This window comes from Lycium barbarum, chromosome 10 (assembly GCF_019175385.1).
Source record: "Lycium barbarum isolate Lr01 chromosome 10, ASM1917538v2, whole genome shotgun sequence".
Lineage (NCBI taxonomy): Eukaryota > Viridiplantae > Streptophyta > Magnoliopsida > Solanales > Solanaceae > Lycium > Lycium barbarum.
The window spans coordinates 7,273,873-7,380,590 of record NC_083346.1 but is presented as its reverse complement, the minus strand read 5'-3'; the positions used below and the strand labels follow the sequence as shown (position 1 = coordinate 7,380,590).

The following is a 106,718-nucleotide window of genomic DNA, read 5'->3' as shown; positions in this document are numbered from 1 at the left end:
GACTGCTATAATAAAAGAAACATAAGTGGGCTTCACTGGTCTTCTAAGCAAGCAATTATCATAGAATTGTCTCAAAATCATTTCAAGGGTCCGACCTAAACCGGTAGCATTATCATTTGTATCTCCGAAAAGTTTGTGCCTGTATGGACTATGGCACGGGTTGGAAATTGGAATATGATAGACAGTCCGAACCTAGATAGATCTCTATGAGTGTATAACGCATGAAATTGAGATCAGTCAAGCAAGACTTTGAAACCTTTTGATAGTGTTTGTGTTATTATTTTCTTCAGAATATTTACTCTTAAATAGAAGTCTTGATTTCAAACTCAAGAAATGAAAAATATATCACTAGAGTATATTTTTTTTCATAAGTGATTACATATCAAATATAAATATGAATTAATTAGAACAAGTAAATTTTAAATATCAAACAGTTAGTTATATAGTTAATATTTATCCTTCTGCGGTGGCTATTCTAATAAAGCCATGTGAACTTTGACTTTTGTACCTGCTCGAAAAAGACATGCTGGCGGCTAATAAAGCGACACGTATATGCTAGAAAATGTCTCCAATGAAAAATATAAATTCTGCAACGTAATATAGACAGTACGAAAGCAAAACTAACAAAATTTCTCAAAAGAGTTCTAAATAATTTTTTGTTTTAGATTAAATATTAGTCTTTAACTTAAGATATGAGTACTGAATAAAAGTCATAATAAGAAACAATTAAAGTAGAAGGTAGGTTTAGTAGTTATTTGACATTCCTCAACATCCTAAAGCAATCAAGACCCTACTTAACTTATTACTGCCTTCATTGAAATTTGTGAATTAAGTACTTCACTATTATCGAATGTCAAATTTAATTGGTTGGTTCACTCATTGAGCCAAACGGCTCATAACCTACCATTAGTTCTCAAAACATGAAAGCAGGTACATTCATCAAAAGCCTTGATAAGATCTGTTTAATCAGTAATGCATCAACTGCATGCATGAATAAGCAAGGACCTCATGACATAACCATATCCTTCTTAATAAATTACGAGACTCAAATAAGTCAAAAGTCAACCTACCCAAAGTTCACACTAAAGTTACTGAATTTTGAACAATTTTTAACACTACTAGCTCATCTTTTGCTTCTATAAATACTTCTATCTTTTATTAGTCTTTTATTTAATTTCCTCCATACTCACACCAAAAATGATTAACATTTTTTCTTCAAGAAAGAACTTAATTTTTATTTATACTATAGCTATAGTTCTAATTCCAAGATGGATAATGGCTCAGAAATGTGGGTGTGCAAAAGGTTTATGCTGCAGCAAATGGGGTTATTGTGGCAATGGAAATGATTATTGTGGGAAAGGCTGCCAAGAAGGATCTTGTTATACTACTACTTCGACAAACAATAATAATAATGGAATTTCTGATATTGTTACTGAATCATTCTTTAATGGAATTGCTAATCAAGCTGTGATGGCAAAGGGTTTTTCACAAGAGCAGCATTTCTTGAAGCTCTGAAATCTTATCCTCGCTTTGCAACTATTGGTTCCTCTAATGATACCAAGCGTTAGATTGCCGCTTTCTTTGCTCTTGTCACCCATGAGACTGGACGTGAGTCATTTTCCTTACAACTTATCACATGCTTTATATAATTTCCTTTGAACGTGTTTTAAAAAGAATCAAAATCTTTAATCTAAAATCTCATACAACTTATCACATATAACATGTGAACAGAGGCGCATTCGAGTTTTGAAATCTATTGATTCCTATATCGACTCAAGTTAATACTCGCTCCGTTTCAATTTATGTGAACTCAATTGACTGAGCACGGAGTTTAAAAAAGAGGAGAAGACTTTTAAACTTGTGGTGTTAAATGAGTCATATATGGTTTGTGTAGCTACAAATCATTTCGTAAAGGTAAATTGTTTCTAATTATAGAAAGAGGTCATTCTTTTTGGCACAGACTAATAAGGAAATAGGTTCACATAAATTGAAACAAAGCGAATAATATAAAATTAATAATAACTAAGTTCACAGTCAAATATTTCGTGTATTACTTAATACATAAATAGGGTCTAGGCAAAAATTATTGAATTTACGTGAACTTATAACTTCTAAGCTAGATCTGCCCCTACTAGTGCGCACGTTACTCAACTAACAACATAGAAATTTTATTTTATGCCAAGCGTGAGATTGTCGGTTTCTTTGCTCATTTGACGATCATGAGGCTGGACGTGAGTCATTTTTCTTACAACTTATGATAAGCCTTAATTTCCTTTGAACTTGTTTTACAATGAATGACAATCTTTAATCTTCAGGGTGTGTTTGGTATAGATATATTTTTTGCAATTTTCTCATTTTTGGTTGATCAAATTTTTTAATTTTTTTTTTCCTTCTTGGGAAATGACTTTCCTAATTTAAATAGGAAAAAATAAATTTCATAAATGGCATTCCGTATTGACTACCTACCCTACCCCTAAAACTCCACCACCACCTAACCTAATTCCTTACAACTTAATTATCACATATAACAAGTGTGCACTTTACTCAACTAACACCATAGAATATTTTTCTTTTTTGCAGACATGTGCTACATAAGTGAGATAAATGGTCCATCTAGGAACTACTGCGACGAGCAAAACATAGAGTACCCTTGTGTCTCCGGCAAGAAATATTACGGTCGAGGACCCATCCAACTGTCATGGAACTTCAACTACAGCCCAACCGGAAAAGACATCGGATCCGATGGCCTAAACGACCCCGATATCGTGGCTAGAGATAACATTATATCATTCAAGACAACCTTGTGGTACTGGATGAACACTTGCCACTCTCTCATTAATTCTGGCCTAGGTTTCGGGGCGACGATTCGAGCTATTTATGGCCCGTTTGAGTGTGATGGTGGCAATCCTCCGGCTGTTGCAAGAAGAATTGACTATTACACTGAGTATTGTCACCAACTTGGTGTAGAGACTGGGAATAGTACCTCTTGTCAGGAGGATAACTTATGTTTTCAGACTAAGATATTCAACTTGAAATGATTAAATACTGACTATAAAATACAAAAATTGTCTATCTAATAAAAACGGGTTGTGAAGGAATATTTTTTAGTAATCGAATTGAATTATTTAAAAGGAATAAAGCAAAAACATTGGTTCCAAATAAAGAAAAAAAAGAATGTCCATTATATTAAAGCAATAAATAGGCAGTTAGTAGCTTGCCATGCACTTGCGGATTCGTTACCAAAGTTTTAATTATCTGAAAGAAGTACAAGCACGTTCCCCTTTCATGGAAAGTTAAGGTACTTATAATTTATGCTTCAAAGAAAAAACAAAAGAGAAGTCAATAAAAGCAAACAAATGAAGCTTTCAAAACAAGTGGTCCTATTTTTAAAGAGAAATGGGTCAAATATACCGTCTAGTTTATTAGCTAATTATATTCTTCATTAACCAAAGTAGTTAAATATACCCCTCTCGTTACAAGTTGAGGCCAAATATACTCCTACTAATAGTAAAGTTTTAAAAATACTCCTCATTTCTAATATATTCCCTCATAAACAAGTATAGTCATTGAATTGGATGACATTGATGTAACATGGCATTTAACTTATTCTATATGGTGCCTATGTGACAATATTTTTAAAACAATCTAGAAAATTAATTTTTCTAAAAATAATTCTGTTAAAAATGATTTTTATTAAAAGTCTGATTTTTTTTTTTTAATTTTATAAAATCTGCTTCTTAAAAAAAATTCTGGAAAATCAAATTTTTTATTAAAAAAATTGAAAATGATTATTTTAAAATTAGTTTTTCAGATTTTTTTAAATTAATCCAGATTTTAAAAAAATAAAATTAGGACACTTTTTTAAAAAAAAAATATTTTCTAGATTTTTAGCTAAAATATCCAAATTTTCGAGAATATACTTTTAAAAATAGGTTTTATTAAAATAAAAGAAAAATCAGATTTTTAATAAAAGCCATTTTTTCCCAGATTTAAAAAAAAAATAAAAAAAATCTAGATTGTTTTATAAAAGTCATGTAGGCACCACATAGAATAAGTTAAATACCATGTGACGTACATGTCACTCAATTCTAATAACAGGACTTGCTTGTGTGGGAATATGTTCGAAATAAAGAATATTTTTTAAACTTTGGTAGGAGTATATTTGGCCCCAATTTGTAACAGAAGAGGTATATTTAACCACACTGGCTAACGGAAAGCAAAATTAGCCAATAAACTAAAGTAAAGGAGTTTGTTTGCCCCTTTTCCCATTTTTAAACATTGGGATGCCACTTTTAACTTACAATCATAATTCATATCGACCCATGACGAGTTGATTTCACGTTTTGATATATTAATCACATCAAAAAGTTTTGATTGTCCCAAGATCCCTTTAGTCGAGGCATATACAAGCTGACAAGATTTCATGGTAAATTCCAAAGATGCTTTTATTTTGTACAAACTTTCACGAATCCCTTTAGCATACTTAGAAAAGTGTTCAATGGCACCATAATTCATTTCTTTCGTTGACAACTTCAGTTTCACTTTTTTTCTTCCTCAGGTTTTCTCATGGATGGTATGATAAAGGAGTAGAAAAATAAGCAGCCTGTGTTAAATCGCAAAACTTTCATCCTTTACTCCTACTTCATCTATATTCACGTTCAAACACTTCCTCTTTTTCGTCATACTCATTTTCAAATAAACCTCGCTGCGAAATTACAAGCTGGATAGGGATTTATAGGGTACCCCCATTCCTATCCAGAGAGAGAGAGAGAGAGAACCACGGCTATTTCTATTTCTATTACTATTATTCATTAACTTTGAATTCACAGAGCAAATTTACATATAAATGTGCATGCATAATGTCTTTACAGCTAGCAAGACAATACTCTGCACGCGATTCTAGTGACATATGTGATAATAATGTCTGGGTTATGAGCTAAACTCTATACAAAAACGGATGATACACATCATCCAGAATTCAACATTAACGACCGTGGTTCCTACTATAAAACCCTCATTACATACTATAAAAAAGGGCTATAGCAAATTCTCATTGAAGAGAATTCTCCCCATCTGGAAGGTGAAAAATTTCTCTTCTTAGCATACTGATGTTAAATATCAAGGGAACTATCTATCTGTACTGACCAGCCAAAGATGTTTCTCCAGTATTCATCCTGCCATGTTTCAAAATTCAGGGATCAATAGATACTCTAGAGCACATCACGATTTATAATTTATCACGTACTTTGAATTTCCTATTACCAACTGTGGATCATTTTTAAGGGAAGGGTTAGGATCAGTGTCACATCCCACGTAAACCATTGATAATAGCAAAACATTACGCCATAGTTTATAGTACGAAATATGCCTTGGAACCTATGCACATAATTATATATATATATAGTAGAAGATTCACAACTAGGAGGTACCAAGCTGGATCTGTTTTCAGACACATTATTAAGTTTCAAGCACCGATACAGACAAAGTTTTATTATGATGAACAGAGTAAGATGAGTTCCACCTCGTCTGTAGAATTAGGTATGCTCAGCCACATCCACAAGGTGTCACTTTTAAACGCCTAAACTAATATTTTTGAATATTTAATTAGGAATATAGAGTAGGTTGTTCAAATCGCTTAGATATAAACTTGATATTTCTCAAAAATGGAAGACATTATCAATTTTAATGGGGATCAAACAGCAGACCTAAGAGTTTGGCCAGGGCCAACGACACGTCTTAACACCTTGCTTCTGTAAAACCATCCATCAAGTACGCTGAAACTTAGTCAACTAAACTATTATATATTCTTTTGGATAAAGATATGAACTAATTATTTGAAGTCCACTCGTATAAATCTGTTTGACAAACTGAGACTGCAAAGGCAATCATATAATACAGATATCATTCAACAGCACAAAAGAGTCCCAGGTGATTCACATACCTATAGTAACTAACGTGGAAGAAGGGGTTCTTTCTCATCAGGTCCTACGCGATGGCTAGCCAGTAAAATGTGAAAAAAAAAAAAAAAAAAAGGAAGATGAGAGAAATACACGCATGCATAATCTATTGGGAAAAAAAAAATGTCTTTGCAAGTAGATCAGAGTCTTACATCTTCATTTGCCCCAGCCGCCATATTTATGACGGATCCATCCTTTGACCTGTAGAGATCAAGCACTCAGATTTTATTCTAACGAAGAAACACCAGAATGATGATATCAAATGTGTTGTAAGATAAGGCAACACAATAACTAAAGACTTCGCACAACATCAAACTATCAAAGTGATAATTATGGTTAGCTATGACACCTGCATAGTTAATAAGATGATAGTTAATAAGATCACATATAGAAAAATAATAGTTTAGACACAAGTGTTTCATCTTGACTCTGTCTGATTCCATGTCCACTCAAAATAAAACAATAAGCCCTCTCTGCTCTTGGGAACGAGGAACCTGAAGAAATTCCTATTTTGCTTCCAAATAAACTCTGCCATTGGCCCTCCAAGATTCACCCAGTTTCAACTTGCAACTAGCATACGAAGGGCACTAAACTTTCTTAACATCTGAATCCTAGATATTCTCACATCAGTATACTGGTATACTCTATCAATAGTGTACAGGACTTGCATATTTCCAATTCTTTAATAGTGTCTGCAAACATACATATGTATGCACGGTAGCCTGTGTCCAGTATCCCCCATACTCTTGGGAGTTTAGACAGACTTTTGACACCAGCAAATCCTAAGAATGATAAGCATTTAATCCAAAATAATCTAAACGGCAAATCTAGAAATAAGCATCTGAGAGCCTATCGAGAAAAGACGTTACGGGGTTTGAAACCCCGATTTCTTGTCTATATCAGTTTTGCTTTCACAAAGCTTGAAACTTGAAAGAAGACTGCACCTGTAGTTTTTTTGAGAATTCATTTCCAGACTGCTGTTTTGTGTCTCATCCCTGACCTTTGCAAGAGGTGAAAAGAACTGAAAATTGAAGCTTAACGTGAGTCCAAGCAAAAAATTAAGCATGCCACTCGAAATAGATAACAGCATCCAAATATAACCTGATGCATCGAGATAAACACAATGGAGATTCCTAAGATAAAGTTCATAGTAAGGGGATGCCCAAACAGAACAGCAGATGCTATTCCAGTGAAAACAGTGGCAACAGTTGATGAATATATCTTCAGAATTGTATCTGCAAAAGTAAAACAAAACAGTGATTAGTTAATGCTTTTAATTAATAAATTTACAAGACAATACAAACCACCGTAGAAAAATGAAATCTGCATGTTGCTACTACCAGAAATTGGACCTACCTGGTAAGAGCTAGGAACCTAGATTCAATAGCACATGCAGAACAATTAAAAAAATGAAGCGACCCCTTTTGGCACGCAGAAGTTGGACAAATTTAAGGAGGAAAAAGCTCGAGTCCACATACAACAGAAATATAAAACACCAAATTTTGTGGAATATAAATGGGATGGTTAGACGGGATGTAAGCATGATGAATCTTGTCAGGTGCATAACAAGAGGTTCCATGTTAATAATTATGCAAGAGGTTCCATGTTAATAATTCAATCAAATCTTTGAAAATATATCATATTACCTCCATTGATAATAGCCAAAAATCTACTTGTGAAGCCAAAATACGTAAGAGAGGCCTCACCTGCATACTTGAAGAAAAACGAAGACAGGATTCCCTGAGCTGCATTATTGCATATTAAAAACATTGTTGCTCGTGAGTGTCCCCGTAAGATATCGAAACTGTCGGGTCCTGAAGAGCATTTGAGACAGAATTAGCAGCTAGTAAAGGGAGAAAATAAGCTCTGTGCACAAACCAACAACCAGAAGTAGAAACAAATCTTCAACAATGAGAGAGGTGGATTGATGCATCATAGGCAAACTCAAAAGACCTGGGAAGTGTATGCAAGTGAGGATCCTGCTATGGAAGGTATTCCATCTAAGGGTGATACCATCCAGGTCCATTTTGTTACTCCGTCCGGATCAAAAAAAGGTTTCCACTTAGCCTTTTTTTCTTGGGTCAAAAAAAGTGTCCACAAATTAAATCAAGGAACAACTAACCTTATCTTTCCAGATTTGCCCCTATTAAGTGATATGTGATCAAATCCCAATGCCTATTTAATTAGGGGTCGTTTAGTCAATTTACATATTCTTTTCTAGGAGTGAGTAGTTTCTCAAGGGGTGTGTGAATGGCTAAGTGGACTCTTTTTTTGATCCGGAGGGAGTTCCTTTTAAATGATGATGAGTAACTGTTATGACATCATTCTTGTAACTATTGTAACCACAAAAACACTATCTCCTACTAATTACCCCACTAAACATTAATTTTGCTACCCACTTTCTTGACATTTACTTGTGGAAGAAATCCTACACCTATATAAAGGATGCTTTCTTCCTTGTATTGAGTAGAAGTGGAGTGGATAAAAATATCATGTTGTGTTTATGTCTTTATTTGATGCTTTCCTGGTATTTTTGATCCAACCATTACTCAAGGCCTTTCTTAATATGCAAAGATTGCACAGATGAAGGATGCTAATTATATCACTAAAGTGACTGGAGGTTTTTTCTGTATTTTCCGTTTTGGTGACTTGATAGTTGATAGACATACATATTTTTGCCACACCACAATTGGCAGAATCTTTCTTTCTCCAAGATCATCTACATCCCGACCAAAATAACACTAGGAGGCTTGAGGTCCACCTTAAAACAACTTTACCGTCACTGGATCACCCACCACAGTAATAGTCATATACAGAAAGCCTCTAACCATCCCAACACGTTGGTATATCGCTCTACATAAACAGTATAAAAGAAATAAAAGAGAACTCTTGACTGTTGGTAATCGAATCTCTTTTCCCTTGAATGTTCTACTATCTCTTACTCTCTGTAACACTCGAAAAAAGCAGAGAGGGGCTATCCTCCTTATCTGCTTCTTTATCCTTTCGACTGCACATGACGAACACCTTGCCAATATTTCGCTACTATCTTCAGACATATAATATTAAGGCGCAAAATTCTGAAGCAATCTCACGGTGCAATAAAAGATGATCCACATCCTATCCATGCTTTGGGCACATGCAACACCAACTCACCACAATTCCTTTTTTTTTTTTTTTTTTTTTTGTTTAATTGACAATGGTAACATACCACAATTCATCCTCTCTTCCCAGGCAGATAGCAACTTGTCTGCTATCAGGAATTCAGGATCGCTTTCCAGACAACACATGATGCTTTATTCCGTGTTTGAGCAAACTCCACATAGCTTACCACGTGGGGTTCAGCTCTCCACCATTGAACAAGGCATCTGTATTAGTACAGTAACACTTGACTAAGAAGCATTTTGATGGTGAAACTTTACAAATCATTCTATCTGCTTGACCCAACTGTGCAAATAATTTTCTTTATAATTACCAGACTGTTTAAGGCTATAAAGCCTTGCCAAAGATTCCACCTCATTCAACTCCCAATCCTAAAAGCCTTCTAAAGAAATACTCCAAGAGATCCGGTTCCCTTCATGTCTTAGAGCATCATCTACCGCATTTCTCTTATTTGTTGCCAGCATGAATTAATTGGGAAGGTTATCTTTCGAGGTATTATCTCCCCATTATGGATCGAGCCAAAAAGCCTTTGACCAGAATAAGGGACGTAATATTAAATTGCCTACTAGATATTGGGCCCCCAACTAGGTGAAAATACAAACAAATGGAACGGTGGCAACGATGATACAGAGAGTTAAGAGAGAAAACAGTATCTCTCAATTGCAGGGGATGGGGATGGGGATAGGGATTACTTTGATAAAAGCGACACTTTTTCAGTGCCCCACGTGCTTTATGTCCTTAAAGACGAAATACTTAGAAGAGCTGGTCGAAACATCTCAAGAGAGGTAACCATTGAATACTTCTTCGACTGATTCTTCTGGAATCTTGGGAAAAGAAAAGGGCACCACAAAGAAAAATCTTAATAGCACCACCCAATAAGCTTGATACTAGGATTGGTTATCTATCCAAGCACTATAGACTCTAATAACCAGACACTTCAGGGAAGCAATAGTACAAAGATACAGGAATCAGAATGTCTTGAATTACTCTTGATTTTTGCTTCAATGAGAGACAACAATATATGTGTAACTAATTCATCAAAGAGGTTAAAGTTACAAAGGAGCGAACATAAAGATAACCTGAAGCTAGAATTTGAAAGAAGTTACTGATTCGATCAGTTTTTTCAGATATTATGCATTAATCACATGTTCATCAATGCCAAGAGAGCTTGATTCTTAGGCAACACAAAAAGGATAAGATTTCCTACTCATACCTTTGTAAATGGCAGTTCCAAGTATGCCTAGGAAGCTGAAGATTGCACCATATCCGTACAAAAACAAATTCTGCAAAGAGCAGTTTAGTTGTTTGTATGGATCGTTAATAAAGTCATACACATCTATTAAACAAACCACACCTAGAGGTTTCAAGCATTTCATTACTTGAAGATGTAGATTATTATACTAGTAACTTTGTATACCAAACAAAGATATTGCTCAGAAAAATCTGCTTATTAGCAAATCAATATACAATTCCATGTGAGGGTTCAAACTGACAGTGAAGAAATATGGGAAATGACAGAAGAAGAAGCTACTGTCAATTGTTTTGCCTGGGATCCAGTTGAATGACGTCAAACTCACTGCAGCAGCTTAAAGCATTTTAGAGAGTGATCAAAATAGAACTTTCACCTGAAGATAAATGCTAGTCTCGAATTGGCTCTTCAAAGCATATTCATTGTAGACAGAAGCCAGTGAAGGAACAGTGACCTGAATTATCAGATTGCATCAGTTTCTATCCATTAAATAAGGCAACCAGGTGTAAAGCCAAGAAAGCATGGCATGAAGTTGTGTCCAGTACAAGTGGCGCTACATTGTAAACCATATATATTCTCTTAGGACACAAAAAAGAAAAAGAAAGGGAACATGTTTGAACATGTGTACATGATCATTGAGAATAGACTGTTAAGGTTAGTCCTAACCAAAAAGAAAACTAAATGTACAAAACTTGAGGAGGATCATATATGATGTGGGCTGGTTTGGCTTTTTTGATCCTAAATGAAGGTAAATTCCATTTGTCCATGTTAACAAGACCCTTGACTTGATTAGGTAATCCTACAAAGGAGTTGAAGACATGGATTGAATCTGAGTTGTGGCTCAAACTTGCTAGTTTATCAGCAGGTCTTTTGGCCTCTCTGAAGCAGTGTAATATTTCAAATCCATGCTCTTCAATTAGTTCTTGGATTTCTTCTATAATGTTGAGGATCTTCCAGGGTACTTTCCACTCCCTTCTGATGCATTTGGTGATGAGGAGAGAATCTGTTTCTCCAATAGCTAGCTTGTATCCATTTGCGGCACACCATTTGAGTCCAAACAACATAGAAGCTGCTTCTGCCATATTGCTAGTTCCTGGTCCCAAGGGAATTGAATAGGCAAAAATAACATTCCCTTGGTTATTCCTGATCAGTCCTCCACCTCCACTTATGCCTAGAAGACAGCTTCCATCACTGTTCAGTTTCACATTTTCAGTGGTTGGTTTGATCCACTTGATAATTTTGGGGGTTCTCTGTTCAATTTTGCTTCACATGCTCTACTAATTGTGCTCCAATCTTCTCCCAGCTTAGCTCTTCCAAATTTGCTATTTAAGATCTGCAAAAGTTTATGAAATATACACTTAAACAGTAGTAAACAGAATATTTGAAATCTCTACCAATACTAGTAAGGATAGCCCGTGCTTTTCCCGGGCCCAACATGAATAAAGTTATATTGTTTTATATACATTGTACATAAATCTGTAGTGACAATATGTACAACAACCAAATGTCAAGAGTTAAAAGGTTGTTACGATATATTCTGCTCAGAAGTGAAGCGGAGAAAGTATTGCTTGGGTGAGTGTGTCTCGATTGATCTGCACAACTGTAAGGATCATCGATAAAAAATTTTCCAATTTGTTGGCAAATAATCATTTCTAAATGAGAAACAGAAAAGGGGAAGTAGAATGATGAATCAATATGAATTTATTCTCTCACATCCTTACAGATGGGAGGATTGTAAGTCGACAACACTGTTGTTTTAGCAACCCTCAAAGGAGGGAGAACTGTGAGCCGTAACAGTGTTGTCAACATAAACTTAAACCTATTACATGCACTCATAAGTAAGTCAACTCAATAAAATACTCAAGAATTGCGAAAACTATTAATAGCTACCCATTGTCCTCGATATTTTTGTCATGTATCTCAGATTTTGACTTTTCGGATTCTTCTTCTTCGCCCTCATCGTTTGAGCTTTTCGGCTAGTTTTATTGGTGAAATGATAATAAGGAAGCCAGTTTTTCTAGCTTTATAATGATGATAAATATGCTGCAAGACCGTATGAATCTTTTTTTAAAAAAAAAAAAGTTACAGGGAGCTTACCTTCTTCTTGTTGTAAGCATTCATGAGCTTTTCATACTCGGCCTTCCTTTTTGCAGCTTTGGCTTCATATGCTGGTTATTTCTTTCAACAGGTAGAACCAGTCTTATAAGTGAACTCATTACATCAAACACGTAGATGTTGTCCCAAAAAATGAATGTCACGAACCCATTCTTATTCAGCAAAATAAATGCTTATATTTCCACCGCCAAGTAATTTATTCACCAATGCTAATTGACTCTTCTTCAATGAGAGTACTGAAAGAAGCTTGCAACTGGCTAACTGGTATAACCATATAACAGCATGACAAGTATGAAGTGATCATGGGACCAAATTGGCAGGTTGAATCACTAATTTTAGGAAATATACTGAATTACGTACAGCTGCGCTCATAGATTTCAGTTTTCTTCTCCAGCTTTGCTGACCTTTTATTTATAATGACAAACCAAGAAGCAATCAATTGCTAAACCATCAAAAGCTTACAGCTGATACAACCTTCAATAGGGATTTTCCAATTTAAGTGTCTTCCACTCCAGTCGGAAGAAACATGTTTAGCAGAATTGTTTTTCCTACACATTCATGCACATAGTAATGACAGAGCAGGTTGGATATTAGCAGAACTTTGACCTACATTAGGATTTCATTATAAGTTTGGACCTTACAAGAGCATGGTACATTAAATGGATACGATACTAACCTCTGGATATGCCATTTGACCACAATCAATCACTTGCTTCCTACAAAGAAAGACAAAAAGGTTACAAATTATAAACCCCAAAATCAGTTTATCAAATTCAACAGACTCAATTAATACTTTGGAAGTTGCTCCGCAGTAGTAGGTTCATCAATTCTTTTAGCATTCACCATGACAATAGCACTCTGAAATTCCTCTCTAATCCTTCATTACGGAAGGCATCCATTGGCTATACCAGCAACAACCTCTCGAAGTTGGTGAACTCCATTCTTCCAAGCATTTACATGAGCTAACTTACTTTTTGTTGGTTGCTATTTTTCCTGACCCATGGGGTAGTTTATAGTTTTTTTAAACTTTATGTACAACTTGAATACGATATAATCTGCAGGACTAATGCCTTCTTCAGAAAAGAGCAAGCATCCCTGCTCAGCCAAACCAGCTGCTGAGATGAAACTTTGAGACAAGAAATGTATAGACTGGTATCCGTGGGGGGAAAAAAGAGGCACCATTACTAAAGCAACAAACAAAAAGGCAAGCATAAAAAAGCAGTATGAGTTGAGGCTGCCCCCCTTCACGGCGCTTTCAATGTGCAGTTGAGCTTCAAAAGAAAACCTTTCCTTCGACATAACATTCTATGTTTATGTTTTCCAGTTCATACACTCAGCTATGTGAGACATCTAAATTACAGCATACGGTCATATGTGACTTGGAATTAGCCCTCCTAAATGTAGGCAGTAGTAGCTGCGGCTTTAAGATACTCTTCCTGAGAAGAACAGGAAACTGGCTTACTTCCACAAAGAGTAGTTTCCAGCGTAGCTTTATTCTAGACTGTTATTTATTTGTGAGTTAAAAGAGTTGACGCTTTAACCTACTATAATTCTACTTACAGTTGAAAGAAGAAAAAGGAAGATAAGTGACTGTCATAGTGAGTGGAAAGACCAATTATAGCTCTTGAGAGCAGCAGACAGCTCGATTAAACCAACAGTAAGACGAACAATTTGAATATCAAAATCCAAAAAGCCATGTAGAAACTGAAGATCTTTTTTTTTTTTTTTTTTTTTTTTTTTTAGACAAAGTGATCTGAAGCAAAAATATTTATAACTTAACACCATAATTTAATTCATTCTTTTTATTTTATTCACATATCCTAAGCATAATGCATCACCTTTTTAAGCTCTTAGATTACACGGCTGGGCCAACTTTCGAAACATCCTATTCAAAGCTATTTTTGGTCAGACAATCTGGATTCACGAGCGTTCTAACAGAGACAAAAAGATTAGTAGTTTCTTCTTTTGGGGCAATTTCTCAAACACCTCTAGCGCAGGTCCGGATGTCAGATAACAATGAACTCAAATCCATTGTCACTGCACTTTGAAAGACTTAAAACAGATGGAAATGAAGGACAATCCATGCAACCAGCGAACCAGAACAAAGGTGAAACAATTAATCACCAATTAACTTAAAATTCCATCGCAAGGTTCAAAACATAAGAAGAAAACATTCTTCAAATTAAAACTAAACATAATAATCTTAAATCTAAATTAACGCTGATAATCAGAAAAGATGGGATAAAGAAAGGAGAAATGGCAAAAAAAAAAAAAAAAACTGACCTAACAACTCTGCAGGCATCGCACTGACCAGGTACAGAGAAGAATGAAGCGACGAAGCAAAACGGGATACCTTTGAAATCAAAATTATGGAGCTATCAGTCTGATGTAATCGTGAAGCTGGAGAACGAAAAAAACCGGAAGAAATAGCAATTACATCTGAAATTCCGAAAATGCCCTCCCGACCCTAAGCTCCTCCCGTTAGCGGCTTCTATATAAGTAGTAATACACTTACGGTAAACAAAATGTTCGATATCTCTACCAGATCACATCACTAATCACCAAAACATTCACAGGAAAGTATGTCAGTCAAGATTAGAAGAAAACCCACCAAAAAAATGTGTCTATTTCATGATTTAATGGTTCTGGAACAGTCTAAAGACAGCAAAAATCTGGTTGAATAAGAACTACTACAAAACTATTTTATTCCGACAACCAAAAGTATATATAGATGCAACTGACGTTGAAGTAGGTAAGCAGATTACTCCAATTGGTTCCACTCTACTTTCAATTACCAAACCTGTAGTTCATGAAATTAAAAATCAAGATTATGACAAAATTTCTTCAAATGTTCCATAATCCCAACAAGCTATTCAGGAAGTTTGACTAATTCAAGTGAAACAAATGAGTAAAAACATCTCCTTTCATCATTCTATGCCATTGGAGTTGTAATGCAGTTACAGAATTGTCACCCAAAATGGGGTTCAAATCCTACAACTCTATCCTAGAAACAAAATAGGGGATAAACCAAAGGACTAAAGTTCATGTAGAGGCCTTGGTAGCAGCAGATTTCTTTTTCGAATTTTCAGTCTTTTTGTCAGAATCAGCAGCTTTCCTCTTGTCCAAAATCTTGGAATTTATTCAAAACAGTGCTACCAACAACAGTCGACCAAAATCGTTTGAGGAAGAATAACAATTCAAAGTTGAATAGTATCAACGATAGCCTCAAGTGCTTTTTTCTCCAACTCTTTTTCATCAATCCACATGGAACTTTGCCGTCGAAGAAGATCTTGTTTCTCTTTCTTCTTCTCTGAGAAGTTCTTTTCCCTCATCCTCCAGTATTCAAGCTTTCCCTGTCTTTCTTTAAGCTGCAAACATAATAATTAAACATGCACGGGATACGTTATTTTTACTATATTGAGAAAATTAGCAAGCAAAGTTATATGCATTTCAGATATACTCAACGCTATAACAGAGTACACTCTTGCTTACAATTGAACTGTATGTATCGTCTCCAAAAAAGGGATGAAAAAAGATCACTAACAATGTTGGCAAAAGCTCGCTTGAGGTGCGTTAAAGCCCTTAAACAAGACACAGGGCCCTAGCCAATTTGCCTCACTTAGGGAGTGTTTTAGTAAACAAGGCTCCAATGCATGTACCTCATCGTGTATGGATCTGTATTGAAGAGGCGGCACTATACAACAAATATAGCTCACAATGTGATAAATTACTATTAAGGAAGGAATCACAATGAATGTATACATGAGTTAGAGGCTCTACATAAACCACCCACGCGTCAAAAGATTATATCAAACATTTGAAAAACTTGTTAGAGGGATAACAACCCCCCTTGCTAACTGTTGAATGTCCAAGTTTGAGTGGCTATAAGATGGAATATGTACAGTTTTAGTCTAAACTGAGCGAACTTGAGAGCTACAATTAACATTTGATTTGTTTGGATTTGAAGCAAGAGCACTAAATTTTACAATTAACTAGTAAAATGAATCCTGTACATCTATTTTGCTCCATTTGGGCCTATAACATTGTGAGGATTTCCTAGTGGCCGAAGCAGTGGGAGAGTTAACATGAGTTTTGCAGGTTCGACAGAACAACAGTTTCGACTCAAATGAACAACAAATATCGATAGAGTTAGATGCGTATTTCGAAACCCGTATCCCCAACTCAAAACCTAAAACATCTAATTTTTTGAATTAGCCACTTGGTCCAAGAGTTGGAATAATAACCTTGGGAATCAAACTTAAAATCATAATATCAATGAGAGTGGTTGAATTATTGCCATTTGGGTACGCATATTACCTAATCCCTATGTGACGAGACATAGGTGGCAGGTTCCTGAACTAGTCGATTTGCTTGCAAATTGGCCTGAACCAGTGGATTTGCTTGCAAATTGGCACATCACCTTATAAAATAAGACCTATTGCAAGGATATCATAAGACGACTAGTCCCCGCCATAATTCCCCACTCAACATGAACCCTTTAGGAACACGAGAAAATAAGCAAGAAAAACATTTCCTTCATACCGAGCACACCCAAATACTAGTAAATAGGGAGAAGATGGGCAGAGGAGGCTAGCTCTGTGCCTCTCCCACATACAAGACAAAGAAATAATTACATACCAGGGTTTTGCGGAACTCTTGTTGAGCAGCTTCTCTTTCCATAGCTTTAGCTTTCTTCTCAGCAGCTTTAGCAACTTTCCTCTCTTCATTAGCAATCCTTTGCGCTTCCTTTTTCGCTTCGTCTTTCCTCATTTTCTCAATCCTCTGCATCTCCATTTCATGTATGTACTCTTTCCTAAATTCCCTCACTTTCTTCGCGTATTCGCGTCGTAAAAACGCGAGCTTAGCTTCAGCTTCTTTAGGATCTTTAGGTTCTGTCCATGAATTAAGGTGCTTGTTTGCTGGAAGGAACCCGTGGTTGTTCTTGTCATCGTTGTGATGAGATTTTACGGCGGAGCCGCCCGCGGCGGTGGTGGAAATTGATCGGAAAAAGGGCTTTAGGGTTTGGCCACGCAGGTGCAGCATTTTTGTGCTTTTTTCGTATGTATGTTGTATGGTGGTGACTGGTGAGACGCAGTTATGACAAAACTTAAAGAGTAGCTTTAACAAAAGCAGGGTAAATCTTTTCTTGTTTTATTTGGTTCAAGTTCAACTGAATCCAATATTTTGATGTTAAAAATAAATATAACATATGCGAAATATTACTAAAATTTTGACAGGTATTAAATTCTAAACGTATAATTTCAATAGTACAACGTGTTCAGTTCTAAAAGTTTAAATTTAACTTTAAATTATGAGTACGTAATTAAGGGATTGGGCTCATCTCTATTTCCCTTCTCTCCATTTTCTCTAAGTTCTATCTTGGATTAGAGACACATGGCATCGATTTGAATTAATGGTCTAAGTTCTATCTTGGATTAGAGACACATGACATGGATTTGAATTAATGGCTAAGATTTAATTGACTAAAATAAAGCCCTAACCATGATTACATAATTAATAACTTATCCATAAATATATAGAATATTTTTCTCTCTCTTCCTATTTACTTTTCCTACCCCATAAAATATCTTTTCTGTATTATCTAATTATTTTTTGCCACTTAATTTTTTTCCCCCTAATAGACCCATTATTCAATTGGTGATATTTTCCATTGTAATGCTTACTAATTCACATAATATAGACTCCATTATTCAATTGGTAATTATATATTTCTGAAAGAGTTGTCTATATTCTGAAACATATCATCATTAAAGAATTGTCATGATTGAAAAAAGATGGAATATTAAAATAGGAAGAGAGAGAAAATATTTTAATATATTTATGGATAAGTTATTAATTATTTAAATTATGGTTAGGGTCTTATTTTAATCAATTAAATCTTAGTCATTAATTATAACTTATGCTATGTGTCTCTAATCTAAGATAGAACTTGGGGAAAATAGAGAGAAAGAAAATGGAGAAGAGCCCAATCCGTAATTAAGCTGATTTAAGCATATGCATATATGAAATTGAGGTGGCTATGGACGTTGGTAGGGTTAAGGAATAAAATACGTAGGGAAAAGACAACCGCGTTATAAATTATGACAGCTACACACGTTAATAAGCTAAAGGCTAAAAGCTTTAAGCAAAAGACTTTTTTCGTCTTTTTTTGTTTTGTTTTGTTTTATTTTGTTTTGAACAATTCTTTGTTGTAAAGTTATGTTAATTTCTTGTTTTGTGAAATGTTATTAAAGTTTAATTGGTTACATCGAAGAATATTCCGTAGGATTAAATTAATGAAAGTTTGATTAGTTTATGATAAGGATAGAGTCATAGCCAAATGCTTAATGATTTACTTGGCTAAGAGTTAAGACCAAGTTATTCTTATTTCTTAAGTTATTTCTTAGTTGTAGGGAACCTTATGGTTATTTTAGAGGATATTCTTGAGAATAAGTCAATGTGCTATTATTACTATTAATTGCGTTTGAGTTATATACATCTTTAATGTATTTTTTTTATTAGGTCATCTAAAGAATATTTGCAGTAAGTTTTCTTAAAATGTGACATTTGTAATTTTTAAAATAAAACATGTTACCTGTTGCAACAAATACAAATTGACTTGATGGTGTAAAAACTTCTTACATTGACAACACATAACTTAAACTTTAATTAATTGGTTTGATGGACCAAGCATTTGCTAAAATACGCCAAAAATGCAATTTTTCTACTCTTTTTTTTTTTTTTTTTTACAATGGAATTACATAGACTTTTTATGATATTATCACCTAACAACTCCAATGAGGTTATCAATTTTGTTAAATTTTTCAAAGAATTTATGTGACAAAACAATTTTTTAAAACAACCGAACAAAATATTTTTGGGATAAGGATTTGTTGATTGATCAATAAATAAACTGAATAGACAAAAACATACTATGTCTTAGTTCTAATTGTGTGCTTCATATCCTAATCAATTAGTTAAAATAATTATTTCCCTTAATGATAATTATTGTTAATAAAATATACACCTTTCATTCTTGACAGCAATTTAATGAACTAATGATACAAGATTAATTAGGCCATAAAAGTTTATATTGCTCCCCGTCTTTGAACAAACTTATATTTAATTGCCGGCTACTTAGAGAGTTAGAGCAGTAGGTATGGTTAAACAAAAATAAAGTAAAAGAGATAGAAGAAAAAGACAGGACTTGTACTTATATCTTAATTTTATATATATATGCAACTAGTTATTAAATTATTTTAAGCTCTTAAGTTTTAGCTATCTTGAGTTCTACAATGATATGGTTCTTTTATTAGTAATTTCTTTAATTCACCTCTCAAATAAGAGTATCATGTCGACATTTCTCTACCCTCATCATACAATATAATATAATTAAGAGATTATATTCTCCTATTTCAAATTACATGATACTTTTTCCATTTTGTATATCTCAAACTTATTTGACATAATTCTACATCTTCGACAAAACTAGTACAATTTTTTACATTCGAATATTGTTAAACCATTCAAAGTTTAGATTATCATGTTTATTATTTCTCTATCAAACTAAATTTCAAGCATACATTCTTTTTTTTTTCTCGACCATCACCCACATGATATACAAGTTAAAATAAATATCTTAAACTTCCCTTCCAATTAAATTTTTTACATAGTGCAGCTTATGTGATAATTAAATGTCTACCATATTTTTCTTTTTCTTTTCTGAAGTCAAAGACTTCAATTTTGACTAGTGGGACAAGAACTAATAAAGCATATTCCTTATGATCTTTTTGATCAATTGAGGGGCAATGATAATCTAGTTTCCTCTGAATTTAATACTATTATTTTAGACTTTGGATTATGTTTCAAATTCTAGCATTCAAAGCTATGCCAAAAAAGCTGCGCAAATGGATTAGGAAATGCACGTAGAATAGAATAATGGGTCAATTTTCTAATACTTGGAAGCCAAGTCTCAATTTTGCCACTTTATGTTATCATTAAGTATGTGAGGCAATTTTACACTTTAAAGCTTAAATATCTTCAATTATTCCTTGGCTCATTTGAGTCATTTGACCATTTCACCAAATGAATTGACCTCGTGCTACGAGTGCTTAAGAATAAATCAAAAGCCTACCGTTTATTGTATTTTGAATAAATTATTTATACATATTAAGTGAATTTTTAACACAAATATTAAATTTATGTCAAAATTAATGAATTTTGCCGAATCCGTAGCCAGAACTCTAGTCCGTAATACTCCTGGTAGTGATAACGATGTTTATTATGTGTGTGAATAAGTTTGATCTCCAACGCAAGTTTGAGGCAATTAAAATTATTATCAATTTATTGCATTTAATCTTGAGCTACAATTTTGCTCCTTTCTTTTCCACTCTGCATTAAGGATTAATTGGTTTGAAGGGAAATCATAAGGAAGATAATCCCTTCGAAAAGCAATAACCACTAAAAGATAAAAAGATTTGCTCCTTTTTTTTTTTTTTAAAGGGAATAAGTAGGCATACCCATTGGGTTTTAAAACTCTAGCACACCCTAGAATTTTTCATGTAAGAAATTTTCGAATTTCAGCATACACTGTTGGAGTTTTTTTGTGCTTAGGGAATTTTTATTTTTCTTCAGATTCTGTTTCCGCATTAGAATTTAGTTATGTCTCAATTACATTTGAAATGAATATTAATAAGTGGTCCAAAAATTCGCAATCCTACCCTATCTTTACACTAATTTTGTACTAAAAACTTATCCGCATAGAATATTAGATCAAATGATATCAATTTACAATTGTTAATTAATTAAGGAAAAAAATTGATATCAATTTAAGTAATATATATATTTGGTAATTAAAAGTTTTTTATTAATCACCAAAGTGCAGAATTACAAACCAATAGCAACTATACACAGCATGCTAATATCTCAATACACATCACACAAGCTAACTAGAAACTCAAAACTATGAATTACAATGTATATTCTAGGATTAGCTCCAACACATGCAACATACACAATCTCCTTTGCTATAGCTTCCCGATTTCTACTTTGCTTCTCAAATATTCTCGCATTTCTCTCAATCCAGATGGCATATGTGACTTCAGTGCAAACCAGTTTGAAGACTTGAGCTTTCTGAGGCTTACCCTTAGAGTAGAGAATGATCCACTAAAGTCATGTATCTGCCTGATCATACTCTTGCCATTAGGTTGAATCTGCATCTGGGATACAAAATTTCTTGCTTCAAATATCTTTCTTATCGACCAACATGCTTGCTTATCAAACTATCTTTCTTTCAAATTACATATGATTTAGTGAGAGTGGTGTATGTCAAAGCACCTACTATGTACACATTACATTAATGTAAATATCGAATGTGGGTAAGTTTTTTCTTCGACTCAAAGTTCAAGGCAAATTAGTAATATAATCAATTTCACTGCTCTTAATTTTGATATACAACTTTGCTACTTTCATCTTTTCCCTGCATTAAGAATTCTTTGGTCTGAAGTGAAAGTCATAATAAATATATTTCCTACCAAAAGCAATGACGAAAAAAAAGAAAAAAAAGGAAACAATTTTTGAAGTGAAAGTCATAGATATTTCCTCCGAAAGCAATAACCAAAAAAGGAAAAGTAAACAATTTTTGATCTGAAGTGCAAGTCATAAAAAATTTCCTACTACAAGCAATCTGCAAAAGTAAAACAAAACAGCGATTAGTTAATGCTTTTAATTAATAAATTTACAAGACAATACAAACCACCGTAGAAAATGAAATCTGCATGTTGCTACTACCAGAAATTGGACCTACCTGGTAAGAGCTAGGAATCTAGATTCATTAAAAAAATGAAGCGACCCCTTTTGGCACGCAGAAGTTGGACAAATTTAAGGAGGAAAAAGCTCGAGTCCACATACAACAGAAATATAAAACACCACATTTTGTGGAATATAAATGGGATGGTTAGACGGGATGTAAGCATGATGAATCTTGTCAGGTGCATAACAAGAGGTTCCATGTTAATAATTAGGCAAGAGGTTCCATGTTAATATTTATGCAAGAGGTTCCATGTTAATAATTCAATCAAATCTTCGAAAATATATCATATTACCTTCATTGATAATAGCCAAAAATCTACTTGTGAAGCCAAAATAAGTAAGAGAGGCCTCACCTGCATACTTGAAGAAAAACGAAGACAGGATTCCCTGAGCTGCATTATTGCATATTAAAAACATTGTTGCTTGTGAGTGTCCCCGTAAGATATCGAAACTGTCGGGTCCTGAAGAGCATTTGAGACAGAATTAGCAGCTAGTAAAGGGAGAAAATAAGTTCTGTGCACAAACCAACAACCAGAAGTAGAAACAAATCTTCAACAATGAGAGAGGTGGATTGATGCATCATAGGCAAATTCAAAAGACATGGGAAGTGTATGCAAGTGAGGATCCTGCTATGGAAGGTATTCTATCTAAGGGTGATACCATCCAGGTCCATTTTGTTACTCCCTCCGGATCAAAAAAAGTTTCTACTTAGCCTTTTTTTTCTTGGGTCAAAAAAAGTGTCCACAAATTAAATCAAGGAACAATTAACCTTATCTTTCCAGATTTGCCCCTATTAAGTGATATGTGATCAAATCCAATGCCTATTTAATTAGGGGTAGTTTAGTCAATTTACATATTCTTTTCTAGGAGTGAGTAGTTTCTCAAGAGGTGTGTGAATGGCTAAGTGGACTCTTTTTTTGATCCGGAGGGAGTTCCTTTTAAATGATGATGAGTAACTGTTATGACATCATTCTTGTAACTATTGTAACCACAAAAACACTATCTCCTACTAATTACCCCACTAAACATTAATTTTGCTACCCACTTTCTTGACATTTACTTGTGGAAGAAATCCTACACCTATATAAAGGATGCTTTCTTCCTTGTATTGAGTAGAAGTGGAGTGGATAAAAATATCATGTTGTGTTTATGTCTTTATTTGATGCTTTCCTGGTATTTTTGATCCAACCATTACTCAAGGACTTTCTTAATATGCAAAGATTGCACAGATGAAGGATGCTAGTTATATCACTAAAGTGACTGGAGTTTTTTTCTGTATTTTCCGTTTTGGTTACTTGATAGTTGATAGACATACATATTTTTGCCACACCACAATTGGCAGAATCTTTCTTTCTCCAAGATCATCTACATCCTGACCAAAATAACACTAGGAGGCTTGTATAATATTAAGGCGCAAAATTCTGAAGCAATCTCACGGTGCAATAAAAGATGATCCACATCCTATCCATGCTTTGGGCACATGCAACACCAACTCACCACAATGCCTTTTTTTTTTTTTTTTTTAATTGACAATGGTAACATACCACAATTCATCCTCTCTTCCCAGGCAGATAGCAACTTGTCTGCTATCAGGAATTCAGGATCGCTTTCCAGACAACACAGTATGCAACACATGATGCTTTATTCCGTGTTTGAGCAACTCCACATAGCTTACCACGTGGGGTTCAGCTCTCCACCATTGAACAAGGCATCTGTATTAGTACAGTAACACTTGACTAAGAAGCATTTTGATGGTGAAACTTTACAAATCATTCTATCTGCTTGACCCAACTGTGCAAATAATTTTCTTTATAATTACCAAACTGTTTAAGGCTATAAAGCCTTGCCAAAGATTCCACCTCATTCAACTCCCAATCCTAAAAAGCCTTCTAAAGAAATACTCCAAGAGATCCGGTTCCCTTCATGTCTTAGAGCATCATCTACTGCATTTCTCTTATTTGTTGCCAGCATGAATTAATTGGGAAGGTTATCTTTCGAGGTATTATCTCCCCATTATGGATCGAGCCAAAAAGCCTTTGACCAGAATAAGGGACGTAATATTAAATTGCCTACTAGATATTGGGCCCCCAACTAGGTGAAAATACAAACAAATGGAACGGTGGCAACGATGATACAGAGAGTTAAGAGAGAAAACAGTATCTCTCAATTGCAGGGGATGGGGATGGGGATAGGGATTACTTTGATAAAAGCGACACTTTTTCAGTGCCCCACGTGCTTTATGTCCTTAAAGACGAAATACTTAGAAGAGCTGGTCGAAACATCTCAAGAGAGGTAACCATTGAATATTTCTTCGACTGATTCTTCTGGAATCTTGGGAAAAGAAAAGGGCACCACAAAGAAAAATCTTAATAGCACCACCCAATAAGCTTGATACTAGGATTGGTTATCTATCCAAGCACTATAGACTCTAATAACCAGACACTTCAGGGAAGCAATAGTACAAAGATACAGGAATCAGAATGTCTTGAATTACTCTTGATTTTTGCTTCAATGAGAGACAACAATATATGATACTAACCTCTGGATATGCCGTTTGACCACAATCAATCACTTGCTTCCTACAAAGAAAGACAAAAAGGTTACAAATTATAAACCCCAAAATCAGTTTATCAAATTCAACAGACTCAATTAATACTTTGGAAGTTGCTCCGCAGTAGTAGGTTCATCAATTCTTTTAGCATTCACCATGACAATAGCACTCTGAAATTCCTCTCTAATCCTTCATTACGGAAGGCATCTATTGGCTATACCAGCAACAACCTCTCGAAGTTGGTGAACTCCATTCTTCCAAGCATTTACATGAGCTAACTTACTTTTTGTTGGTTCCTATTTTTCCTGACCCATGGGGTAGTTTATAGTTTTTTTATACTTTATGTACAACTTGAATACGATATAATCTGCAGGACTAATGCCTTCTTCAGAAAAGAGCAAGCATCCCTGCTCAGCCAAACCAGCTGCTGAGATGAAACTTTGAGACAAGAAATGTATAGACTGGTATCCGTGGGGGGAAATAAGAGGCACCATTACTAAAGCAACAAACAAAAAGGCAAGCATAAAAAAGCAGTATGAGTTGAGGCTGCTGCCCTTCACGGCGCTTTCAATGTGCAGTTGAGCTTCAAAAGAAAACCTTTCCTTCGACATAACATTCTATGTTTATGTTTTCCAGTTCATACACTCAGCTATGTGAGACATCTAAATTACGGCATACGGTCATATGTGACTTGGAATTAGCCCTCCTAAATGTAGGCAGTAGTAGCTGCGGCTTTAAGATACTCTTCCTGAGAAGAACAGGAAACTGGTTTACTTCCACAAAGAGTAGTTTCCAGCGTAGCTTTTATTCTAGACTGTTATTTATTTGTGAGTTAAAAGAGTTGACGCTTTAACCTACTATAATTCTACTTACAGTTGAAAGAAGAGAAAGGAAGATAAGTGACTGTCATAGTGAGTGGAAAGACCAATTATAGCTCTTGAGAGCAGCAGACAGCTCAATTAACCAACGGTAAGACGAACAATTTGAATATCATAATCCAAAAAGCCATGTAGAAACTGAAGATATATTTTTTTTTTTTTTTTTTTTTTTAAGACAAAGTGATCTGAAGCAAAAATATTTATAACTTAACACCATAATTTAATTCATTCTTTTTATTGTATTCACATATCCTAAGCATAATGCATCACCTTTTTAAGCTCTTAGATTACACGGCTGGGCTAACTTTCGAAACATCCTATTCAAAGCTATTTTTGGTCAGACAATCTGGATTCACGAGCGTTCTAACAGAGACAAAAGGATTAGTAGTTTCTTCTTTTGGGGCAACTTCTCAAACACCTCTAGCGCAGGTCCGGATGTCAGATAACAATGAACTCAAATCCATTGTCACTGCACTTTGAAAGACTTAAAACAGATGGAAATGAAGGACAATCCATGCAACCGGCGAACCAGAACAAAGGTGAAACAATTAATCACCGATTAACTTAAAATTCCATCGCAAGGTTCAAAACATAAGAAGAAAACATTCTTCAAATTAAAACTAAACATAATAATCTTAAATCTAAATAACGTTGATAATCAGAAAAGATGGGATAAAGAAAGGAGAAATGGCAAAAAAAAAACTGACCTAACAACTCTACAGGCAATGCACTGACCAGGTACAGAGAAGAATGAAGCGACGAAGCAAAACGGGATACCTTTGAAATCAAAATTATGGAGATATCAGTCTGATGTAATCGTGAAGCTGGAGAACGTGTCAAAACAGAAAAAAACTGGAAGAAATAGCAATTACATCTGAAATTCCGAAAACCCTAAGCTCCTCCCGTTAGCGGCTTCTATATAAGTAGTAATACACTTATAGTAAACAAAATGTTCGATATCTCTACCAGATCACATCACTAATCACCAAAACATTCACAGGAAAATATGTCAATCAAGATTAGAAGAAAACCCACCAAAAAAAATGTGTCTATTTCATGATTTAATGGTTCTGGAACAGTCTAAAGACCAGCAAAAATCTGGTTGAATAAGAACTACTACAAAACTATTTTATTCCGACAACCAAAAGTATATATAGATGCAACTGACGTTGAAGTAGGTAAGCAAATTACTCCAATTATAAGTGCAGAGAAGTAGAGTGGAAAAAGTATATATCATTTGATGAGACTCCAATGGAGTTTATATACAGATGGAATAAACTAATTGTCCTAAACTAACTCCTAAAGTATAGGACTGGATAAGCAGCAGCTGATACAAAACTAATGCCTAAATTAATTGAAGGATCCTAATCCTAATCTAATGTTAATTCTGAGTAGAAGTATAGCATCAGTAAAACATTAGTTACAGCAGTAATAAAACAGTAATTCTCATGTGCTAAAACAGTAATTCTCTTGTGCTATTACGACCCCCTCAAGTTAGACGTGAAGAGACAACGCCTAACTTGGGAAGCATTCGCTGGAAAGCTGGCTTGGACAGTGGTTTGGTGAGCGGATCTGCAAGTTGATCAGCAGAATGGACGTGCAATACTTGGACCAATCCACTGCGGACTTGGTTACAAACAAAGTGAAGATCAACCTCAAGGTGTTTCATTTTGGTATGATGTACTGGATTCTCAGCAATGTAGGTGACCCCAAGGTTATCACAAAGTATTACTGGAGCACCAGAGAGGGACACATGAAGGTCTTTGAGCAGGTGAGTGATCCAGTTTGTTTCAGACAAGGCAGAAGCAACGGCACGATACTCAGCCTCAGTGGAGGAGCGGGAGACGGTAGGTTGCTTACGAGAACACCAGGAGATAGGCATCCTGCCTAGATAAACGATGTACCCAGAGATCGAGCGGCGATCGTTGATGTCACCTGCCCAATCAGCATCAGCACAGGCACAGAGAGCCGTTGATTGCTGTGGAGAAATACGTATACCATACTGGGATGTTTCTTTAAGGTATCGAAGGATACGTTTAACTGCCTTCCAATGAAGTACAGAAGGAGAGGTGTTAAACTGAGTAAGCTTGTTTACCGAATATGTGATGTCAGGTCGGGTAAACGAAAGGTACTGTAGCTTACCAAGAACACTCTTGTACTGTTTTCCATCAGTTTTAGGTGCCCCATCATTAACCAGCAGTTGCTCAGACGTGCTCATAGGCGACTGAATACCTCTGCAGTCGTGCATCTGAGTATCATGTAACACCTCTTCTATATACTTGGATTGACTGAGAAACAACCCATCAACATCCCTGTGTACTTCAATGCCCAAGAAACAGTGTAATAGACCAAGATACTTAAGAGAAAATCTGTTTGAAAGAGAGGCAATGACACATTGAATGAGTGTTTCATCACTGGCCGTGATTATAAGGTCATCCACATAAGTCAGAATGTAAATAGTAACCCCCATGTTGTGCAGAACAAAAAGAGAATTATCACACTCAGACATCTGGAACCCCATTTGAATCAAAGAATCAGTGAGTGCATCATACCAGGCCTTGGGAGCTTGCCGGAGTCCGTAAATTGCCTTTTTGAGATGGCAGACATAGTTGGGATGATCCGGATTTTCATAGCCAGGAGGTTGGGACATATACACGTCCTCATTAATTTCCCCCTGAAGAAAAGCATTGTTGACATCAATCTGATGAAGTGGCCAATGTTTCTGTACAGCAAGCGTGAGCACTGTACAAATGGTGGTGGGTTTAACCACCGGGCTAAATGTTTTGTGAAAATCAATCCCAGGCCTTTGAGTGAAGCCTTTTGCAACTAAACGTGCTTTGTACCTATCAATGGAGCCATCAGACTTAGTTTTAATACGAAACAACCACTTACAAGGTACAACATTTCTGGTATGGTCTGGTGGAACCAAGTCCCAAGTCTGGTTCTTCATTAATGCGTCAAATTCAGTCTTCATGTTCATGGCGTCTCTCCAATATGAAAATTTTTGTGCTTGCTTGTGAGTTACAGGTATAGAGGGTGCAGGTTGGTTGAGTTGGGCAGTGTAGTCAACAATTTTTCGTCGCTTGAAGATGTTGTTTTGCGACCTGGTGACCACACTGGGTAGCTCTATATGGGGAATGTTAACAACAGGTTCAGTTGGGTGAGGCAAATTAAGAGTGCGAGTGCTCACATCTCCTTTAACATTGAGGGATGAGGGTGGCAATACAGGTGATGAGTATGGGCGACGCCGATAGACGTGAGTAATTGGTGGGCGGCGATTCATGGAGGTAGAACGAGTTGAGGGGGCAGGTGGTGGGCTCTGGAATACGAAGTGGGGCTGTAGGTTAGCAACTGTAGGGGATCGCTCAGATAGATTAGAAGAAGAGGATGAGGAAGTAGTATGAATATTACCTGGTTCCTGAGGTGTGGAAGAATCTGTCCATGGGTAGTTCTCCTGTGCGGCACGAAGTGAGCATGTATCTTGGCGTGTGTCTCGCATTAGTGGAATAGTGGGGGGCAACTGGCTGGTAGTTTTATCAAGTGTATTTCCTTGTAGATATGAATTATTTTGAGGAAGAATGTTTTCCCACTGTAAAGATGAAAATTTCTGTTTTAATTGAGAAAACATTCTTTCAAATGGAAAAACATCTTCTAAAAATTTTACATCCCGTGAGATAAAAATTTTGGAACTTGTGGGGTCAAAACACTGATGGGTAATGGAGAAACCAACGGTAAGACGAACAATTTGAATATCATAATCCAAAAAGCCATGTAGAAACTGAAGATCTTTTTTTTTTTTTTTTTTTTTTTTTTTTTTTTTTAGACAAAGTGATCTGAAGCAAAAATATTTATAACTTAACACCATAATTTAATTCATTCTTTTTATTGTATTCACATATCCTAAGCATAATGCATCACCTTTTTAAGCTCTTAGATTACACGGCTGGGCTAACTTTCGAAACATCCTATTCAAAGCTATTTTTGGTCAGACAATCTAGATTCACGAGCGTTCTAACAGAGACAAAAAGATTAGTAGTTTCTTCTTTTGGGGCAACTTCTCAAACACCTCTAGCGCAGGTCCGGATGTCAGATAACAATGAACTCAAATCCATTGTCACTGCACTTTGAAAGACTTAAAACAGATGGAAATGAAGGACAATCCATGCAACCAGCGAACCAGAACAAAGGTGAAATAATTAATCACCGATTAACTTAAAATTCCATCGCAAGGTTCAAAACATAAGAAGAAAACATTCTTCAAATTAAAACTAAACATAATAATCTTAAATCTAAATAACGTTGATAATCAGAAAAGATGGGATAAAGAAAGGAGAAATGGCAAAAACAAAAACTGACCTAACAACTCTACAGGCAATACACTGACCAGGTACAGAGAAGAATGAAGCGACGAAGCAAAATGGGATACCTTTGAAATCAAAATTATGGAGATATCAGTCTGATGTAATCGTGAAGCTGGAGAACGTGTCAAAACAGAAAAAAACTGGAAGAAATAGCAATTACATCTGAAATTTCGAAAACCCTAAGCTCCTCCCGTTAGCGGCTTCTATATAAGTAGTAATACACTTATAGTAAACAAAATGTTCGATATCTCTACCAGATCACATCACTAATCACCAAAACATTCACAGGAAAATATGTCAGTCAAGATTAGAAGAAAACCCACCAAAAAAAATGTGTCTATTTCATGATTTAATGGTTCTGGAACAGTCTAAAGACCAGCAAAAATCTGTTTGAATAAGAACTACTACAAAACTATTTTATTCCGACAACCAAAAGTATATATAGATGCAACTGACGTTGAAGTAGGTAAGCAGAGTACTCCAATTGGTTCCACTCTACTTTCAATTACCAAACCTGTAGTTCATGAAATTAAAAATCAAGATTATGACAAAATTTCTTCAAATGTTCCATAATCCCAACAAGCTATTCAGGAAGTTTGACTAATTCAAGTGAAACAAATGAGTAAAAACATCTCCTTTCATCACTCTATGCCATTGGAGTTGTAATGCAGTTACAGAATTGTCAACCAAAATGGGGTTCAAATCCTACAACTCTATCCTAGAAACAAAATGGGGGATAAACCAAAGGACTAAAGTTCATGTAGAGGCCTTGGTAGCAGCATATTTCTTTTTCGAATTTTCAGTCTTTTTGTCAGAATCAGCAGCTTTCCTCTTGTCCAAAATCTTGGAATTTATTCAAAACAGTCCTACCAACAACAGTCGACCAAAATCGTTTGAGGAAGAATAACAATTAAAAGTTGAATAGTATCAACGATAGCCTCAAGTGCTTTTTTCTCCAACTCTTTTTCATCAATCCACATGGAACTTTGCCGTCGAAGAAGATCTTGTTTCTCTTTCTTCTTCTCTGAGAAGTTCTTTTCCCTCATCCTCCAGTATTCAAGCTTTCCCTGTCTTTCTTTAAGCTGCAAACATAATAATTAAGCATGCACGGGATACGTTATTTTTACTATATTGAGAAAATTAGCAAGCAAAGTTATATGCATTTCAGATATACTCAACGCTATAACAGAGTACACTCTTGCTTACAATTGAACTGTATGTATCGTCTCCAAAAAAGGGATGAAAAAAGATCACCAACAATGTTGGCAAAAGTTCGCTTGAGGTGCGTTAAAGCCCTTAAACAAAACACAGAGCCCTAGCCAATTTGCCTCACTTAGGGGGTGTTTTAGTAAACAAGGCTCCAATGCATGTACCTCATCGTGTATGGATCTGTATTGAAGAGGCGGCACTATACAACAAATATAGCTCACAATGTGATAAATTACTATTAAGGAAGGAATCACAATGAATGTATACATGAGTTAGAGGCTCTACATAAACCACCCACGCGTCAAAAGATTATATCAAACATTTGAAAAACTTGTTAGAGGGATAACAACCCCCCTTGCTAACTGTTGAATGTCCAAGTTTGAGTGGCTATAAGATGGAATATGTACAGTTTTAATCTAAACTGAGCGAACATGAGAGCTACAATTAACATTTGATTTGTTTGGATTTGGAGCAAGAACACTAAATTTTTCCAGAAGATTGTTAATTCTAATAGGAGATCCAATTGCATAGATAGACTTCGGGTGGACAATGTGATCATCGAAGATAAGGAGACAATAAAAAGGAAGACACTTGACTTCTTTGAAAAACTGTACACTGAGCAAGAAGACTAGAGGCCTACTATAAATTTCGAAGGAATTGCTTCCATCACAGCAAAGGAAAGCAGTAGCTTAGAAGCAGCTTTTGGAGAGGAGGAAGTGCTAGCAAACATTAATTCATGTGCCCCTGACAAAGCCCCTGGGCCTGATGGTTATACTATGGCCTTTTTCCAGAGTTCTTCGGAATTTATTAAGACAGACTTGTTAGCAGCTATGCAATAGTACCATTAACATTGCTGGATGGTTAAGTCTTGTAATGCTTCCTTCATTGCACTTATCCCTAAGAAAAAAGGGGCATAGGAGCTTAGGAATTACAGACCTATCAGTCTAATTGGAAGTATATACAAGATCATTGCTAAAGTTCTTGCAGGAAGACTGAAGGGAGTGATGGGGAAACTGGTTTCAAGTCAACAGAATGCCTTCATCAAGGGAAGACAAATCACAGATGCCTCACTCATAGCTAATGAGGTGCTTGATTGGCAATTGAAACAAGGCAGTGTTGGATTACTTTGCAAATTAGATGTCGAAAAAGCCTTTGACCAATTGAATTGGTCTTATCTCATATATATGCTCAGACAAATGGGGTTTGATGATAGGTGGATTAAATGGATTCAGTTCAACATTTCTACTATGAAGTATTCGGTTCTAATCAACCGAAGCCTAGTAGGATTTTTCTCTTCACAAAGAGGCCTGAGGCAAGGTGACCCCCTTTCACCTTTTCTGTTCATACTAGCTATGGAAGGGTTGAGTAGAATGTTGAACAAAGCCAAGCAATTGCAATGGCTAAATGGTTTTGATATAGGAAGGGATAGAGCAGTCAACATCTCCCATTTGCTATATGCAGACGACACTTTGGTCTTCTGTGGGGCTGACAGAGAGCAGATCCTCCATCTAAACCTTACTCTACTAATATTTGAAGCAGTTTCAGATCTTCATATAAACATGCTCAAGAGTGTAATTTATTCTGTAAATGAAGTGCAAAATGTTGAGGAACTGGCAAACATACTGGGTTGCAGAACCAGTACTTTTCCAACCACATACTTAGGACTCCCACTAGGGGCTAAATATAAGACAGAGGGCATCTGGAGTAGAGTCATTGAGAAGTTTGAAAAGAGACTTGCTACTTGGCAAATGCAGTACCTATCAATGGGGGGCAGACTAACATTGATTAACAGTGTGCTTGATAGCATCCCAACCTACAGTATGTCACTACATCCCATAACCAGTAAGGCTTTGGAGCAATTGGACAAAACTAGAAGGAATTTCCTTTGGAAAGGGAATAGCACCGACCATAAATTTCATTTGGTGCAGTGGCCAATAGTCTTGTTACCAAAAAAGTTGGGCGGCCTCGGCATTAGAGACTATCACTGCACAACAAAAGTCTACTAATGAAATGGTTATGGAGATACACTCAGGAGAAGCAGAGCCTTTGGAAGGATGTAATTATTGCCAAGCACGGAGCGCTAAACCACTGGTGCTCTCATATCCCAACAGAGCCATATGGGGTTGGTGTCTGGAGAAGCATAAGCAAGTTATGGGAGGAGTTCTCACAACACCAACACTTAGTAGCAGGGAATAGGCAGCATATCAGATTTTAGAGAGACAAATGGTTAGGCAACATCCCTTTAATGGCTGCTTATCCCAACATGTTTCAGTTATCAAGGGAGCCAAACTCTACAGTTCAACAGCGCAGAGAAAGAAATTCATGGAACATCATCCTTAGAAGGAACATACAAGATTGGGAAATGGAGGAGTTGGTAAGCTTACTAGCAACACTTCATAGTGTTGCAATAAATAGTGAAACACCAGACCAACTCAATTGGGGAGAAACAAGGAACATAAAGTTCTCAGTTAAAGCAGCATACAAACTTCTAGACCCACAGAATGAAATTACGGCTCATTGGCCTTGGAAGCTTATATGGAAGATCAAACTGCCCCCTAAGATCAGCTGATTTAGCTGGACTGCACTTCATGAAGCTTGCTTGACTCAAGACAATCTAGCTAGAAGGACGTTTCCGATGGCTAACAGATGGTATATGTGCATGAAGGAAGCAAAAACTCACAACCACTTATTTCTACAGTGTCCAATAGCTGCAAATTTATGTAATATGTTTTTAGTACTTTTTGGACTCAAATAGGTCATGCCTCAGAGTATCAGGGATGTTTTTGTAAGCTGGAGTTGCTGGAGAGTTGATAGTGCCATCAAGAGAGTCTGCAAAACGATACCTGCAGCCATCTGTTGGAGTATCTGGAATGAAAGGAATAGAAGATGCTTTGATGGGATATCAACTACCTACTAATCTTTAAAAGCTAAAAGCCTCATGTTTTTGTATAGCTGGGTTTATTTACCTCCATTAGATTCCCCTGTTACCTTTCTGAACTTTGTCAGCTCCCTGTCCCTTAACTAGCTATATAAAGGAGAGCTGGCCCTTTTGCTATTCTACTTTTGTAACTACTATGCATCTGCTTGATGCCTGCAATGAAATCATTTATCTCATCAAAAAAGAAAAATTACTTGAAGATATTCAAAGCTCAAACCATAGGATACCTAGAACTAGAGGCCTGCAATGCATTAATCGACTTTGCTTATAACACTTCTTGATAACACAATTGCAAGTAAATTGAAGGCATATCCCGTATCCAACAATGTAGTGACATACAAAAAGTGCTTACTATTTACACTCATCCTAAACCAACTGATTGGAACTTCCAATACTTGCATAGACTTTCCTCTCTGATGGAAGTTAATCATTTCTTGAGAAAAACTACCATCACCCAATAGCTACTTCAAGCAGTAAAAATCACAACAACTACTACAACTCAACCTTAACTAGTAAAATGAATCCTGTACATCTATTTTGCTCCATTTGGGCCTATAACATTGTGAGGATTTCCTAGTGGCCGAAGCAGTGGGAGAGTTAACATGAGTTTTGCAGGTACGACAGAACAACAGTTTTGACTCAAACCCTCTATGTGTAGAGAGAGAATGAACAACAAATATCGATAGAGTTAGATGCGTATTTCGAAACCCGTATCCCCAAGTCACTAATTTTTTGAATTAGCCACTTGGTCCAAGAGTTGGAATAATAACCTTGGGACTCAAACTTAAAATCATAATATCAATGAGAGTGGTTGAATTATTGCCATTTGGGTACGCATATTACCTAATCCCTATGTGACGAGAGGTGGCAGGTTCCTGAACTAGTCGATTTGCTTGCAAATTGGCCTGAACCAGTGGATTTGCTTGCAAATTGGCACATCACCGACGACTAGTCCCCGCCATAATTCCCCACTCAACGTGAACCCTTTAGGAACACAAGAAAATAAGCAAGAAACCCACTCTTTCCTTCATACCGAGCACACCCAAATACTAGTAAATAGGGAGAAGAGGAGGCTAGCACTGTGCCTCTCCCACATACAATACAAAACAAATAATTGCATACCATGGTTTTGCGGAACTCTTGTTGAGCCGCTTCTCTTTCCATAGCTTTAGCTTTCTTCTCAGCAGCTTTAGCAACTTTCCTCTCTTCATTAGCAATCCTTAGCGCTTCCTTTTTCGCTTCGTCTTTCCTCATTTTCTCAATCCTCTACACCTCCATTTCATGTATGTACTCTTTCCTAACTTCCCTCACTTTCTTCGCGTATTCACGCCGTAAAAACGCGAGCTTAGCTTCAGCTTCTTTAGGATCTTTAGGTTTTGTCCGTGAATTAAGGTACTTGTTTGCTGGAAGGATCTTCTTGTCATCGTTCTGATGACATTTTACGGTGGTGGAAATTGATCGGAAAAAGGGCTTTAGGGTTTGGCCACGGAGGAGTTTCATTTTTGTGCTTTTTTCGTATGTTGTATGATGGTGAGATGCTGAGATGCACTTTATACGCAATTAGTGTATATTGTCAATTCTGATTCAACTTGTAGAAAAAAATATGAGATAAGGCAGTACTGGATTACTTTGCAAATTAGATGTCGAAAAAGCCTTTGCCAATTGAATTGGTCTTATCTCATATCTATGCTCAGACAAATGGGGTTTGATGATAGGTGGATTAAATGGATTCAGTTCAACATTTCTACTATGAAACCCGTATCCCCAACTCTCTAATTTTTTGAATTAGCCACTTGGTCCAAGAGTTGGAATAATAAACTTGGGACTCAAACTTAAAATCATAATATCAATGAGAGTGGTTGAATTATTGCCATTTGGGTACGCATATTACATAATACCTATGTGACGAGAGGTGGTAGGTTCCTGAACTAGTCGATTTGCTTGCAAATTGGCCTGAACCAGTGGATTTGCTTGCAAATTGGCACATCACCGACGACTAGTCCCCGCCATAATTCCCCACTCAACATGAACCCTTTAGGAACACAAGAAAATAAGCAAGAAAAAACCCACTCTTTCCTTCAAACCGAGCACACCCAAATACGAGTAAATAGGGAGAAGACGAGGCTAGCTCTGTGCCTCTCCCACATACAAGACAAAACAAATAATTGCATACCAGGGTTTTGTGGAACTCTTGTTGAGCAGCTTCTCTTTCCATAGCTTTAGCTTTCTTCTCAGCAGCTTTAGCAACTTTCCTCTCTTCATTAGCAATCCTTTGCGCTTCCTTTTTCGCTTCGTCTTTCCTCATTTTCTCAATCCTCTGCACCTCCATTTCATGTATGTACTCTTTCCTAACTTCCCTCACTTTCTTCGCGTATTCACGCCGTAAAAACGCGAGCTTAGCTTCAGCTTCTTTAGGATCTTTAGGTTTTGTCCATGAATTAAGGTACTTGTTTGCTGGAAGGCTCTTCTTGTCATCGTTGTGATGAGATTTTACGGTGGTGGAAATTTATCGGAAAAAAGGCTTTAGGGTTTGGCCACTGAGGAGTTTCATTTTTGTGCTTTTTTCGTATGTTGTATCGTGGTGAGATGCTGAGATGCAATTTATACGCAATTAGTGTATATTGTCAATTCCGATTCAACTTGTAGAAAAAAATATGAGATAAGGCAGTGCTGGATTACTTTGCAAATTAGATGTCGAAAAAGACTTTGACCAATTGAATTGGTCTTATCTCATATCTATGCTCAGACAAATGGGGTTTGATGATAGGTGGATTAAATGGATTCAGTTCAACATTTCTACTATGAAACCCGTATCCCCAACTCTCTAATTTTTTGAATTAGCCACTTGGTCCAAGAGTTGGAATAATAACCTTGGGACTCAAACTTAAAATCATAATATCAATGAGATTGGTTGAATTATTGCCATTGGGGTACGCATATTACCTAATCCCAATGTGACGAGAGGTGGCAGGTTTCTGAACTAGTCGATTTGCTTGCAAATTGGCCTGAACCAGTGGATTTGCTTGCAAATTGGCACATCACCGACGACTAGTCCCCGCCATAATTCCCCACTAAATATGAACCCTTTAGGAACACAAGAAAATAAGCAAGAAACCCATTCTTTCCTTCATACCGAGCACACCCAAATACTAGTAAATAGGGAGAAGAGGAGGCTAGCACTGTGCCTCTCCCACATACAAGACAAAACAAATAATTGCATACCATGGTTTAGCGAAACTCTTTTTGAGCAGCTTCTCTTTCCATAGCTTTAGCTTTCTTCTCAGCAGCTTTAGCAACTTTCCTCTCTTCATTAGCAATCCTTTGCGCTTCCTTTTTCGCTTCGTCTTTCCTCATTTTCAGCTTCTTTAGGATCTTTAGGTTTTGTCCATGAATTAAGGTACTTGTTTGCTGGAAGGCTCTTCTTGTCATCGTTGTGATGAGATTTTACGGTGGTGGAAATTGATCGGAAAAAGGGCTTTAGGGTTTGGCCACGGAGGAGTTTCATTTTTGTGCTTTTTTCGTATGTTGTATGGTGGTGAGATGCTGAGATGCAATTTATACGCAATTAGTGTATATTGTCAATTCCGATTCAACTTGTAGAAAAAAATATGAGATAAGGCAGTGCTGGATTACTTTGCAAATTAGATGTCGAAAAAGACTTTGACCAATTGAATTGGTCTTATCTCATATCTATGCTCAGACAAATGGGGTTTGATGATAGGTGGATTAAATGGATTCAGTTCAACATTTCTACTATGAAACCCGTATCCCCAACTCTCTAATTTTTTGAATTAGCCACTTGGTCCAAGAGTTGGAATAATAACCTTGGGACTCAAACTTAAAATCATAATATCAATGAGATTGGTTGAATTATTGCCATTGGGGTACGCATATTACCTAATCCCAATGTGACGAGAGGTGGCAGGTTCCTGAACTAGTCGATTTGCTTGCAAATTGGCCTGAACCAGTGGATTTGCTTGCAAATTGGCACATCACCGACGACTAGTCCCCGCCATAATTCCCCACTAAATATGAACCCTTTAGGAACACAAGAAAATAAGCAAGAAACTCATTCTTTCCTTCATACCGAGCACACCCAAATACTAGTAAATAGGGAGAAGAGGAGGCTAGCACTGTGCCTCTCCCACATACAAGACAAAACAAATAATTGCATACCATGGTTTAGCGAAACTCTTTTTGAGCAGCTTCTCTTTCCATAGCTTTAGCTTTCTTCTCAGCAGCTTTAGCAACTTTCCTCTCTTCATTAGCAATCCTTTGCGCTTCCTTTTTCGCTTCGTCTTTCCTCATTTTCTCAAGCCTCTGCACCTCCATTTCATGTATGTACTCTTTCCTAACATCCCTCACTTTCTTCGCGTATTCACGCCGTAAAAACGCGAGCTTAGCTTCAGCTTCTTTAGGATCTTTAGGTTTTGTCCATGAATTAAGGTACTTGTTTGCTGGAAGGCTCTTCTTGTCATCGTTGTGATGAGATTTTACGGTGGTGGAAATTTATCGGAAAAAAGGCTTTAGGGTTTGGCCACGGAGGAGTTTCATTTTTGTGCTTTTTTCGTATGTTGTATCGTGGTGAGATGCTGAGATGCAATTTATACGCAATTAGTGTATATTGTCAATTCCGATTCAACTTGTAGAAAAAAATATGAGATAAGGCAGTGCTGGATTACTTTGCAAATTAGATGTCGAAAAAGACTTTGACCAATTGAATTGGTCTTATCTCATATCTATGCTCAGACAAATGGGGTTTGATGATAGGTGGATTAAATGGATTCAGTTCAACATTTCTACTATGAAACCCGTATCCCCAACTCTCTAATTTTTTGAATTAGCCACTTGGTCCAAGAGTTGGAATAATAACCTTGGGACTCAAACTTAAAATCATAATATCAATGAGATTGGTTGAATTATTGCCATTGGGGTACGCATATTACCTAATCCCAATGTGACGAGAGGTGGCAGGTTCCTGAACTAGTCGATTTGCTTGCAAATTGGCCTGAACCAGTGGATTTGCTTGCAAATTGGCACATCACCGACGACTAGTCCCCGCCATAATTCCCCACTAAATATGAACCCTTTAGGAACACAAGAAAATAAGCAAGAAACCCATTCTTTCCTTCATACCGAGCACACCCAAATACTAGTAAATAGGGAGAAAAGGAGGCTAGCACTGTGCCTCTCCCACATACAAGACAAAACAAATAATTGCATACCATGGTTTAGCGAAACTCTTTTTGAGCAGCTTCTCTTTCCATAGCTTTAGCTTTCTTCTCAGCAGCTTTAGCAACTTTCCTCTCTTCATTAGCAATCCTTTGCGCTTCCTTTTTCGCTTCGTCTTTCCTCATTTTCTCAAGCCTCTGCACCTCCATTTCATGTATGTACTCTTTCCTAACATCCCTCACTTTCTTCGCGTATTCACGCCGTAAAAACGCGAGCTTAGCTTCAGCTTCTTTAGGATCTTTAGGTTTTGTCCATGAATTAAGGTACTTGTTTGCTGGAAGGCTCTTCTTGTCATCGTTGTGATGAGATTTTACGGTGGTGGAAATTGATCGGAAAAACGGCTTTAGGGTTTGGCCACGGAGGAGTTTCATTTTTGTGCTTTTTTCGTATGTTGTATGGTGGTGAGATGCTGAGATGCACTTTATACGCAATTAGTGTATATTGTCAATTCCGATTCAACTTGTAGAAAAAAATATGAGATAAGGCAGTGCTGGATTACTTTGCAAATTAGATGTCGAAAAAGACTTTGACCAATTGAATTGGTCTTATCTCATATCTATGCTCAGACAAATGGGGTTTGATGATAGGTGGATTAAATGGATTCAGTTCAACATTTCTACTATGAAACCCGTATCCCCAACTCTCTAATTTTTTGAATTAGCCACTTGGTCCAAGAGTTGGAATAATAACCTTGGGACTCAAACTTAAAATCATAATATCAATGAGAGTGGTTGAATTATTGCCATTTGGGTACGCATATTACCTAATCCCAATGTGACTAGAGGTGGCAGGTTCCTGAACTAGTCGATTTGCTTGCAAATTGGCCTGAACCAGTGGATTTGCTTGCAAATTGGCACATCACCGACGACTAATCCCCGCCATAATTCCCCACTCAACATGAACCCTTTAGGAACACAAGAAAATAAGCAAGAAACCCATTCTTTCCGTCATACTGAGGACACCCAAATACTAGTAAATAGGGAGAAGAGGAGGCTAGCTCTTTGTCTCTCCCACATACAAGACAAAACAAATAATTGCATACCAGGGTTTTGCGGAACTCTTGTTGAGCAGCTTCTCTTTCCATAGCTTTAGCTTTCTTCTCAGCAGCTTTAGCAACTTTCCTCTCTTCATTAGCAATCCTTTGCGCTTCCTTTTTCGCTTCGTCTTTCCTCATTTTCTCAAGCCTCTGCACCTCCATTTCATGTATGTACTCTTTCCTAACATCCCTCACTTTCTTCGCGTATTCACGCCGTAAAAACGCGAGCTTAGCTTCAGCTTCTTTAGGATCTTTAGGTTTTGTCCATGAATTAAGGTACTTGTTTGCTGGAAGGCTCTTCTTGTCATCGTTGTGATGAGATTTTACGGTGGTGGAAATTGATCGGAAAAAGGGCTTTAGGGTTTGGCCACGGAGGAGTTTCATTTTTGTGCTTTTTTCGTATGTTGTATGGTGGTGAGATGCTGAGATGCACTTTATACGCAATTAGTGTATATTGTCAATTCCGATTCAACTTGTAGAAAAAAATATGAGATAAGGCAGTGCTGGATTACTTTGCAAATTAGATGTCGAAAAAGACTTTGACCAATTGAATTGGTCTTATCTCATATCTATGCTCAGACAAATGGGGTTTGATGATAGGTGGATTAAATGGATTCAGTTCAACATTTCTACTATGAAACCCGTATCCCCAACTCTCTAATTTTTTGAATTAGCCACTTGGTCCAAGAGTTGGAATAATAACCTTGGGACTCAAACTTAAAATCATAATATCAATGAGATTGGTTGAATTATTGCCATTGGGGTACGCATATTACCTAATCCCAATGTGACGAGAGGTGGCAGGTTCCTGAACTAGTCGATTTGCTTGCAAATTGGCCTGAACCAGTGGATTTGCTTGCAAATTGGCACATCACCGACGACTAGTCCCCGCCATAATTCCCCACTAAATATGAACCCTTTAGGAACACAAGAAAATAAGCAAGAAACCCATTCTTTCCTTCATACCGAGCACACCCAAATACTAGTAAATAGGGAGAAGAGGAGGCTAGCACTGTGCCTCTCCCACATACAAGACAAAACAAATAATTGCATACCATGGTTTAGCGTAACTCTTTTTGAGCAGCTTCTCTTTCCATAGCTTTAGCTTTCTTCTCAGCAGCTTTAGCAACTTTCCTCTCTTCATTAGCAATCCTTTGCGCTTCCTTTTTCGCTTCGTCTTTCCTCATTTTCTCAAGCCTCTGCACCTCCATTTCATGTATGTACTCTTTCCTAACATCCCTCACTTTCTTCGCGTATTCACGCCGTAAAAACGCGAGCTTAGCTTCAGCTTCTTTAGGATCTTTAGGTTTTGTCCATGAATTAAGGTACTTGTTTGCTGGAAGGCTCTTCTTGTCATCGTTGTGATGAGATTTACGGTGGTGGAAATTGATCGGAAAAAGGGCTTTAGGGTTTGGCCACGGAGGAGTTTCATTTTTGTGCTTTTTTCGTATGTTGTATGGTGGTGAGATGCTGAGATGCACTTTATACGCAATTAGTGTATATTGTCAATTCCGATTCAACTTGTAGAAAAAAATATGAGATAAGGCAGTGCTGGATTACTTTGCAAATTAGATGTCGAAAAAGACTTTGACCAATTGAATTGGTCTTATCTCATATCTATGCTCAGACAAATGGGGTTTGATGATAGGTGGATTAAATGGATTCAGTTCAACATTTCTACTATGAAACCCGTATCCCCAACTCTCTAATTTTTTGAATTAGCCACTTGGTCCAAGAGTTGGAATAATAACCTTGGGACTCAAACTTAAAATCATAATATCAATGAGATTGGTTGAATTATTGCCATTGGGGTACGCATATTACCTAATCCCAATGTGACGAGAGGTGGCAGGTTCCTGAACTAGTCGATTTGCTTGCAAATTGGCCTGAACCAGTGGATTTGCTTGCAAATTGGCACATCACCGACGACTAGTCCCCGCCATAATTCCCCACTAAATATGAACCCTTTAGGAACACAAGAAAATAAGCAAGAAACCCATTCTTTCCTTCATACCGAGCACACCCAAATACTAGTAAATAGGGAGAAGAGGAGGCTAGCACTGTGCCTCTCCCACATACAAGACAAAACAAATAATTGCATACCATGGTTTAGCGTAACTCTTTTTGAGCAGCTTCTCTTTCCATAGCTTTAGCTTTCTTCTCAGCAGCTTTAGCAACTTTCCTCTCTTCATTAGCAATCCTTTGCGCTTCCTTTTTCGCTTCGTCTTTCCTCATTTTCTCAAGCCTCTGCACCTCCATTTCATGTATGTACTCTTTCCTAACATCCCTCACTTTCTTCGCGTATTCACGCCGTAAAAACGCGAGCTTAGCTTCAGCTTCTTTAGGATCTTTAGGTTTTGTCCATGAATTAAGGTACTTGTTTGCTGGAAGGCTCTTCTTGTCATCGTTGTGATGAGATTTACGGTGGTGGAAATTGATCGGAAAAAGGGCTTTAGGGTTTGGCCACGGAGGAGTTTCATTTTTGTGCTTTTTTCGTATGTTGTATGGTGGTGAGATGCTGAGATGCACTTTATACGCAATTAGTGTATATTGTCAATTCCGATTCAACTTGTAGAAAAAAATATGAGATAAGGCAGTGCTGGATTACTTTGCAAATTAGATGTCGAAAAAGACTTTGACCAATTGAATTGGTCTTATCTCATATCTATGCTCAGACAAATGGGGTTTGATGATAGGTGGATTAAATGGATTCAGTTCAACATTTCTACTATGAAACCCGTATCCCCAACTCTCTAATTTTTTGAATTAGCCACTTGGTCCAAGAGTTGGAATAATAACCTTGGGACTCAAACTTAAAATCATAATATCAATGAGAGTGGTTGAATTATTGCCATTTGGGTACGCATATTACCTAATCCCAATGTGACGAGAGGTGGCAGGTTCCTGAACTAGTCGATTTGCTTGCAAATTGGCCTGAACCAGTGGATTTGCTTGCAAATTGGCACATCACCGACGACTAATCCCCGCCATAATTCCCCACTCAACATGAACCCTTTAGGAACACAAGAAAATAAGCAAGAAACCCACTCTTTCCGTCATACTGAGGACACCCAAATACTAGTAAATAGGGAGAAGAGGAGGCTAGCTCTTTGTCTCTCCCACATACAAGACAAAACAAATAATTGCATACCAGGGTTTTGCGGAACTCTTGTTGAGCAGCTTCTCTTTCCATAGCTTTAGCTTTCTTCTCAGCAGCTTTAGCAACTTTCCTCTCTTCATTAGCAATCCTTTGCGCTTCCTTTTTCGCTTCGTCTTTCCTCATTTTCTCAAGCCTCTGCACCTCCATTTCCTGTATGTACTCTTTCCTAACATCCCTCACTTTCTTCGCGTATTCACGCCGTAAAAACGCGAGCTTAGCTTCAGCTTCTTTAGGATCTTTAGGTTTTGTCCATGAATTAAGGTACTTGTTTGTTGGAAGGCTCTTCTTGTCATCGTTGTGATGAGATTTTACGGTGGTGGAAATTGATCGGAAAAAGGGCTTTAGGGTTTGGCCACGGAGGAGTTTCATTTTTGTGCTTTTTTCGTATGTTGTATGGTGGTGAGATGCTGAGATGCACTTTATACGCAATTAGTGTATATTGTCAATTCCGATTCAACTTGTAGAAAAAAATATGAGATAAGGCAGTCCTGGATTACTTTGCAAATTAGATGTCGAAAAAGCCTTTGACCAATTGAATTGGTCTTATCTCATATCTATGCTCAGACAAATGGGGTTTGATGATAGGTGGATTAAATGGATTCAGTTCAACATTTCTACTATGAAACCCGTATCCCCAACTCTCTAATTTTTTGAATTAGCCACTTGGTCCAAGAGTTGGAATAATAACCTTGGGAATCAAACTTAAAATCATAATATCAATGAGAGTGGTTGAATTATTGCCATTTGGGTACGCATATTACCTAATCCCTATGTGACGAGAGGTGGCAGGTTCCTGAACTAGTCGATTTGCTTGCAAATTGGCCTGAACCAGTGGATTTGCTTGCAAATTGGCACAGCACCGACGACTAGTCCCCGCCATAATTTCCTACTCAACATAAACCCTTTAGGAACACAAGAAAATAAGAAAGAAACTCATTCTTTCCTTCAAACCGAGCACACCCAAATACTAGTAAATAGGGAGAAGAGGAGGCTAGCACTGTGCCTCTCCCACATACAAGACAAAACAAATAATTGCATACCATGGTTTTGCGGAACTCTTGTTGAGCAGCTTCTCTTTCCATAGCTTTAGCTTTCTTCTCAGCAGCTTTAGCAACTTTCCTCTCTTCATTAGCAATCCTTAGCGCTTCCTTTTTCGCTTCGTCTTTCCTCATTTTCTCAATCCTCTGCACCTCCATTTCATGTATGTACTCTTTCCTAACTTCCCTCACTTTCTTCGCGTATTCACGCCGTAAAAACGCGAGCTTAGCTTCAGCTTCTTTAGGATCTTTAGGTTTTGTCCGTGAATTAAGGTACTTGTTTGCTGGAAGGCTCTTTTGTCATCGTTGTGTTGAGATTTTACGGTGGTAGAAATTGATCGAAAAAAGGGCTTTAGGGTTTGGCCACGGAGGAGTTTCATTTTTGTGCTTTTTTCGTATGTTGTATGGTGGTGAGATGCTGAGATGCACTTTATACGCAATTAGTGTATATTGTCAATTCCGATTCAACTTGTAGAAAAAAATATGAGATAAGGCAGTGCTGGATTACTTTGCAAATTAGATGTCGAAAAAGACTTTGACCAATTGAATTGGTCTTATCTCATATCTATGCTCAGACAAATGGGGTTTGATGATAGGTCGATTAAATGGATTCAGTTCAACATTTCTACTATGAAACCCGTATCCCCAACTCTCTAATTTTTTGAATTAGCCACTTGGTCCAAGAGTTGGAATAATAACCTTGGGACTCAAACTTAAAATCATAATATCAATGAGAGTGGTTGAATTATTGCCATTTGGGTACGCATATTACCTAATCCCAATGTGACGAGAGGTGGCAGGTTCCTGAACTAGTCGATTTGCTTGCAAATTGGCCTGAACCAGTGGATTTGCTTGCAAATTGGCACATCACCGACGACTAATCCCCGCCATAATTCCCCACTCAACATGAACCCTTTAGGAACACAAGAAAATAAGCAAGAAACCCACTCTTTCCGTCATACTGAGGACACCCAAATACTAGTAAATAGGGAGAAGAGGAGGCTAGCTCTTTGTCTCTCCCACATACAAGACAAAACAAATAATTGCATACCAGGGTTTTGCGGAACTCTTGTTGAGCAGCTTCTCTTTCCATAGCTTTAGCTTTCTTCTCAGCAGCTTTAGCAACTTTCCTCTCTTCATTAGCAATCCTTTGCGCTTCCTTTTTCGCTTCGTCTTTCCTCATTTTCTCAAGCCTCTGCACCTCCATTTCATGTATGTACTCTTTCCTAACATCCCTCACTTTCTTCGCGTATTCACGCCGTAAAAACGCGAGCTTAGCTTCAGCTTCTTTAGGATCTTTAGGTTTTGTCCATGAATTAAGGTACTTGTTTGTTGGAAGGCTCTTCTTGTCATCGTTGTGATGAGATTTTACGGTGGTGGAAATTGATCGGAAAAAGGGCTTTAGGGTTTGGCCACGGAGGAGTTTCATTTTTGTGCTTTTTTCGTATGTTGTATGGTGGTGAGATGCTGAGATGCACTTTATACGCAATTAGTGTATATTGTCAATTCCGATTCAACTTGTAGAAAAAAATATGAGATAAGGCAGTACTGGATTACTTTGCAAATTAGATGTCGAAAAAGCCTTTGACCAATTGAATTGGTCTTATCTCATATCTATGCTCAGACAAATGGGGTTTGATGATAGGTGGATTAAATGGATTCAGTTCAACATTTCTACTATGAAACCCGTATCCCCAACTCTCTAATTTTTTGAATTAGCCACTTGGTCCAAGAGTTGGAATAATAACCTTGGGAATCAAACTTAAAATCATAATATCAATGAGAGTGGTTGAATTATTGCCATTTGGGTACGCATATTACCTAATCCCTATGTGACGAGAGGTGGCAGGTTCCTGAACTAGTCGATTTGCTTGCAAATTGGCCTGAACCAGTGGATTTGCTTGCAAATTGGCACAGCACCGACGACTAGTCCCCGCCATAATTTCCTACTCAACATAAACCCTTTAGGAACACAAGAAAATAAGAAAGAAACTCATTCTTTCCTTCAAACCGAGCACACCCAAATACTAGTAAATAGGGAGAAGAGGAGGCTAGCACTGTGCCTCTCCCACATACAAGACAAAACAAATAATTGCATACCATGGTTTTGCGGAACTCTTGTTGAGCAGCTTCTCTTTCCATAGCTTTAGCTTTCTTCTCAGCAGCTTTAGCAACTTTCCTCTCTTCATTAGCAATCCTTAGCGCTTCCTTTTTCGCTTCGTCTTTCCTCATTTTCTCAATCCTCTGCACCTCCATTTCATGTATGTACTCTTTCCTAACTTCCCTCACTTTCTTCGCGTATTCACGCCGTAAAAACGCGAGCTTAGCTTCAGCTTCTTTAGGATCTTTAGGTTTTGTCCGTGAATTAAGGTACTTGTTTGCTGGAAGGCTCTTTTGTCATCGTTGTGTTGAGATTTTACGGTGGTAGAAATTGATCGAAAAAAGGGCTTTAGGGTTTGGCCACGGAGGAGTTTCATTTTTGTGCTTTTTTCGTATGTTGTATGGTGGTGAGATGCTGAGATGCACTTTATACGCAATTAGTGTATATTGTCAATTCCGATTCAACTTGTAGAAAAAAATATGAGATAAGGCAGTGCTGGATTACTTTGCAAATTAGATGTCGAAAAAGACTTTGACCAATTGAATTGGTCTTATCTCATATCTATGCTCAGACAAATGGGGTTTGATGATAGGTCGATTAAATGGATTCAGTTCAACATTTCTACTATGAAACCCGTATCCCCAACTCTCTAATTTTTTGAATTAGCCACTTGGTCCAAGAGTTGGAATAATAACCTTGGGACTCAAACTTAAAATCATAATATCAATGAGAGTGGTTGAATTATTGCCATTTGGGTACGCATATTACCTAATCCCAATGTGACGAGAGGTGGCAGGTTCCTGAACTAGTCGATTTGCTTGCAAATTGGCCTGAACCAGTGGATTTGCTTGCAAATTGGCACATCACCGACGACTAGTCCCCGCCATAATTCCCCACTCAATATGAACCCTTTAGGAACACAAGAAAATAAGCAAGAAACCCATTCTTTCCTTTATACCGAGCACACCCAAATACTAGTAAATAGGGAGAAGAGGAGGCTAGCACTGTGCCTCTCCCACATACAAGACAAAACAAATAATTGCATACCATGGTTTAGCGAAACTCTTTTTGAGCAGCTTCTCTTTCCATAGCTTTAGCTTTCTTCTCAGCAGCTTTAGCAACTTTCCTCTCTTCATTAGCAATCCTTTGCGCTTCCTTTTTCGCTTCGTCTTTCCTCATTTTCTCAAGCCTCTGCACCTCCATTTCATGTATGTACTCTTTCCTAACATCCCTCACTTTCTTCGCGTATTCACGCCGTAAAAACGCGAGCTTAGCTTCAGCTTCTTTAGGATCTTTAGGTTTTGTCCATGAATTAAGGTACTTGTTTGCTGGAAGGCTCTTCTTGTCATCGTTGTGATGAGATTTTACGGTGGTGGAAATTGATCGGAAAAAGGGCTTTAGGGTTTGGCCACGGAGGAGTTTCATTTTTGTGCTTTTTTCGTATGTTGTATGGTGGTGAGATGCTGAGATGCACTTTATACGCAATTAGTGTATATTGTCAATTCCGATTCAACTTGTAGAAAAAAATATGAGATAAGGCAGTGCTGGATTACTTTGCAAATTAGATGTCGAAAAAGCCTTTGACCAATTGAATTGGTCTTATCTCATATCTATGCTCAGACAAATGGGGTTTGATGATAGGTGGATTAAATGGATTCAGTTCAACATTTCTACTATGAAACCCGTATCCCCAACTCTCTAATTTTTTGAATTAGCCACTTGGTACTAGAGGTGGAATAATAACCTTGGGAATCAAACTTAAAATCATAATATCAATGAGAGTGGTGGAATTATATCCATTTGGGTACGCACATTACATAATCCCTATGTGACGAGAGGTGGCAGGTTCCTGAACTAGTCGATTTGCTTGCAAATTGGCCTGAACCAGTGGATTTGCTTGCAAATTGGCACATCACCGACGACTAGTCCCCGCCATAATTCCCCACTCAACGTGAACCCTTTAGGAACACAAGAAAATAAGCAAGAAACTCACTCTTTCCTTCATACCGAGCACACCCAACTACTAGTAAATAGGGAGAAGAGGAGGATAGCTCTGTGCCTCTCCCACATACAAGACAAAGAAATAATTGCATACCAGGATTTTGCGGAACTCTTGTTGAGCAGCTTCTCTTTCCATAGCTTTAGATTTCTTCTCAGCAGCTTTAGCAACTTTCCTCTCTTCATTAGCAATCCTTTGCGCTTCCTTTATCGCTTCGTCTTTCCTCATTTTCTCAATCCTCTGCATCTCCATTTCATGTATGTACTCTTTCCTAACTTCCCTCAATTTCTTCGCGTATTCACGCCGTAAAAACGCGAGCTTAGCTTCAGCTTCTTTAGGATCTTTAGGTTTTGTCCATGAATTAAGTTACTTGTTTGCTGGAAGGCTCTTCTTGTCATCGTTCTGATGAGATTTTACGGTGGTGGAAATTGATCGAAAAAAGGGCTTTAGGGTTTGGCGACGGAGGAGTTTCATTTTTGTGCTCTTTTCGTATGTTGTATGGTGGTGAGATGCTGAGATGCACTTTATACGCAATTAGTGTATATTGTTAATTCCGATTCAACTTGTAGAAAAAAATATGAGATAAGGCAGTGCTGGATTACATTGCAAATTAGATGTCGAAAAAGCCTTTGACCAATTGAATTGGTCTTATCTCATATCTATGCTCAGACAAATGGGGTTTGATGATAGGTGGATTAAATGGATTCAGTTCAACATTTCTACTATGAAACCCGTATCCCCAACTCTCTAATTTTTTGAATTAGCCACTTGGTCCAAGAGTTGGAATAATAACCTTGGGAATCAAACTTAAAATCATAATATCAATGAGAGTGGTTGAATTATTGCCATTTGGGTACGCATATTACCTAATCCCTATGTGACGAGAGGTGGCAGGTTCCTGAACTAGTCGATTTGCTTGCAAATTGGCCTGAACCAGTGGATTTGCTTGCAAATTGGCACAGCACCGACGACTAGTCCCCGCCATAATTTCCTACTCAACATAAACCCTTTAGGAACACAAGAAAATAAGAAAGAAACTCATTCTTTCCTTCATACCGAGCACACCCAAATACTAGTAAATAGGGAGAAGAGGAGGCTAGCACTGTGCCTCTCCCACATACAAGACAAAACAAATAATTGCATACCATGGTTTTGCGGAACTCTTGTTGAGCAGCTTCTCTTTCCATAGCTTTAGCTTTCTTCTCAGCAGCTTTAGCAACTTTCCTCTCTTCATTAGCAATCCTTAGCGCTTCCTTTTTCGCTTCGTCTTTCCTCATTTTCTCAATCCTCTGCACCTCCATTTCATGTATGTACTCTTTCCTAACTTCCCTCACTTTCTTCGCGTATTCACGCCGTAAAAACGCGAGCTTAGCTTCAGCTTCTTTAGGATCTTTAGGTTTTGTCCGTGAATTAAGGTACTTGTTTGCTGGAAGGCTCTTTTGTCATCGTTGTGTTGAGATTTTACGGTGGTGGAAATTGATCGAAAAAAGGGCTTTAGGGTTTGGCCACGGAGGAGTTTCATTTTTGTGCTTTTTTCGTATGTTGTATGGTGGTGAGATGCTGAGATGCACTTTATACGCAATTAGTGTATATTGTCAATTCCGATTCAACTTGTAGAAAAAAATATGAGATAAGGCAGTGCTGGATTACTTTGCAAATTAGATGTCGAAAAAGACTTTGACCAATTGAATTGGTCTTATCTCATATCTATGCTCAGACAAATGGGGTTTGATGATAGGTCGATTAAATGGATTCAGTTCAACATTTCTACTATGAAACCCGTATCCCCAACTCTCTAATTTTTTGAATTAGCCACTTGGTCCAAGAGTTGGAATAATAACCTTGGGACTCATAATATCAATGAGAGTGGTTGAATTATTGCCATTTGGGTACGCATATTACCTAATCCCAATGTGACGAGAGGTGGCAGGTTCCTGAACTAGTCGATTTGCTTGCAAATTGGCCTGAACCAGTGGATTTGCTTGCAAATTGGCACATCACCGACGACTAGTCCCCGCCATAATTCCCCACTCAATATGAACCCTTTAGGAACACAAGAAAATAAGCAAGAAACCCATTCTTTCCTTCATACCGAGCACACCCAAATACTAGTAAATAGGGAGAAGAGGAGGCTAGCACTGTGCCTCTCCCACATACAAGACAAAACAAATAATTGCATACCATGGTTTAGCGAAACTCTTTTTGAGCAGCTTCTCTTTCCATAGCTTTAGCTTTCTTCTCAGCAGCTTTAGCAACTTTCCTCTCTTCATTAGCAATCCTTTGCGCTTCCTTTTTCGCTTCGTCTTTCCTCATTTTCTCAAGCCTCTGCACCTCCATTTCATGTATGTACTCTTTCCTAACATCCCTCACTTTCTTCGCGTATTCACGCCTTAAAAACGCGAGCTTAGCTTCAGCTTCTTTAGGATCTTTAGGTTTTGTCCATGAATTAAGGTACTTGTTTGCTGGAAGGCTCTTCTTGTCATCGTTGTGATGAGATTTTACGGTGGTGGAAATTGATCGGAAAAAGGGCTTTAGGGTTTGGCCACGGAGGAGTTTCATTTTTGTGCTTTTTTCGTATGTTGTATGGTGGTGAGATGCTGAGATGCACTTTATACGCAATTAGTGTATATTGTCAATTCCGATTCAACTTGTAGAAAAAAATATGAGATAAGGCAGTGCTGGATTACTTTGCAAATTAGATGTCGAAAAAGCCTTTGACCAATTGAATTGGTCTTATCTCATATCTATGCTCAGACAAATGGGGTTTGATGATAGGTGGATTAAATGGATTCAGTTCAACATTTCTACTATGAAACACGTATCCCCAACTCTATAATTTTTTGAATTAGCCACTTGGTACTAGAGGTGGAATAATAACCTTGGGAATCAAACTTAAAATCATAATATCAATGAGAGTGGTGGAATTATATCCATTTGGGTACGCACATTACATAATCCCTATGTGACGAGAGGTGGCAGGTTCCTGAACTAGTCGATTTGCTTGCAAATTGGCCTGAACCAGTGGATTTGCTTGCAAATTGGCACATCACCGACGACTAGTCCCCGCCATAATTCCCCACTCAACATGAACCCTTTAGGAACACAAGAAAATAAGCAAGAAACCCACTCTTTCCTTCATACCGAGCACACCAAAATACTAGCAAATTGGGAGAAGAGGAGGCTAGCTCTGTGCCTCTCCCTCATAAAAGAAAAAACAAATAATTGCATACCAGGGTTTTGCGGAACTCTTGTTGAGCAGCTTCTCTTTCCATAGCTTTAGCTTTCTTCTCAGCAGCTTTGGCAACTTTCCTCTCTTCATTAGCAATCCTTTGCGCTTCTTTTTTCGCTTCGTCTTTCCTCATTTTCTCAATCCTCTGCATCTCCATTTCATGTATGTACTCTTTCCTAACTTCCCTCACTTTCTTCGCGTATTCACGCCGTAAAAACGCGAGCTTAGCTTCAGCTTCTTTAGGATCTTTAGGTTTTGTCCATGAATTAAGGTACTTGTTTGCTGGAAGGCTCTTCTTGTCATCGTTGTGATGAGATTTTACGGTGGTGGAAATTGATCGAAAAAAGGGCTTTAGGGTTTGGCCGCGGAGGACTTTCATTTTTGTGCTTTTTTCGTATGTTGTATGGTGGTGAGATGCTGAGATGCACTTTATACGCAATTAGTGTATATTGTCAATTCCGATTCAACTTGTAGGAAAAAATATGATATAAGGCAGTGCTGGATTACTTTGCAAATTAGATGTCGAAAAAGCCTTTGACCAATTGAATTGGTTTTATCTCATATCTATGCTCAGACAAATGCGGTTTGATGATAGGTGGATTAAATGGATTCAGTTCAACATTTCTACTATGAAACCCGTATCCCCAACTCTCTAATTTTTTGAATTAGCCACTTGGTCCAAGAGTTGGAATAATAACCTTGGGACTCAAACTTAAAATCATAATATCAATGAGAGTGGTTGAATTATTGCCATTTGGGTACGCATATTACCTAATCCCTATGTGACGAGAGGTGGCAGGTTCCTGAACTAGTCGATTTGCTTGCAAATTGGCCTGAACCAGCGGATTTGCTTCCAAATTGGCACATCACCAACGACTAGTCCCCGCCATAATTCCCCACTCAACATGAACCATTTAGGAACACAAGAAAATAAGCAAGAAACCTACTTTTTCCTTCATACCGAGCACACCCAAATACTAGTAAATAGGGAGAAGAGGAGGCTAGCTCTGTGCCTCTCCCACATACAAGACAAAACAAGTAATTACATACCAGGGTTTTGCGAAACTCTTGTTGAGCAGCTTCTCTTTCCATAGCTTTAGCTTTCTTCTCAGCAGCTTTAGCAACTTTCCTCTCTTCATTTGCAATCCTTTGCGCTTCCTTTTTCGCTTCGTCTTTCCTCATTTTCTCAATCCTCTGCATCTCCATTTCATGTATGTACTCTTTCCTAACTTCCCTCACTTTCTTCGCGTATTCACGCCGTAAAAACGCGAGCTTAGCTTCAGCTTCTTTAGGATCTTTAGGTTTTGTCCATGAATTAAGGTACTTGTTTGCTGGAAGGCTCTTCTTGTCATCGTTGTGATGAGATTTTGCGGTGGTGGAAATTGATCGGAAAAAGGGCTTTAGGGTTTGGCCACGGAGGAGTTTCATTTTTGTGCTTTTTTCGTATGTTGTATGGTGGTGAGATGCTGAGATGCACTTTATACGCAATTAGTGTATATTGTCAATTCCGATTCAACTTGTAGAAAAAAATATAAGATAAGGCAGTGCTGGATTACTTTGCAAATATGATGTCTAAAAAGCCTTTGACCAATTGAATTGGTCTTATCTCATATCTATGCTCAGACAAATGGTGTTTGATGATAGGTGGATTAAATGGATTCAGTTCAACATTTCTACTATGAAACTCGTATCCCCAACTCTCGAATTTTTTGAATTAGCCACTTGGTCCAGGAGTTGGAATAATAACCTTGGGACTCAAACTTAAAATCATAATATCAATGAGATTGGTTGAATTATTGCCATTGGGGTACGCATATTACCTAATCCCTATGTGACGAGAGGTGGCAGGTTCCTGAACTAGTCGATTTGCTTGCAAATTGGCCTGAACCAGTGGATTTGCATGCAAATAGGCACACCACCGACGACTAGTCCCCGCCATAATTCCCCTCTCAACGTGAACCCTTTAGGAACACAAGAAAATAAGCAAGAAACCCATTCTTTCCTTCATACCGAGCACACCCAAATACTAGTAAATAGGGAGAAGAGGAGGCTAGCACTGTGCCTCTCCCATATACAAGACAAAACAAATAATTGCATACCAGGGTTTTGCGGAACTCTTGTTGAGCAGCTTCTCTTTCCATAGCTTTAGCTTTCTTCTCAGCAGCTTTAGCAACTTTCCTCTCTTCATTAGCAATCCTTTGCGCTTCCTTTTTCGCTTCGTCTTTCCTCATTTTCTCAATCCTCTGCACCTGTATTTCATGTATGTACTCTTTCCTAACTTCCCTCACTTTCTTCGCGTATTCACGCCGTAAAAATGCGAGCTTAGCTTCAGCTTCTTTAGGATCTTTAGGTTTTGTCCGTGAATTAAGGTACTTGTTTGCTTGAAGGCTCTTCTTGTCATCGTTGTGATGAGATTTTACGGTGGTGGAAATTGATCGGAAAAAGGGCTTTAGGGTTGGGCCACGGAGGAGTTTCATTTTTGTGTTTTTTTCGTATGTTGTATGGTGGTGAGATGCTGAGATGCACTTTATACGCAATTAGTGTATATTGTCAATTTCGATTCAACTTGTAGAAAAAAATATGAGATAAGGCAGTTGTCACGACCCAACCCCGTGGGCCGCGACTGGTATCCTAACTGTATACCCGTACGTACTTACCTAACAGAGTTGGCGTACCGAACAGCTAATTCCTATTAGGGGTACACAGATTCATACAATATAAATACAGCGCACGAAAATATACGAACACATAAACATACTTAAACTGACATATAAGCCGTTAAGGCTATCATAACAGACAGAGTCACAAACTCGTACGTACCTACCTGAACAGTGACAACCCATAACCCACATACATGTCTACAGGCCTCTAGCAGACATAACAGAATAAGAGGACGGGACAGGGCCCCGCCGTACCCCCAAGTTACCATACGTACAGAATATGTGAATAACAGAAGATATATACCAAAATACTCGCTCCGGATCGAAGGAGCACTCCAAACAGCAGAATAGCGATCCTAAGCAGGCGGCGTGTCAAAAGGTGTGTCTGTACCTGCGGTAATGTAGCGCAACCCCCGAAGAACAGGGGGTCAGTACGGAAAATGTACCGAGTATGTAAAGCAGAAATGTGACAAATATAATCATAGTCAGGAAACATGAGTGCAGAAATATAAATGTCAGGACCACAGTTAGAGTTGGAGATATAAAGAAGTAGCTGACACAGTCCGAAGTACAAAAAGTGAATACCTTATCCGAGACCTCAGAAACATAATGCCAAAGGATAAGTAAGGCTTACCAGATCATATGTCATCATATAAACATATATCGTGTCCCGGCCCTTTGATAAGGGACTCGGTAGGTGAAATCATGTATAGCAAAATTATATATCACATATGCAAATAACGTGTCCAGACCCTTTGTTAAGGGACTCGGTAGTATGGAATCATGCATGTCCGAATCATGTATCATGTATACATAACGTGTACCGGCCCTCTACTGCGGGTCTCGGTGAGTAATAATCATGTGCCATCCTGGCCGCCATCCCCGTATCATCATATCATAATCATATGCAGATAACGTGTCCCGGCCCGCAAGTACGAGAGACTCGGTGAATAATGCAGAGAAGTGCGCACGAGATCATGTCCTGGCCCGGGCTCAGTGAAAAGACATACCGTAACTTGCACGAACAGAGTAGTGCAGAAACATATGCACATAAATCCAGACTTACTAGACAAACCAACAATAAATCATAAAATGTACCTTTCGTAGCTTGCGACAGATTATGTCAAGCACAATTTCTGAGATCGTTCGTACGTAACAGATATACCATGGGGTTCAACGGAATATTCAGAATGGTTGTTCTTTAACAAATAGAACAGTTCAAATACCAGATCATTTCAAAGAAGTCGGACGTCAATCATAGTGTACATATATGCTCTTTTTGGGGATGGCATGACTAATTATACCAAATCATGCTTCTAGGATCATAGCACATGTCAAAATATAATATAGACTCATCACATTTATGATTTGACAAGCGGAATAATGATCAGAAGTTTCTTCTAGGTATTGTGTAGAAATAAGTCAAACAAAACCATAATAAGAGGTCTCAGAATCTGTGGGCCCACCTCGGGTCAATCGAGGTGGTGAACTCAAATTACGAATCATAGACCTTATGGAAACATTCACGAGAGTTTTGGAGCAACCCGACTCAGTTTGTGAAGGTTGCATACACATAAGTCACTTTGGCGACAATTTATAAGGAAACTAATTCAATCTTACTGAATGAAATGGAACAAATTTCAATCTCGAATTTCTAGGAACAGGGTCGTATCCAAGGCTCGCGTCCGAGCTTATTATGTTTAGAACATGCCTAAGAATGAAGGGAAAGACTTTACATACCTTAATTGCGCCTTACGCTCGTTCAGATTCAATTCCCGTTTCGCCCGAAATCTGCAAATGGTCACATTGACCAATAACTATTCACAAGGCTTAAAAATTCTAATCTTAATCAATACTTGTCTATAAAAATTTGGGCAGCATCTCCCCTATACATATAGCACCCCCGAAAATTTAACTCGGCCAAAATAATTCAACAACACCAACAACACTAACAATCATTATAAAACACAATATATCATAACTAGTCTCCTTTCCAACATAGTGTAATAGTTTTCATTCCAACTTCACATTTTCAAATCAATACCAACCTTCTCATATTCATTTACTAATCAAGGTCATTACAATACAATTTGGAAATATTTCATATCATTTCTACGAAATATTCACAAAATATACAAAGTATACAAATTTTTCACCAAAACCATAACCCATCCAAAACTTCTAATCTTCATCATAAATATTCGTAACATATTTCCATTCCCACATTTTATCACAATATTCATAATTTGCACCTTAACAATTCATTTTCATAATTATGCAAATTTCCCATAACTTCACCAATTTTCCTACAATCATTATACAATCAATTTTCATATAATTTTTGGCTAGCATTCTCCCACTTACTCCACAAGACCACTACAACACAATTAACATAACAAATAAAATTTCAATTTTTCCTCTCCAATAATCCCCATTTTCGGCCACACCCCTATATATATCTATAACATACAATTTTTACACTTTACATTTCTTTCCATATACTACAACATATACATATAATTCTTCCAATATAAAAGAGTAAAATTCTTACCTTTTTCTAATTTTTTCACTTGCCACCAAAGTGCTTTTCTTGCTATGAAAATTATACCGCGTTGAAGAGTGTTTTGAGCTTAGTAGGAATCAGTGTTTTAAAAGGCGTTTTTGGGGCGAGCCTCGGGGCGAGCCCTGAGGCGGGGCGTACCAAAAATGCCCCGGGGCGATGGGTCGGGGCGAAAGTCTCCAAAGGCGTACGCCCAGAAATTTGGGGCGTACGCCCGGGCGTTTGGGGCGAACGCTCGGGCGTTTGGGGCGAACGCCCGGGCGTTTGGGGCGAGTTTTTTTTTTTTGTTGGGGCGTGTTGGAGCGTAAGCCCAGAAAACTTCTTCAAACTAAAACGAAATTTGTTAAATAAGTCCTTAATATAATGCCCAAATTCTCAAAAGTCAACATGTAATTACTCAAATGTTTTAAAAAGGAACTGAAATATTAAATTTAAAAGTCAAGACCTTTTTTTATTGCTAGAAATTAGAATGTCTAATGTATATTCTTTTCCAACTATTTATCTTGTCTTCTACTATCTCAAAAAAGTAACGAGCAGTCACTTGTACTTGTAAGTAGCATATAATAGATTGCTCTAATTAGTTTTTTTGTGGGGGTGGAGCATATATATATATATATATATATATCACTTATTTATAGTTTTCTTCAACTTTTTACGCTATTTCACCTATTTAAAAGTATTTATTATAATTATATCATTTTATAAAATACTAAAAATTAAAACCCCATGGGGCTTACGCCCCGTGCCTCGGGGCTTACGCCTCACTGAGGCAGACGTAAAACGCCCCGCCTTACGCCTTCGCCTTTTAAAACACTGGTAGGAATATACAAAAATTAAATTTTTTGGATCAAGATTGAAGGGATAGAATTTTTTTTTTTCTTTCTTTCTCTTTGGCCGTGGCCTTCTTCCACTTTTTCTCTCAATTCTTTCGTTTTTCTTGAACCTTCCAAAGCTCCTCTTTAATATATATTTGCCACATGATTGAATTAATGGGTTTGGGCCCTTTTTAACTACATGGCCGGCCACCCATTAATTTGGGCCTCAACTTTAATTTTTTTTTTCATTTTCATTTTTTTTTGGGCCAACCCGGTTGATCCCGAGTTGGGCCTAGCCCACTGACCTTTCGACCTTAAAACGTCCATATCTCCTTGTACCGACGTCACATGGAAATCCACAACCTATGGTTGGAAAGCTAATTCAATTATTTACAACTTCTATTTCTTGGTATTTTCCCGAATTCCAAACTTATAATACCGTTTTTTCCCCTCGAAGTCAGGTCACCCGAAAACGTTTTATTAAAAATATTCATTTGGAGGGTTTCCACTTTGATTTAGCCCAAGGGTCCTTCATGAGTTGTGTTTAACTTTACATATATGATCCATATGACTTTTCAGATGTTCCAAAAAAATCTCGATGTGTGGGCCCCACCTCAGCAAATAATCCGACGTTCAAAAATACGGGATATAACAGCAGTGCTGGATTACTTTGCAAATTAGATGTCGAAAAATCCTTTGACCAATTGAATTGGTCTTATCTCATATCTATGCTCAGACAAATGGGTTTGATGATAGGTGGATTAAATGGATTCAGTTCAACATTTCTACTATGAAACCCGTATCCCCAACTCTCTAATTTTTTGAATTAGCCACTTGGTCCAAGAGTTGGAATAATAACCTTGGGACTCAAACTTAAAATCATAATATCAATGAGAGTGGTTGAATTATTGCCATTTGGGTACGCATATTACCTAATCCCTATGTGACGAGAGGTGGCAGGTTCCTGAACTAGTCGATTTGCTTGCAAATTGGCCTGAACCAGTGGATTTGCTTGCAAATTGGCACATCACCGACGACTAGTCCCCACCATAATTCCCCACTCAACATGAACCCTTTAGGAACACAAAAAAATAAGCAAGAAACCCACTCTTTCCTTCATACTGAGCACACCCAAATACTAGTAAAGAGGGAGAAGAGGAGGCTAGCTCTGTGCCTCTCCCACATACAAGACAAAACAAATAATTGCATACCAGGGTTTTGCGGAACTCTTGTTGAGCAACTTCTCTTTCCATAGCTTTAGCTTTCTTCTCAGCAGCTTTAGCAACTTGCCTCTCTTCATTAGCAATCCTTTGCGCTTCCTTTTTCGCTTCGTCTTTCCTCATTTTCTCAATCCTCTGCACCTCCATTTCATGTATGTACTCATTCCTAATTTCCCTCACTTTCTTCGCGTATTCACGCCGTAAAAACGCGAGCTTAGCTTTAGCTTCTTTAGGATCTTTAGGTTTTGTCCATGAATTAAGGTACTTGTTTGCTGGAAGGCTCTTCTTGTCATCGTTCTGATGAGATTTTACGGTGGTGGAAATTGATCGAAAAAAGGGCTTTAGGGTTTGGCCACGGAGGAGTTTCATTTTTGTGCTTTTTTCGTATGTTGTATGGTGGAGAGATGCTGAGATGCACTTTATACGCAATTAGTGTATATTGTCAATTCCGATTCAACTTGTAGAAAAAAATATGAGATAAGGCAGTGCTGGATTACTTTGCAAATTAGATGTCGAAAAAGCCTTTGACTAATTGAATTGGTCTTATCTCATATCTATGCTCAGACAAATGGGGTTTGATGATAGGTGGATTAAATGGATTCAGTTCAACATTTCTACTATGAAACCCGTATCCCCAACTCTCTAATTTTTTGAATTAGCCACTTGGTCCAAGAGTTGGAATAATAACCCTGGGACTCAAACTTAAAATAATACTATCAATGAGAGTGGTCGAATTATTGCCATTTGGGTATGCATATTACCTAATCCCTATGTGACGAGAGGTGGCAGGTTCCTGAACTAGTCGATTTGCTTGCAAATTGGCCTGAACCAGTGGATTTGCTTGCAAATTGGCACATCACCGACGACTAGTCCCCGCCATAATTCCCCACTCAACGTGAACCCTTTAGGAACACAAGAAAATAAGCAAGAAACTCACTCTTTCCTTCATACCGAGCACACCCAACTACTAGTAAATAGGGAGAAGAGGAGGATAGCTCTGTGCCTCTCCCACATACAAGACAAAGAAATAATTGCATACCAGGATTTTGCGGAACTCTTGTTGAGCAGCTTCTCTTTCCATAGCTTTAGATTTCTTCTCAGCAGCTTTAGCAACTTTCCTCTCTTCATTAGCAATCCTTTGCGCTTCCTTTATCGCTTCGTCTTTCCTCATTTTCTCAATCCTCTGCATCTCCATTTCATGTATGTACTCTTTCCTAACTTCCCTCAATTTCTTCGCGTATTCACGCCGTAAAAACGCGAGCTTAGCTTCAGCTTCTTTAGGATCTTTAGGTTTTGTCCATGAATTAAGTTACTTGTTTGCTGGAAGGCTCTTCTTGTCATCGTTCTGATGAGATTTTACGGTGGTGGAAATTGATCGAAAAAAGGGCTTTAGGGTTTGGCGACGGAGGAGTTTCATTTTTGTGCTCTTTTCGTATGTTGTATGGTGGTGAGATGCTGAGTGCACTTTATACGCAATTAGTGTATATTGTTAATTCCGATTCAACTTGTAGAAACAAATATGAGATAAGGCAGTGCTGGATTACATTGCAAATTAGATGTCGAAAAAGCCTTTGACCAATTGAATTGGTCTTATCTCATATCTATGCTCAGACAAATGGGGTTTGATGATAGGTGGATTAAATGGATTCAGTTCAACATTTCTACTATGAAACCCGTATCCCCAACTCTCTAATTTTTTGAATTAGCCACTTGGTCCAAGAGTTGGAATAATAACCTTGTGAATCAAACTTAAAATCATAATATCAATGAGAGTGGTTAAATTATTTCCATTTGGGTACGCATATTACCTAATCCCTATGTGACGAGAGGTGGCAGGTTCCTGAACTAGTCGATTTGCTTGCAAATTGGCCTGAACCAGTGGATTTGCTTGAAAATTGGCACATCACCGACGACTAGTCCCCGTCATAATTCCCCACTCAACATGAACCCTTTAGGAACACAAGAAAATAAGCAAGAAACCCACTTTTTCCTTCATACCGAGCACACCCAAATACTAGTAAATAGGGAGAAGAGGAGGCTAGCACTATTCCTCTCCCACATACAAGACAAAACAAATAATTGCATACCAGGGTTTTGCGGAACTCTTGTTGAGCAACTTCTCTTTCCATAGCTTTAGCTTTCTTCTCAGCAACTTTAGCAACTTTCCTCTCTTCATTAGCAATCCTTTGCGCTTCTTTTATCGCTTCGTCTTTCCTCATTTTCTCAATCCTCTGCATCTCCATTTCATGTATGTACTCTTTCCTAACTTCCCTCAATTTCTTCGCGTATTCACGCCGTAAAAACGCGAGCTTAGCTTCAGCTTCTTTAGGATCTTTAGGTTTTGTCCATGAATTAAGGTACTTGTTTGCTGGAAGGCTCTTCTTGTCATCGTTGTGATGAGATTTTACGGTGGTGGAAATTGATCGAAAAAAGGGCTTTAGGGTTTGGCCGCGGAGGACTTTCATTTTTGTGCTTTTTTCGTATGTTGTATGGTGGTGAGATGCTGAGATGCACTTTATACGCAATTAGTGTATATTGTCAATTCCGATTCAACTTGTAGGAAAAAATATGATATAAGGCAGTCCTGGATTACTTTGCAAATTAGATGTCGAAAAAGCCTTTGACCAATTGAATTGGTTTTATCTCATATCTATGCTCAGACAAATGCGGTTTGATGATAGGTGGATTAAATGGATTCAGTTCAACATTTCTACTATGAAACCCGTATCCCCAACTCTCTAATTTTTTGAATTAGCCACTTGGTCCAAGAGTTGGAATAATAACCTTGGGACTCAAACTTAAAATCATAATATCAATGAGAGTGGTTGAATTATTGCCATTTGGGTACGCATATTACCTAATCCCTATGTGACGAGAGGTGGCAGGTTCCTGAACTAGTCGATTTGCTTGCAAATTGGCCTGAACCAGTGGATTTGCTTGCAAATTGGCACATCACCGACGACTAGTCCCCGCCATAATTCCCCACTCAACATGAACCCTTTAGGAACATAAGAAAATAAGCAAGAAACCCATTCTTTCCTTCATACCGAGCACACCCAAATACTAGTAAATAGGGAGAAGAGGAGGCTAGCTCTATGCCTCTCCCACATACAAGACAAAACAAATAATTGCATACCAGGGTTTTGCGGAACACTTGTTGAGCAGCTTCCCTTTCCATAGCTTTAGCTTTCTTCTCAGCAGCTTTGGCAACTTTCCTCTCTTCATTAGCAATCCTTTGCGCTTCTTTTTTCGCTTCGTCTTTCCTCATTTTCTCAATCCTCTGCATCTCCATTTCATGTATGTACTCTTTCCTAACTTCCCTCACTTTCTTCGCGTATTCACGCCGTAAAAACGCGAGCTTAGCTTCAGCTTCTTTAGGATCTTTAGGTTTTGTCCATGAATTAAGGTACTTGTTTGCTGGAAGGCTCTTCTTGTCATCGTTGTGATGAGATTTTACGGTGGTGGAAATTGATCGAAAAAAGGGCTTTAGGGTTTGGCCGCGGAGGACTTTCATTTTTGTGCTTTTTTCGTATGTTGTATGGTGGTGAGATGCTGAGATGCACTTTATACGCAATTAGTGTATATTGTCAATTCCGATTCAACTTGTAGAAAAAAATATCAGATAAGGCAGTGCTGGATTACTTTGCAAATTAGATGTCGACAAAGCCTTTGACCAATTGAATTGGTCTTATCTCATATCTATGCTCAGACAAATGGGGTTTGATGATAGGTCGATTAAATGGATTCAGTTCAACATTTCTACTATGAAACCCGTATCCCCAACTCTCTAATTTTTTGAATTAGCCACTTGGTCCAAGAGTTGGAATAATAACCTTGGGAATCAAACTTAAAATCATAATATCAATGAGAGTGGTTGAATTATTGCCATTTGGGTACGCATATTACCTAATCCCTATGTGACGAGAGGTGGCAGGTTCCTGAACTAGTCGATTTGCTTGCAAATTGGCCTGAACCAGCGGATTTGCTTCCAAATTGGCACATCACCAACGACTAGGCCCCGCCATAATTCCCCACTCAACATGAACCATTTAGGAACACAAGAAAATAAGCAAGAAACCTACTCTTTCCTTCATACCGAGCACACCCAAATACTAGTAAATAGGGAGAAGAGGAGGCTAGCTCTGTGCCTCTCCCACATACAAGACAAAACAAGTAATTACATACCAGGGTTTTGCGAAACTCTTGTTGAGCAGCTTCTCTTTCCATAGCTTTAGCTTTCTTCTCAGCAGCTTTAGCAACTTTCCTCTCTTCATTTGCAATCCTTTGCGCTTCCTTTTTCGCTTCGTCTTTCCTCATTTTCTCAATCCTCTGCATCTCCATTTCATGTATGTACTCTTTCCTAACTTCCCTCACTTTCTTCGCGTATTCACGCCGTAAAAACGCGAGCTTAGCTTCAGCTTCTTTAGGATCTTTAGGTTTTGTCCATGAATTAAGGTACTTGTTTGCTGGAAGGCTCTTCTTGTCATCGTTGTGATGAGATTTTGCGGTGGTGGAAATTGATCGGAAAAAGGGCTTTAGGGTTTGGCCACGGAGGAGTTTCATTTTTGTGCTTTTTTCGTATGTTGTATGGTGGTGAGATGCTGAGATGCACTTTATACGCAATTAGTGTATATTGTCAATTCCGATTCAACTTGTAGAAAAAAATATGAGATAAGGCAGTGCTGGATTACTTTGCAAATATGATGTCTAAAAAGCCTTTGACCAATTGAATTGGTCTTATCTCATATCTATGCTCAGACAAATGGTGTTTGATGATAGGTGGATTAAATGGATTCAGTTCAACATTTCTACTATGAAACTCGTATCCCCAACTCTCGAATTTTTTGAATTAGCCACTTGGTCCAGGAGTTGGAATAATAACCTTGGGACTCAAACTTAAAATCATAATATCAATGAGATTGGTTGAATTATTGCCATTGGGGTACGCATATTACCTAATCCCTATGTGACGAGAGGTGGCAGGTTCCTGAACTAGTCGATTTGCTTGCAAATTGGCCTGAACCAGTGGATTTGCATGCAAATAGGCACACCACCGACGACTAGTCCCCGCCATAATTCCCCTCTCAACGTGAACCCTTTAGGAACACAAGAAAATAAGCAAGAAACCCATTCTTTCCTTCATACCGAGCACACCCAAATACTAGTAAATAGGGAGAAGAGGAGGCTAGCACTGTGCCTCTCCCATATACAAGACAAAACAAATAATTGCATACCAGGGTTTTGCGGAACTCTTGTTGAGCAGCTTCTCTTTCCATAGCTTTAGCTTTCTTCTCAGCAGCTTTAGCAACTTTCCTCTCTTCATTAGCAATCCTTTGCGCTTCCTTTTTCGCTTCGTCTTTCCTCATTTTCTCAATCCTCTGCACCTGTATTTCATGTATGTACTCTTTCCTAACTTCCCTCACTTTCTTCGCGTATTCACGCCGTAAAAATGCGAGCTTAGCTTCAGCTTCTTTAGGATCTTTAGGTTTTGTCCGTGAATTAAGGTACTTGTTTGCTTGAAGGCTCTTCTTGTCATCGTTGTGATGAGATTTTACGGTGGTGGAAATTGATCGGAAAAAGGGCTTTAGGGTTGGGCCACGGAGGAGTTTCATTTTTGTGTTTTTTTCGTATGTTGTATGGTGGTGAGATGCTGAGATGCACTTTATACGCAATTAGTGTATATTGTCAATTTCGATTCAACTTGTAGAAAAAAATATGAGATAAGGCAGTTGTCACGACCCAACCCCGTGGGCCGCGACTGGTATCCTAACTGTATACCCGTACGTACTTACCTAACAGAGTTGGCGTACCGAACAGCTAATTCCTATTAGGGGTACACAGATTCATACAATATAAATACAGCGCACGAAAATATACGAACACATAAACATACTTAAACTGACATATAAGCCGTTAAGGCTATCATAACAGACAGAGTCACAAACTCGTACGTACCTACCTGAACAGTGACAACCCATAACCCACATACATGTCTACAGGCCTCTAGCAGACATAACAGAATAAGAGGACGGGACAGGGCCCCGCCGTACCCCCAAGTTACCATACGTACAGAATATGTGAATAACAGAAGATATATACCAAAATACTCGCTCCGGATCGAAGGAGCACTCCAAACAGCAGAATAGCGATCCTAAGCAGGCGGCGTGTCAAAAGGTGTGTCTGTACCTGCGGTAATGTAGCGCAACCCCCGAAGAACAGGGGGTCAGTACGGAAAATGTACCGAGTATGTAAAGCAGAAATGTGACAAATATAATCATAGTCAGGAAACATGAGTGCAGAAATATAAATGTCAGGACCACAGTTAGAGTTGGAGATATAAAGAAGTAGCTGACACAGTCCGAAGTACAAAAAGTGAATACCTTATCCGAGACCTCAGAAACATAATGCCAAAGGATAAGTAAGGCTTACCAGATCATATGTCATCATATAAACATATATCGTGTCCCGGCCCTTTGATAAGGGACTCGGTAGGTGAAATCATGTATAGCAAAATTATATATCACATATGCAAATAACGTGTCCAGACCCTTTGTTAAGGGACTCGGTAGTATGGAATCATGCATGTCCGAATCATGTATCATGTATACATAACGTGTACCGGCCCTCTACTGCGGGTCTCGGTGAGTAATAATCATGTGCCATCCTGGCCGCCATCCCCGTATCATCATATCATAATCATATGCAGATAACGTGTCCCGGCCCGCAAGTACGAGAGACTCGGTGAATAATGCAGAGAAGTGCGCACGAGATCATGTCCTGGCCCGGGCTCAGTGAAAAGACATACCGTAACTTGCACGAACAGAGTAGTGCAGAAACATATGCACATAAATCCAGACTTACTAGACAAACCAACAATAAATCATAAAATGTACCTTTCGTAGCTTGCGACAGATTATGTCAAGCACAATTTCTGAGATCGTTCGTACGTAACAGATATACCATGGGGTTCAACGGAATATTCAGAATGGTTGTTCTTTAACAAATAGAACAGTTCAAATACCAGATCATTTCAAAGAAGTCGGACGTCAATCATAGTGTACATATATGCTCTTTTTGGGGATGGCATGACTAATTATACCAAATCATGCTTCTAGGATCATAGCACATGTCAAAATATAATATAGACTCATCACATTTATGATTTGACAAGCGGAATAATGATCAGAAGTTTCTTCTAGGTATTGTGTAGAAATAAGTCAAACAAAACCATAATAAGAGGTCTCAGAATCTGTGGGCCCACCTCGGGTCAATCGAGGTGGTGAACTCAAATTACGAATCATAGACCTTATGGAAACATTCACGAGAGTTTTGGAGCAACCCGACTCAGTTTGTGAAGGTTGCATACACATAAGTCACTTTGGCGACAATTTATAAGGAAACTAATTCAATCTTACTGAATGAAATGGAACAAATTTCAATCTCGAATTTCTAGGAACAGGGTCGTATCCAAGGCTCGCGTCCGAGCTTATTATGTTTAGAACATGCCTAAGAATGAAGGGAAAGACTTTACATACCTTAATTGCGCCTTACGCTCGTTCAGATTCAATTCCCGTTTCGCCCGAAATCTGCAAATGGTCACATTGACCAATAACTATTCACAAGGCTTAAAAATTCTAATCTTAATCAATACTTGTCTATAAAAATTTGGGCAGCATCTCCCCTATACATATAGCACCCCCGAAAATTTAACTCGGCCAAAATAATTCAACAACACCACCAACAACACTAACAATCATTATAAAACACAATATATCATAACTAGTCTCCTTTCCAACATAGTGTAATAGTTTTCATTCCAACTTCACATTTTCAAATCAATACCAACCTTCTCATATTCATTTACTAATCAAGGTCATTACAATACAATTTGGAAATATTTCATATCATTTCTACGAAATATTCACAAAATATACAAAGTATACAAATTTTTCACCAAAACCATAACCCATCCAAAACTTCTAATCTTCATCATAAATATTCGTAACATATTTCCATTCCCACATTTTATCACAATATTCATAATTTGCACCTTAACAATTCATTTTCATAATTATGCAAATTTCCCATAACTTCACCAATTTTCCTACAATCATTATACAATCAATTTTCATATAATTTTTGGCTAGCATTCTCCCACTTACTCCACAAGACCACTACAACACAATTAACATAACAAATAAAATTTCAATTTTTCCTCTCCAATAATCCCCATTTTCGGCCACACCCCTATATATATCTATAACATACAATTTTTACACTTTACATTTCTTTCCATATACTACAACATATACATATAATTCTTCCAATATAAAAGAGTAAAATTCTTACCTTTTTCTAATTTTTTCACTTGCCACCAAAGTGCTTTTCTTGCTATGAAAATTATACCGCGTTGAAGAGTGTTTTGAGCTTAGTAGGAATCAGTGTTTTAAAAGGCGTTTTTGGGGCGAGCCTCGGGGCGAGCCCTGAGGCGGGGCGTACCAAAAATGCCCCGGGGCGATGGGTCGGGGCGAAAGTCTCCAAAGGCGTACGCCCAGAAATTTGGGGCGTACGCCCGGGCGTTTGGGGCGAACGCTCGGGCGTTTGGGGCGAACGCCCGAGCGTTTGGGGCGAGTTTTTTTTTTTGTTGGGGCGTGTTGGAGCGTAAGCCCAGAAAACTTCTTCAAACTAAAACGAAATTTGTTAAATAAGTCCTTAATATAATGCCCAAATTCTCAAAAGTCAACATGTAATTACTCAAATGTTTTAAAAAGGAACTGAAACATTAAATTTAAAAGTCAAGACCTTTTTTTATTGCTAGAAATTAGAATGTCTAATGTATATTCTTTTCCAACTATTTATCTTGTCTTCTACTATCTCAAAAAAGTAACGAGCAGTCACTTGTACTTGTAAGTAGCATATAATAGATTGCTCTAATTAGTTTTTTTGTGGGGGTGGAGCATATATATATATATATATATATATATATATATATATATATATATATATATATATCACTTATTTATAGTTTTCTTCAACTTTTTACGCTATTTCACCTATTTAAAAGTATTTATTATAATTATATCATTTTATAAAATACTAAAAATTAAAACCCCATGGGGCTTACGCCCCGTGCCTCGGGGCTTACGCCTCACTGAGGCAGACGTAAAACGCCCCGCCTTACGCCTTCGCCTTTTAAAACACTGGTAGGAATATACAAAAATTAAATTTTTTGGATCAAGATTGAAGGGATAGAATTTTTTTTTTTCTTTCTTTCTCTTTGGCCGTGGCCTTCTTCCACTTTTTCTCTCAATTCTTTCGTTTTTCTTGAACCTTCCAAAGCTCCTCTTTAATATATATTTGCCACATGATTGAATTAATGGGTTTGGGCCCTTTTTAACTACATGGCCGGCCACCCATTAATTTGGGCCTCAACTTTAATTTTTTTTTTCATTTTCATTTTTTTTTGGGCCAACCCGGTTGATCCCGAGTTGGGCCTAGCCCACTGACCTTTCGACCTTAAAACGTCCATATCTCCTTGTACCGACGTCACATGGAAATCCACAACCTATGGTTGGAAAGCTAATTCAATTATTTACAACTTCTATTTCTTGGTATTTTCCCGAATTCCAAACTTATAATACCGTTTTTTCCCCTCGAAGTCAGGTCACCCGAAAACGTTTTATTAAAAATATTCATTTGGAGGGTTTCCACTTTGATTTAGCCCAAGGGTCCTTCATGAGTTGTGTTTAACTTTACATATATGATCCATATGACTTTTCAGATGTTCCAAAAAAATCTCGATGTGTGGGCCCCACCTCAGCAAATAATCCGACGTTCAAAAATACGGGATATAACAGCAGTGCTGGATTACTTTGCAAATTAGATGTCGAAAAATCCTTTGACCAATTGAATTGGTCTTATCTCATATCTATGCTCAGACAAATGGGTTTGATGATAGGTGGATTAAATGGATTCAGTTCAACATTTCTACTATGAAACCCGTATCCCCAACTCTCTAATTTTTTGAATTAGCCACTTGGTCCAAGAGTTGGAATAATAACCTTGGGACTCAAACTTAAAATCATAATATCAATGAGAGTGGTTGAATTATTGCCATTTGGGTACGCATATTACCTAATCCCTATGTGACGAGAGGTGGCAGGTTCCTGAACTAGTCGATTTGCTTGCAAATTGGCCTGAACCAGTGGATTTGCTTGCAAATTGGCACATCACCGACGACTAGTCCCCACCATAATTCCCCACTCAACATGAACCCTTTAGGAACACAAAAAAATAAGCAAGAAACCCACTCTTTCCTTCATACTGAGCACACCCAAATACTAGTAAAGAGGGAGAAGAGGAGGCTAGCTCTGTGCCTCTCCCACATACAAGACAAAACAAATAATTGCATACCAGGGTTTTGCGGAACTCTTGTTGAGCAACTTCTCTTTCCATAGCTTTAGCTTTCTTCTCAGCAGCTTTAGCAACTTGCCTCTCTTCATTAGCAATCCTTTGCGCTTCCTTTTTCGCTTCGTCTTTCCTCATTTTCTCAATCCTCTGCACCTCCATTTCATGTATGTACTCATTCCTAACTTCCCTCACTTTCTTCGCGTATTCACGCCGTAAAAACGCGAGCTTAGCTTTAGCTTCTTTAGGATCTTTAGGTTTTGTCCATGAATTAAGGTACTTGTTTGCTGGAAGGCTCTTCTTGTCATCGTTCTGATGAGATTTTACGGTGGTGGAAATTGATCGAAAAAAGGGCTTTAGGGTTTGGCCACGGAGGAGTTTCATTTTTGTGCTTTTTTCGTATGTTGTATGGTGGTGAGATGCTGAGATGCACTTTATACGCAATTAGTGTATATTGTCAATTCCGATTCAACTTGTAGAAAAAAATATGAGATAAGGCAGTGCTGGATTACTTTGCAAATTAGATGTCGAAAAAGCCTTTGACTAATTGAATTGGTCTTATCTCATATCTATGCTCAGACAAATGGGGTTTGATGATAGGTGGATTAAATGGATTCAGTTCAACATTTCTACTATGAAACCCGTATCCCCAACTCTCTAATTTTTTGAATTAGCCACTTGGTCCAAGAGTTGGAATAATAACCCTGGGACTCAAACTTAAAATCATACTATCAATGAGAGTGGTCGAATTATTGCCATTTGGGTATGCATATTACCTAATCCCTATGTGACGAGAGGTGGCAGGTTCCTGAACTAGTCGATTTGCTTGCAAATTGGCCTGAACCAGTGGATTTGCTTGCAAATTGGCACATCACCGACGACTAGTCCCCGCCATAATTCCCCACTCAACGTGAACCCTTTAGGAACACAAGAAAATAAGCAAGAAACTCACTCTTTCCTTCATACCGAGCACACCCAACTACTAGTAAATAGGGAGAAGAGGAGGATAGCTCTGTGCCTCTCCCACATACAAGACAAAGAAATAATTGCATACCAGGATTTTGCGGAACTCTTGTTGAGCAGCTTCTCTTTCCATAGCTTTAGATTTCTTCTCAGCAGCTTTAGCAACTTTCCTCTCTTCATTAGCAATCCTTTGCGCTTCCTTTATCGCTTCGTCTTTCCTCATTTTCTCAATCCTCTGCATCTCCATTTCATGTATGTACTCTTTCCTAACTTCCCTCAATTTCTTCGCGTATTCACGCCGTAAAAACGCGAGCTTAGCTTCAGCTTCTTTAGGATCTTTAGGTTTTGTCCATGAATTAAGTTACTTGTTTGCTGGAAGGCTCTTCTTGTCATCGTTCTGATGAGATTTTACGGTGGTGGAAATTGATCGAAAAAAGGGCTTTAGGGTTTGGCGACGGAGGAGTTTCATTTTTGTGCTTTTTTCGTATGTTGTATGGTGGTGAGATGCTGAGATGCACTTTATACGCAATTAGTGTATATTGTTAATTCCGATTCAACTTGTAGAAAAAAATATGAGATAAGGCAGTGCTGGATTACATTGCAAATTAGATGTCGAAAAAGCCTTTGACCAATTGAATTGGTCTTATCTCATATCTATGCTCAGACAAATGGGGTTTGATGATAGGTGGATTAAATGGATTCAGTTCAACATTTCTACTATGAAACCCGTATCCCCAACTCTCTAATTTTTTGAATTAGCCACTTGGTCCAAGAGTTGGAATAATAACCTTGTGAATCAAACTTAAAATCATAATATCAATGAGAGTGGTTAAATTATTTCCATTTGGGTACGCATATTACCTAATCCCTATGTGACGAGAGGTGGCAGGTTCCTGAACTAGTCGATTTGCTTGCAAATTGGCCTGAACCAGTGGATTTGCTTGAAAATTGGCACATCACCGACGACTAGTCCCCGTCATAATTCCCCACTCAACATGAACCCTTTAGGAACACAAGAAAATAAGCAAGAAACCCACTCTTTCCTTCATACCGAGCACACCCAAATACTAGTAAATAGGGAGAAGAGGAGGCTAGCACTATTCCTCTCCCACATACAAGACAAAACAAATAATTGCATACCAGGGTTTTGCGGAACTCTTGTTGAGCAACTTCTCTTTCCATAGCTTTAGCTTTCTTCTCAGCAGCTTTAGCAACTTTCCTCTCTTCATTAGCAATCCTTTGCGCTTCCTTTTTCGCTTCGTCTTTCCTCATTTTCTCAATCCTATGCACCTCCATTTCATGTATGTACTCTTTCCTAACTTCCCTCAATTTCTTCGCGTATTCACGCCGTAAAAACGCGAGCTTAGCTTCAGCTTCTTTAGGATCTTTAGGTTTTGTCCATGAATTAAGTTACTTGTTTGCTGGAAGGCTCTTCTTGTCATCGTTCTGATGACATTTTACGGTGGTGGAAATTGATCGAAAAAAGGGCTTTAGGGTTTGGCGACGGAGGAGTTTCATTTTTGTGCTTTTTTCGTATGTTGTATGGTGGTGAGATGCTGAGATGTACTTTATACGCAATTAGTGTATATTGTCAATTCCGATTCAACTTGTAGAAAAAAATATGAGATAATGCAGTGCTGGATTACTTTGCAAATTAGATGTCGAAAAAGCCTTTGACCAATTGAATTGGTCTTATCTCATATCTATGCTCAGACAAATGGGGTTTGATGATAGGTGGATTAAATGGATTCAGTTCAACATTTCTACTATGAAACCCGTATCCCCAACTCTCTAATTTTTTGAATTAGCCACTTGGTCCAAGAGTTGGAATAATAACCTTGGGAATCAAACTTAAAATCATAATATCAATGAGAGTGGTTAAATTATTGCCATTTGGGTACGCATATTACCTAATCCCTATGTGACGAGAGGTGGCAGGTTCCTGAACTAGTCGATTTGCTTGCAAATTGGCCTGAACCAGTGGATTTGCTTCCAAATTAGCACATAACCAACGACTAGTCCCCGCCATAATTCCCCACTCAACATGAACCATTTAGGAACACAAGAAAATAAGCAAGAAACCTACTCTTTCCTTCATACCGAGCACACCCAATTACTAGTAAATAGGGAGAAGAGGAGGCTAGCTCTGTGCCTCTCCCACATACAAGACAAAACAAATAATTACATACCAGGGTTTTGCGAAACTCTTGTTGAGCAGCATCTCTTTCCATAGCTTTAGCTTTCTTCTCAGCAGCTTTAGCAACTTTCCTCTCTTCATTTGCAATCCTTTGCGCTTCCTTTTTCGCTTCGTCTTTCCTCATTTTCTCAATCCTCTGCATCTCCATTTCATGTATGTACTCTTTCCTAACTTCCCTCACTTTCTTCGCGTATTCACGCCGTAAAAACGCGAGCTTAGCTTCAGCTTCTTTAGGATCTTTAGGTTTTGTCCATGAATTAAGGTACTTGTTTGCTGGAAGGCTCTTCTTGTCATCGTTGTGATGAGATTTTACGGTGGTGGAAATTGATCGGAAAAAGGGCTTTAGGGTTTGGCCACGGAGTAGTTTCATTTTTGTGCTTTTTTCGTATGTTGTATGGTGGTGAGATGCTGAGATGCACTTTATACGCAATTAGTGTATATTGTCAATTCCGATTCAACTTGTAGAAAAAAATATGAGATAAGGCAGTGCTGGATTACTTTGCAAATATGATGTCTAAAAAGCCTTTGACCAATTGAATTGGTCTTATCTCATATCTATGCTCAGACAAATGGTGTTTGATGATAGGTGGATTAAATGGATTCAGTTCAACATTTCTACTATGAAACCCGTATCCCCAACTCTCTAATTTTTTGAATTAGCCACTTGGTCCAAGAGTTGGAATAATAACCTTGGGACTCAAACTTAAAATCATAATATCAATGAGAGTAGTTGAATTATTGCCATTTGGGTACGCATATTACCTAATCCCTATGTGACGAGAGGTGGCAGGTTCCTGAACTAGTCGATTTGCTTGCAAATTGGCCTGAACCAGTGGATTTGCTTGCAAATTGGCACATCACCGACGACTAGTCCCCGCCATAATTCCCCACTCAACGTGAACCATTTAGGAACACAAGAAAATAAGCAAGAAACCCACTCTTTCCTTCATACCGAGCACACCCAAATACTAGTAAATAGGGAGAAGAGGAGGCTAGCTCTGTGCCTCTCCCACATACAAGACAAAAAAAAATAATTGCATACCAGGGTTTTGCGGAACTCTTGTTGAGCAGCTTCTCTTTCCATAGCTTTAGCTTTCTTCTCAACAGCTTTAGCAACTTTCCTCTCTTCATTAGCAATCCTTTGCGCTTCCTTTTTCGCTTCGTCTTTCCTCATTTTCTCAATCCTCTGCATCTCCATTTCATGTATGTACTCTTTCCTAACTTCCCTCACTTTCTTCGCGTATTCACGCCGTAAAAACGCGAGCTTAGCTTCAGCTTCTTTAGGATCTTTAGGTTTTGTCCATGAATTAAGGTACTTGTTTGCTGGAAGGCTCTTCTTGTCATCGTTCTGATGACATTTTACGGCAGACCCGCCCGCGGCGCTAGTGGAAATTGATCGAAAAATGGGCTTTAGGGTTTGGCCACGGAGGAGTTTCATTTTTGTGCCTTTTTTCGTATGTTGTATGGTGGTGAGATGCTGAGATGCGCAATTAGTGTATATTGTGAATTCCTCAAATAGTGATTCAACTTGTAGAAAAAAATGTGAGATCCCTCACCTTATAGTGTTTTTACTACGACACATTTTATCTAATATTTTATTTTATTATTCTCCTAAACTATTTAAAATTGTAATATTTTATCCTTAAATGCTGACTTGACAAGGAGAGTGTGTACATAAAAAACTGAAAAGCTTAATTTTTTTCTTAAAAATCTATATTTTCTTAAAATATGAATATAGTTTTCCACATTTTTAAAAAATAATTAATTTTTTCGAAATTTTATAAAAAAATCAGTTTTTTTTTTCAAATTTTGACAAGAAAAATACTTTTTTCGGATTTTATTTGAAAACTAAAAGTGTCCTAAGAAAATGAAATCATGAAAATCAAGATCTTTTAAGACATTTTAAAAATAATAATCAAGCTTTCCATATTTTTAACAAATCCATTTTTCCATATTTTAAAAAAAAATCATCTTTTCAGTTTTATTTTTTTAAGGAAAAAAAACATATGGGTTTTAAAAAGAAATCAAATTTTCAAATTTTTTTTAAAAAAAAAGGGTTTTCAATTTACTTTTTTAAAGAAAATTCAGCTTTTTAATTTGCGTTTTCGGTTTTTTTTTTTCTACTTATTTGGAGCACTTTCCAAAGAGAATTATTTGCCCCTCACAAATACTCTCCCGGGATAGAATGAATCAAAGCCAAGAAATAATGAAATCAAGTCTCTGAACACACAAGAATAATGCTGCAGTCACTAAACTTGCGCAGTTTTTCTAAAGGAAGAATTTTGCTTTTTTGAGTATTTCTTATGATAGAAATATTTCTAGGATTTCATCTATTTATAGGGATGTTTTAATCCTTCAACCTGAGATGATGCAACCTTTAGGGAAGAGTTGCATTGTTTCATAAAGAAATGTACTCTTTTAGAAAGAAAGGTATATTTTTTTTTCTTTTAAGAAGAAAGAAAAATACTTTTCCTTTTGCTTATTCCTTTTATTTTCTTTTGAAAATTCCAACAATCCCCCACCATTTTCAAGTGAAAATAACAACCCAATACTTCCTTTAGAAATTAAGAGACAAGTGAACCCATGCATAAATAAATAATCTGGCGATTGAACTTTGCATTAGCGGAATACAATTTCTACTAAACTGAATAGTCAGGTAAGATAAGTCTTTTGAACCGACCACTATATTGTAAAATAGGATGTATCTTACACATGAATTCTATTACATTATTTCTTTATAACCAACACCATAAGGCCTTGTGTTCCAATCCTCTCGCGAATGCATAGAAACCAAACCCGAGGTTCTTGAAACGGGCCACTTCGCATCCACATAGGTAGACCCTTATTAATATGCTCCTGCAAGAGCACCCACCAATAGGTCTATTGAGAATTTATAAAACTCAACCTGCTTTTAACAAATTGCAGGACAAAGCACTTACTTTGGGTCGGTAATACCAAGTGCTATCAACCAATAAAGAATGTTGTTACTCATTGAACTTGAGACTGGACGTTGTATCAAGCGTCAAGTTGAGGCTTCACCCTTAATGGTCTTTCTTTATGGGTTTTAACCCTATCCCCCTTGATGTTCTCACTTCTCAACACCAAGTTCCTTGCCAATCCCTCAGTTAATGGATTCGTAAGATTATTAAATGAACGTATATAGTCAACAGTGATCACTCCATCTTTAATTAATTGATTTATATAACTGTGTCTAAGGCCAATATCCCTAGACTTTCCGCTATATATATGACACTACGCTCGGGCTAAGTGCGTCTCAATTCTGAATTCAAATAGCAGTGCTTATTGCCCCTTGACAGGTATTAGGTATATGAATTAGTTGATGTTATTAGTGCTACAAGTCATGAACAACAGAATACTCGACTTTGTACCGCGATACATTTGGCGTGGTGCATAATTTCATCGACATTTTTTTTGCTCTTTCAAATGTAATTATGGACTAGTAGTATTTATTGTAATAGCAATTGGGGCAATATGCGCTTGTACAATGTAAGTTGATGTTAATACCTGTTCTGGTATTAATTTGCGTAATTATTTGTGTCATGGTTCATCTTACATTCAGTATCAAACCTAATCTTTTGCGAAATTTATTATAATATGAATTGTGCATCTGCTGCCAGTCTAACGCAGCCAAGTTCAATGCGAATGAAACTTCTGTATTCAAATCCAGGCCTATTTTATGATGTACATTAGCTTTGAAATTTTCTTGAATCCGCCTATGGTTTTTTGAGAACTGTAAAATCCTTGAGGGCTAGTTAGGTGCACAGTTCAAAATTGTGGATAATAGATTTGTGAACTAACACATCATCTGTTTCATTCTTATCACCAAACGAAGCCTTATAGACTTCTTTGGATCTTCAACATCCAATGGCGGCGGTTAATGGATCATAGACTTTTGAAATTAAGCTATCTTTGATACCATTACGCTAAGTTTCAGTACGTTTTTGAAGGCAACAATCCCCAATAGAAAAAAAAAAAAAAAGACATTGAATGGTAGCTCAATGAAGTCTCCTGTTATCATTAACCAATCAGAAGGATTTCTCCAGAGGCAAGAAAATAAAATTTGCAAACTCTTTTCTAATACGAGAAGTTAGCCATTAACAAATCATTTACTATTGTTGTATATATAAGTTTAAACTCTTTTTACGTATATAAAGTAGATGATCAAATTCTTGATACAAATTCTGCCCCCGTCGCTGGCCGGTTTAGTTGTCCGGTCTGAATAAAGCAAAATGTAAAGCCAAAAAGCTAAACCTTTATTAAATGTGCATGTATACTTTTTATCTATACAATGTAAATGTAATAAAATAAAAAATTCACACCTGAAGGAATCTATGCCGAATTCACAACCCCCAAACCCCACCCCACACCCAAAAAAAAGAAAGAGCATACAAATGAAAAACAGTATGCTCTGTTTTACAAGTTTTAAGCAATGAACATCATCTTTCACAAAACCAGACTCCACTGCTAGCTTTTCTTCATCCTTCACGGTATCTACACATATCTGAAAAATGTCGAAAAAGTAAGATAAATATTAAATTCTGAACTCATATTTTCGACGAAAGCAGAATCTTGAATCCATCAAATTTAAATCTTGAATCCGCCTCTGCTATTCTATGAACTTCTTCTCATGGAGATGTTGAAGATCCAAAACTATTCCCTCTGTAATAACGAAGCTCCAATGAAATTTGCCTTTCAAGTTTAAGCTGATTATAGAAATTAGCTATAAACATTTCTGCTCTTTTATCAATATCATCTTCTGATGATGGATAACTCATAGTTCTTTGAAGTCCTTTAAATGAGTTACTAGAACTTGATGAATAATCATTTGCGTTATTGACCAAATCTTGATCATTCTCAAAACATATTACATTCAATCCAGTTGGTTGTTTTTGCAACTTCCTTTCATTGAAACTCAACTGATGTAATCTTCTTGATGATGATGATCCAATCATATATGATGCTACTTTCCATTTGTTGACATCAAAATTCAGCAAACAAGTAATCTTTTTTACTGCCCTTTTTAGCCTTCCTATCAAAGACCAATTGTCTATCCCCATTTTTGTGTTGAACCAAACAAAAACAGTTGTTCTTTTTCTTCTTGTTGTTGTTTCTTGTTTTGTGTTTGTGTTTTTTTTTTCTACTTGTTGTAGAAGTATGTAGAGGAAATGGATAAAATGGTACTTGCTTTGTGTGATTGTGTTGATTTTTTGTGGGTTTTATTCTTAGGGTGGTGGGGTTCTTAGGTATATATAGTTAAGATATGTAGACTCGGTCATATTATGGGGTATTTGTTTTTTAAGTCACTATTCAAATTTTGTCCTTGTTAGTCCAATAGACTAAATTTATCAGCAAAATAAAAAATAATTAATTAATCAACTATTTTTAAAGACGAGATTTAGCCCACCCTATCAAGGGTGATTTTTAACTACAAACATATGACGTCATGTTATATTTAACCTAACTGTCTTGTTGGATTAATCACATATCATATATACATGATCATCACAAGAAACGTATCTTACTACAAAAGCTTGCAATATGTCGGCATCTATTACAAGTGCACATATGTCATTTGCCATACATGTAAACACAAACATGCATATTTTTGCAACATATATATGCAAAACTAGACAAAAAATGAATATCAATCCCGCAAGGAGTTGCCCTGAGCAATTTTTTACTGTGACAAAACTTAAAGAGTAGCTTTAACAAAAGCCAGCAGGGTAAATTTTTTCCTGTTTTATTTGGTCCAAGTTCAACTGAATCCAATATTTTGATGTTGAAAATAAATATAACATATGCGAAATATTACTAAAATTTTGACAGATATTAAATTCTAAACGTATAATTTCAATAGTAGAACGTGTTCAGTTCTAAAAGTTTTAATTTTTTTTATCCATTAACTTTAAATTATGAGTACGTAATTAAGCTGATTTAAGCATATGCATATATGAAATTGAGGTGGCTATGGAAGTTGGTAAGGTTAAGGAATAAAATCCGTAGGGAAAAAGACAAACGCGTTATAAAGTATGACAGCTACACACGTTAATAAGCTAGAGGCTAAAAGCTTTAAGCAAAAGACTTTTTGGTCTTTTTTTTTTTTTTTTTTTGGTTTTGTTTTGAACAATTCTTTGTTGTAAAGTTATGTTAATTTTTTGTTTTGTGAAATGTTAATTAAAGTTTAATTGGTTACATCGAAGAATATTCCGTAGGATTAAATTAATGAAAGTTTGATTAGTTTATGATAAGGATAGAGTCATAGCCAAATGCTTAATGATTTACTTGGGTAAGAGTTAAGACCAAGTTGTTCTTATTTCTTAAGTTATTTCTTAGTTTTAGGGAACCTTATGGTTATTTTAGAGGATATTCTTGAGAATAAGTCAATGTGCTATTATTACTATTATAATTGCGTTTGAGTTATGTACATCTTTAATGTATTTTTTTTATTAGGTCATCTAAAGAATATTTGCAGTAAGTTTTCCTAAAATGTGAGATTTGTAATTTTCAAAATAAGACATGTTACCTGTTGCAACAAATACAAATTGACTTGATGGTGTAAAAACTCCTTACATTGACAACACATAACTTAAACTTTAATTAATTGGTTTGATGGACTAAGCATTTGCTAAAATACGCCAAAAATGCATTTTTTCAATTTTTTTTTAAAATAGAATTACATAGACTTTTTATGATATTATCACCTAACAACTCCAATGAGGTTATCAATTTTGTTAAAATTTTCAAAGAATTTATGTGACATAACAATTACAATTTTTTTAAACAACCGAACAAAATATTTTTGGGATAAGGATTTGTTGATTGATCAATAAATAAACTGAATAGACAAAAACATACTATGTCTTAGTTTAATTGCGTGCTTGATATCCTAATCAATTAGTTAAAATAATTACTTCCCGTAATGATAATTATTGTTAATAAAATCTACACGTTTCATTCTTGACAGCAATTTAATGAACTAATGATACAAGATTAATTAGGCCATAAAAGTTTATATTGCTCCCCGTCTTTGAACAAACTTACATTTAATTGCCGGCTACTTAGAGAGTTAGAGTAGTAGGTATGGTTAAACAAAAATAAAGTAAAAGAGATAGAAGAAAAAGACAGGACTTGTACTTATATATACATATATATATATATATATATAAAATTATTTTAGGCTCTTAAGTTTTAGCTATCTTGAGTTCTACAATGATATGGTTCTTTTATTAGTAATTTGTTTAATTCACCTCTCAAATAAGAGTATCATGTCGACATTTCTCTACCATCATCATACAATATAATATAATTAAGAGATTATATTCTCCTATTTCAAATTACATGATACTTTTTCCATATTGTATATCTCAAACTTATTTGACATAATTCTACATCTTCGACAAAATTAGTACAATTTTATACATTCGAATATTGTTAAACCATTCAAAGTTTAGATTATCATGTTTATTATTTCTCTATCAAACTAAATTTCAAGCATACATTTTTTTATTTTTTTTATTTTTCTCGACCATCACCCACATGATATACAAGTTAAAATAAATGTCTTAAACTTCCCTTCCAATTAAATTTTTTACATAGTGCAGCTTATGTGATAATTAAATGTCTACAATATTTTTTTTTTCTTTTCTGAAGTAAAGGACTTCAATTTTGACTAGTGGGACAAGAACTAATAAAGCATATTCCTTATGATCTTTTTGATCAATTGAGGGGCAATGATAATGTAATTTCCTCTGAATTTAATACTATTATTTTAGACTTTGGATTATGTTTCAAATTCTGAGCATTCAAAGCTATGCCAAAAAAGCTGCGCAAATGGATTAGGAAATGCACGTAGAATAGAATAATGGGTCAATTTTCAAATACTTGGAAGCCAAGTCTCAATTTTGCCACTTTATGTTATCATTAAGTATGTGAGGCAATTTTACACTTTAAAGCTTAAATATCTTCAATTATTCCTTGGCTCATTTGAGTCATTTGACCATTTCACCAAATGAATTGACTTCATGGTTCGAGTGCTTAAGAATAAATCAAAAGCCTACCATTTACTAAATTTTAAATAAATTATTTATACATATTAAGTGAATTTTTTAACACAAATTTTAAATTTATGCAAAGCTATTGAGTTTTACTGAATCCGGACTCTAATCTCTAATGCCCCTGGTAGTGATAACGATGTATATGATGATGTATATTATGTGTTAATATATATGGAGTGTGAATAAGTTGGATCTCCAACGCAAGTTTGAGGCAATTAAAATTATAATCAATTTATTGCATTTAATCTTGAGCTACAATTTTGCTCCTTTCTTTTCCACTCTGCATTAAGGATTCATTGGTTTGAAGTGAAATCATAAGGAAGATAATATATATATATATATATATATATATTTGAAGTGAAATCATAAGGAAGATAATCCCTTCGAAAAGCAATAACCAAAAAAGAAAAAAAGATTTGCCCCTTTTTTTTTTCAAAGGAATAAGTAAGAAATTCTCGAATTTCAGCATACAGTGTTGGAGTTTTTTTTGCGCTTAGGGACGCTTTTTTTTTTTTCCTTTCAGATTCTATTTCCGCATTAGGATTTAGTTATGTCTCAAACTCTCAATTACATTTCAAATGAATATTAATAAGTGGTCCAAAAATTCGCAATCCTACCCTATCTTTACCCTAATTCTGTAGTAAAAACTTATCCGCAGAGAATATTAGATCAAATGATATCAATTTACAATGGTTAATTAATTGAGATAAGGAAAAAAATTGATATCAATTTAAGTAATAAATTGATATATATAAATATAATTAAAATTAAAAGTTTCTTATTAATCACCAAAGTGCAGAATTACAAACCAGTAGCAACTATACACAGCATGCTAACATCTCAATACACATCACACAAGCTAACTAGAAACTAAAACTATGAATTACATTGTATATTCTAGGGTTAGCTCTAACACAGACAACATACAATCTCCTTTGCTATAGCTTCCCAATTTCTACTTTGCTTCTCAATCCATCTAGACATATATGACTTCAGTGCAAACCAGTATGAAGACTTGAGCTTTCTGGGGCTTACCCTTAGAGTAGAGAATGATCCATTGAAGTCATATATCTGCCTGATCATACTCTTGCCATTAGGTTGAATCTGCTTCTGGGATACAAAATTTCTTACTTCAAACATCTTTCTTATCGACCAACATATATGCTTGCTTATCAAACTATCTTTCTTTCAAATTACATATGATTTAGTGAGAGTGGTGTATGTCAAAGCACCTACTATGTACACATTACATTAATGTAAATATCGAATGTGGGTAAGTTTTTTCTTCTACTCAAAGTTCAAGGCAAATTAGTAATATAATCAATTTCACTGCTCTTAATTTTGATATACAACTTTGCTACTTTCATCTTTTCCCTGCATTAAGAATTCTTTGGTCTGAAGTGAAAGTCATAATAAATATATTTCCTACCAAAAGCAATGACGAAAAAAAGGAAACAATTTTTGAAGTGAAAGTCATAGATATTTCCTGCGAAAGCAATAACCAAAAAAAGGAAAAATAAACAATTTTTGATCTGAAGTGCAAGTCATAAAAAATTTCCTACTACAAGCAATAACCAAAAAAGATATAAAAAAAGGCTATGATTTACTGTTTTACTTCAGGTAAAACTAAATCGATTTTTTTATTCTAGAATTTTTTTTGTAGTAATCGAATTGAATTATTTAAAAGGAATAAAGCAAAAACATTGGTTCCAAATAAAGAAAAAAAAAGAATGCCCATTATATTAAAGCAATAAATAGGCAGTTAGTAGCTTGCCATGCACTTGCTGATTCGTTACCAAAGTTTTAATTATCTGAAAGAAGTACAAGCATCGTTCTCCTTTCATGGAAAGTTAAGGTTTAGAGTTTATGCTTGAAAGAAAAACCAAAAGAGAAGTCAATAAAAGCAAACAAATGAAGCTTTCAAAACAAGTGGTCCAATTTTTAAAGGGAAAAGGGTCAAATATCATATACCCCTCGCGTTACAAGTTGGGGCCAAATATATCCCTATCGTTAGCAAAGTTTCAAAAATACCCCTCATTTCTAACATATTTCCACATAAATAAGTCTAGCCATTGGAATTGGGTGACATAGACGCAACAGGACATTTAACTTATTCTTTGTGGTGTCTACGTGGCATTTTAAAAAAAAAAATCTAGAAAATTGATTTTTCTAAAAACAAATCTGTTAAAAATATTTTTTATTAAAACTTTGGGTTTTTTTAATTTTATAAACCCGCTTCTTAAAAAAAAAATCTGGAAAATTGAATTTTTTTATTAAAAAATCTGGAAAATTGAATTTTTTTATTAAAAAATCTGGAAAATGATTTTTTTTTAAAATCAGTTTTTCAGATCTTAAAAAAATAAAAATTAGGACACTTTAAAAAAAAAAGACTTTACAGTTTTCCAGATTTTAAAAAAATCATTTTTCAAATTTTTTAACTAAAATATCCAATTTTTGAGAATATGTTTTAAAAAACGAGTTTTATCAAAACAAAAAAGTTTCAAATTTTTAATAAAAGCCATTTTTTTCCAGATTTGTTTAAAAAAAATCAATTTTCTAGATTGTTTTTTTTTAAATTACCATATAGGCACCATATATAATAAGTTAAATGCCATGTGGCGTCTATGTCACCTAATTCCAATGATTAAACTTTGCTTATGTGAGAATATGTTAGAAATGAGGCGTATTTTTAAAACTTTGCTAACGGTAAAAATATATTTGACCCCAATTTGTAAAGGAAGGGATATATTTAACTACTCTGACTAATGAAGAACAGAATTAGCCAATAAACTAAAATATAGAAGTATATTTGATCCTTTTCCCATTTTTAAATATTGAGATGCCAATTTTAACTTATAATCATAATTCATATCGACAAAAGACGAGTTGATTTCACGTTTTGACATATTCCAGAATCACATCAAAATGTTTCGATTACCCCAAGATCCCTTTAGTCGAGGCATCTACAAGCTGGCAACATATCATGGTTATAAAAAATAAAAATAAAAAAAGAAACTTTTCCAAAGATGCTTTTATTTTGTACAAATTTTCACGAATCCCTTTCGCATACTTAAGTAAAATTGTTCAATGGCACCATAATTCAATTCTTTCGTTGACAACTTCAGTTTCACTTTTTTTCTCATGGATGGTATGATAAAGGGGAGTTAGAAAAATAAGCAACCTGTGTTAAATAGCAAAACTTTCATCCTTTACTCCTACTTCATCTATATTCACGTTCAAACACTTCCTCTTTTTTTGTCATACTCATTTCCAAATAAGCCTCGCTGCGAAATATTGAGAACCACGGCTATTCATTAACTTGAATTCACAGAACAAATTTACATATAAATGTGCATACATAATGTCTTTACAGCTAGCAAGACAATACTCTGCATGTGATTCTAGTGACATGTGTGATAATAATGTCCGGGTTATGAGCTAAACTCTATACAAAAACGGATGATACACATCATCCAGAACTCAATATTAACGACCGTGGTTCCTACTATAAAACCCTCATTACATACTATAAAAAAGGGCTATAGTAAATTCTCATTGAAGAGATTGTCCCTATCTGGAAGGTGAAAAGAGTCTTCTTAGCATACTGATGTTAAATATCAAGGGAACTATCTATCTATACTTTGACCAGCCAAAGATGTTTCTCCAGTATTCATCCTGCCATGTTTCAAAATTCAGGGATCAATAGAAACTCTTGAGCACATCACGATTTATAATTTATCACGTAATTTGAATTTCCTAGAACCAACTGTAGATCATTTTTAAGGGAACGGTTAGGATCAATGTCACATCCCACGTAAACCATGCATAATAGCAAAACATTACGCAATAGTTTATGGTACAAACTATGCCTTGGAACCTATGCAAATAATCAGCATTGTTAAATAAAAAGTACAAGATTGGCAACTAGGAAGTACCAAGCTGGGTCTGTATTCAGACACATTAATAAGTTTCAAGCACCGATACAGACAAAGTTTTATTATGATTAACAGAGTAAGATGAGTTCCACCTCATCTGTAGAATTAAGTATACTCAGCCACATCCACAAGGTATCACTTTTAAACGCCTAAACTAATATTTTTGAATATTTAATTAGGAATATAGGGTAGGTTGTTCAAATCGTTTAGCTATAAACTTGATATTTCTCAAAAATGGAAGGCATTATCAATTTTAATGGGGATCAAACAGCAGACCTAAAAGTTTGGCCAGGCCCAACGACACATGTCTTAACACCTTGCTTCTCTAAAACCATCCATCAAGTACGCTGAAACATGTCAACTAACTATTATATATTTTTTTGGATAAAGATATGAACTAATTATTTGAAGTCCACTTTGTATGAATCTGTCTGACAAACTGAGACTGCAAAGGTAATCATTATAATACAGATATCATTCAACAGCGCAAAAGAGTGCCAGGCAATTCGCATACCTATAGTAACTAACGTGGAAGAAGGGGTTCTCTGTCATCAGGTCCTACACGATGGCTAGCCTGTAAAATGTTGTAAAAAAAAAAAAAAAAAAAAAAAAGATGAGAGAAATACATGCATGCATAATCTATTGGAAGAAAAATGTCTTTGCAAGTTGATCCAGAGTCTTACATCTTCATTTGCCCCAGCCGCCATATTTATGACAGATCCATCCTTTGACCTGTAGAGATCAAGCACTCAGATTTTATTCTAATGAAGAAACACCAGAATGAAAATATCAAATGTGTTGTAAGATAAGGCAACACATAACTAAAGACTTCGTACAACATGCATCAAACTATCAAAGTGATAATTCTGGTTAGCTATGACACCTGCATAGTTAATAAGATCATATATAGAAAAATAATAGTTTAATGGAAACTTAAAAAAGAAAAAAAAAGGGGGGGGGGGGGGGGGGGTGGAGGTGGGGAGGGAGCGCTGGGGCTCCACTGAACCAGAAGAAGCAATTGTTCCATCTTCACTCTGTCTGATTCCATGTCCACTCAAAATAAAACAATAAGCCCTCTCTGCTCTTGGGAACGAGGAACCTGAAGAAATTCCTATTTTGCTTCCAAATAAACTCTGCCATTGGCCCTCCAAGATTCACCCAGTTGCAACTAGCATACGAAGGGCACTAAACTTTCTTAACATCTGAATCCTAGATATTCGCCCACCAGTCTAGTTGTATACACTATCATAGTATACAGGACTTACGTATTTCCAATTCTTTAATAATGTCTGCAAACATACATATGTATACACTGTAACCTGTGTCCAATATCCCCCCATACTCTTGAAGTTTAGACAGTCTTTTGACACCAGAAAATCCTAAGATGATAAGCATTTAATCAAAAATAATCTAAAGGGAAAATCTATAAATAAGCATCTGAAAGCCTGTTGAGAAAAGACGTTGCAGGGTTTGAAACCCCGATTTCTTGTCTATATCAGATTTGCTTTCACAAAGCTTCAAACTTGAAAGAAGAGTGCACCTGTAGTTTTTCTGAGAATTCATTTCCAGACTGCTGTTTTGTGTCTCATCCCTGACTTTTGCAAGAGGTGAAAAGAACTGAAAATTGAAGCTTGACATGAGTCCAAGCAAAAAATTAAGCATGCCACTCGAAATAGATAACAGCATCCAAATATAACCTGATGCATCGAGATAAACACAATGGAGATTCCTAAGATAAAGTTCATAGTAAGGGGATGCCCAAACAGAACAGCAGATGCTATTCCAGTGAAAATAGTGGCAACAGTTGATGAATATTTCTTCAGAATTGTATCTGCAAAAGTAAAACAAAACTATGATTAGTTAATACTTTTAATTAATACATTTACAAGACAATACAAACCACCGTAGAAAAATGAAATCTGAATGTTGCTCACTACCAGAAATTGGACCTACCTTGTAAGAGCTAGGAACCTAGATTCAATAGCACATGCAGAACAATTAAAAAAATGAAGCGACCCCTTTTGGCGCACAGAAGTTGGACAAATTTAAGGAGGAAAAAGCTCGAGTCTACATACAACAGAAATATAAAACACCAAAATTTTATGGAATATAAATGGGAAGGTTAGACAGGATGTTAGCATGATGAATCTTGTCGAGCGCATAATACGAGGTTCCATGATAATAACTCAATCAAATCTTCGAAAATATATTATATTACCTCCATTGATAATAGCCAAAAATCTACTTGTGAAGCCAAAATAAGTGAGAGAGGCCTCACCTGCATACTTGAAGAAAAACGAAGACAGGATTCCCTGAGCTGCATTATTGCATATTAAAAAGATTGTTGCTCGTGAGTGTCCCCGTAAGATATCGAAACTGTCGGGTCCTGAAGAGCATTTGAGACAGAATTAGCCACGAGTAAAGGGAGAAAATAAGTTCTGTGCACAAACCAACAACCAGAAGTAGAAACACATCTTCAACAATGAGAGAGGTGGATTGATGCATCATAAACAGTTTAGGGAAACTCAAAAGACCTTGGAAGTATACACAAGTGAGGATCCTGCTATGGAAGGTATTCTATCTAAGGGTGATTCCATCCAGGTCCATTTGTTACCTTATAAATGATGATGAGTAACTGTTATGACATGTTAGTGGAGAAAGTCGTGTCATTATTCTTGTAACTATAGTAACCACAAAAACATTATCTCCTACTAATTACCCCACTAAACCTTAATTTTACTATCCACTTTCTTGACATTTACTTGTGGAAGAAAACCTACACCTATATAAAGGATGCTTTCTTCCTTGTGTTGAGTAGAAGTGGAGTGGATAAAAAAAAATATCATGTTGTGTTTACATGTCTTCATTTGATGCTTTCCTGATATTTTTGATCCAACAATTACTCAAGGCCTTTCTTAATATGCAAACATTGCACAGATAAACGATGCTAGTTATATCACTAAAGTGACTAAAGTTTTTTGCTCTATTTTCCGTTTTGGTTACCTAATTTCTGCCACACCACACTTGGCAGTGTCTTTCTTTCTCCAAGATCATCTACACCCAGACCACAATAACACTAGAAGGCTTGAAGTCCACCTTAAAACAACTTTACCTTCACTGGATCACCCACCACAGTAATAGTCAAATACATAAAGCCTCTCAAAAATCTAACCATCCCAGCACATTTGTATATCACTTTACATAAACAGTTTAAAAGAAATAAAAGAGAACTCTTGACTGTCGGTAATGGAATCTCTTTTCCCTTGAATGTTCTATTATCTCTTACTCTCTGTAACACTCGAAAAATGCAGAGGGGCTATCCTCCTTAGCTTCTTCTTTATCCTTTTGACTGCATATGAGGAACACCTTGCCAATATTTCACTATTTTCTTCAGACATATAATGTTAAGGCGCAAAATTCTGAAGCAATCTCAAGATGATCCACATCCTATCCATGCTTTGGGCTCACCACAATTGCTCTTTTTTTTTTTTTTTTTGGTAACATACCACAATTCATCCTCTCTTCCCAGGCAGATAGCAACTTGTCTCCTATCAGGAATTCAGGATCGCTTTCCAGACAGCACAGTATGCAAAACAAAATGCTTTATTCCGTGTTTGAGCAACTCCACATAGCTTACCACGTTCAGCTCTCCACCATTGAACAAGGCATCTGTACTAGTACAGTAATACTTGACTAAGAAGCATTTTGATGGTGAACCTTTACAAATCATTCAATCTGCTTGACAAAACTGTGTAAATAATTTTCTTTATAACTACTAGACTGTTTAAGGCTATAAAGCCTTGCCAAAGATTCCACCTCATTCAACTCCCAATCCTAAAAAGCCTTCTAAAGAAATACTCCAAGAGATCTGGTTCCCTTCGCGACTTAGAGTCTCATCTACTGTATTTTTCTTATTCGTTGCCAACATGAATAAATTGGGAAGGTTATCTTTCAAGGTAATATCTCCACATTATGAATCGAGCCAAAAGCCTTTGACCAGAATATGGGGACGTAATATTAAATTGCCGACTAGATATTGGGCCTCCAACTAGGTGAAAAATACAAACAAATGGAACGGTGGGAACGATGATACAGAGAGTTAAGAGGAAAAATAGTATCTCTCAATTGCGGGGGATGGGGATAGGGATAGGGATTACTTCGATAAAAGCAACACTTTTTCAGTGTCCTACGTGCTTTATGTCCTTCAAGATGAAATACTTAGAAGAGCTGGTCAAAACATCTCAAGAGAGGTAGCCATTGAATACTTCTTCGACTGATTCTTCTGGAATCTTTGGAAAAGAAAAGGGCACCTCAAAGAAAAATCTTAATTGCACCAGCCAATAAGCTTGATACTCGGATTGGTTATCTATCCAAGCACTATTTGTAGACTCCAATAACCGGACGCTTCAGGGAAGTAATAGTACAAAGATACAGGAATCAGAATGTCTTGAATTACTCTTGATTTTTGCTTCAATGGGAGACAACAATATATGTGTAAGTTGTAACTGATTCATCAAAGAGGTTAAAGTTACAAAGGACCGAACATAAAGATAACCTGAAGATAGAATTTGAAAGAAATTACTGATTCGATCAGTTTTTTCAGATATTATGCTTTAATCACATGTTCATCAATGCCAAGAGAGCTTGATTCTTAGGCAACACAAAAAGGATAAGATTTCCTACTCATACCTTTGTAAATGACAGTTCCAAGTATGCCTAGGAAGTTGAAGATTGCACCATATCCGTACAAAAACAAATTCTGCAAAGAGCAGTTTAGTTGTTTGTATGGATCGTTAATAAAGTCATAGACACCCATTAAACAAACCACACCTAGAGGTTTCAAGCATTTCATTACTTGAAGATCTTGATTATTATACTATTAGCTTTGTCTGCCAAACAAAGATATTGCTCAGAAAAATCTGATTATTAGCAAATCAATATACAATTCTATGTGATGGTTCAAACTGACAGTGAAGAAAAATGGAAAATGAAAGAAGAAGAAGCTACTGTCAATTGTTTTGCCTGGAATGCAGTTGAATGAAGTCAAACTTATTGCAACAGCTTAAAGCATTTTAGAGAGTGATCAACATAAAAAGTTCACCTGATGATAAATGCTGGTCTCGAATTGGCTCTTCAAAGCATATTCATTGTAGACAGAAGCCAGTGAAGGAACAGTGACCTGAATTATCACATTGCATCAGTTTCTACCCATTAAATAAGGCAACCAGGTGTAAAGCCAAGAAAGCATGGCATAAAATTGTGTCCAGTACAAGTGGCACTACATTGTGAACCACATATATTCTCTTAGGACACAAAAAAGGAGAAAAAGAAAGGGGAACATGGAACATTGTGAATTGATGCCCAGATCCCCAAGGTGAAATAATTCATGAAGGCAGTAACACTCAAAGCTGGAATATCTGATGGATCACCCAGCAAAGAATGTGAGTAGTCATTGAGAATTATCTTCATATTAATACTTACGAAAATCAAGGTATACAAATATGCCCCTGTTGTCACTGTAAGACCCAAAGCTGTTGTACCTTCCGGCAGAGAGCGCAGCTGATTCACACTGATGCCAATAAGCAATAGTGCAAGAGCCTCCCACTGTGACCAATTAGTTTAGAAAGTCATATATAGCTAGCATTCTTTCAGGCTCCAAGATGCATAAACACAGCATGGACAAATCCAAAAATCAATCAAATACAGTTGACTATAGTTAATAAACAAACCTCTGTTGGCTTAACCAACCTGAATTATGGAAAAACGACGTTTCATAATCATCTTTAACAAGATTGCAATTACCAAAACCTGCATGTTTTACGAATTAAAAAAAAGAAAAACGATCACCAGCAGAAAAATTGAGAAGATAAATCGACCAGCAGCAAAAGAGGAAAGATCTGGTTCTAGTATGATACACAATAAAGTGAATCCTCACTTTAGGCATCACAAGCAGTAATCACTCATCCTTAAATACGAGCTGCAATTAAAAGACAATCCAGCTCACCACCAAATTCCCAAATGCAACATTTGATGTGAGCCCATCAGCTCCATCTTTGGGGGGCATAATTACCTACGGAAACCCGTGCTTGTGAGTTGGACAGGAAGCTTGGTGGATCAACCAAGGTGCACGCAAGTTGGCCTGGGCACCAGCGATATCAAAAAGGAAAAAAAAGGACTACCCATCTCAAATAAGCTCATAGTCGTTTATCTTCCATTAGATGCACATATCTGGAGATTGTAAGACCTACTAGTAAAACCTTAAAAATTTCAGTCTTCCGACATTTTGACTGTGGATACTCAATTAAAGCTGCCACTGAAGCAGAAACAAAGGATAGCAAACAGAGTTTGCAATTAATCTAGCCTGTGAGATCCACCTAGCAATCAGCTACTTGCAGATTCATCAAGGAGATATAGCTTTACAAACCAAAATTACTGTGGAACTCATAAGTATATTGCAAAGTCTGACAGTGTCGGCAATAACTATAAGGAAATGTATACCTTCAAGTTACTCAGCATCTTTACAGTAGCAGGGTTAAAATATAACTGCACGAAATAACAAAAGTGTCATTAGGAAGTGCGAGAGGATAGTTGAAATCCAATAACATGCACCAACACTGCAAAACCTTAGGGCTAGACAAAAAAGCGAGTCCTCATGTCAAAAGCACAGAAGACAAAAGTACAAAGGCAGAAGACATGAGTTCCGAATTAGCAATAGTTTTAACATAAAATTTTGAAGAAAATAATCACAACAGATAGAGAATACAAGAAATCCAGAAGGTTTTACAGTTCCACATGAAATGGCAACCAAATCTCTTCATGCCAAAGTTCTCAACCTTTAGGGAAGATACTCAATTTACTTTTTCATCTAAAACAACAAAAGAGGTCAATAAAAGAAAATCTTCTTGTAATGTATTCTCTGAGTTAGATGTACATAGATGGCTGTCTTGTAAAGCACATGATATTTCTTAATAATAATACTAGAATAGTACACTACTGGGAGGAAAAAAAAAAAAAAAGATAACAGCCATAGCAATCAATATGCCTCAATCCCATGCTAGCTGAGGCTGGGTATATAAATCTCTCTGTAACACATTCCGTCTATTTGTTCCCATCTAAAAACAGTTTGTAAGTTATGAGAATTGATAAGCATCTCACAAATAATCTTTTAATATCCAAATGAGGAACAAAAGAAAAGATATACCTGCATGATAAACTTCAGGTAGTTATTAATAGCATAAAGCAGAGCTGGAACAGCCAGAAGCACATTGTTCCGAGCAGCCTGCAATTAATAAAGGAAAAACAGTTTGTATCAACTATCAAGAGTTGCCATGAACATACTTCCCGATAATTCTTAACATCCCAGTTGTGTACTAAGAAGTAGAGGACTGTCAGAGAAAGAACTTCTGAACAGTTAGATTCATTAATTTCAAAGTTCAAATGGGCCTACATTTAAAAAAAAAAAAAAAAAAAAAAAACCAAACCCACCAACATATTAATTAAAAAAAATCAACTTGGTGAAATAGAAACCTATTACTCTTCCTTTGTGGCCAGATAGGTTTCCACCTTTTACTGGGTGAGGTGGGTTCATAACCTACTTAACTCTACCTGTTTATGTTAGATATCGTTGTCAATTCTCATGAAGGTAATTAATAATATTGGTATATGGAAAAGTAGATGCAAAAATAAGAGACTCAAATGTTTAATTATGAGTGATATATTGTTTAACAAAGTGATTATGTAAGATTAGCTTGATCTCGAGACATTTTGTTGCTGTCTGTTTGCACTATAATTTGTATCAATGTTAAGTGAATATTTAAGATTAGTTGGTAAAATATATGAGCATAAATTGAATTTCACATGACAAAAACAATAATGTAAAGAAGTTAAAGGAAAAAGGCAAGAATATCGTGAAGAGCTTTGAGATTCCAATGAGCACATCCTGCTTGTTGACAATAATATGTTCTTCGTACTCTATATGCTCATTGTGCACTGAATAATACAAAATTGTGGAATGGATATGGAGATAAAATCTAATCAACACCGGCTAGTAAATTTTTTTATTTTTTTTTTGATGAAGTAAGCTAGTAAATCATAAAATTTTACTCCCATTCACAGAGCTTTATAAATGTATTATCTCTCTTCATATGTTTCATCAGAGCTTCCCCGGACCCCACGCATAGCGGGAGCTTAGTGCAACGGGCTGCCCTTTATATGTTTCATCAGAAAAAAAAAATCCCCTTTATATGGAAGAACCTCCAAATGACTTGAGAGGGGAGGAGTAAATGGGCAAAGAGGGAATAGATAGCATACTGGGAAGAAAATTTCCAAACAAACAAAAGTATCATCTAAATATCAATTAGAGCAGATATATTCTTTTGTATAAATGAAAAAGACCCATCTCAGTGGAAACATTATTTTATTTTTTGACACAACCTTCACAGGAAACTTGTATATCTATATAAAACTAGTGAAATTACTTTGAGTATTAACAAGTCTTACCTGGAACAACGTGGAGAAAGAGAGAAAAGACTTCTCACCAGCCTTCTGACTTCGAGCCTTCAAATGATACAAGAGATTGAGAAATTTTAAAACAAGTGAATAGTTATACCAAGGTATCAAGAAATTAAGAGCAAATTATGGTGCATATGAGCGGTACCAAGTAGAGAATTTTGTTATATTGAAAAAGAAGAGAAGAAGCTCATAGAAAAATTGAAGGTGTAGAAGGTTATAAAATAAGTTAAGCAATGAAGAGAGACAAAGCCATACCTGAAAGCATAGCATTACTAGTGCAAATACAACTTTTGCCAACTCAGTCAAGAAATTAACACTAATGGGACTGAACTCAAATTTGCCATCAACTTTTGACATATATACAAGTATAGGCTGCAACAAAAGAAGGAAAAGAAAATATATTATCTTCAATATACCTATATAACATAACTTAGAAACTTACATGAAGAAGCCCGAAATATTCCAGTAGCACACAGTTCAAAATAACTACTCCCTCTGTCCCAATATGTGATACACTTTCCTTTTTTAATTTGTCCCAAATAGATTTTTATATTTTTTTTGAAATTCCCAAATACATTTTTATATTTAGAAATAATTTATCTTAAAACTTCTCCTTTTACTCTTAATGAAATGATTTACAGCCACAGAAATATCTATGGCTTGTTTTAGACCACAAATTTCAAAAGTCTTCTTTTCTTTGTTAAACTTCATGCCTAGTCAAACTATATCACATAAATTGGGACGGAGGGAGTACTTTTTTTATAACCAAGTTCTAAGAAAGAATTACTCTAAAACATATTTTTCTTTAAATAAATACTATTTCGTTATATTCAATATTTAACACGAAAAAAGTAAGGAAATCAAAAGCTCAAGGTCATATCAACAACCAACTTTCACCAAAAGAGGATATTTAGACTATGAGGTAGTTTTATTGGCATAAACCTCTATTAAGTAGGATATTGAGACTATACAACAACAGCAACATACCCAGTATAGTCCCACCAGGTGAGGTCTAAGGAAGGTAGAATGTACGCAGACCTTACCTCTACCTTGTAAAGGTAGGCGAATATTGAGACTTTGAGGTACTTTTATTGGTATAAACCGCTGTAAGTGTTTCCCATGGGAAGTGTTTCAAAGACGTTTTTTTTTTTTTAAATCATGAGAAAATTGATGACATTCAAAAATGAATCTTAGACTTACCCATCAATTTACTCTTTTGAGCCATTTTACCTCCTACATTCCAAGCTGACTCAGTTTTATTAATATCAGTAGTTTTGCTCAAATTTAGCATATTTTAATAGAAAAGATCACAATTACCTCAATCACAATTCCCCCAATCAAGCCCAAAACCAGCATACACATTATACCGGGTGAAAGCACTATACATAATGTATCAAGCAACCTTGTATTAAAGGTGTTGATACACAAATATGGGCTAAACAGGGTAACAAACTCAAAATAAGGAATTTTTCGAAAATATATAGCCCAACATAAAATATTACGCCATGTAGCCCAATATACAAGTTTATACAACATTATACCGGGGGGAAAAGCATTATACATAATGTATCAACCTTGCATAAAAGGTGTTTATACACAAATATGGGCTAAACCCAATAACAAACTCAAAATATGAGCTGCATGGCGTGAATATTTTCTCCCAGTTGACATAGAGCGTAATTTTCCCTTTTAATTTACCAAAAAAAACACTCAAATTTTCTAGCTCATAGGATTTGCTTCATACTACTAGTTAACCGTCAACAATTCATATTTCATCCAACAAATTCACAATAAAAAAAAAATATATATTGTCCTTCAGCTGATTATATCTAGCTTAACAGTTAAAAGGCAAGCAAGTAGTAATACTATCCATCCACCCGCAAGGTTGGCTCAGTTGGTTGAGCATGAGGCTTACATAATACAGGTCTCAGGTTCGAAACTCCCTAGTGCGGGATTATCTCTCCTGTGTGGTTTACGAGCTATTACACCGGACCTATGCGCACCGGAAGGCTAATACTATCGAAACCACAAAATTGACAACAATGCGAGTTTCACATATACTTTTTTTTTTAAAATAACATGGGAACCCGCAGCCGCCAGCCTTTGGGTGCTCACAGGGTAAGCTCGCAAACAACGCAGGAGAGGTAACTCGCACTAGGCAAGCCCCGTGTGACGAGCTCAACCCAGAAGGCAAATCCCTTACTGTCGTTGGCAGCGGGTTTCAAACGTGAGACCTCCATTATGAAAGCCCCATGCTCAACCAACTGAGTCACCCTTGTGGGTGAGTTTCACATATAGTTACAGCAATGAAAATTATAATTATACCTGTAAACCGACTAAAAGGCAGTCACCGACAACCAAAAAAACGTTGAAAGCGCGTGTTTTCAAGGAAGCATCAGTGCGATGATGATCATAGGCTTTAGAAAAGGTTCTTTTGGAGTTAGGCGAAGAAACAACTTGTAATTTCGAGTGGCAAACGCTACATTCCGCCACTCCATTCATCCTTCTCAATGCCCCTATTTATAACTCTGTAGAGTTTTTTTCTGTATGATCGAAGAAATTAGCTATGGATTTTGATGGATCTGAATTCTTCAATTGCAAAAAAACAGCAAGTCTTTTGGGAAAATGAGCTAAACAAGCTCTTTGAGAGTGAAATGTAAAAAAAGGTAAACAATTAATTGATGATAAAATTAATAAGTTGGATTTAATCACTCATCAAATACTAATTTTTACAAGAAACAAGATTTATATATTAGTTAATTTTCATTTGTGATCAATCAACTAATTTCCAATTGAGTTCATGTATAATCAATAATGAGTTGCTTAAACAACTTCGTGTTGTTTATTATAAGCAACATTTATTTATTTAAACAACTACTAGTTGTTTACCTAGTTTTAATGAGATACAAGGTTATTGTATAAGCAACAATGAGTTGTTTAAGCAACCAATAGTTGCTTGCGTATTTTTTAAGAGAAAAACGTACAGTTTTTTTTTTTTTTTTGTAAAGGGTTTTTGTGTAAATTAAATTTTTTTAGGGACTTCTGTGTAAATTAAAAAAAACTTAGAGGGATAGAGTCCCTTTTACCTAATTTTTAAAACTTGAGTCCTAAATTCTTAAATAAGTAACTCAAAAGTCTCTTTTAATAAAATGGCCCAAGTCTTTTGCCCTGAGTATGAATGATGTTGAAATGACTGAATTGTCCTTGGATTAGGTGCGGAAGCTGGAGGAATGGACGAGGGTATATTTGTCTTTGGAGAAGGAATATATGAAATACAGCTCCCCATATTCATTATTCTCTACTTTATTAGTATTATACTTTCGTGGGTTTCTCGTTAATTGATCTCACCTTTAGAGAGCCCTGTGGAAATGGATTTAGTATTTTAATATTTATCATTTATCATAATAGAAGATAAAACAAAGAGTTATTTTTAATTTGAATAGGAAGCTGGAGAGATTGAGGAGGGTATATTTGTCTTTTGAGAAGGAATATATGAAATACGTAAGGAATAAGCTCCCCCATATTCTCTACTTTACTATTATACTTTCGTACGTTTCTCGTTAATTGATCTCACCTTTAGAACCCTGTTCGCAAGGGCATCTGGAAATTGGATTTAGTATTTTAATATTTATCATATTTCTACTATTATAGAAGATATTATACAAGAGTGGGTTGGACATGGGATCGTCGTCGTCTACCCACTCTTCTATAATAGTTAAATTTAAAAAAAAAAATGAGATCCACGTGAAGAAATAGGAGATAATTATAAAAAAATAAGGTGGGGTCCATGTGGAGAGGTAGGAGATAATTGCTTTAAAAAAAAAGTTAAGGTAGAGTTCATGTGAAGAAGTAGGAGATATCTGAAAAAAAAAAAAAATATTTAAATAATGATAATAAGTCCAGCAAATGGTAAAAGTACGCTTAGAGAAAATTTGAAGAAGAGAAATTCGAGAAAAAAGAAATAACGATTTAAATTTAACACAAAAGTCGCTAAAGAAATTATAACATCAAAAGATTTAAAATTATATCTTTGGGTGAGGATAAAAATGCACTAATTTTAGACACATACGTCTCACACAAATAATGAGGAATAACATCAAGAAGATGAAATATAAACGGTCAAGAAATATATACACATATTTTCTTAAAATGATGAAGTTGGTCTATACTTAAAAATTTAAGATTACAATAGATGCTAACGCATGAAAGCGCTTTTCAGTGTTGTTGACTAGAAAAAGATAATGACATGAAACTTGGTAGGAGAAGGTGTATTTTAAATCTGTCAATTGGAGAATTAAACCAAAAAAGACATATATGGAAGAAGCGGACTAAGTAAAATAATTTATTAATATTTTCAATTAATTGAATTATAATATTTTCTATAATAAAAATTCCATAATTATATTACTAAAAGGTACTCTCTCTGTCCTAATTTATGTGACATAATTTGATAGGCATGAATTTTATTTTATTTTAAAAAAAGAAAGATCTTTGAAACTTGTGATTTAAAACAAGTCATAGATAGTTGTGTGGATTTAAATTATTTCATTAAAGATAAAAGGGAAAGTTTTAAGTTAAATGATTTTTAAACATAAAAATATATCATTTTTTTAGATAGACTAAAAGAAAAAATATGATATTATTTTTGTATTGGGACCGTGCTAGCACAGGCTTTCATCATCTTGTAATAAAAGATAAAGGAGAGAGTTATTTTTAATTTGAATAGGAAGAGTGTACTGTCGTGTTATTATTGAAAAAGTAACAGGGCTTTGATTATCGATTATTTTTAATTTAATCGGGCATCGAAGAAATTAGCTTTGGAATTTGATTGTGTTGTTTTGGATCTAAAAGTTTTTGAATTCATCAATTGAGAGAGGAGATGAACCAACAGTAGTGTACTGTATTTGAAAAACAAAGTCTTTGCCCTTAGGACACTCCTGAAAGTATGGCTGGAAAGACTGAATCACCCATAAATTGCGGAGGCAAGAGAGATTGGTGAGGGTACATTTGTCTTTTTAAGAGTGTGTATTAGTTCGGTTGAAATGTCGTGGGGGATACGTAAATATGAAATATCGAATAAACTCTCAATATTCTAGTTGCCCCTTAAATTTATCAGGATATTTCATTTAGATCTTCGAATTAAGTCATGTTCTGATTGAACATCTCAATTCTTAATAAAGCGTTCCAATTAGATATTTTCGGTACAAATTTTGATTTTTTTTTCCATTTGTTTTCATTCATCTATCTATTAATTAGTTAAGTTAATCACATAAAACATGTCACCTTCTTTAATTATACGTATTCGCTTCAATAAGTCGTAAACCCTAGACATTTTTTATTTGAGGTTGATGCGTATAATTAAAGAATATGAACGTATTATGTTCAGAAACTAAAGTTAAATGTGAACGTATGTACAACTTTTTAATAATTGTCTTAAAGAGTATCTATCTAGCCGATGAAATGTTTTGTGAGTAGCAACGTTTTAAGTCCTTCTAAAGTTGTGTTGTTAGACATTTCACGTTTGTCAAGATCTTTCTTGTAGCTCTAATAAGTACTTAACCATTTATCTTATGAGCAAAGTAAGGACAGTCTCTTCCACACCTACTTACTTTTATTTATTTATATAGAGATGACAACATTTAATATTGCATAGACATTAGAGAATATACTTAATTGAAGGCAAAATAAAATAACTTATTCGCCACTCGCTAGTCATTATAATTTGTGCTATCGTAGCTATTGACTTGAACATTCGTGATCAATTTCCACTAGTTCACCATCGAGAAGTTTAAAACGATGAATTCCATAATCAGAGATTTTGAGTTCGAGCTTCGAAAGTAGAAAAAAGAAACCTCGCAATCCCCCCTTTTATGACTTAACAAAGCGCAAATCCGAATTAGTCGGGCCCAAAGCGGATATCGAAAACTGTTTTGATTTGCTTGTAATTTTTCTGTTTTGGATCTTGTTATCACTACAAACAATAACTTTGAAATTGAAAATATGGTATAAAAATAAATGTTTTACAATAGTCTTCGCATTCTACCTTCATAAAATGGAACCATATGCTCATGATATTCCATTGTCTTGCATCATTATACACCAACAAGGAAAAAAGAATGAAAAGATAAATCACAACATCATGATTCATGATGAGTGTAGTTGAGCTTAGACTTCATTTTTCCAAGAACCATTATTATATCTAGAAAGTTTAAATTGGCTTTCTTTACATTGCATTATTACGCAGTTTCTCATATGCCTAATTTCAACCTCCCATCTTTTAGCTAAAGGGGAACCTGGATGCACAATTGAAGTGCATTTGTAAATACATATCAGCACAGAGAATGGAATCACCACACATGTAATCAGTGGACTTGCTCAAACTGCAGTCGCTTTGATGGACAGGAAATCAGAAATCTTGTTGGCGTAGAAGTCCGGTTGTATAGAGTTTTTCGGATCTTGAAGCATTGATAAAGATGTCACACCTAAAAACAATTAAAAGATAGTATTGGATGACAAACTTTGAAGCATATGCCTAAAAGGAGAACAAATTTTCCTTTCTGATACCTGAGAGAACAAGAAGAGTTTTGCAGCCACCGTTTTGTCCAAACAGTATATCAGTATCTAGTCTGTCACCGACCATGCATATTTGGGACTTCTGAATGTTAAACCTGTTGTGATAACATTAAAGAAGATTAAGACAGAAAAGTTATTGAACGTCCCGTTATTTGCACATCTAACTACCTAGCAGATTGGAAAATGCATAATAAAAACTAGTCCTTTTTTTTCTAAAAATTTCCTATCGTTCCACATAATGCCCGTTTTATGCTGATTGAAGTTAAAATATTGTTTTTCGTGAACGTGAACCAAAATGATAGAAGAAACTAGTCTACATAGATCAAGAAAACCTGCTTGGTCCGCCACAATGTTATAGTGTTTCATTTCACAAACATATCTTAGCAACTAATCGTGTCGATCCCTGATCAATCTTCAAATGTTCATAGTCAAAGAAAAATGTCTGAAATGTTTGATGAGGTAATTAGGGTTGAATGCGTAAATATGAGCAGCAAAAGTTCAACATCACTCTTTCTATTTCTTTTATGAGAGACACATATTACCTACATAAAGCATGAAGCAACCATATAAGTCAACTGGTCAAGATAAAAGTATAATTACTTCACATGCAATTTGAGAGCACTAATCAAACTTGATCTAGAAGTAAGGTAGTATAATTGTAATATCATAATTGAGATGAGTCTCATGATAAAGCATTCATCATAGGATGATAAAGTACCATCACCAACCAAACAAGTATACATATGAGATAATTTAGAACCATAGCGATTATATAACGGTAGCGAAGAGTAGAGGTGGAGCTGGGTGGACGCACAGCAGTTCAATTGAATCCCAGTCAGAAAATTATTCTGTGCAGAAAATCAATTTTTCGCATATACTCTATATAAATTGTTGAATCTCCTTGATATAAGGGAAGATTTTATCATATTGCAAAGGCGGTTCAAAAATTGTTTTGGTCATAAGTTTAAACCCTGGGTATGACATTCTTGAATTCCCTTTTGAAAATCCTGCTAAAGTTACACGTTTCATTTACCTGTATTGGCAATGTGAAAATCCTGCATTTATAGCTATTCAATCGTTATAGCTAAAAGTATGGGCATCACAAGCTTTTGAAGCAGCATTAACTTTTTAAATTTGTTTAATCTACTAAATTATAGCAAATCCAACATAATCAACCTGCATTTTAATTTTGTTTTTGCCAACGCACTAATGTATAAAACTTTGATGACTAGAAGAATCATGCAGATTTACACACAAGAGTTCAAGTAAAGAAGATCATGTAGGACGAGACATGATATCATAGAAAGTTAGTGCCATACTCATTAGCCACGTAGTCCATCATGAAGGTTGAGGGCTTTCCTACAACAAGTGGTTCACGTTTTGTAGAGCCTAGGATCGCACCAACCATTGAGCCACCACCTGAAGCAACAGAACAGCAAGAATGTATCTTAGTTTAAACATGGCAAAAGACTTTAATGGCTATGACTATGTAAAGTTGATCAAAGTTGAAACCATATTAACTTTAGAAATAAAATTAACCACAGTAGCATCTTAACATGACATTAAGTAGATGACTGTATAAATACTAGTTGAATAAATCTCATCATCGTTCTAACTATTTAGAGTTCCTGTTTAACGATTAACAAAGTTTCTCCAAATTAGTTCAGTAATGACTCATCAACATTTCTTACAGAGGCAAAAGCAAATGACATGGCTCAGAAAGGCTCTATAGAATAATGACTTGGACCTGTGCAACAAAAGGTAAAAGAGGGAAAAAAAATGTAGTGTACATCACAATCGCAATAACATGTGGTAAATTCTGACTGCACGAAACAGTTCTTATTGTAAATAATAGTGTAAGTCAAACATGACGAATACAAAACTAATAATATTGGTACTAGGTAGATCTAACAGCTTGATAATTACATATCCACAATACGACAGTATCTGTTTGCAAGGATTCAATTTATACTGATAAGATAAGTGATTGTGAGGAAATGATCAGCAAGTCAGAATTCACAAATTGCAGCTCAATTATCACATGATAATTCTCAGTTGGACAATAAGACCAAGTTCAACAGAGAATGGGTTCAACAACTATCTTCTACAGTGAACAGTCAGCTCACATGACAAACATGTGAAACTAACATTAAAGCATCAGATGGGAATAACCTGCCCATTCCTGAGCATCTGTAAGATGGGTAACAGCATCACGGTTTGTAGCAATAAAGAGACATCCTGGATTTTCACGTATACACAGGGTAGCATACCTTCATTACAAAAAGCAAGTTAGAGATGTGTTTTAACAGGTCAGAGAATCTTTATACAGACAGATGAATGCACACATAGGAAGCCTATACAGTTATAGGCTTATAACAAGCAAAATACCCTTCACTTTTCCCCGTATCTTGTCTTCAATACAGGTTTTTTACGTGCAGGTAGTAATTCTAGTCTGAGTCAGGTCCTCTAGCAAGTAATATTTTAGCGTGGGATAGTTAAAAAAGTACTATATGAGTCGTTAAGTATATAAAATCCGCAAATGCATGAGAAAAGCTCCTAAGCACACTACTGGTTAAGCGTAAAATTCCATCATGGCAACCACATTTGCCAAAACAAAGTAATCACATTGTTAGATACTTTTAGATATTATGCGGCAGGGAATATTAATACAGAAAAAGTAAAAAGGAAACTCACTGAATCTTGTGGTAGTTGAAATAGCGGTCAAATCCAACAACAACAGCTCCGACCTGAAACGTGTAGAAGCAACTCAGCACAATATATTTAAAAGAGAGTAGAACTTGGTCCAATTTAAACATAGAACAAATAAATAAGAAGCACGAATTGAAGCATACATCCTTATCCTGCTCCATCATATATCCTGGCTTTAGCTCTATTTTCTTGTCACCATCTTCCTGTTAAAAAAGAAAACACACCATTCAGTTCAAATGTTTTGGAATCTATTTATTAACACCTATACAGTTACAGGTTACAACCATCTGAACTTCAATTAATACCAAAAGTTTGATGATATCCGGCTGAATATAATCATAACGTGCCCAGATACTCAATATTAAACCTACTAATTGAAGCCACATAAATCCATATGCACCTAACTTTCCCAGATATACATTCTTTTTCTCTTTGTACTCTAAAAAGGTCAGTTGTTCTGTCCCTTTCCTAACTAAAATTGGGAGTTTCCACACAGGGAAATGCCAGGTTATGTATCTTATTAATTTCTTGAATCCCCCCTACTGTTGGAATGATAAAGCAAAATACAACAAGATGCACTTGTTCTTTCTCTTAATGTCATTTGCAATCTTTTTAAAAGAGTCTTTTATACTTCTTTGGGGTGAATTTAACGAAAACATGAATTTTGGTTGAAAGATACAAATTGACATGTATTCTCTCTATCTTTTTTAACCATTATTTTTTTGCAACTGTTATCTCATTCTTCTTGTCAAGTACAAGTTTTATGCTACAAAGAAAAAAAACATAACAAAGACGTACAAAATGAAAGATATACATTCAATTAAAAACAATGGTCACGGTATAATTCTATAAAATAAGAGAACACAACATATCTCTAGTTCCTTAGGTTAGTTAGCTACAACGAGAATAGAAACATCCACCCGTAAACCATCAAACCAATTTTAATAATTGGTTGATTTATTTGAGGTGAAAAATTATCATAAGCCAAAAGCTAGTAACTGTAAGGTATATCAGAGCTTATTCATAAATTACAAAGGACTATTATTTGTTTGTACGTACTGGTCCCCCAAGATGTTGAATGCCAGCTAAATCAAGCTCCTTCAAGATGCCTTCCTCACCAACAATGTACACCTTAAAAATGCAAACCAATTAAATGAGTAGGTAAAAATTACAATGCTGATAATGGATCTGAGCTTCTTAAGAAACATTTTAGGTTTTTAGCAGTGTGTCTAAATCCATACTACTGATTCTTTTTTTTTGGTAATACACTATGAATTTCATTGTGACTTACCTTTTTATCTTTTGGGAAGTCAATAGACTTCAAATAAGCAGCTGCAGCAAAGGATGAAGCAAAAATTTCCTCCTGGAAAGTGACTTGCCATTAGAACTATTGATCCACTAGTCATAGATATGAACTAGAAGAGCCATAAACTTACCTCGCTGACGCTAAGACCAAGTGTTTCAAATTTTTTACCATACTGCTTTCTCGACTTTGTTGAGTTGTTGGTAACAAAAACTAATTTTTTCCCCTGGAGAATGAAGTTACCCAAAAGTTAGATGGACCAGCCAGTTCTCGCATAGATGATTTTATTGTCACCGTCTTTCTTAAGAAACAGTAGTTTTGGTTGGAATCACTATAAATTGAATGATACAAGCAATCTTGTAATGTTCAAACATTAACCTTTTCCCTGAGCAAATCCAGAGTTTCAGGGACCCCGTCTATCAGTTTATCTCCTTTCCATATGACTCCTGTAGACAATGGAGGGAAAAAAAGGACCTTATTTTAAGTAACTTATGCAACTTTTTGGCTTATCATATTAGGAACACATAACAAACATTTCTTTTCAGTATAATTAAGAGAAAAGATGATGAGGGAAAGGAAAAGAAATCTAGAATGTCATCTCTGTTAAATATGCTAAGAGAATAAGGTAACTTACAAAAGCTTTTCTGCTAGTTCCTATATCTTTCTGTGGAAGCGACACATTATGATAGGCCAAAGTTTGAACATGATAATCTACAATTTGATGTTCTTTACTATCTGAAAGAGAGGGGGCATCTTGGATATAACCAACCAAATTACTTTTACTTAAAATGCTCTACATAGTATGTTATATAGTATTATAGTGTGTTCTTTATAACAACATTTTGCTATAGCAGCCAAATTTATCCAGAAAAACGACGCCGCTATAAAGAGGTTTGACTGTACTAGGAAAAATCGTAATTCACATTCTTCCTAAAGTTATTTCATTTAGGTCATGCCACTATCACATAAACAAAGGTTAAACTGTATCATACTCTAGGGTACTCATCTTTGATTCTCACTACGTAAAAGAATTAGTTCAATACACCCATCAGATGCCATATTTTGGCCAGACACTATACCTAAAATGACTGTTGAAAATGTGTCCTTTATAAGAAGTTCTGGCTTTAAGTTCCTCACTTTGATTTATTCCTTTGTGCTTACTATCTATTTCTCCACCTCATGAATGGCATTAGACCTTATACATTGCTAGCTGAAAAGATTGGGAAGCTACGCATAAGGTACAAGGATGCTCTTAATGACACGAGACCCTTTAGGGAAAACTGTATGGCCTTGGCTCAAAGCGTACAATATCATACCATGTTAAGACACCATATTAAGGGTATATTTGCGCTGATTTTATAGTCTGTTTGGCGATGCTGTCAAAATCTGCCTGTCTTGAAAAATGAATGTCGAAAATGTACTTTTGGAGAGTAGCAGTTTGTGTGTAGCTAATCAATTTAAAAAGCATTTTTGCCAAATTTAAACATTAATTTGTACTTGGCCAAAGTCCCAAAAGCATTTCACTAAAAAAGCTATTTTTTCCCTCTTCCGAAAAATATTTTACCACTCAAAAGCAAATATTTTTTCATTAAAAGCTTGGTCAACACCTCAATTTTCTAAAATGAGCAGTTTTGGCTTCCCAGGAGCTTGGCCAAACATGTTAATAAACCCACTAATCCTAAGTTGTCTATATCATGAAACAAGTCAATAAAAACACACCCAAAAATTAAAAATCAAACACCTTTGACTACACCTTTCAGAAAGAGAAAAGAAAACGGGAAAATTACTCTTTATGTCTATTTTTGTAAATATTTACGCCACGTAATTCATACTTTGTCTATAAACACTCAATTCAACATATTTGTGTATAAACACCTTTATACAAGGTTGATACAGTATGTATAACGCTTTCCCAGTTATAATGTTGTATACTAATATTGCATACTGGACTAAGTGGCGTAAATATTTTCAAAAGCTGTATATATTTTAAAATATCCTCTTAAAAAAAAAAAACATCATAATTATGCATACACTTGACACCCAAATTAACATTAAATTAAACAAATACAAAAAAAAAAAAAAGTATAAGATAGAAATTCAAACCATCACAATCAAAGATGAAGGTTTCAACAGAATCAATTAATTCTCCAGGATTAGTAAGTGGTTGAGCTGAAGCTTTAGTAACAAAACTTGATGCTGTGGACTCCATTCTTGATTTCTTACAATTCCATTTAATGGATTTTGCAGAATTGTACAATGGGTTAGAAATGTAAGGAAATTTCTTAGATAATATTTTGGCGTTACTAAATAAAAAAGTTGTAGTAGTAGTAGAAGAAATGGTTGCTGTTACTCTGCTGCTTAACATTTCTCTTTTTCCTTTTTTGTTTTCCCTTTCTGTTAACAGCAATAACTGATTTGAGGTTATTACTTAAAATGAATATAGGAAAAAAAAAAAAAAAAAGATAAATGGTAAGTTATTAAATTATAAATTGGGGGTGACGTGGGAAATTGAGTGGATGGAGATAGATATATCTTAAGATGGAAAATGCAAGGCTGGAAATTAAGTTTGTTCTTCTTCTTCTTTGCTTTCTTGTTTTCATTCGTTTGTTTATTTTTATATTGTATGGACTAGAGATTCAATGTTTTAAAAAGTTTCTCCAAGTATATAAAGACCAAAAATTTGTTAAACATGTTTTTTTTTTTTTTTTTTTTTTGCTCTTTAGGTTCATTAGAAAGGGTAAAGTGGATGTATATAGTTGCATGATTTTT

At 36.3% G+C, this 106,718-nt stretch overlaps 7 protein-coding genes and 1 pseudogene across 10 annotated transcripts; 1 reads left to right on the top strand and 7 right to left on the bottom strand.

Annotated features, from left to right (window-relative positions):
• Positions 1-1,197: 1,197 nt before the first annotated feature.
• Positions 1,198-3,170, top strand: LOC132615434 (endochitinase PR4-like; annotated as a pseudogene).
• A 1,616-nt stretch (positions 3,171-4,786) lies between these two features.
• LOC132613587 (CMP-sialic acid transporter 3-like) lies at positions 4,787-96,028 on the bottom strand. 4 transcript variants are annotated; one of them, XR_009572012.1, is made up of 16 exons: positions 95,690-96,028; positions 93,620-93,736; positions 93,353-93,409; positions 92,055-92,132; positions 91,352-91,396; positions 90,602-90,661; positions 90,335-90,457; positions 89,955-90,032; positions 89,543-89,612; positions 87,132-87,239; positions 86,551-86,684; positions 86,394-86,470; positions 85,537-85,585; positions 85,368-85,427; positions 85,130-85,200; positions 84,211-84,593 (listed from the first exon to the last, which is right to left on the bottom strand). XR_009572012.1 is itself a non-coding variant. In XM_060327662.1 (15 exons), the coding sequence occupies exons 1-14, from the start codon at positions 95,864-95,866 to the stop codon at positions 85,377-85,379; spliced, it is 1,224 nt and encodes a 407-aa protein (XP_060183645.1). In that variant the 5' UTR covers positions 95,867-96,028; the 3' UTR covers positions 4,787-5,174; positions 85,368-85,376. The 4 variants fall into 4 exon arrangements, 3 of the variants coding, with proteins under 3 accessions (XP_060183645.1, XP_060183646.1, XP_060183644.1); XM_060327662.1 differs by lacking the exons at positions 84,211-84,593; positions 85,130-85,200 and adding an exon at positions 4,787-5,174; XM_060327663.1 differs by lacking the exons at positions 84,211-84,593; positions 85,130-85,200 and adding an exon at positions 83,945-84,202.
• On the bottom strand, positions 15,266-17,607 carry LOC132613588 (stress response protein NST1-like). Its single transcript, XM_060327664.1, has 2 exons — positions 17,119-17,607; positions 15,266-15,848 (listed from the first exon to the last, which is right to left on the bottom strand). The coding sequence occupies exons 1-2, from the start codon at positions 17,521-17,523 to the stop codon at positions 15,678-15,680; spliced, it is 576 nt and encodes a 191-aa protein (XP_060183647.1). The 5' UTR covers positions 17,524-17,607; the 3' UTR covers positions 15,266-15,677.
• Positions 30,580-40,879, bottom strand: LOC132612670 (stress response protein NST1-like). The gene is made up of 2 exons (XM_060326785.1): positions 40,502-40,879; positions 30,580-31,162 (listed from the first exon to the last, which is right to left on the bottom strand). The coding sequence occupies exons 1-2, from the start codon at positions 40,877-40,879 to the stop codon at positions 30,947-30,949; spliced, it is 594 nt and encodes a 197-aa protein (XP_060182768.1). The 3' UTR covers positions 30,580-30,946.
• LOC132612669 (uncharacterized) lies at positions 41,557-44,024 on the bottom strand. The gene is made up of 4 exons (XM_060326784.1): positions 43,647-44,024; positions 43,368-43,429; positions 42,615-43,013; positions 41,557-41,965 (listed from the first exon to the last, which is right to left on the bottom strand). The coding sequence occupies exons 1-4, from the start codon at positions 44,022-44,024 to the stop codon at positions 41,557-41,559; spliced, it is 1,248 nt and encodes a 415-aa protein (XP_060182767.1).
• On the bottom strand, positions 69,540-74,281 carry LOC132612668 (uncharacterized). The gene is made up of 6 exons (XM_060326783.1): positions 73,886-74,281; positions 72,832-73,261; positions 71,787-72,031; positions 71,435-71,447; positions 70,738-70,982; positions 69,540-69,995 (listed from the first exon to the last, which is right to left on the bottom strand). The coding sequence occupies exons 1-6, from the start codon at positions 74,279-74,281 to the stop codon at positions 69,540-69,542; spliced, it is 1,785 nt and encodes a 594-aa protein (XP_060182766.1).
• LOC132612667 (uncharacterized) lies at positions 77,490-77,921 on the bottom strand. Its single transcript, XM_060326782.1, has one exon. The coding sequence runs from the start codon at positions 77,919-77,921 to the stop codon at positions 77,490-77,492; it is 432 nt and encodes a 143-aa protein (XP_060182765.1).
• Positions 96,029-99,345: 3,317 nt separating the features above from the next.
• On the bottom strand, positions 99,346-106,372 carry LOC132614008 (phosphoglycolate phosphatase 1A, chloroplastic-like). Its single transcript, XM_060328341.1, has 11 exons — positions 106,053-106,372; positions 104,328-104,395; positions 104,083-104,175; positions 103,938-104,009; positions 103,706-103,777; positions 102,790-102,849; positions 102,632-102,684; positions 102,110-102,207; positions 101,257-101,356; positions 99,929-100,032; positions 99,346-99,846 (listed from the first exon to the last, which is right to left on the bottom strand). The coding sequence occupies exons 1-11, from the start codon at positions 106,312-106,314 to the stop codon at positions 99,740-99,742; spliced, it is 1,089 nt and encodes a 362-aa protein (XP_060184324.1). The 5' UTR covers positions 106,315-106,372; the 3' UTR covers positions 99,346-99,739.
• Positions 106,373-106,718: the final 346 nt, after the last annotated feature.

Coding starts and splice junctions, on each gene's coding strand:
- LOC132613587 (XM_060327662.1), bottom strand. CDS start 95,866: ATGAATGGAGTGGCGGAATGTAGCGTTTGCCACTCGAAATTACAAGTT. Junction 87,240..89,542: donor TGGAACTGTCATTTACAAAG/GTATGAGTAGGA, acceptor AATGCTCTTCAG/GACCCGACAGTTTCGATATC. Junction 86,471..86,550: donor TGTTTATCTCGATGCATCAG/GTTATATTTGGA, acceptor TTCAATTTTCAG/TTCTTTTCACCTCTTGCAAA.
- LOC132612668 (XM_060326783.1), bottom strand. CDS start 74,281: ATGAAACTCCTCCGTGGCCAAACCCTAAAGCCCATTTTTCGATCAATT. Junction 72,032..72,831: donor GTTTCGCAAAACCCTGGTAT/GTAATTATTTGT, acceptor CAAAACCTAAAG/ATCCTAAAGAAGCTGAAGCT. Junction 69,996..70,737: donor AAGAGTTCCGCAAAATCCTG/GTATGCAATTAT, acceptor AAATCTCATCAG/AACGATGACAAGAAGAGCCT.
- LOC132612670 (XM_060326785.1), bottom strand. CDS start 40,879: ATGAAACTCCTCCGTGGCCAAACCCTAAAGCCCTTTTTCCGATCAATT. Junction 31,163..40,501: donor AAGAGTTCCGCAAAACCCTG/GTATGCAATTAT, acceptor TTATGTTTGCAG/CTTAAAGAAAGACAGGGAAA.
- LOC132612669 (XM_060326784.1), bottom strand. CDS start 44,024: ATGAAACTCCTCCGTGGCCAAACCCTAAAGCCCTTTTTCCGATCAATT. Junction 43,014..43,367: donor TCTCGTCACATTGGGATTAG/GTAATATGCGTA, acceptor AGTGCATCTCAG/CATCTCACCACCATACAACA. Junction 41,966..42,614: donor AGAGAAGCTGCTCAAAAAGA/GTTACGCTAAAC, acceptor AGTGCATCTCAG/CATCTCACCACCATACAACA.
- LOC132612667 (XM_060326782.1), bottom strand. CDS start 77,921: ATGGGGATAGACAATTGGTCTTTGATAGGAAGGCTAAAAAGGGCAGTA.
- LOC132613588 (XM_060327664.1), bottom strand. CDS start 17,523: ATGCTGCACCTGCGTGGCCAAACCCTAAAGCCCTTTTTCCGATCAATT. Junction 15,849..17,118: donor AAGAGTTCCGCAAAACCCTG/GTATGTAATTAT, acceptor TTATGTTTGCAG/CTTAAAGAAAGACAGGGAAA.
- LOC132614008 (XM_060328341.1), bottom strand. CDS start 106,314: ATGTTAAGCAGCAGAGTAACAGCAACCATTTCTTCTACTACTACTACA. Junction 104,010..104,082: donor TTGGTCTTAGCGTCAGCGAG/GTAAGTTTATGG, acceptor GTCACTTTCCAG/GAGGAAATTTTTGCTTCATC. Junction 103,778..103,937: donor ACTTCCCAAAAGATAAAAAG/GTAAGTCACAAT, acceptor TGCATTTTTAAG/GTGTACATTGTTGGTGAGGA.